Source organism: Arachis hypogaea, chromosome 12, assembly GCF_003086295.3.
Source record: "Arachis hypogaea cultivar Tifrunner chromosome 12, arahy.Tifrunner.gnm2.J5K5, whole genome shotgun sequence".
Taxonomy (NCBI): domain Eukaryota; kingdom Viridiplantae; phylum Streptophyta; class Magnoliopsida; order Fabales; family Fabaceae; genus Arachis; species Arachis hypogaea.
Window position 1 is genome coordinate 113,041,985 of NC_092047.1, and position 144,179 is coordinate 113,186,163.

Here is a 144,179-nt window from a genome sequence, read left to right on the forward strand (position 1 = left end):
CTTTTTCTTTTAATTTTGCACTCTCTGCCTTTTTTCGCTCTATGGCTTTTTCATTACAAACCTCACTGTTTGCCTTTTTCCATGAGACTCAAGACATGACAAAATTAAACAGAAAAATACTAAACAGAATACATTGAAGGAGAAGAAAATCTGTAAGCTTAGGTAGCTCTGAGAATCCTGTGCCTTGCACTCTCACTGCTTACTTCTAACTCCTTGCTTCTAACAGTGGTTGTTCACTCTTTTTATAGAAGAGGGAAGCCCCCACACTTGAAGCCAAAACGCAAGCTTAGCTTCTTTTCCTTCACACATAACCGGTTCGGCCACACAAAGAGAGAAGAGATAACCATGCAATAACCAACATGCAATTACCTCTAGTCCTTCCTTGGTCATCACTCTTCATCAATCCGAGCTCTCCATCCTTGGCTTGTTCTCCAAGATGGATTTCTGGCCCTTGATGCTTCATGATGATGATGACTTCATCTGCTTCAATCTCTGCCTCTACCATTACTTCGCCACTCTAGCTACTTCCTGTGGTGGTTGAGCAGAACCAAAGACAAGTCACGCCTCCAAGAATCTCCTCCTTGCTGGCCGAATCTTCTTCCTCCATTTTTGGTATGGAGAGGCTAAGATATCATCACCATATCTTACCATATGTGATAAGAATCTCAGCCACTATATTTTTTGTGTTTTCTTGCCATCATTGTGATGATCTTGTAGCTTGCTCTTTCTTCATTTTGATAGCTCAAAGTAGTTTCAATGGCTTCCATAATTTCTGTTGAAGTGACCGAAGAGGAAGCAAGAAAGAGATGAGAGAGAAGAGAAAATCTGAAGAAAAGCAATTCAAAGTGATTAAACACATTAATTGAAAATAGCTTGCTTTTACTTTCCTGGGTGGCGTGTAATGTTAATGCCATCAATCATGTCAATGACACTCTCTCTCATATTTCCCATGCACTTATTAACTTTACTCTAATAAATTTTGAAATCCATCATGATGAGTAAAGGAGTTCCGTTGGAGCATGCAGTGCATAATCAAAGGAATGGATTTCCTTTGTTAAGTGAATAAAATAATATTGTGCCCCAATTCCTTATAATTTCGGACCAAGCATTTTTGGTCTCATACCAAGACCTTTAATTGGGCTTCTTATCACAATTGCTAGCCCATTTAATAAAACACTTGTTTCAGCCACCATCCTCATAATAATTTTAACATCAAGGCTGAATATTGATTTTATTGGGCTTGGGATTTCTTCTTTTCATTTCGGCCCAAATATAAAATCTGCAACACAAAATTATTAATTAACATATGTTAAATGAAAATCAAATTAATAATTTTATAATTAATTATTTTAATAATATTTAGTTATCACAAATATTAATTTAGAGTTTTCAAACTCATCAGAAACACTTGTCCATCGTAAATAACAAAGACATTGAATACATTGTGAACTCAATGGAGCTATCACAACCTCATGATGCTTTTCCTAGTTTAGAGTTTCTCAGCCTTTTCAACCTAAAGAACATAAATAATATATGTTGCAGTCGTATTACAGATTCCTCATTCTCTAGACTAAAGACAATCAAAGTGAAGATGTGCCCCCAATTGAAGAGCATATTCTTCTTTTACATTGTTGTATTTCTTACTAATCTGGAAACAGTTGATGTCCCTGAATGCGGTTCTCTACAAGCAATTGTTGGTGAGGAAGGAGAAGGATCTAACAAGGTTGTGCTTCACAAGTTATGCTCTTTGACACTACATAATTTACCATCATTTGTCAGTTTTTACAACAATGCAGACATGCCTTTGGAACGTCAATTTATGGAAAAGCAAGCAAGAATCACTGATGACACGAGAATTATCCCGGTAGAGGATGAGCAGAGTACCACAACTTCCTTTTCTCTCTTTGATGAAAATGTATGGCTTTCATCAAGTTTAAAATAATCTGTATTTAACATTTTTATATCAGTGATGGCAAACATAGTAACATAGTTTTGTGTGTGTTTAATTTCTTACAGGTAAAAATTCCGAAATTGGAGAGCTTAAAGTTATTCTCAATTAAGATTCACAGGATATGGAGCGATCAACTTTCAAATGATTGTTTTCAGAACTTGATAAAATTAACTTTGGAAGACTGTAACTTGACATATTTATGCTCGTTGACTGTGGCTCGTAGTCTCTGTAAGCTAAAAAGCATCTTCATAAGTGAGTGTTCACTAATGGAAAAGTTATTCATCACCGAAGGAAATAACAATAAGTACTCAAAGGTACGTAAGTTCGTAAAGTTTGTAATAGATTTTTTTATATTTTATGCATATTATATAATTGTACTATTTTGCATCAAAATAGGATTGTATCTTTCCTAAGTTGGAGGAAATCCAGTTAAGTCGAATGGAGATGCTAAAAGAAATATGGCCACATGAAGATGAAGTAAGGGCAGATTCATTTTCTAGTCTCATTTCTGTCGATATCAGCCAGTGCAATAAGATTGACAAGATTTTCCCTAGATACATGAAATGCTGTTATTTGAGTTTGAAAAGCTTGAAGGTTTATTCATGTGTGAGGGTGGAATTCATTTTCGAAAGTAGATGTCCTCCACAACAAAGTGATGCAAAATTTGCATCACCACTAGAGGTTATTGATTTGCATAATCTCCCATATTTGAAGTATGTGTGGAGTGAAGATCCAAAAGGAGTGGTTAACTTCACAAATCTGCAGAGTATAGAGATTTCTGAATGTAACACATTGAGCAATGTGTTGCCATCTTCTATAGCCAAGGATCTTGAAAATCTAGAATAGTTTTCGATTTACTCATGTCAAATTTGGTGGAAATCATTGCCTGTGATGGTGGATCAAAAACAAGCAATGAAGCATTGGAGTTTCCTGAAGTAGTTGCAATGTCGTTTTCTAGCTTACCAAGCATCCGATGCTTCTACAAAGGGAGACATATTGTAGAGTGTCCAAAATTGAAGCAACTGACAGTGACTTCGTGTCCAAATCTGGAAATATTCAAAACAGAAAGTGACAATGAAGAAAAAAGAGCATTTTTATCGGCTGAAAAGGTGAGAATGCTTAGTAAAACATATGACCTTATTGTCTACTACTCTACTCCAATTCATATCCACCACATCATGATCATGAGTCTCATGGTCGCATAGACATTCCATGAATAACGACAAATTATTATTATTATTATTATTATTATTATTATTATTATTATTATTATTATTATTATTATTATTATTATTAATTGATGAAATAATCATTTAAAAGTAAATTTTTTGTCCCTAATATTTGAATTTTTTTCAAAAATACTCTATCGTTTAATTTTATTCAATTTTGTCCTTAACGTTTTCGATTTGTGTCAAAATTATCTTTAAACGTTTTCAATTTTGTCCTAACGTCTTACATAAAATTAACATTCAGCGATAATTTTGATTCAAATTGAAAATATTAGGGACAAAATTGAATGTAACTAAGACGTTAAGGATATTTTTGAAAAAAAAGCGCAAATGTTAAAAGACAAAAAAAATTACTTACCTTTATTTAAAATATAAACATAAGAAGATATTTGCTAAATTTATTTTCAATATAAATTGATGTACAGGTAATGTCCAAGTTGGAACTTCTGAAAATCACCTCAAAAGGAGTCAAATGGTTAATGAACAACAGAGGCAAGTATCGCTTTAACTCTTTGAAAGAGCTTTACTTGAGCCAATGGCAGAGTGATCATGAGACTTTATACTGCTTCCTCCACACTATTCCTAATCTACAAACCTTTGAATTGAGTTTTGATTCTAACATTAGAGAGTTCGTGCCAAGTGAAAACACCTCTTCGCAGCAAAGGTTGGGAACCGTATTACTTCTTAAGGAATTAACTGTGGGCACGAGAGATGGAGGATATTGGATTTGAAAGAGATCCTGCTCTTCAGAGATCACTGCAGCGCCTGAAATTATATTCCTGCGACAAATTGAGGAGGTTGGCACATTCCTCCGTGTCCTTCAATCACTTGACATACTTGGAAGTGAAGAGCTGTCATAAATTGAAAACTCTAATGACATGCTCAACAGCAAAGAGTTTGGTTCAACTCACCACCATGAAGATAGCCAAATGTGGTAAATTAAATGAAATAGTTACCAAGGATGAGGAGGGAAATGACGAGGAGATTAAAATTGTCTTTGCCAAGTTGATAACTATACAACTTGAAGGACTAAGCAACCTCAAAAGTTTCTGTAGCAACTTATATTGTGAGTTTTGGGTGTCCTTGTTAGAAAAACTGATTCTATCAGATTGCCCCAACATGAAAACGTTCACCGCAAAGCACATAAGAGCACCCAAGCTAAAAAGTGTACTTGTCAGAGAAAGATTTGGCGAGGAAGAGAAAGGGTATTGGGAAGGTGACTTGAATGCCACCATTCAAATGATAGATAAGGTACTCTGTCAGCTCATTTATGATATATGCTCCTTTTCCAAGCCTTCTGATGTCCTCTTTTTAATTGTGCGCCTCCTTCTTAATATCCTTCCACTTGTATTTGCTACATTGCTAAATATTGAACTAAACTGCTACTTTATGTTATTTTCTATATTAGTCATATTTAGACATGCACTATATTAAATTAAAAATCTTTTTTCATATTCTCTAGTTTTTGTTAATTTTATTTATTAAATCATATCACTTTTTAATTGTATATAAAACCAAAAATACATATTGTAATTTACAGAAACTTGATTCTCATAAGACACATCTATTTATAGGTTCATTTGCAGCTTTCAAATCGTCAGAGTTACAAGTATGGCGTCAAGATAAAACATTGGTGCAAGTGAATATGTTTCGCAATGTAAAATCTTTGGTTGTGAAGAGATGTGATTATCTTGCGTATGTAATTCCATTTCATTTGCTTCATTGCTTTAAGAATTTGGAAAATCTGGAAGTTGCCGATTGCGATGCAGTGCAAGTCATCTTTAATATGAATGACGACAGTAGCAATAAGGTGACAACAGCTATGGGCATGTCCCGTTTGAAAAAAGTGTCTTTAGAGAATCTACCAAATTTGACACATGTGTGGGACACGGATCCCAAAGGAATGATTCACTTCCAAGTTCTTCAAGATTTGAGAGTTGATAGATGTGATAGTCTTGAGTATGTGTTTCCATCATCCATGCCTAAAGATTTTGTCATGCTGAAAACACTTTCAATAAACAATTGTGATCAGTTGGTAAAAATATTTGCAAAGGATAAAACAGTCTCAGAATTAGAAGACACCCCCATAAAGATTGTGTTTGATTCTCTAAGTTTTCTGTACTTATCAGAAGTGCCACTGCTCAAATACTTTTATCCGGGACTACACAGGCTTCAATTTCCAAACCTAAAAGAACTATATATACAAGTGTATAAATGGATGGTATTCGATTGTCAAGAGGCGAAGACTTCTGTAGAAGATCAGCAAGTTCTAATTCCACTTGAACAGGTACTTCTTATAACGACTTTGTCTATAATTTTATTGAAATTAGTTTAGATTAACCATAGACAAAAAGGCATAAATTTATATGATGTAATAAAAATTATTGATAAGGAACCAATAAATAATACCGTAATTAAAGAATACAAAATACATTTTTTTTTTGGTATAATAGATATAACAGAAAATAAAATATGCACTAAGTCGAGGAATGAGATTCCTATACACTTGAAAACGGTTAGTTCCACAAAATAGTTTGAAATTGGTTTAGTATGTTATAGTGTTGAATTTTATAGTAAGAATAAAAAAAAATAGTAGTACTATAGAGTCAACACATTTTGTGATCTATAGTCATCAATTAGGGCAAATCACAATATTAAACCAAATGGAAGGAAAAATTACAGAATTCTACTAAAGCAAAAAATGTAACAGGAATCACCCAAAAGCATGTTTCTATGTAATTCGAATCAATCTAAATCGAACTAGGAAACCACAAGTAATTCAAACCAGGTCAATTCGAATTAATAGGGAAGTGTAATTCGAATGTGACCAGTTCGAACTATTCATGCATGGAATTCAAGGTAGTTCGAATTCAACTAATTCGAATTATGCACAGAGTAGTTCGAATCTCACCAATTCGAATTATAAGGGAAGCAGTTCGAAATGTATTTTGAGAAGAGGGGATTGAGCTCTTTCTCTAGCCTCGTCTACTAGGTCTTTCTCTACAGCTTCCTCTACTCCTCCCAGAAGCAGCCGTGGACTCGGCTCGCCGACTTCTACAGGTATCATAGCATCCACCCCGTATGTCAGACGGAATGGGGTTTCCCTTGTAGATGATTTCACGGTTGTATGGTAGAACCAGAGGACGGAGACGAGTTCGTCAGCCCATGGTCCCTTTTTCTTATCAAGCCGCTTTTTGAGGCCTAGCAAGATGACCTTGTTTGCGGCCTCGACTTGGCCATTCGTTTGCGGGTGTTCCACATATGAGAATTTTTGCTTGATGCCCAAACCAGCAAGGAACTCAACGAACTTTTTATCGGTGAACTGCGTCCCGTTATCGGAGATGATGACCTCAGGGATGCTGAATCGAGTTATCACTTGTTTCCACATAAACTTCCAACAATTGGATGAGGATATGCTGGCCAGTGGCTCGACCTCTATCCACTTGGTATAGTAGTTGACAGCAACTATGAGGTATTTGACTTGCCCTGGACCTACCGGGAAGGGTCCCAGGAGGTCGAATCCCCAATGAGAGAACGGTTGGGAAGACGTCAATATATTGAGCTCGGTTGCCGGGGCCTTGTAGAAATTGGCGTGCTCTTGGCACTTGACACATTTTCTTACAAATTCTTGGGAGTCTCTCATCATCGATGGCCAGTAATAACCAGCTCTAATGAGCTTTCTTGCTAGGGCTTTGCCCCCTGATGTGGTAACCGCAGCACCCCTCATGGACCTCTCTGAGCACATAATCTGTTTGGTCGGGGTGCAGGCATTTCAGCAAGGGTTGGCTAAGTCCCTTTTTAAACAACTGACCTTGTATGATCGCATACTTGGCCGCTTTCCTTCTTAACGCTCTGGCCATCTTCTCATTGTCAGGGATTTGGCCACTTTCCAGGAAGTCGGTAATCGGGTCCATCCAAGAGGGTCCCACCCTTGTTATATGGAGAGTAACTGTCGGCTCTCTTGCTAGGCCTTGGTTGAGAGATCGGTTTCCCGCTCCTGGCTTGGTACTTTCCAGCTTTGACAAGAGGTTTGCTCGCATGTTCCTCTCTCTCAGGACGTGCTGCACTGAGACTTCCTCAAATTGCTCGGTTAGTTCCTAAACTTTTTCCAGGTATTTTTGTAGCAACGAGTCTCTGGCCTGATATGCCCCATTTATTTGCAAAGTCACGACCTGTGAATCGCTACACACTTCGAGTCTTGTGGCTCCAACTTCCTTAGCCAGGACCAATCCGCCAAGGAGGGCTTCGTATTCCGCTTGGTTGTTTGACACCGAGAACTCAAACTTGATCGACTGCTCGTAAACGACCCCAGTGGGGCTTTCTAAGATTATCCCGGCTTCGCCGAATGTTTGGTTGGAGGCTCCGTCTATGTGGAGTTTCCACCGTGTGCTCGGTGCCTCGGTTGGGTCTCCTGTCATCTCCACCAAGAAGTCGGCCATGGATTGCGCTTTGATCGCGTGCCTGGGTTCGTATTGTAAGTCGTACTGGGATAGTTCGACTGCCCAGGTCATCATTCTTCCCGCTAAGTCGGGCTTTTGGAGGACCTGGCGAATTGCCTGATCCGTCCTAATGACCACTTTATGACTTTGAAAGTACTGTCGTAATCTACGGGAAGAGTGTAGAAGCGCAAGTGCTAGCCTCTCCAATTTAATATATCTAAGTTCCGCTCCTTGCAGTGCTCTGTTCACAAAGTAGATTGGTTGTTGTGCCTGCCATCGCTTCATCCGTTATGGCCAAGTACAAGTATAACGGTTCACCGTTCTTGAGCTTCCCGAGGACTGGTGGTGATGCCAGTATTTTCTTGAAGTGTTCAAAAGCCTCTTCACATGCCGGGGTCCACTCGAAAGCTACCCCTTTCTTCATCAAATTGAAGAATGGTAACGCCTTAGCAGCCGACGCCCCGAGGAAGCGGGAAATCGCTGTGAGCCTTCCCGCCAACCTCTGAATGTCCTTGACACACCCCGGGCTCTTCATCTGGAGTATTGCTTGACATTTTTTTGGGTTGGCCTCTACTCCCCTCTGGGTTATCATAAACCCCAAGAATTTTCCTGCTTCCATGGCAAAGGCACATTTGAGTGGGTTGAGCCTCATGCCGTGCTGTCGAAGCGAGGCGAACACGCTTTCAAGGTCGCTTGTGAGGTCATTAGGCCGGTTAGTTTTTACCAAGATATCATCTACGTATACCTCCACCGTTTTGCCTATAAGGTTGCTGAATATCTTGTTCATCAACCTTTGGTAGGTGGCTCCCGCGTTCTTCAGCCTGAATGGCATTACCTTGTAGTAGTATGTCCCACCTGGCATTATGAACGCCGTTTTTTCCTCGTCAGGCCAGTGCATCGGTATCTGATTGTAAACAGAGTAAGCATCCATGAAGCTCAGATACCGGTATCCTGGCACCGCATCGACAAGCGCATCTATGTTGGATAGGGGGTAGGAGTCCTTGGGACATGCCTTGTTAAGGTCGGAGTAATTCACACACATCCTCCATTTTACCATTGTGCTTTCTAACTAGGACTACGTTCGACAGCCAGGTCGAGTAATCGAGCTCTCGTATGAACCCCGCTTCAAGGAGGCTAGCTGTCTACCTGGCCACCTCCTCTACTCTTTCTTGTGACATTTTCCTTCTCCTTTGGGCTATTGGTTTGACCTCCGCCCTGACTGCCAAGCGATGAGACATGATCTGGTGGTCTATCCCAGGCATGTCGGCTGGCGTCCAGGCAAAGAGATCGCCGTTAGCCCTGATCATTTCCATTAAAGGTTCTTTCAATTGGTGTGGAAGGTTTCTGTTGACGAAAGTAAACTTTTTCTCGGAGTCGCCAACCCTGAACTTCTCTAAGTCTCCTTCTGGCTCGGGTCTAGGCTTGTCCTCGACTCTGACGTCCAGGTCGGCGAGGAAGACTCCCGACGCCTCTTTGGATTTCTTTCTTAAGGAGAGACTGGCGTGGTCGCAAGCGACTGCCGTTTCCAAGTCCCCTCTTATGGATCCCACAGATCCGTTATCAGTGATGAACTTTATTACCAACATCTTTGTGCTGATCACTGCCCCAAGATCGTTGATGGTATTTCTCCCAAGGATGATGTTGTAGGCTGTGGAGTCTCGGAGGACCACGAACTCCGCGATTACCGACCTTTTCCTCTGTCTTGACCCTATGGATATAGGCAGGGAGATTATTCCATCAGGCTTGATGAAGTGGTTGCCCAAGCCTACTATACCGTGCTGGTGGGTTTTTAGATCGGCATCTCAGAGGCCTAGGGCATCGAACACGTTGCGGAACATGATATTCGAGTCAGCGCCAGTGTCCACGAGGATCCTTTTGACCAAGCCGGTCCCTACCCTACCCGTGATGACCATTGGAGGGTTTTCCGTGATCTCATCAAACCATTGGTCGTCCGGACTAAATGATATGGGTGGGGTCCTCTTAGAACTTGGCGTGGGGCTAGACGACGAGACCGCTAGGACTTTGGCATCCTTTTTGTGTGCCGACTTCGACCTCGGAGCCGCGTCTCTTCCGATTACCACATTTACTATGGTGAGGCCGCGCTCATTGTCCTCGGGCTCTTGGCGTCATTTTACCGCGCGGCTTTTGTCCTCCCCATCTCGGTCTCGTTCACGTCTCCTCGGCTCCCTGATGAGGTGCGAGAACTCGGCTAGCTTTCCGTCCCGGATCGCCTGCTCTAGCGCGTCCTTCAGGTCGAAGCAATCCTGCATCTTATATCCATAGCCCTTATGATAATCACAATAGAGGCTCTTGTTCCCTCCGGTTCGGTCCTTTAGAGGTCGGGGCTTCGACAAGATTCCTTTCTCGGCTATCTGCTGATAAACTTCTACAATGGAGACGGTGAGAGGGGTGTAATTGGTGAACTTTTTGACTCGAGTAAATGGCCCGGATGTCTTGCCTGGACCGCCGTCCCTGGTGCGCTCCTTCTGCCTTTCTCCGCCACCGTGCTACCGAGGTTGATGGTAGGAGGGCTACCGCTTGTTGGTAGCCACGACTTGACTGACTTCTTCATCGTTGATATATTCCTTGGCTATGCTTTGGATCTCCTGCATCGTCCATACTGGCTTCGTGGTGAGATGCTTCCTGAAATCCTCATTCAAAAGTCCGTTCGTCAAACACAAACTGGCCACCGAGTCGGTTAGGCCGTCGATCTCCAAACACTCATCGTTGAACCGATCCAAGTATTTTCTGGTCTGCTCGCCGGGCCTTTGTGTCACCCCGAGTAAGTTGATCGGGTGTTTCGCCTTCGCAATTCGGGTAGTGAATTGGGCCAAGAAGGCGCGGCTAATATCCGAGAACCTAGCGATAGAACCTTGCGGGAGGCTATTAAACCACCGTATTGTGGGTCCCGCCAAAATGATCGAGAAGGCGCGACACCTGACTTCGTCGCCTTCCCCCTCCAAATCCATTCTGGCCTCGAAGGCCGTTAGATGCTCATGTGGGTCTTGAATTCCATCGTACCTCATGTCTGTCGACTTATCAAAGTGCTTTGGTAGCCGGACCTCGAGGATGGAATGGTGGAAGGGGGTTGCTCCCATGATCACAGGTCGTCGCGTTCTCCTCGTTCTTTCTCCGTCGTCTTCCCGATCTCGCCCAGCGGCGCAAGTCCATCTAGATCGGGCATAGATGAAGGGGTCATACCGTCTTCTCGGGTGTTCCTGGTCTTCCCGGCTACTTTCAGATCCCAATCTTGGGGTGGGAGTGCGCTGGGAGCGGCTTCTGTGAGAGGTTCTTCCCCGGATCTCGGGAGACGGGAAATAGTTGGGATCGGAAGTTTGTTGACGGTGCTCCTGATCTGCCAGCTGGCGCTCCAGGTTCTGCACCCTATGGCGCAGTTCCTGCATTATCCTGGCGCTATCACTGCCAGTTCCCCCGAAGGGGTGTCTTTCTTGGGCTCGTGAAGGTGGCTCGGGTCGTCGAGGAGGGGATCTCGTGCGTCCCCGGGAGGAAGCCACGGAGGCTGCCCCCCTCGGATTGGCCCTGTCGCCTGGGTCCGCAGCACTTGCTATGACGTCCATTTACGTTCGGTCTCCATAGACGGCGTCAATGTTCGGTTTGTCAGGTACCGGACGGTTCGGAGGGGGCTTCGGGTTGATGAGTAGGGGTATGGCCTGGTTCCGGGTTGCGGGGCCAAATATGGAGTAGCCGACGTCCTGAGTTCTTTGCGTGGAGAGGGGGTGTCACCTGCAAAGACACTCCGACGCTCTAGTCAGTCGTGATGCAGGCGAGAAATGGGGTAAAGTGGTATGTGTGACGTACCTTGGGGGAGGGGTAGGACCCTCCCCTTATATACCGTGTCAGAAGTGGGTCCCGCAAGGGTAGACCCACCTTCCTTGAAACTTCCCCATACAGCTGTAGTAGAGAGCTGTCAAGGACGCGTGTCCGGGTCGGTGGTTGAGCGCCTCGCACCCGACCGTTCGGGTCGGGTGGCCTACGGGTCGGGTCGGCCCGCGTGGTGTTTGGGCCAGGCCGTAACATAATGATTGTCCAAAAACAGTAATTTCATATTCAATTCACGTTCTAAACCTAGACCCACTATCAAACCTAATCCCTCTACAGGTACTGTTGCCGACATCGTGATTGTGCTGTTACTGTGCCACTACGCAGACCGATAAAAACACTTCTACTAGAAGACACATGCATAAAAGAATACATCCAGAAGACACGTCCACAAATACACTTCCATTAGACAGAACCATAAAAAAGACACGATCAAATTAAAAAGACACTTCCATTAAAAGTCCAGCGTAGCATGCGTGGAGGCCAAGCATGGGAGAGGCGGCGTCAAGTGGTCTAGCAGAGAAGGCGACGCAACTTCAATGGAGTAGCGACGGTCACCTTCGTTTGGAGCGGCAGTAGTGGCATTGAGCTGCTCACCAACGGAAGACCATTGTTGACGCTGATGAGAGCTCGCCAACGAAAGACCAGCGTTGACGCCACAGAAGTTATCAAGGTTGGCGGTGCGACCGTGCGACGATTTGTGACGACAGCGTTCTCGCGTGTGGTGTTGGCGTCGTCGAGTTGCGGAGATGGAATCGGTGTGTGACGGAGGTCTGCGATGCGTCGCCATGGGATGGTTGTTCAGCAATAGGATGGAGATAAAAGGGATATGCACAGCGGGAAAAAAAAAAGTAGGAAAAAGTGATTTAATGTAATTCTAAATTAGAGTAAATTTGGATAACTGAAGTGTATTTTTTTTGTTTGATGAATTTTAAAATCCAACCCAACGAAAATTGATGAGAGCTGGCAGAATTTTTTTGATTACCTAACGAAATTGTTCTTGTATTCAATAAAAGTTGAAAACCATTCAAATAACCACAAAAATATGAAGTATATATAAGATAATCATAAAAGAATAAAGATTTAATTTCTAAACAAATCATTTGAAAAGGGTCATATTAACGATAAAATTACTAGTTTTATTTTTTTGGATAAACTTATTATATAAATTAATATTTTTGAATATACCGCCAAATTTTTTTTATTAATTTTGTCAAAAATATAATATTTTAATAAACACTATTAAACTTAAGAACTTTTTTTCTTATTTAAGTTCATTAATTTTGTTATAAAGATGCTTATTTAAAAAGCGATGTTAGTATTTTGGTGTTATATGCACAAAACAATTAAAATAAAAATATCTTGATAATATTAGAAAATTATGTGAATAAATTATTATATTTTGTATTGAAATATCCAGATTTCTTTTGATGAGGATTTTGTCTTAACATCTTTTTCAATAGAATTTCGACATCTTTTTCAGCGAAACAACGTCGTCGTTCAAAATTTTTTAGTGAGTATGGAATAGTATTTATAAAAGACGATTTTAATACTTAAATTAACAAACATTTAATGTAAATTTTATGAATTAAAGTTGAAAAAATACTACATAAAATATTTATACAATTGAAATGATGTCCTGGATATTTTTCTATAACTCTTCCACGGTGGCTGATTATTTTTCTTTATTTTAGACCTGACTTTTAATTATGGATCAAAGTCAATCATATATTTATTTTTTTAAAATTATTATTATTAGAAAATATCATCACATTTGCTACTCAATTCTTATGACTATTTTTTTGGATTGTTTTTGTAAATCGAAAAGATTGGTAAAATAAAAAATAAATATCTAATTCCTCTTAAATTAGCATAATAATTTTATATATAATAAAAGTTACACATTTAATGATAATTTATTATTTTATTATCTTATTAATTTTTTCACTTAAAATTAACATTTTTTTTCTATTTGTGGATAAGAAAGAATATATGTTACAACAGTTGACACAAAACAAAAAAAAGTAAATGCTGGGTGAGTTGGATCAGGCGCCCATCCAACTGCCCAAAATATGACAATGTTAATACATGTCCCCTTTCTACAATTTCTTAGAAATACAGCAATCAACTGGGTCAAATAACAACCAAATACTGCAGCTATAATAGCATCCATAGACTCCGGCAAAACGATAAGGTTGAGGTACAATTATTGGTGACTCGGACATTGCATTTAAGGTTATGGTACAATTATTGGTGACTCGGGCATTATTGTAGTAAGGTTAAGGTAAATTTATTAGTGACTCTAGCATTGTATTTAAGGTGAAGGTACAATTGTTGGTGACTGGGGCATGCATTATCCTAAGGTTATAAACAATTTAATTAAATTATTTTTAAAAAAATAATTTAAACAATAAATACTTATATTAAAAATAATTTATAGGTAAGTTATTTTGTATTTAATTTTTTAATTTTAAAAATATTTATTTTAAAAGAAATGTGATAAAAAAAATTTATTATGAGAAAATTTATTTTTTTTAACTTTTTCATAAACACTTAAATAACTTCTTAAAAAGTTACAATTTAATTTTAAAAATTATACTAAATATTAATACTATTACTTTTTATAAGTCAAAAATTAAAAAAAATAGCTTTTAAAACTTGTCAACCGGACCCTAAATGATTCTAAACACAAATATCATCTTTTGAATTTTAAACAATTTAAATTTTGTGACTTAGGCTTGTATAGTATTTTATATTTGCCTCTTATATTATATGGTCACAACTCACATCGGGCTCCATTTCTAAGAACAACTAGGGTGGTTGTTATAAACTTAGAAAAAAAAATTTAAATAAATTTTTTTTTATTATTCAAGAATCCTATTTTAATTTTAAAAAATAATATTTATACTATATATAATAATTTTTTATATTGTAAAATATAATTTTTTTCTTTTTTTATTAATTATTTTAATATTTAAAATAAAAATATGTAAAAATTTTAATATAAAAGTAATATATATATTAGAATTTAGGAATTTAGAACCATTTGATTTCGAAGAAAAGTTCAATCTGAATATGCTATGTGATTACAATAATATATATTGTATGATCTTTCACATGAAAACAAATAATTTAGAGATATTCTTGATTTTAGATTTAAGATCGATGTCAATACCAAAATTTAAAATGGAAAAATTTGATAACTTCAACTTATAGAAATGTGCGTGGGTTGTTTGTCTTGTGTGTTTTGATGTATACGTGGCCAAAGAGAAAAAAAAAGTCATTTTAATTTTTTTATGCGTTTAATTTTAATATATTTATAGTATAAAATATTTTATATAATTATTTAATTATATTTATTTTTTTAAATAATCATATTCACCGTTAAGGTAAAAAATAATTATTTTTGCTAATAGAATGTTACATAATTAGATATACATTTAAAATTTTTTTAAATTGATAGTGTATCAATATTAAATTTATTTTTTGTTATAAATATGTTTTTTGTTTAATTAGAACCTTTATCTTTTATTTTAGTTTCTAAAAGTTTTTATTTAGATATAATACGATTTAAAAAATATCTATTTTATTTAATTTGTTCCCTAAAAAATACTCTATCTAGTCAAAATAAATAAATAAATAAATATCTGATTAGGAGTATAAGTTTAATTTTGAATAAAGCCCTATATATTTTTAATCAACAAATAAAAATTACTATTTTTTCCTTTAAATATAACTTATTCGCACATCTGCAATAAAAGAACATGCCAAGGTGCTTTCGTGTCTGGAAATTATTACATCTTTTAATCCCACGCTTTTTCTTTCCATCCATCATATCATATATGGTTTATTTTTAAGAACATCTTGTAGCTTTGCATATTTGACTTAAAAAAAAAAAAAAAAAAAAACTTTCGTCTTTGTTATCTCACTCGATTAGCATAACTTCTTGTTCTCTCTCGAGTTTTTCGCTTGGAAGATAGTGATGAAGAAATAAAGGCAAATCATCCCAATCGAAATACAAAGGTTAGTTTTTTTTGTAGCTTATTATGGAGAGAGCTTAATTGAAATGTTTATATATATGGAGAGAGCTTAATTAAGCAAAAATTGTAGCCTTAAATGTTAACAATTTTGGTAAACGCATTTCGCAGGGCTGAAGCTTCATAATACTTTTTGAGTATTTAAAAAGGCGAAGAAAATGTGAGGAAGAGATGCAACTGGAAGAAGGGGGGAAAATGTAGAAACAACAAAGGAGTTAGCTGCTGAACAATAAGAATTGCCTCATTACTGTTAGCAATTTGTTTTGGTCTCAAGGTATGACCCTAAAGTGCTATCTGTGTTGTTTTTTGGTGGATTAAATGTCTACAACAGGGAAATTAAATTAATTACCTCTAAGGACAATCAATAAGAATTAATTAGTAAGAAAGATAATTTTTAACTTATTCTAAAAGGTATACTTAAATAATATTTAGAGAGAAGAGTATTCAGATTTTTATTTTAGATAAACAATAATTAAAGGCATTTTTCAAGATTTTCTCCTTGTGAGATTTTTCGCTTTTCAAAATAGCACTTGTTTATTCTGTTTTTTTTTTTCATGTTTCTGATGTGTAATTATTTTAGAAATAGGAATATATTTTAAACTATTTTGTGTAGATTTTATTTTGTATTTTTTTACTTTGAGTATTAAAAATAATTAATAAAAGTAATTTTTTTCTTTTATACTACGTATATAAAAAAGTGTAGAAAAATAATGTACATAAAATTAAAAGTTATATCAAAATTTATGTATTAGCTTTTATGAAAAAAAAAAAAAAACATCTATAATATATAGAATAAGGAAAAAATATGGCGTCTATTGAAATTGACATATGTATAATCTCGCTTAGTCAAAGTCCATATGCAAAATACATGGAGAACTTTTAGATCATACCTGTAAAAGACACCTATTTTGTTTTAGTTCATACGATTTTTTATATTTTATTTTTTGAATCTTTAAAATCTGAAGCTGTATAATTAATTAATTATAATTGCAACAGTTAATTTATTTTATTAAGCAATGATGTGATAAACTAAATTTTCAAACGAGACGTTTATAACTTTCAACAACAATAATTACCAATGACCAACAATAAAATTTAGGCCAATTCTATGGTGCCTATAAGTTGGTGCCTAAATTTTGCCTAACTTACTTTCTGTAGTAAGTTTTAATTTTTTAAAAATTATTTATTGTTATATTTTTTAAATTAAATATTATTTTTTAACCTTTTTTAGTAAATAGGCAACATCTTTTAGGCACCATAGCATTCACCTAAAATTTAAATGGTAACTTATTTTACCGAAGCTCATCGCTACTCAAACAACTAGAAAATCGTAGAGTATCGACGGTGTTATAGATGATTTATGCCGGTGTCGATAATTTTTTTTGAGTAATTATCGAAACCAATCTCAAAAAATTTTAAAAATAAATATTTTAATTTAAAAATAAAAAAAAAAATACAAAAAATATCTCCAGAATTTTATTTTAACAAACAAATCAGGCTTTAGTTTATTTTGTGATGGAGTATTATCCAAATCAGTCTTCAAGAATTTTAAAAATGGATATTTTAGCTTCTAAAAAAAATTAATACACAGATCAATCTTCAACATTTCTTTCAGTAGACATAACACTTTTCTATTTATTTTTCGATATGACTCACTAAATTCTTCAAGTATTTATTAAAAAAAGAATATTAGTAGATATTATAATCAAATTAACTTTTAAAGTTAAATTAAACATATTTGATTTCTAAAATTTATCTTGATATTCTCTTCTACCTATTGCACATAAGTCCTTGTTTTATTTTGTTTATGATAACACTCTAGATATTCTTAAAATACTATAGATTTTCACGAGTTTTCCAGCTAAGAAGCCCCCGAATCTGACACCTAGACTAGCCTAGTCTTATAATCTGATCTCTCGAAAAACAAAAGTTAGAGTCTAAGACAAAAGAAACGCTAAACTAGAAAGCTGCCCAAAAGAAAGTGTTGATGTCGCTGCCTAATCGTTGTCAGAGGTCAAGTCCACGATCTCTATATCCATCTCAGGATCCTCATCGTCCTCAGAAGTCAGATCCTCAATCTCTATCTCCTCGGTGTCCTCGTCGTCAGAAATAATGATGACCTCGGGTGTACACTGGGGGCTACCATCACTGCCACCTCCTACTGAAGTTGTACCATTAGGAGAAATCTGCTCAACAGCTGATGGCTGACCAACCGCAGTGACTGAAGTCCCAATTGACTCTATGGCGAAAGGGTTAGAGGATTGAGTAAACAGATACTCTATTGACATATCCGAATCTATTGGAGAAAACTCAGGGATGGGATCATCGATGACAGGGCCAGGCTCAGACACCGCCTGACCATCCTGCTGTGCTAGAACAGGACCTCCATGCATGAAATCAAAAGGATGGTAGACAGAATCGGGATGTAACCACGATAGCGAAAAGGAATACGGTGCAACAGAATCAAAGAGGGATGAAGTTAACGAGTGATGGAAGGGATGATCTCTAACTACGTATATATGAACTCAAGGCTTCGCGGCGACCACATAGAAGTTATGAAGGGCAGGATCCTCGTACACATAAGGCTGCTCGAACTCATAGAAAATGACACTCGTCTCCATCTGAAGGGGAAAGGAAGATATGGGGTAAGAACTGGGGAGTTGTTAGTAGGGTCGGGATAAAACAAATTAAGTTGTTTTTTATAAATCGACCACGTGTCCCAGATTAATCAGACCACAACAAAGGAACATAGGGCAAACAACAATCAAGAGCAAACAATACATAATATACAACCATAAGAACGAATTCAAAATACACACAAGAGATATACGCAAACAAGTATGATGCATGTCTAGACCTAGTGCAGGTAATGAGCTCATTTGTCAGTTTTTGACTCGTGCCCGGCATTACATCTTTGCGAAATGATGATCGAATTTTTGCGTGGTCTAGAATTTCACTAATGAAATCTTGTTGCAAGTATAGCTTATAAACCAACAATAATCCTTTCATACAAAAATTTTGTTTGTCACAAGTACAAACCCCTAAAATCTATAAACCGAAGTATTTAAATCTCGGGTCATCTCTCAAAGGAATTACAGGGTAGTGTTCTTGTTATTGGTTATGGGTTGTATATGTTGGGGTTAGAGATGAGAAACAAGAAAAGTAGATGGCAATGAAATCTAAATGAGAAAACGGTCTTGGCAAGGTTTGGAGGTCAAGGATCTCTATCCTTATCACTAACCACAACCATTAAATCATCCTCTAACCAGTGACTAGTAAAGGAAAGTCAAATGAGCTATATCAATTCAAGTCCATAAGTCCTAGCTATCCACTAAGTCAATTAGTGAGAACTAGAGTCAATGGTTACCAATAATCAATTACTTGGACATTAGTGGCCCAAGAGTTCCTAAATTACCATCCCAAGCCAAGAACATAAAATTCTACTCTAACATCCTTTCAAGCATTTCATCAAACACTTGGAAGGCATTAAAATTAAACAACTTGAATTACAAGAATTAAAGAGAGATCTAATTACAAAAGCAAGAGATCAATAATAGAGAAGCGAAACAATTATAAAACAACAAAGAACTTATCAATTGCATTGAAGAAGAAATGTAGATCTACAAAAGAAGGTTCATCAACTACAACTAACAATATAAAGGAATTACAAGAGAAGTAGAATGTTACAACTACAAGAGAACAATTAAGGATGAAAGAGAAAAATTAAGAGAGAAGAAGAAGAGGTAGATCTAGATCTAAACCTAATCCGAATTCTAGAGAGAAGAGAGAGCTTCTCTCTCTAGAAAACTAAATTAAAAGCATGTGAAAACTAAACTAAACTAATTGGTAACTTCTACATGTATTTCTCCTTCAATCCTTGGGTTAAATAGCATCAGAAATGAGTTGGATTGGACCCAAAATGCTCCTAAAATCGCTGGCCACGAGTTGTAGTATAGTGAGTCACGTGCAGCACCGATGCGTACGCATAAAGTGCATATACGCATCCTTATACGCAATGCAACTATGGCAAATATTATACCATTTCAAAGCCTCGGATGTTAGCTTTTCAACGCAACTGAAACCACGTTATTTGGACTTTTGTAGCTCAAGTTATGATCGATTAAGTGCGAAGAGGTCAGTTTGACAGCTTTAAGATTCCTTCATTTCTTCATGAGTTCTCCATTTCTACATGCTTTTTCTTCATTCCCTCAATCCAATCTTTACCTCCTAATCCTGAAATCACTTAACAAACATATCAATACATCTAATGGAATCAAGGTGAATTAAATTTAGCTATTTTAAGACCTAAAAATCATGCTTTCACTCTTAAGCACAATTAAAGAAGAATAACAAAAATCATGCTATCTTAGTGAATAAATGGGAGAAAAATTGACAAAATCCTCTAAATTCAACACAAGATAAACTCTAAAAATGGAGTTTATCACGAATGTTGTCTCTCGTTGCCATCGTTTTGGGGTATAGTGTCTGGTACACTCTTGGGTTATGGCGTCCGCACGCTCTTCGGCTATAGCGCCCATACCACTCCCACGATTAAAGTGACGGGTCACACTCTTGGGTTATAGCGCCCGTACCGTTCTATTGTCGGATAAATTGATGACAAGAAGAGTCATTGGTGTTGCCTTTCCAAACCTCAAACATCACATCACATAATCAAATACCTCTAAAGATATAATAATTCTTTATCCATAACACCACAATTAAAATCTTATTTTATAAACTATTATAAAATCAACACAGTCTTCACTGGTTACTTTATAAATTATTCAAACTATTTTATAAACTTTCGAACACCCAAAACTTCATTAAAAATAAGTAAATAGGGCCCGATTTTTTCATTTTCAAAATAAAATCTTTTTCGTTCAATTAAAATCTTATTTCTCCTAAAACCGTCTTCCGATTTAAACTCTTTATTGCAACCTATTATTTTTTTCTTTAAAAACCAAACTCAATTAATTTCAATAAAAATTCATATATTTATAAATAAATAAATAAGTTCATTAAATCTTTCTCAAAAATTAAGACTCTGCTTCTTTTTACTCAAAAACTCCGTTTAAAATACTCATTTAGTTATCATTAATTCCAAATTAAAATCCGACCATCAGAACTAAGTTACATACTATCATATAACTCAGATTTCAGTCAATTATTCAACAACAACATCTCAATTCTTTATTTCTCAACATGGCCAAAACACAACAACAAATCCAACAGCAATTCAGCTAAAATTTCAACAGTTACCAATTACAGATTTGAGCAACAGACGTCAACAAATAATAATCCAACCACATATATCAATTATTTTATAATTTTAACCGATTAAAGAGTCAAACCTACCTCTTTGAAGCGCAGAACACACACAAGATACCGGAGGAGATTTTTGATAAGTCAAACAGAGCAAAAACGTCAAAAATTTGGTGGTTTCTTCCCTCTTTTGGTTCGGCCAAACTGTTTCCTGGAAGGGGAAGCTCCACTCTATGATTTTACCGAATAAAACACACGTCGTTGCATAGAAGAGAAAGATATAATCACTTCTATCGGATCAGAATTTTTGTGAGGTCACGGATCTCAAGAAATTGAACTCAGAAAGTTGAAAAATCAACAAAATCCTCCATGCATGTCACGGCTGTTCTTGAGGGAGTGAGAGAAGATTTGTGCCCTTTATACGGTGTAATTAGTGACTAATGTCACTTAATGAAATAGGGAAGGCATGTGTCACGACGTGAGGCGCATTAAGCACGCTTATCGCATTTTTGAGCTGCTGAGTCAGTGAGGTTAAATTTTTAAATATCTTAAAAGGTAATTAAAGTAATTAGACATGGTAAAAACTCAAATAATCATCTCAAGTGGTGATATTTACTTAGAATAAAGATTGGGTAAATTACTAATGTAAATGACATTAGTAAACCTGAGCTTTTTCAATCTTCCGGGTCCAATATGAAGTGACCGTCCTTCGTCAAATAAAATTAAATAATAAAATAATATTAATATTACATTATTATTCATTTTATTTAAAGATTGCAGAAAGAAAAACATATCATAGACGTTATGTGAATAAAATATAAAACTCACATATGCGACTCTAACACGGAAACCAGGATATTACACGATGTATCCCAAGAAGTAGATCTCATCCCTTAAAATGTAACATTTTTTTTCGTATATATGTTATTCTCTTGTAAGATGTTGAACATAATTCATAAGTGTTGTACATGTTCCTTCAAGATATTGCTATAGATAATAATATCATCCACATAGACCACTACAAACTGATTAAGGTAAGATCGTAAGATCTCGTTCATCAAGATATAGAAGGTTGAAGGAGCATTAGCTAAGACAAAAGGATCTCTAACTACTCATACGATCCATACCTTGTGACATACATGGTCTTAGACTTTATCAATATTATCAATTCTCACTTGGTGATATCCTGGCCTCAAATCCAACTTTGAGAACTAGTTGGCTCCACCAAGTTGATCAAACAAATCAACTATCAAAGGAATAAGGCATTTGTTCTTGACGGTTACCTTGTTATAAATGCTCGATATTTGATGCATAGTTTTCACGAACCATTATGCTTCCTTTGAAACAAGACTGGTGTGCTATAAAGTACCTTCGATGGACGGATGAACGACCTAGCATCTAGTAGATCCTTGAGTTATTCTTCAACTCCTCACGTTTTAGGGCGCCATCTTGTATGGTACAGAGGAAGGAGGTTTTACTTCTGACTCCAATTCAATCTTATGATCCATTTTTCTCCTATGTAGTAGTTGTTTTGAAAACTCAGAGAAATCACATCCTTATTTTCTTCAATGATTTTCTTGATTTTGGGAAAAACATCTTCTCCTTCGAACGTTGATTCTGCTTGTAATAAATCCAAGTATGCCATCTCTCCCTTCTTGAACATCTTTTTGAGTTGCATAGCAAAAAGTATCGGTGGCTCCCTATTTTTAGAGATTGTAAGGACCATGCATATAGACCCCTTTTTTTTATGATGCATACGATGACTATCTTAAAATCATTCATGGATACTATTGAAAAATCTATAAGATCCTTTCAAAAATATAGTCATTTCAACCATTTTTGCTACTCCTTTAACAGGTTTATCCGTGGTATTCACAGGTTTAAACCAACCTTTTTTCGGTATTTTTCAACCCAAACATCTTTGCTTCATCAGACGTAATGAAGTTATGTGTAACACCAGTGTTAATCATAGATATGACAGGTTTCTCATTTATAAAAGCCTTGACAAAGCTTTTATTTCTATAGGGCATACCTCCTTGCGCTACACAACATTCATGAGTTGGACAAATCTAATATATTTGGTCATCTGTGATTGAACCTCTCATTCTTAAAGTGATAGATTCTAAAGTTCCTAACTTGAGACAATCTTTCATTTGATGTGGTCCTTTACATACGAAACATCCTTCTTCGGACACGAAAATTTTCTTCTTTTTTTTGTACTCTTTTTTTGAAGAATACTTTCCTTCTTTCTTAGTTGAGAAACTCTTTACTTTGTCTCCCCCATCTTTAGTAGAATTAGACTTGGAGGAAGACTTGAATTTAGAGTCTCCTCGATGATACTTGGTGAGTGATTCGGCCTCCATAATGGCCTCATCGACATCCTTAATATTTCTTCTTTGTAATGCTTTCTTCCCAAAGTTAGAACCCATCAATAAAGAAAAACAATGCATTCTCTTATGCTAAGTTAGGAATTTGAAGCATGAGAGTAGTGAACTCCTTTAAGTAGTCACTAATCGTACTCTTATACTTTAACCTCCTCAATTTATTCCTTGCTTTATAGACCACATTATCAGGAAAGAATTATCTCTTTAACTCTCTTTTAAATTTTTTCATGTGGTTATGTTGTAGGTACCCTTCTCTACATCCACTTACTTCCTCCACTACCATAAAGTAAATGTTTGGTTAGAATTTTTCCTGTTCAAACCAAACTTGAGTTCCCTCAAATAGCTTCAAAAGGTTCTCAAGGTTTTCTTCTATTTGGAGCATGTTTTCTTTAAAAACATCTGATTCTCCCAACACATGAGCTTCGAGAGCCTCCTGTCATGTTCTATCATTTGAAAGTGCACATCCATAAATGATAGAATATTCTTAAACAAAAAAAAAATTCTCTTTTCTAAAAAGATAGAGTACTTATCTCTAGGCTTACTTAAAGAATGAACCTTCTTACTTTTTCATTGAGAAGGAATAATATTTTTTTTAAGTCTTAACATGGTCTATGATCACACAAAATTCCATATCCATGAACTACTTATACTTCCTCTTGAACTTTGCTTTGATGCCAAATTGTCTCGATTTTAGACACACTCTAACGCTAACGTGCCGACACTTGGACTCACTCAATGTTAATCTCTTGAGCTAACCCTCAATATTTAACAAAAAAGTTAAGAACACAAGAAAACACAATAAAAATAAAAGTTGGTAAAAAGAACACTTTACTATCATAAGTGCTTGTTACAAATACCTTATACACTCAAACACTAACTTTCATCCTTATTTATAGTCATTTATATTCTCAATGGATAGTTAGAATTAAGTCTAATCAATAGTCCAAGTCAAGTATTCAAAACATTTATTACAGATATCTAACCCACTACATTTTTATAAACTTTTTAAAATTATTTTAAACTACTAGTTATATTTTTATATATACCTACACTATTTTAGAATGCTCTATAATTTTTTAGAATCTTCTAAAAAAAATTTTGGTCTTCTGAAACCTTTTGAATCATTCTAGAACCTTTTAAAATTATCTAAAATATTCTCAAGTATTTTAAAATATTACATAAACACAATTAAATATAATATTTTAAAATTTATCGTGATATATTTCTGTCAAAAATAAAACTATTAAACAATTAATTATTTTTGTCAAAATTTTATGTCTTTTGATATTTTTGTTTGGTCATTTTTAGATTTCGAAATTATTTTTATTCTCACTTAAATCTTTTAAATATAATTTTAGTAGTTCACTTTTTAAGAAATAGTTATTTGGACAAAAAGCTTATGACAGTGATTTGTGATACTTTGACTTTATCCAACATAGTTAGCTTCTTCTTATTTATAATAATTATTCCATGTATAATTTCTGATCAGATAAGTTCTTGATTCCGATCCATAATATCTATTTTTTGGTTTTAGTCTTTATATATCTTTTAATTCAATAAGCTTTAAAAATCAGGGGCGGAGTTTAGTGCGGTTGAGGGGGGGGGGGGGGGGGGAATGGTCTCCTCTAAATTAATAAATTTCACTTATGAAGTCCTTTCTTTTTATAGTTTGGGCCCTTCTTAATTTTATATTTTGTCCTATGTACTTTTTAGTTTTTATGTTGGTCTCTTTCTAAAAAAGATTCTAACTCCGCCCTCGTTAAAAATGGTCTATTTTATTAGTTTCATTATATTAATTAGTCTAATTTATTTCTTTACAGAAATATTTGATAATCAAAATAAAATAAACAAAAATAATCAATGTAACACTCTCACTACTAGAAAGTCACGCTTCCGGTTACGCTACTCTGATAGCAAGAAGTATTATGACTATTTTATATACTTAATATTAAAATAGGAGCCTTTGACTCAACACCGTATCGCTGATTTCTTTGAAAACCGGAAATAAAAACTTTATCTTAAAAAAAACAAACACATAGATTCAAATACAAGACTTCTTACATAATATCTTATAATATAATATATATAAAACATACAACCCATATCCCTCTTATAAAATTGTAATAACAAAGACGAGGGAAGAGAATAATCTAATTAATTCAACAACATATAAACCAAACACAGTATAACTCCTCTTAATGTTTCTTCTTCCGGTTCCTGAAAAGGTAAAGCTGTAGGGGGGGTGAGAACCTAACCACACGGTCTCACCACGCAGTTTCAAAGTTGTCACAAGAAGATATTTAATAAGAAAACTGTTTTCAATCTCAGTGATTATTATTGCCTTATAAATCTTTTAAAAACCAATAATTAAACGTTCAAAACTTTTTCAAAGAAACAATGTTTAATCTTTCAGAAATCCGAAACCTTTCCTTTCTTAAAAGAAAATCTCAATCAGAAACCAACCACACAATCAACAACACAATCATTAATTCAGCACCAAAGTTCATTCTCAAATGTAGCACGTCAGGACAAACACAGGCAAGACAGACAAGAAAAGCACAAGTAAGTAGCAATTACAGCAAATAGTTCAAGTAGCAGCTAAGAACAGTTTAGCAATTAGGCAAACCCAAACAAGTTCAAACCCAAACAAAGCATACAGATGCATATGATGCATGCCTGTCCTATGGCTGATGAGGCTCATCTGTCGGTTATCCAGCCAACCCGACAAGTCTTAATTGTCCTTAGACTGTCCCCCGTCGCGCATCCCCATGAGTCTATGCATAGATTTTACATTCATACATAATTCAAATCACTCACTGGGGCTATCCATACCCGAGAATTTATACGTGCCTGATCACCCTTACGACGTAGGGTCAACAGAGTATCGAGATCCAACCTGAAACACGTGGTGGCAAGCCACGGTTCTTTACCCAGGAAACTCGTATCTCAGATAAACGTGCGGAAGCCACATATGTTTATTCATAATCATTCATCCATCATCATTTCCGCATTTCATTAACAATTCATATCAAACCAATCATTATTCAAGCCATAAGTCACTTTTTATTTCTCAAATCTCTTCAAACTCATAATTCAACTTTCCTCAAAATCAATTCCTTTTCAAATCTTAGTCGCTTAATATAACATTTTACAAAACTTCCAAGAGACTTTCAATCATCACCTTAAAACAGAACTTTCTTTGCTAAGATACAAGATTTTAGGGAAGAATAACCTGCCTCACTTCTTAAACTCTTTAGAAATTCTCGGAATTATAATTACCCAAACTAAAATCATTTAGAATGGAGACTTAAAACCAAAACCAAGGCATGTAGGCCAAAAGTTCCGAACCAGTTTCAAAACCAACATTATTTAAGTCCAAAAACCCAATTTCTTTTTGATGGTTTCAGTGGCTAAGAGAAAGGGGGGGTTTGAATCTTAGCCCCCTTTTTTATGTTGCTGACACTTGCTGAATACAGAGGAGGCTTTTCTGTTTTAGCTCGTCTCTGGACACGAGACTTTTGTTTTTGCTCGTCACTTGCCACGAGACTTTTTGTTTTGTCTCGTCACTTGGCACGAAACATTTTAGTTTTTGCTCCTGTGCAGTAGAAAACAGAAATGAAGTAGGAGAGAAGAAATATTGCACCCAGATATATCCTGGTTCAGCTGCTAAGTGCAGTGCAGCCTACATCCAGTCTCCATCACAACCATGATGGAATTTCACTATAATCAATCTGATTACAACTTGTAAAGTGCTAACCCAACTTACAAGGGGATTCCCACAGAATCATGAAACACAACATAGATGAACAAAGGAACTCTAAGACATCTATGGCTTTTTCTTTTAATTTTGTACTCTCTGCCTTTTTCCGCTCTATGGCTTTTTCATTACAAACCTCACTGTTTGCCTTTTACCATGAGACTCAAGACATGACAAAATTAAACAGAAAATTACAAAACAGAAAATATTGAAGGAGAAGAGAAAACTGTTAGCTCAGGTAGCTCTGAGAACACTGTGCCTTGCACTCTCAAATTTTCTCCTTGCTTCAAACAGTGGTTGTTCCCCCTTTTTAAAGAAGAGGAAAGCCTCCACACTTGAAGCCAAAACCGAACCAACTTCTTTCTCCTTCAACAAAACCGGTTCGGCCACAAAGAGAGAGAAGAGATAACCATGCATTAACCAACATGCAATTACCTCTAGTCCTTTCTTGATCACCACCCTTCATCAATCCGAGCTCTCCATCCTTGGCTTGCTCTCCAAGATGGAATTCTGGCCCTTGATGCTTCATGATGATGATGACTTCATCTGCTTCAATCTCTGCCTTCAACCATCACTTCGCCACTCTAGCTACTCCCTGTGGTGGTTGAGCAGAATCAAAGACAAGTCATGCTTCAAGAATCTCCCTTGCTGGCCGAGATCTTCTTCTTCCTTTTTGAGCATGCAAAGCTCAAGATAACCTCACCAAATCTAACCACATTTGGTAAGTATCTTAGCCACAGCTCATTTTTATTTTAGTATGTTTTCTTGCCATCATTGTGATGGTCTTTAGGCTTTCTTTCTCTTCCTTTCGGTAGCTCATTTTTGCTTCCATGGCTACCAATGTTTCCTGTGTAATAACCGAAGAGAAGAAAGAGATGAGAGAGAGAAGACAAAGTGGAACTAAAAGCATGTAGTGAGTTTGAATAAAGTAAAATAATGCTGAATTAATTCCTACTCCCCTTTCTTTCTTGGTGGCGTGAAGCAATAATGACCCATCAAATCAATTATAATCTCTCTCATGTTTCCAATGCATATATTAATTATTCTCAATAAATTTTGAGTTCCATCACAAGTTAGGAGAAGAGATCCGTTGAGGGCATAAGGCAAATTGCAACATTTGCTTTCCTGATGGATTTATTTTCAGATCATGCATTGGATCTTTCATCAAAGTTGGGCTTGGTTTCAACCATATTTATTTTTGGCGCATTAATAACATTTGCTTTCTTGATAAAATTTGGAGCAAGCATAAAGCAAATGGAAAGCATGTAACACTCTTGGGCTTAGAGCAATTAAAATCATTTGGGCCCAAGTAACATTAAATCAGCCACATTCATTTTTTGTTATTAAAACCAAGGCTCAGTGTAAATTGGGCTAGCACAATAAATTTGTTTTCGGCCCAATATAAAATCTGCACAACAAAATTATTAATTAGGCAAATGCAAATTAAGATCAAATTAATAATTTTGTAATTAAACATTTTAATAATGTTTGTTCATCATCAAAATTAAACGAGAGTTTTCCAAACTCATCAATCTCCCCCTTGATGACAAACATTATTAAAATTGAAATGGGAAAAATATTAGAGATTGAGTAAAGAATACTCCCTTTGATTTGAATTTCTCCCCCTTTCAAAATGTCACAATGCTCCCCCTTGATATATGCTTATGTTACCAAGGGAAACACTTAACCTGTAACATTTTAAATCAAGCTTCAAGTAACAATGTTATTTAGCATGTTTTATGATGCTAAATGCTTGATTTATGAGCAGTTTTAATTGATAATCAAAACTCATTTGATATCATAAACTGATTTACTGCTCAACCATTTTCATACAAACAAAAATTTATCCAAATATTTCCAAACATTTCTTGTTAGTATATCAGAGCAAAACAAAATGATGTGAAAAATATTTGAAGTACACATGATCAAAACAAGGCAGTTTTTAATACAATGCACAATTTAAAGGAACTGCCAAAAAAAAAGTTTTCAATCCAACAAATTTATCAATGATGAATCAACAGCCAAGCATCAAAATCAAACATCATCATGAACCAAATGTAGTTCAAGCAATATAGTGAATGCAATAACGCATGCATTCTTTGAACAAGGGTGATCATAAATTTTCAATTTTAAAAATTTCAACCCCTATTCCCCTGTTTTTCCAGCCCCTGTTTTGTTCCAATTTCAATTTTGGAACTTAAATTTCCTCCCCCTTTTGTCATCATGGGGGCACCTGCACAAAACAGAATCAAACATAGCAAAATATTCAAAGCAAAGTAGCAAGAGTATATCACAATATCCTAGAGAGTATCCTAGAGCAGTGAGTATCAAGTCATGCTCATACAAAAAAAAAAAAAGATTGAGCCTAGTGGAGCCAATATCAAACAGAGTAAAGAAACAGTCACAAATCATCAGAAAAATTAAGTTGTTCTTCAGCATCTCCGACACTATCATCTCCCAGATCTTCTTTAAAATGTTCCATCATTAGATTGACCCTGTCTTTGCAATTTTTCCAAGCTTTCTCATTGTCAAAGGCTTGCTTACGGGTTTCTTTGGCTGACCGATACATCAAATCTGCCATGTTCGAAAATTCTCCCAAAATCTGTTTGATGGACTTGATTGTTTTGGAAGATTCTGGTCTGCCTTCATGGTCACTATCCGATGCAGCAGTTTGTCGCCCTTTGGTTTCCTTAGTTGCTCCTGCTCCTCTAATTGAAGACACCTTGTTTTCTACAGCCTCATTCAATAAATCAACTTTAAAGTACTCAAATATTCTAGTTAGAAACATACCATAAGGCAGGTTAGCCTTTCTGGTGCTTCTAACAGAATCCCACATATGTCTAATCATAATATAACCGAAGGATATAGGAGTAGAGGTAACCAAAGCAAATAAGATGAGACAGTCAGAAAATGTTACTCGGTTGTGTGAGCCGCTTTGGGGAGTCAGAATATGTGTGATGATGCGGTGAAGCAGAGAATTGACCGGTCCTAGAGCTTTATGTGTTGGTATGGTGCCATGCAATCCAGAAAGGTTCTCGCAAATGTGCTTGAGAACAGTCTTGTATGGAACGCCAACTTGTGTGTCCCATTTTTCCACCATGTATGCTCGTGGTCCTTCATCCTTGAAGCCCAGGGCCTCTCCAATAGTCTCAGCATCAAGGGCTATTTGAACCCTTTTGACATAGGAATGAAGGGTGCCGTCAATGAGTCGCATATTGGCATAAAACTCTCGAACAAGACCAGGGTAGACTGGTTTCTGGATGAGAAGCAAAGGTTTCCAGTTGAGTAGTTCAAACAGAGGAGAGACGTTGATGCCTTTGTTGGTGAGATTTTCAAGGATAACAAGATAAGTTGTGCACAGATGACGCTTCTCCATAACCTCCTTATGAAACTCAAAAGAGGTGCAAGAGTTAAATCTGCTTGGATCAAAGTGGGAGTGAGTCTTGCCATATTTGTCTCTGAATTCCATGGATTCCAAGTTTGGAGGTTCAGTAGTGTCATTGAGTGCAAACCCCTGATTCTTCTGGGAGCTTTTTCCAGGAGTAGTCCGCTTCGGTGATGAGGGTGGAGGTGATGGAATGGGAGAAGTATAAGATTCTTGCTCTTCTTCCTCTTGGGGATCCTTGTTCTTCCTGTTTCGTCCTCTTCCGGAACTCTTTTGGGCCACTACCTTTCTTCTCATGGTTTCAGTTTGTTTGGTTGGAGGTGAGGGAGAGGATGAGGAAGTAGAATGTATGTGGATATGAGTGTGCGTTTGGGGTGTTGATGGTTTTTGAGAAAGAAGAATTCTTTCACTCTTTCTTGGCGCGGTTTTCTTTTTCATGGTAATGGGGAATGAAATATGAAAGGGTGGTGGTGATAACCGAATTGAGAGAGGGAGAGAGACAAGGTGGGTGAACGCATTTAATGGGGTTTGGAAAGAGAATATGGAGAGTAATGACCATTGGTGGACGGTTAATGACCATAATGGGTGGTTATTATCCAAAAAATGATTTCCCTTTTAACTTTTGAAATCCAAAACTGAAAAGTTGTTGCCTTAAATCAAGGGATTAGATGGATATAGGGATTTGATTTGACAATAACCACTTCCAAGGAGATTTGATGACACAAGAGGAAGATTCTTATTTGTAGAAAGATAACTACCATAACTGTTAAGGTGGGGTCAAGGAATTTTGGTGGGGCCCATAAAATTTTGAATTCTGCGCTGCCTCCCCCTTGACCACAGCTCTTCCATCATGCCATGATTTTTATCTCGTCCAAACCTACGAGCAAAAACTGAACAGAGTCACAAATTCACAGATTTTCAATAAAACTTAAATCAAACATTCCCAAACTTTTTCTCAAGGTACAGAATCTGTCTTCACAGAGAGGTTTTGTAAAAATATCAGCAATTTGGTCTTCAGATTTTACAAATTGAATATCAATAGTACCCTTTTACACATGTTCTCTAATGAAATGATATTTAATTTCAATGTGCTTTGTTCTTGAGTGCAAAACAGGATTTTTTGAAATATTTATGGCACTCATATTATCACAAAATAGGGGTATACTATTGATTTTTAATTTGTAATCTTCCAATTGTGTTTTTAACCAAATTAATTGAGTGCAACATGCAGATGCGGAAATGTATTCTGCTTCAGCTGTGGATAAAGCCACTGTGGCTTGTTTCTTGCTTGACCACATATTGAGTGAGCTTCCAAGGAAGCAACACATGCCAGACGTGCTTCTTCTATCCACTCTATCTCCCGCATAATCTGCATCACAAAACCCTACTTCACAAAATTCATCAGATTTAGGATACCACAAGCCATAATCACAAGTTCCCTTAATGTATCTAATGATGCGTTTAACAGCCGTAAGATGGGATTCTTTTGGGTGAGATTGAAATCTTGAACATACACCCACACTTTGAACAATATCCGGTCTAGAGGAGGTAAGGTACATGAGTGAACCTATCATTCCTCTATACTTTGTTTCATCCACATCTTGACCATCATCATCCTTTTCAAGTTTTGTGTTGGGATGCATTGGTGTACCCATTGCTTTGGAGTTTTCTAGGCCAAACTTTTTAATAAGTTCTTTTGCATATTTTCCTTGGTAAATAAAAGTACCACTAGGAGTTTGTTTAATTTGGAGGCCAAGAAAGAAAGTAAGCTCTCCCATTAAACTCATTTCAAACTCACTAGTCATGAGTTTTCCAAACTCTTCACACAAGGAAATGTTGGCCGAACCAAATACAATATCATCAACATAAACTTGAACAAGAAGTATATCATCATTAGATGCTTTAATAAATAAAGTAGTGTCGGTGGTACCCCTTTGAAATTTATTTTCCAACAAGAAGGCACTAAGCCTTTCATACCAAGCTCTTGGAGCTTGTCTAAGACCATAAAGAGCCTTAGTTAATTTGAAAACATGATTTGGAAACTCTTTATGTTCAAAACCGGGGGGTTGAGCCACATACACTTCTCTATCAATAAAACCATTAAGGAAAGCACATTTAACATCCATTTGAAACATTTTGAAACCTTTATGGGCGGCATAGGCAAGAAGCAAACGAATTGCTTCCATTCTAGCTACCGGAGCAAAAGACTCATCAAAATCTATACCTTCTTCTTGATCGTAACCTTGGGCCACTAATCTAGCCTTGTTACGAACAACTTGTCCATCCTCACCAAGTTTATTTTTAAAAACCCACTTAGTACCCGTTACCTTCATATCATCCGAATAAGGTACTAATGTCCAAACCTTATTCTTGTCAAATTGAGCTAGCTCCTCTTCCATGGCCTTGACCCATGATGGATCTTCAAGAGCTTGTTTGACATTGTTGGGCTCCATTTGTGACAAGAAAGCAAAGTTGCTAGGTTCGGTTTGCCTTTTGGTGGAGGATCTTGTTGTTACGCCATGAGAAGGATCACCAATGATGAAATCATGAGGGTAACCTCTCATAGACTTCCATTCTCTAGGCTTTCGGACATGCGTAGAGCTTTGATGAACTTCTGGTGGTCTCACTGTTTCAGTTGCTCGTGCCTGTTCAGGAGACAAAATGGAAGTGTCTCCTCCAATCTGACGAGACAGAACAGGGCTGACAGATTCTTCATTCTGGACAGATTTGGGAATTTCTTTGCTTGTTCCATCTTCACAATCTGAATCAATATCCTTCACAATACTGGGAATTAAGTTAGAATCACAAAAAGTAACATGTATGGATTCCTCTATTGTCCTATGCTCCTTGAGATAAATTCTATAGGCCTTGCTTGTGGTGGAATATCCAACAAACATTCCTTCATATGATTTTGGATCAAATTTTCCAAGGTTTTCCTTATTATTAAGTACAAAACATTTGCATCCAAAAATATGAAAGTACTTAAGATTTGGAGGGGTTCCTTTCCATAGCTCATAAGGTGTTTTCTTTAACCATTTTCTAATGATTGTTCTATTCAAAATATAACATGCTGTGTTCACAGCTTCAGCCCATAAGAATTTAGGAATTTCACTTTCACATAACATAGCCCTAGTCATTTCTTGAAGGCTTCTATTCCTTCTTTCAACCACCCCATTTTGTTGGGGGGTTCTAGGACATGAAAAGTTATGAGAAATCCCTAAGTCATCACAGAATTTTTCAAAATCTTGATTTTCAAATTCTCTTCCATGATCACTTCTTAAATGGGCAATTTTCAAATCCTTTTCATTTTGAATTTTCTTACAAAGGGTGGAAAAAGCATGAAAAGCATCATTTTTATGAGCAAGGAAAAGTACCCAACCAAATCTAGAGTAATCATCTACCACCACAAGACCATAATGTTTACCTCCTAAACTTTGAGTTCTAGTAGGACCAAAAAGATCAATATGTAACATTTCCAATGGCCTTTTGGTTGAGATTCCATCTTTTGATTTAAAAGAGGATTTTACTTGTTTGCCTAATTGACAAGCGTCACAAGTGAGATCCTTATCAAACTTGATGTTTGGGATTCCTCTAACCAAATTTCTTTTGACTAGCTTAGAAATTTGATACATGCTAGCATGTCCCAACTTTCTATGCCAAAGCCATTTTTCAGATTCAAAAGATGTGAAGCATGTTACATTTTGTTCCTTTAAATCCTCAAGAGTTAATCCATACACATTGTTGCATCTTTTAGCTTCAAGAAGAACATTCCCAGTTTTTTCACACACAACTAAACAAACAGATTTCTTAAAGATAACTTCAAAACCCAAATCACAAAGTTGACTAACACTAAACAAATTATGTTTCAAGCCATGTACAAGGAGAACATCATTTATACAAGAAGAAAAGTTTTTACCAACTTTCCCAACAGCCACAATTTTTCCTTTTGCATCATCACCGAAAGTGACAAGTCCTCCATCATAGTCATCAAGCTTTATGAAGAAGGTTGCCTTTCCGGTCATATGCCTAGAGCATCCGCTGTCCATATACCACACATTTTCCTTCCTTTTGGATGCTAGGCACACCTACAAAACAATGCTTAAGTAACCTTAGGTATCCAAATCTTTTTGGATCCTTTTACGTTAAACCATCTTCTATGTCCTAAACCATTGTAATCAAAAACAATTTTATAAACTTTGTCACCAACCATTCTTTCACCGAAAAAGCATTGAATGGGAAAGTGTCCATTCCGATTGCATAGTCTACAAAACCTTGGAGTTGCCTTTTTGTTAAAGTAGGTGGGATCTTGAAATCTTGTGTCATTAGAAGATGAAGCAATATTTTCAAAATGTGAATTTTCAGATTTATGAAACCCCAACCCAGCCTTATCATAAAGAGGTTTTTGACTAGCCAAGATGTGATTTAAACTTTCAGAACTTTGTGTAAATTTGGCCAAGTCTTCCTCAAGTCTTTTAACCTTTTTAAGCAACTCTTCATTCTGTTTAAAACAGTCCACATATGCAAGAACACAATGGTTACTGTCACAGCTCCTAACTTGGGCTCTTAACTACTTATTTTCTTCAACAAGATCACAAGCAGTTTCGGCCTCTCTCACTTTTTCTTTTAGAAAACTGTTTTCGGCCTTAAGAATGGTAATTTGCTGTTCAAGTTCTTGATTTTCCAGCAGAAAACATCTTATTTTTTCTGAAAGGTGGTCTATCATAAGATGGAGATCTTCAGTGTTAGGGTTATGAAAGACTACCTGATCTATGTGGTCTGCCATGAGACATGTTTGTGACTTGGTCTCGGTTTCTTCATCATCATCATCAGAGTCATTCTCCAAGTCTTCCCATGTGGCCATCAGTCCTTTCTTCTTTCCTCTTTTCGGCTTTTCCTCCTTTTTCAGCTTAGGACAATCAGATTTGAAATGCCCCATTTCCTTGCAATTATAGCAAGTTACCTTGCTAAGGTCTTTCTTTATTCTCCTTGTGCTGCTGCCTTTGCCTCTGAGCTTAGCCATTTTCCTGAATTTTTTTGCAAATAAAACAAACTCATTTTCAAAAGAGTTATCACTGGATTCATCATCCAGAGGGTTAGTCACAGAAGAAAATGCAATTCCTTTCTTTTTTGTATCCTTTTTCAAATAGGTATTTTCAAAAGCAAGAAGATTTCCTCTCAAATCATCAAGTGTCATGGAGTCTAGGCTACTGCTCTCAGAAATAATTAAAGCTTTAGTTTCCCACTCTTTTGTGAGATATCTCAACACTCTTCTCACTAGCACAGAATCAGAATGTGTAATTCCCAAAGCATCTAAGCCAACAATGATAGCATTGAACCGTTCGAACAGTTCATCAATGGACTCTCCTTCCTTCATTGCAAACATTTCATATTCTCTATTTAGTATATCTGTCCGAGTCTTCTTGACAATGGTGGTTCCTTCATGGGTGATTTGCAATTTGTCCCAGATTTCCTTTGCCGTTGTGCATCTTGATACCCGTCGGTACTCCTCGAAGCTGATAGCACAATTGAGCAGATTTATTGCCTTGGCATTTAACTCCACCTTCTTCCTATCTTCCTCAGTCCATCTTGCTTCTGGTTTGAGAGAAACAACTCCTTCTGCACTTGTGATAGTTGGAATTTGAGGCCCTTCGAGAATAATCTTCCAAAGTCTGTAATCCACTGCTTGTACGAATATCTTCATCCTCTCCTTCCAATAGGTATAATTTTTCCCATTGAAAAGAGGGGGTCTGTTGCTTGATTGACCTTCAGTTAGATTATAAGACACCACATTTGCGCCACTGTTTTCCGCCATAGTGATCTTTACTCCAAGCTGCAAAGCTTGATCTCTTTGAGACCAAGCTCTGATACCAATTGATGGTTTCAGTAGCTAAGAGAAAGGGGGGTTTGAATCTTAGCCCCCTTTTTTATGTTGCTGACACTTGCTGAATACAGAGGAGGCTTTTCTGTTTTAGCTCGTCTCTGGACACGAGACTTTTGTTTTTGCTCGTCACTTGCCACGAGACTTTTTGTTTTGTCTCGTCACTTGGCACGAGACATTTTAGTTTTTGCTCCTGTGCAGTAGAAAATAGAAATGAAGTAGGAGAGAAGAAATATTGCACCCAGATATATCCTGGTTCAGCTGCTAAGTGCAGTGCAGCCTACATCCAGTCTCCATCACAACCATGATGGAATTTCACTATAATCAATCTGATTACAACTTGTAAAGTGCTAACCCAACTTACAAGGGGATTCCCACAGAATCATGAAACACAACATAGATGAACAAAAGAACTCTAAGACATCTATGGCTTTTTCTTTTAATTTTGCACTCTCTGCCTTTTTCTGCTCTATGGCTTTTTCATTACAAACCTCACTGTTTTCCTTTTACCATGAGACTCAAGACATGACAAAATTAAATAGAAAATTACAAAACAGAAAACATTGAAGGAGAAGAGAAAACTGTTAGCTCAGGTAGCTCTGAGAACACTGTGCCTTGCACTCTCAAATTTTCTCCTTGCTTCAAACAGTGGTTGTTCCCCCTTTTTAAAGAAGAGGAAAGCCTCCACACTTGAAGCCAAAACCGAACCAACTTCTTCCTCCTTCAACAAAACCGGTTCGGCCACAAAGAGAGAGAAGAGATAACCATGCATTAACCAATATGCAATTACCTCTAGTCCTTTCTTGATCATCACCCTTCATCAATCCGAGCTCTCCATCCTTGGCTTGCTCTCCAAGATGGAATTCTGGCCCTTGATGCTTCATGATGATGATGACTTCATCTGCTTCAATCTCTGCCTTCAACCATCACTTCGCCACTCTAGCTACTCCCTGTGGTGGTTGAGCAGAATCAAAGACAAGTCATGCTTCAAGAATCTCCCTTGCTGGCCGAGATCTTCTTCTTTCTTTTTGAGCATGCAAAGCTCAAGATAACCTCACCAAATCTAACCACATTTGGTAAGTATCTTAGCCACAGCTCATTTTTATTTTAGTATGTTTTCTTGCCATCATTGTGATGGTCTTTAGGCTTTCTTTCTCTTCCTTTCGGTAGCTCATTTTTGCTTCCATGGCTACCAATGTTTCCTGTGTAATAACCGAAGAGAAGAAAGAGATGAGAGAGAGAAGACAAAGTGGAACTAAAAGCATGTAGTGAGTTTGAATAAAGTAAAACAATGCTGAATTAATTCCTACTCCCCTTTCTTTCTTGGTGGCGTGAAGCAATAATGACCCATCAAATCAATTATAATCTCTCTCATGTTTCCAATGCATATATTAATTATTCTCAATAAATTTTGAGTTCCATCACAAGTTAGGAGAAGAGATCCGTTGAGGGCATAAGGCAAATTGCAACATTTGCTTTCCTGATGGATTTATTTTCGGATCATGCATTGGATCTTTCATCAAAGTTGGGCTTGGTTTCAACCATATTTATTTTGGCCCATTAATAACATTTACTTTCTTGATAAAATTTGGAGCAAGCATAAAGCAAATGGAAAGCATGTAACACTCTTGGGCTTAGAGCAATTAAAATCATTTGGGCCTAAGTAACATTAAATCAGCCACATTCATTTTTTGTTATTAAAACCAAGGCTCAGTGTAAATTGGGCTAGCACAATAAATTTGTTTTCGGCCCAATATAAAATCTGCACAACAAAATTATTAATTAGGCAAATGCAAATTAAGATCAAATTAATAATTTTGTAATTAAACATTTTAATAATGTTTGTTCATCATCAAAATTAAACGAGAGTTTTCCAAACTCATCACTTTTCATTCTTAAATCAGAAACTTTCCCAAAGGCTCGGATTTGTTTAGTTAAAATTTAAAGAATACTTCAAAAGCAATTCGGAATTAAGTAATCAAAGGTCAATTTCCTTTAAAATCTGCTAAAACTCCTCCAAAGGTACTTCTTTGACCAAACCGCAAAACATAGGTCCCTCATGTTTAAATCAAACTTAAAACATAAGCTTTCCTTAAAATATTAAACTTGAATCACCTGTTTCTTAATAAATCAAGAACCAAACAATAGAACCTCTCGAATCCAATCCTTTTCTAAATCATATTTTAGAACAAAATCTTGAATTTCATAAAATTTCGACAGCATCTCCCCTAAAACTTGGACTATGCCACCCGTTTCGGGTCCCAACCAAAACAGTATACAACCCCCTTCCACGGTTCAAAACCAAATCAGTTTAAAATCAGACTAATTCCAAAATTCATATCCTTCTCATAATTCAAGAAATCAAATCCAAACTCAATCCATTTACAATGAACCAAACCTGTTTTTCAAAATTGTAATGAAATATTTCAGCAACCAACCATATAACCAAATCAAACAACAATCCAATCCAACCACACATACGTTAATCACAAAACAGCTCAGCAATACATAAGGCTTGTACAATTACCAAAAGTACATTTATCACATTAATATCCATTTATAACAACTCCAAATCATAAAATTAAGTTCTTTGAAAAAACCCCTACCTCGATAAGCAATACCATAACCCAACGCATCACAGAAAAATCCTTTCTCTCGACCCACGGTCAGCGGAAGCTGCAATCTCAGCTCAAACCATTCTAGCAACAACCATAGCAACATTCATGCAACCCAACTCGAACTGAAATAGCAAAACAAAGCAGCCGAAAACTCTGAGCACGACATGCAAACACTGATACTCAACCTTATGACAGAGACAACGTCGCAACACCTCAGCATAAGATAACAGAACAGCAACAAAAAAGCTTTTCGAAATGAAACGCTTACCAAGCCAGAGGATTCAGCGGCGGTCTTCGGCGGCGGAGGCAAGGCACGATGACACCTTGATCCTCCTCCTTCCACGCGACCAAGACAACGGCTGTAGCAACATGCAGTGACTATAGTATTCCCAGAATTCAAAAAGGACAAAATCTAATAACAAGACCCTTACCGGTAGTGGATCCCGGCGACGCAACAGCATTCTCCAGTGGCAGAAGCGGCTGTCCGGATGGGGATGATGACGGCTGAGGTCCGGTGCTGGTGACGGGAAAAGCTTTGCCTCCTTCCTCTGTTCGCGGTTCAACCAGTGGCAGCGATGCGAAGAGATGGCGACGACGGGACAGGCGGCGACGAGCTTGGATGGCGGCGATGACTTCCCGGCAGTGACTGGGCGCGGTGGTTTCCAGGCCCGCAACCTTCTCTCACTCGCGAGCCCTCTCTCCTCACGGCTCTGTTCTCAACGGTGACTTGGCATGGTGGCGGCGCGACTATTGGTGGCGACGGCGTAGGTGACGCGACGGTGGCGGTGCAGATAGCTCCTTCTCCCCTAGCGCTCTCCCTCTCTCGAGTCTCCCTCTCCTCTCGCAACCCTCACCCTCGGATCTCCCTCTCTTCCTCCCCCTTTCTTTCTTCTTTTCTTTCTTCTTTTCTTTCTTTCTTCCTGTTTCATTTTCTTTCTTTCCTGGTGTTTCACGGTGTGTGTTGAGATTGAGAAAGTATAGGGAGCCAATGGCCTAAGTGTACAATGTGCACAATGGAGGTTTAGAAAATATTAGAGATATGATCATTAGTGTTACATTGTCCTGTCAAGTTACGCTTTTAGGATGAGTGGTTTCATGACGTGGTATTAGAGTTCTAGATTCGGAAGGTCAAAAGTTCGAACCTTGGTGAACCCTAAAATCAGCTTTTTATAACATGAGATGTTTATTATCTCTGGTATTCGGATGGTTATTCTGGATAGTATGGGTGATGTTCATTATATTCATAAACCAAAGATTTAGCCAATTGTACACATTGTACGCTTAGGTCATTGGTTCCCTAACACTACCCGTTAGGATTATTTGGGTGTGTAGGTGTTTTGTGTGTGTGTGTCCGTGTGGGGTGTGGGGTGTGGGAGTGGTAGAGGTGAGTGGGTTAGGGTTTAAGTTAATGAGGGTAAATTAGGATTTGTGTTGTATAATGAAATTGGGGATTTTAGGAATTAAGATAAGATGGTAGTTTTTAATAAAAATAAAAGTATAGAGTAATAATCCAAATTCGAATTTTTTTTTGGTGACTAATCCAAATTTGAATTAAATATATAATAATCAGCTTTGAATACTATTTTATTATCAACTTGAATTCTATTTTCGAATAAATACTAATTCAATGAAGATTTGATGATAATTAGATTAATTCTCCTTTATTTATAAAATAAGATTAAAAATCTAAATATTTAAAATTAAGGCATATAAAATATTCACTATTTTTAATTATAAAAACTCTAAATAATAAATAAGAATTCACTCAATTTATATATAAAAATTTCTAAAAGTATAATTTTAAATAATATAATAAATCATAAATAAATCAATAACTTTTTAAAATTTGGGTCTTACAATCAAAATTTATTTTATCTAATATTCATTAATTATTACAATAATTAATAAATATTAAATAAAATATATTTTAATTTTTTTTATCTTTTTAATATTATCGTACTCCGTAATACTAACGTAGTAAATTAAATTTTAATATGTTAATTTATCATCCTAGTTTTTAGCCTTAACATTTAAAGAAACAAACTAGTATCAAGGACTAAATTAAGTATATTTTAAAATTTACTTTATTAAATCAATTTTATTATAAGAATGAAAAATGTTATTTGTAAGACTTTAAAATTTATTTAAACTCATCGTTTTTAAAGTTATAAATTTTCTGTTCTAAAATATCTAGCTATTATTAATTGCTTCTCTATTTTTAATTTTTTTTACCCTTAGTAATAATGTAATTTTAAGAAAAATAATTAAATTGTATTTTTTATGAGGATAATTCTATCTGCTCGTATAAACTTTTTCCATTACCAAAATTATTATTATTATTATTATTATTTGGTTTTTCATTATATGTGAAATTTTATTGCGGAACAATTATTGTGAACTAAAAGGAATACAATTCAAGGATATTTGTGTCGATTACTAGCTAATTAAAGATTTTCCACCAAGATATATGATAGCTGAGTTTAAACTTTAGTCGTTATTTCAAAATAACGTATTAATATATCTATATAAACATCTAAACAAGGATACTAAAAGAACATGAACAATTAGGTGCTCTTTGAGTATCAAGTGACACGGTTACATTTACAAACAATAAAAAAAAAATGTTATTTTAGAAAGGATTTAAATTAGTATCTTAAAAGTGATTATCTTAGTGGTTCAGTCTCTCCTTGTAGGATATTTAGATGAAAAATATTTAAAAAATAATAACATATTTACCTACAGTAATTTAAAATGATTTTATTTTGTATTTATTGATTAATATAAAAATAATTAAATAATATTAGATATAATAAATAAAATAGCTTTAGGTCATTATCTTCTACCATTATCATTTAGATAACAAACTAACTTTTCGTTAATTAATATTAATCAATTTTAACATTGAGAATGCATAATTAATTAAGGATTTATAATTTAAGATATAAAATTTAAGAATTTTAAAAACATAAGCCAATATTAGGAACAACAAAAAAAGAGTTAATAGTCAATTTCGTCCTTGAAAGATATTTCGATCTCCATTTTTGTCTTTAAAAGTCAAAATTAATCAAAATCGTCCTCCAAAAATACCTTACCTGATCACATTCGTCCTTCTGTGATCTCCCTAGCTGAATTGGCAAATGTCTGCTGATGTGGGCCGTTAATTGCCAAGGTGACAGAAAACAAAAACGACGTCATTTCGGTAGAAAGCGCTACTAGGGTTGAAACGTCGCCATTTTGTCTTCAGAGGAGAGATTCAAACGTTGCAATTCGTTACCCCTGTGTCATATTAACCATTGCTCTGTCTTCCACCATGGCAGCACCTTCACCTTCACCTTCTCCTTCTTCTCCTTCAATATGCCCCATCGACTTCAGCTATGTTAAGAGAGTTCCATGGAACCCTTCAGCATGTGAGAATTTCCACTCTTTATCATCAAACTTGAGCAACTGTTGCACCTCGCTCTTATCTCTAATCGGAATAGGGTTCGCGCAGTACCTTAAAGCAACTACAAATTTCAACCTCCCAAACCTTGAAACCTCAACCTCATGCGTCCATGATTTCCAGTCTCAGCTCAATTTCTTGTCTCTCCAAAACAACCTCGTTGACTTGAGCTTTGACCCTCACCAGTTCATCATGTCCCGAAATGTCTGCACAGGAATTGAAACCTTAAAAGATTGGGACAAGAAGCTTGGTCAAATCACGCCTCTTGATACTAGTTGCAAACAAGACCTCACTGATCTTTCGCTATGTGATGTGTGTCTTACTGCGGGGTTTCAGGTGCAGCATAAACTTGTCTCTATTGATGGTAATGCTTTTCACTCTGAAAATTGTTTCAAATTTACTATTCTATATGCTGCTGCGTTTGTTAATCAGTATGGACCTGAAAGCAATGGTGCCATGAGTTGCATCTTTGGTATGTCACTTTACCCACAGGGTGGTGGTTCTGGTGAAAAAATTCACCAGGGTTTGGTTTTTGGGTTAACTAGTGCTGGTGTTGCTTTGTTAGTTATGTCTTGTTTGTTAGGGGTTTATGTTTGGTATGATAGGAAGGTTAGGAGGAAGAAGCTTAATGATGATGAATTTGATTTTGATCCTGAGGAACAAGGGTCTAGGCGTAGGTTGAGGCCGAATATGGGGTCTATTTGGTTCAAGATTGATGAGCTTGAGAAGGCCACTGATAATTTCTCAACCAAGAATTTCATTGGCAGGGGTGGATTTGGGCTTGTTTACAAGGGGGTTTTGTCCGATGGTTCAGTCGTTGCAGTTAAGAGGATCTTGGAATCTGATTTTCAAGGGGATATGGAGTTTTGTAATGAGGTGGAGATTATTAGCAACCTAAAGTACCGGAATCTGGTGCCTCTTTGAGGCTGTTGTGTAGTGGATGATGATGATGAAAAATTTAATGACAGGGGAAGCCAGAGGTTTTTGGTTTATGATTACATGCCGAATGGAAACCTTGAAGACCATCTGTTTCTGGTGAGTGAGCAGCAAAAGTTGAAGAAATCGCTGGCAAACTGAAAGTGATAAACCGCCACCACAACCACCATTTCATATCTCCATCCAATCAGCCAACCAGGGATTACGGCTCTTACTTACCTCTACTTCCACCGAAAGTGTTCACGGCGATGTATTTATCGTTCAAATTGGGATTAGGGTTTATCCACTCCAGGGACTAATTTGACGTCTTAAACAAGAGTTATCTTGTCATCAACAACATGCTACAGCCTGGCGTTTGCCACCTTGGCAGTTAACGGCCCACGTCAGCGAACGTTTGCCAACTCAGCTAGGGAGATGACGGAAGGACAAACGTGATTAGGTAAGGTATCTTTGGAGGACGATTTTGATAATTTTGACTTTCGGGGACGAAAATGGAGATCGAGGTATCTTTCAGGGACAAAATTGACTATTAACTCAACAAAAAAAAAGTGGGGATTCCCTGACATTTCTCTATTCGTTAATATCCGTCTCCATGTTGTCACGTATTTTAATTTCTGTATTCTTTCTTGATATTAGTTTGATTCCATATGTTATTCAACAGAATGGATATATATTTTTAGAAAATCAAGAAGAATGGCGGACCTTCCGGTTAAACCAGTAGAGAAAGTTATTGAGATAGTATTGGAAGCGAGTATTCGGCAACTTGATTATATAATCAATTACAAAGACCATGAAGAAGAGTTAAAAGAACTCATTAAGACTCTTGAAAGTAATAAGAAAACGGTAGATGAGCAAGTTCAAGTTGCAAAAGACAATGCAGAAGAAATCACGCGAGCCGCTCAAGATTGGCTCAAGAGGGTGGAGAGAAAGATGGAAGAAAGTAAGGAGTTTCACGATGACAAAATCCTTGAATCCAAGACAAGTTGCTTTAGCGAGGGGTGCTCTAGTGGAGCTATCCCTTTCTTGTGGAACAGGCGTCAACTTGGCAGAAAAGCAAAGAAGATATTGGACATGCTTATTAGCTCCTCACGCGTACGCATAGGACCAGTCGCGTACGCATCACCAAAAATCCATGCCACGCGTATGCGTGGGCCACGCGTACGCGTGGGAGTACGTTCTTTAAAAAAAAAAACAGATTCAGTAGCAAAGCTACAGAATTGTAACAAAAACCAGTTTTGAGTTCAAATCTTCCAACATGCATAACTTCTTTGATTTAAAATATTTTTCACCCGTTCTTTGAATGGCATAAACATCACGAACCCAATTTTCATTTCAAAACAAGTTAGAAGCAATTGAGGGTCCGAAAGCTAAACTTACAAAACCTCTTCCTCATTCAAAACAATTCCCATGTTACCAACACAATAACCTGCACATGCTAGCACCAAAAAGTCCTTCTTCCTCAACACCATAACCACCATGAAAATCACACTTCACACCAACAATAATTACATATACACATGCCAAATCCACCAACTAATGCAAACCATAGTTCATAAATTACATACTTGTGTCCTCAAATTAATGATTAACAATTTATCAATCCTTCAACTAATCAGCACCACATCAATTCATATTTAACAACAAGATACTAAACCACAATATACACATACGTTCCAACTTATCCTACGGTCATCTAGCCTAAGTTTTCGCAAAACATTATATATTAAATGCAAGAAACCTAAACCATACATTGGCCGATTCCCACGTAGCGACCAAAGCAATTCTCCCAACATAAACACAGCTCCAAAGCTCAACAAAATTCTAATGCCCAGCCTCCACCAAAATTCCAACGTCCACAATTTAAAGCTCAAATTATTTATTCACAACTTAATACAAATTCATAACACATATATACCCAATTTAATACTCAAAACATAAATTCAGTAAAATTAAGATGGAATTATGGTATCTCCACCTTACCCAAGCTTCACATTAGCAAGAGTAAACGTTTTTCTCAAGTTAATTGGATCCTAAAACATCAAAGAGTAAAGAAATTCCCCACTTAATTTTCCAAAAATTAGGGAAGAAGAGGTTGAGGGTGAATAAGCGGGTTACCTATGAAATTGTTCTGATAGAAACGTAGAACTCGATACAATAATCGTGTGGCCACAAACAGTGCAGCGATCGGAGCTCGGATGGAGGAGTTACAGCATTTTGAATTTTTGCCATAAGCGTTGGGGTTTCTTCCTTCTTATCCCCTTTTATGGCTTTCAGCGTTTTTTGCTGAAATGGGGAAAGAAAGAACCGTGCTTACTTAAATGTGCTCGGCCGGTTGGGTTCACGAGTTCGGTTTGAATCCGGTTCAATTAGTTCGGCCCGTTTGATCTAATTTTGGACTGATTTTTTTGAAATTAGTGTCAAAATTCTCGTTTCGATGAGCTCTATCCTAATTTAATATAATATTTACATTTTTAATTTTTTATTAGAAATTAATTTATTGGCTAATTATTTACTAATTTAACGGGGTTTACAGTTACATTCACAAACAATACAGAAAATGTTACTTTTGAAAAGGTTTAAATTAGTATCTTAAAAGTGATTATTTTAATAATCCAGTCTCTCCTTATAAAATATTTAAATAAAAAATATTAAAATATTTGTCTAAAGTAATTTAAAATTATTTTATTTCGTATTTATTGATTAATGTAAAAAAAATTAAATAATATTAGATATAATAAATATATATAATTATGCATATTACATGTGTAGAATTATAAATATTAAGTTAAATAAAATAGCTTTAGGTCATTATCTTCTACCATTATCATTTAGATATAGCAAACTAATTTTTAGTTAATCAACACTAATCAATTTTAACATTTAGAATTCATAATTAAGGATTTATGATTTAAGATATAAAATGTAAGAATTTTAAAAACATAGGGCAATGTTAGCAAAAAAATAAAAAATAAAAAAAGTTGATTTCCTGGCATTGCTTTATTCGTTAATATCTGTCTCCATGTTATCGCGTATTTTAATTTCTGTATTCTTTCTTCATGTTAGTTTGTTTCCATGTTATTCAACAGAATGGAGATATATTTTTAGAAAATCCAGAAGAATGGCGGACCTACCGTTTAAACCGTTAGAGAAAGTTATTGACAAAGTATTGGAAGCGAGTATTCGGCAACTTGATTATATAATCAATTACAAAGACCATGAAGAAGAGTTGAAAGAACTCATTAAGACTCTTGAAAGTAATAAGGAAACGGTAGATGGGAAAGTTAAAGCTGCTAAAGACAATGTAAACGAAATGACATCTACTGCTCGAGATTGGCTCGACAAGGTGGCAACGAAGCTGGAAGAAAGTAAGGAGTTTCACGATGACAAAATGCTTGAATCCAAGACAAGTTGCTTTAGCGGGGGGTGCTCTAGCGGGGCTCTGCCTTTCTTGTGGCACAGGCGTCAACTTGGCAGGAAAGCAAAGAAGATATTGGCACCGGCAATCAAAGAGCTAAATCAGGAAGCACCCAACATTCTTGCAAATATTTCACTTCCACCAGCTGTAACGTTTGCGGATATCAATCCACTTGATGGTGACTATCTTGAATTCGAATCAAGGAAGGGTATCATTGAGAAAATCCTGGAGCAACTAAAAGATTCCACGGTGAGAATGGTTGGACTGCATGGGCCTAGTGGTGTGGGCAAGACCTCTCTCGTCAAACGAATTGCAAAGCAGGCTGGCGACAGCAAATTGTTTGATACGGTGGTCATGGCAATCGTGAAGAAAGATCCAGACCTTCTAAAGGTTCAGCAAGATATCGCTGACGGTTTAAGATTAACCTTTGGAAATATAGGTGAGAATGGGAGAGCAACACTTCTGAGGAAGAGGCTGAAACAGGAGAATACCTTTGTGATCTTAGATGACCTTTGGGATGAACTGGACTTGAATAAGATTGGGATTCCATTTGATGATGACGATGTCGTTTCAAGCCACGTGACTAGCAGCAAAAAGGAAGAGGAAGAGCAAACGGCAAGTGAAAATTCTCCTGGCAGTTCTGGCACCAGCAAGCGGGGATGCAAAATTTTGGTCACCTCAAGATATAAAGAAGTGTTGCTCGGTAAGATGAATGTTAAAGAAAAATTAATTTCCTCTGTCCCCAAGTTAGATGAAAAGGATACTCTGACATTGTTCAAGAAGGTGGTTGAAATGTCAAATGAAATTCCCAAGTTCAACCCAGAAACCCTTCATAATTATTGTGCTGGGTTACCAATGGCAGTTATTATAGTCGGAAGGTGGTTAATGAAGAAGAACAAGCTAGAGTGGGAAGGCGAACTAGAAAGACTCAAAAACCAACAAGGATCAAATGAGGTGCACAGGTACATGGAGAATTCTGTGAAGATGGGTTATGATCATCTAGAAAGCGAGGAGCTCAAGTCCATTTTCCTAGTGTGTGCTCAAATGTATCATCAGTCATTAATTGTTGACTTGGTGAAGTACTGTTATGGTTTGGGCATACTTAATGATGTCCATACACTGAGGGGCGCCCGTCAGAGCATATCCCAGTCAATCCAGATGCTAAAAAATTCAGGCTTGTTGGATAGTAGTACTTCCAACGATAATTTCAATATGCACGATATAGTTCGAGATGCTGCTCTATCTATAGCGTGCAAGAATCAAAATGTATTTACCCTGAGAAACAAAACACTGGATGTCTGGCCTCACAAGGAACAACTTGAGAGGTACTCTGCAATTTATCTACACAAGTGCCATATTGTGGATGGGCTCCCAGAACGTGTTAACTGTCCTCGTCTTACATTCTTTTATATTGACTGTGATGATTCAACTTTGAAAATACCTGATACATTTTTTGAAGGAATGGAAGAACTCAGAGTTTTAGTATTGTCCGGAATTCATTTGCAGAGTCTGCCGTCTTCAATCAAATGCTTACCAAACCTCAGAATGCTTTGCTTGGAGAAATGCACTCTTCGTGACTTGTCCGTTTTAAATCATTTGAGAAAGTTGAGGATTCTTAGCCTTTCAGGATCTAGAATTGAAGACTGGCCAACACATTTGGACGGCTTAAGCAAGTTACAGTTTCTAGATATTAGCAATTGTTTTATAAGCAGCTCCACTAGGTCTTTATCTTTATCGAGCTTCCCTAATTTGGAAGAATTGTATATAGAAAATAGCTTGACTAAAATGGAGGTGGAAGGACAGATAAATCACAGTCAAATTTCAGCTCTTTCTGAGTTGAAACATCTGCATCAGTTGAATACTTTAGATGCCTACATTCCTAGTGCTGAACTTTTGCCAGCAGACTTGTTCTTTGACGAGTTGAATGATTACAAAATTGTGATTGGAGACTTTGAGACAATTTCGATCGGAGATTTCAAGATGCCCAAAAAGTATGAAGCTTCAAGATCTTTGGCACTGCAGCTAGAACCTGGCTTGGATATTCACTCCCTCAAAGGAGTCAAATTGCTATTCAAAGGAGTGGTGAATTTCCTATTGGGAGAGCTACACGGGGTTCAAAATGTATTTTATGAGCTGAATCTGAATGGATTTCCAGATCTGAAACACTTTTCCATCGTAAATAACAATGACATTGAATACATTGTGAATTCAACGGAGTTGTCACAACCTCATGATGCTTTTCCCAGTTTAGAGTTCCTCAGCCTGTTCAACCTAAAGAACATAAAAAAGATATGTTGCAGTCCTATTACAAATTCCTCATTCTCTAGACTAAAGATAATCAAAGTGAAGATGTGCCCCCAATTGAAGAGCATATTCTTCTTTTACATTGTTGAATTTCTTACTAGTCTAGAAACAATTGATGTCTCTGAATGTGATTCTCTACAAGCAGTTATTAGTAAAGAAGAAGGATCCAACAAGGTTGTGCTTCATAAGTTATGCTCTTTGACATTACAGAAGTTACCATCATTTGTCAGTTTTTACAACAATGCAGACATGCCTTTGGAACCGGAATCTATGGAAAAGCAAGCAAGAATCAATGACGACATAGGAATTGTCCCAGCAGAGGATGAGCAGAGTTCCACAACTTCCTTTTCTCTTTTTGATGAAAATGTAAGTTCCTCAAGTTTAAAATAACCTGTATTTAACATTTTTATATTAGTGCTTCCAAACTGAATAACATGATTTTTGTGTATGTTTTCTTGCAGGTAGAAATTCCAAACTTAGAGAGCTTGAAGTTGTTCTCAATCAAGATCCACAGCATATGGAGCGATCGAATTTCAAATGATTGGTTTCAGAACTTGATAAAATTAACGTTGGTAGACTGTAACTTGACATATTTATGCTCCTTGTCTATGGCTCGCAGTCTCAATAAGCTAAAAAGCATCTCTATAAGTAAGTGTTCACTAATGGAGAAGTTATTCATCAGCAAAGAAAATAACAATGAGTATTCGAAGGTGCGCAGAATTGTAAAATTTGTAATAGATTTTTTTATGTTTTATGTATATTATATAATTGTATTATTTTGCATCAAAACAGGATTGTATCTTTCCTAAACTGGAGGAAATCCAATTGAGTGGAATGGAGATGTTAAAAGAAATATGGCCATGTGAAAATGAAGTAAGGGCAGATTCATTTTCTAGTCTCATTTCTGTTGATATTAGCCACTGCAATAAGATTGACAAGATTTTCCCTAGTCACATGAAATGTTGTTATTTGAGTTTGAAAAGCTTGAAGGTTTATTCATGTGAGTGGGTGGAATTCATTTTCGAAAGTAGACTTCCTCCGCAACAAAGTGACGCAAATAAATCTGCATTATTGGAGGTTATTGATTTGGGTTCTCTCCCTTATCTAAAGCAAGTATGGAGTGAAGATCCAAAAGGAGTGGTTAACTTCACAAATCTGCAGAGTATAGAGATTTCTTCATGTAACACATTGAGCAATGTGTTGCCAGCTTCTATTGCCAAGGATCTTGGAAAACTAGAAAGCTTTTCGATACAATATTGTGATCATTTGGAGGAAATCATTGCGTGTGATGGAGGATCAGAAACAACATTGAAGTTTCCTGAAGTAGTCTCCATGTCATTTAGGGACTTACCAAGCATCCAATGTTTCTACAAAGGGAGACATATTGTAGAGTGTCCAAACTTGAAGCAACTGACAATGATTGAGTGTCCAAATTTGGAAATATTCAAAACAGAAAGTGTCAATGAAGAAGAAAGAGCATTCTTATCGGTAGAAAAGGTAAAAGTGCTTACCAAAACCTATGACATTATTGTATTCTATAGTCTATATCCACCACGTCATGGTCATGACTTCATTGACATCAAGCATAAATTGATGGAGAAATTATTACTATAAGTACACTGCTTAATAAGAATTAATATTCGTGTAAAACAAAAAAAAAACAAGAATTAATATTGATAAATATAAAAAGATATTTGCTAATGACACTTGTTTTTGAATAGTAAATTTATATATGCATTTATATCATTAAAAATTTCTAACAATATAATTTTTCAATGGCTTTGGTTATTTAATAATTTCTTTAGTTCCGTTATTTTACTAACTACATCCGTGCTATACTCCTTACTTTTACCTTTTTTTTTATGTAAAATTGTAAATGAATAAATAAAAGAATCACACTATTGAATAAAATTTTAAGGGGACAAAAGTCTAATTTTATAAAATCTAAATTCATGTGTGTATTCAAACACACAAAGATAATGTGTGCATCAAAATCAAAGTCATGATAGACACTTACATTCTTATTTATTTTTAACAGAAATATATCTATCATTTCAAAATAAAATGCATATTTATATTTCTTATGCATAGAAATAAATTTTTTTTTACCAAATTGGAATATAGATATTTATACGCTTTCAGAAAAATCAGCTTTTCAAATCTCAGCAGCCTCAATTATGCAATCGATCTAAACTATTTATTAATCAGTGTATATGGTTTGCTTTAACATAAATACATAAACATAACCCAACCAAATGTTATATATGCAAACAAATTTCGTCTTGGAAAGATTAGAATATATAGACATACATACTTATACGGCCCTTTCGGAAAGAAGTTCCAAACCAGCATTTTAGGTGGCAGCAGTCTTGATTGCAATCGATCTAAACAAGCCACTTGCAATATATAAGTGTATTAATCGATCTAAACAATCGATAGTTTTTCTTCGATAGGTGTAATTGGAGTTTATTTGATAATGAGTTTTATAAATTGATGTATATAGGTATTGTCCAATTTGGAGCATCTGACTATTGACTCTAAAGGAGTAGAGTGGTTACTGAACAACACAGGCAAATACCGCTTTACCTCTTTGAAAAAACTTCGCTTGCACACATGGCAGAGTCATCATGACGAGACTCTATACTGCTTCCTCCACACCATTCCTAATCTACAAATCTTTCAATTGCTTTATGATTCTAACATTAGAGAGTTCGTGCCAAGTGGAAACACCGCACCCAAGCAAAGATTGGGAACCGTATTACTTCTTCAGGAATTAACTTTGTGGGCAGAAGAGATGGAGGATATTGGATTTGAAAGAGATCCTGCTCTTCAGAGATCACTGCACCGCTTGGCTTTACTATTCTGCCACAAATTGAGGAGGTTGGCACATTCTTCGGTGTCCTTCGCTCACTTGACATGCTTGCAAGTATATTATTGTGGTGAATTGAAAACTCTAATGACATGCTCAACAGCAAAGAGCTTGGTTCAACTCACCACCTTGGAGGTAGAGTATTGTCTTCAATTAAATGAAATAGTTACCAAGGATGAGCAGGAAAATGACGAGGGGATTCAAATTGTCTTTGCCAACTTGATAACTATACAACTTAAAGACCTAACCAACCTCACAAGTTTCTGTAGCAACTCGAATTGTGAGTTTTCGGTGCCATTGTTGGAAAAATTAATTCTGAGAGAATGTCCCAAGATGAAAACGTTCACCGCAAAACACATAACAGTGCCAAAGCTACAAAGGGTACTTGCCAGTAAAAGATATGGTGAGGAAGAGAAAGGGTATTGGAAAGGAGACCTGAATGCCACCATTCAAATGCTGTTTGCAGATAAGGTACTCCTTCTTCATTTATACAATTAAATGCTTATTTTTCATATCTTTGTTTTTAATTCCCTTCTACTTGGATTTGGTACGTTCCTAAATATTGAACTAAATTACAAGTTTGTATTATTTTTTATAGTAGTCATATTTCGACATGCACTATTTTAAATTGAAAAGTTTTATTCATATTCTCAATGTTTTTAATTTCATTTATTGAATTCTACAATTTTTTACTTATATACATATTATAGTTTATATTAACACATCTATCTTTTTTAATTTTGATTTTAGTTAAGTTATTTTAAATTTTTTGTCGAAGAACTTCATATATATTCTGATTCTTTAATTTGCTAAAATATAACTTAACAAAAGCTTGAATATATATATATATATATACTTATCTTTTATAACTAAACCTTTGTAACTATTTTTAGAAAAAAAAAATTCAATGACAGCAATTTTAAAAGCTAAGAAATGATCCCTTTTTCTTCTCGCAATCATTTTATAGGTTCATTTGGAGCTTTCGAATCATCCAAACTTAAAACAAGTATGGTGTGACAAAACTATGGTGCAAGTGAACATGTTTGAGAATGTAAAATCTTTGGTTGTGAAGAGATGTGGTTATCTTGTGCATGTAATTCCATCTCATTTGCTTCATTGCTTTAAGAATTTGGAATATCTGCATGTATCCGATTGCCATGGAGTGCAAGTCATCTTTAATATGGACTACAGTAGCAATAAGCAGGTCACAAAAGCAATGCGGATGTCTCGTTTGAAAAAATTATCTCTAGAGAATCTACCAAATTTGGAACATGTGTGGGATAAAGATCCCAAAGGAATTATTCACTTTCAAGCTCTGCAAGATTTGAACATTTACAGATGTGATAGTCTCGAATCTGTGTTTTCAACATCCATTGCTAAAGACCTTGCCATGCTGAATAATCTTTCAGTAAAAGACTGTGAGAAAATGGTAAAAATCTTTGCAGAAGATAAAAGAACCTCAGAATTAGGAGACACCAAAACATTTGAGCTTCCTTCTTTGACTTCACTGGTGCTTAGAGAGCTGCCAATGCTCAAACACTTTTATCCGGGACTACACAAGCTTCAATTTCCGAAGCTAAAACAACTATCTATACAAGTCTCTAAATGGATGATACTCAATTGTCAAGAGGCAGAGACTTTTGTAGATCAACAAGTTCTACTTCCAATCGAGCAGGTACTTCTTATGACGATTCTATAGTTTTATTGAAATCAGTTTATATCAACCAAACAATTATAAAAATTTATATAACGTAACAAAAATCATTGATAAGAAATAAGTAAATTAAATAACACCGTAATTAAGAAAAAAATTGTGCAATATCATAAATATAACAGAAACTTCAATGTGAATATTGATGAACAACTAACAATATTGATGAACAACTAACACCGTAATTATATATGATATCTTTATTTTTTAATTATAAAAATAATAATTTTTGCATTTTATTAAAAAAAGGTATTCTAGCTTTTATTTGAATTGCAATATACATTTTAACATCAAAACAAAACAATTGAATTAATATGATGATAGTGAAGTGACTGTTCATCATTTCATATTTCTCATATTTTTATTTTTTTAAAGTGATTTATTTTAAGAAAAGTGGCAAAACAATATATTTTGATGGTTTATCCTTTTCTCACAAAAAAATATCATAAGTTGCTATGTTCGACATTATAAAATATGAAATATGATTAAATAACCCAGTTTCCCACCCGCTATTTCATATAATTTGTTCATTATTAGGTGTAGAGTAATATATATTTCAACTTATTTAACTTTTGTTTTTAAAACGAATCTATTCATTTTTTTCGTTGCTGGTTGCCTACAATTTTCTTTATATAATTTTTGGTTGCAATTAATAGAATAGAAAAAATAAGTTGCAGAAATTTTTTTCTATCCCAAAAGATTTTCAAAAAAAGTATTTGCGTGAAAAAAATGTTGGCATATATTTTTCTTTGGATCTAATCAATATTACCTAAGTTTATTAGAATTGTTTAGTGAGTGATTAAGAATTAGAGAAATGAACAAATCCAGCCATAGTTGTATATGAATTACATTATTTATTCACTAGTAGATGTCCAAACTAATTTATGTTGTTCTTAAAACGAGTCCATTTTCATTGTGTTGCTTGTTAGGTTAATCTCCTATTTCAGAGCTTGGAGAAATTATCATTTAATATGAGAGGCGTCAAGTTGACTTGGGAACTAAAGTCTCAGGTACTTGAGTTTGGATATTCAGAAAAAAGAGTTGATATGCTCTTTGAGGAAAAACCTAAGGCTGATTATGTTGAACTCCTATGGCATCTCGCTCTCAAAGGGTTAAGCATCTCTTCTCTTCATAAACTCAAATCCATTGGTTTGGATCACTCGTGGATACACCCCATCCTTGATAATATTCAAACATTGGAAGTGAAGTGGTGTCTTGATATAAAGAACTTAGTAGCAAGCAAGGTGTCTTTCTCTAGTCTGACGAAATTGGTTGTATATCATTGCAATGCTTTGTTGTATGTGTTCACATCTTCAACAGCAGAAACTTTGAGTCAACTCAAGCATATGGAGATAAGAAATTGTACATCAATGCGAGAGATAATATGCAAAGAGGATGATGAATCTAATGAGAACATAATATTTGAGCAGCTTCAGGTTTTGCATCTTGATGAGCTGCCAATGCTGAGATGGTTATACTCAGGCAAACGTACTTTGTGTTTTCCAGCATTGCAACAGTTATTCATGTTTGGCGAATTCTGGAGAATGACAACATTCTGTCCCCACATCCACATAATAAATCTAAATTCACTCAAGTTACGCTCAGGACAAGGCTGGATTGCATATGAAGTCCAATGGGAAGATGATGTTGATACCACCATTCGCAAAATGAATAACAAAAAAGTACGTCTTTTATTCTTTCAAAGTAAAAATGTCCCTCATATTATAAACTACATAATTGGAATAATAGACAAAAAATAAACAAATTCCAGGTTTAGTATATTATATTATATATAAGGAAAGGTTACAATATTTTATTTAATGCTCGTTTAAATATTGAAATGTTACATAACAACCTTACTTTCATATCATTTAATCATATTGTTATTAATATTATTTAAACTTAAACAAAAAAATCTTTTATATATCTTGATATTCATCTTTTGTTTAGGTGAAATTTTTGAAATTCCATGACTTTATTCAGTTTTCATTTGACTTCCTGCCTTTATAATTTTTTTTTTTATCATGCACTATATTTTTTTGTAACTTGCAGCAGAACCTTAAAAAAATACGTATTACATGTAAATAATTATGACACTGTAAAAAAATAAATGTTCTTTAAATTCTTATATTAATATTTAGTACGTTGAATAAATTAAAAATTCAACTATAAACATTTTAAATTAAAAAATTTATCATCTAATTAAATCTATATGATATTATATAATGAAATTTGTCACATAAATTCAAAACAAAAGATATGTCATGATATATTAGAAGATTATTTATTTTAAGAATTTTCATTATTAGCAATATACTTATCTACTATATAAGGATTGAAAAAGGTTTGATGTACAAATTTTTCTTTTTTTAAATATTCTTCATTATATATAGTTATTTGTAAATTTTAAATATAAAATCTCTTGGTTAAAAATGAAAAAATACCATCTAAACTAATATTGTATCTATTATTACACAGAATTAATGAATAAGAAGGTGGATTAAATACACTAGCTAGTTATAATAATAAGCTCGCATAACATTCAAGTAATATTAGAGCGTTTCAATAAGATGCCGTTAAAAAATGAGTGACATTAAACAAGACGAGGCCTAGTAGTATACAGCATTTAAAATTATATATTTGTTACATATAATATTATATAATATTATGTATTTATTTCAGAAGTAAATTAATTTATTATTTTTTAAATATTTTTTATTTAAAAAATATTATTTATATATTAAAAGTAAGGATCCCGCTAGGGAGACAATGGGTTATTTGTACAATATGTACAATGGGCTATTGAGTTATAAAATAAACATCTCCTATACTATCTAGAATAACCATCCGAGTAGTAGCGATAATAAACATCTTCCCAAAAATTTATATTGATTTTGGGGTTCACCAAGACTCGAACTCTTGATCTTTAGGATCTAGCGCTCTAATACCATGCATGATACCACTCATCCCAAAAGCTTCAGCTAATGGAAAAGGTAACATTAATGATTATATCTCTAATACTCTCTAAACTCCCATTGTACACATTGTATAAATATTCCATTGGCTCCCCATACTTTCCCTAAAAGTAATCATCTTATCAAGTAAATGTATTAGTAACTGATTTTAGTGTACATCTATTAACATTTTTTAAATGAGAAATAATTCTTAAATTTTTACCCAGCTTTATTAAACATTCTAAATAATTACAAATAAAAAGTCAAACTTACAAATATATTCCAATCCCTTGTGATTTCACACAACTCTCCTAATGTAGAGAAGCAAACAAGGAGTAATTAAATTTCTTATTTTCCATGTGCAGATTTTGCTCAGAGAAAGTCTATATTTTCAAGAGATGTGGCGTGCCTCATTGCCGCTCTCTGAAGCATGCTTCAGTAATTTGGAGTCTTTGGTTGTGCATCAATGTGATTTTTTATCGGAAGTAATACCTGCTAATTTACTTCCTTTTTTAAATAACATGCGAAAATTGGAAGTTCAAAAATGTAGTTTTGTGAAAACTATATTTGATGTGAAATGCATAACAAAAGACAGGACACTCCTACCAATTAAATTTTTACTGAAGGAGTTGGTCTTAGAAAAGTTGCCGAATTTGGATAGCATTTGGAATGAAGATCCTGGTGGGGTACTCCAATTTCAACGTATACAACAAGTGCGTGTTGATACATGTAAAAGCCTTACAAGCTTATTCCCAAAATCAATAGGCAAGGATCTTGTAAATCTTAAAACTCTAGAGTTGAAACATTGTAAAAGCTTGGTGGAAATCATGGCAGGGATTAAAACAACACCAGAAAGAGCAATTTCAAACCCTATTAAGTTCCTACTTTTGACTTCATTGACACTGTTGGATTTACCAAGCCTCAATTGTTTTTACTGTTCATTGCATTGTATCCTGTTGAAGACACTGAATGGTCATGATCCACAAATTGAGGACCAAGTCTGTTTCAAAGAGGTATTACTTATTAATCATGCGATTGCTTTATATTTCCTACATGAGACTACTAATGGTAAATAGGTTAAAAAATCTTGTAATATGGATAGTGAATTGTATTGTATAACAGTGCCTATAAATTCTTCTTCCGGTATGATTTATATGTAAAAATAATGTACTTTATATTTTCTTTTATCTTTCTTCAAAATATATTGGTGGACACGTCTTGCGATCAGCATCACGAGTCTATATATCCGTTCCCACCTCCAAAAACAAAATTATCAAATATATAAAGTATTTATTGTGCTATATGTATATTTTTCTCTTGTATGGTATTCATTCTTATAAGATTAAGTCCTTTGGTTTAGTTATTTCTCTAACAACTTGAATTGATGGCCTTATTTCCTCTGTCCAGGTTACTCCCAAATTGACCAACATGTTGTTTGGTGAAAGAGAAGCTAAGATGATTGGACATGAAGAATGTGAGGGAAGCCACTTTGGCGACATAAATGTTCCTGATATGCAGAGTTTTAATGTTGAGCTTGAGTCTGATGAACTTCCATATAGATTTCTCCAAAAGGTGTCCTGTATAAAAACTCTCCAAGTGAAAAATAGTTCTATCAAAGAGATATTTTGCTCTAAAAGGCCTAGTTTGGATTGCACCCAATTTCTACCGCATCTTAAAGAATTGAAGTTGGCTTCTCTTTCTGAACTAATTTCCATAGGATTTGAACACTCTTGGATACGAGAATCATCCATTCTCAAAACTCTGGTAACCTTAGAAGTAAGAAGCTGCTCTGGTTTAACAAGCTTAGTTTCTTCTCCTGTATATTTCTCCAATCTAACGCATTTGATTGTATCTAAATGCGATAGCATGATATATTTGTTCACATCTGCAACAACTAAAAGTTTGACTCAACTCAAAAAAATAGAAATATCTAATTGTAAATCCATGCAATGGATTGTGTCTAATGAAGGAGAAGAATCACTTCATGATGAGATAGTATTTGAGCAGCTGCAAGAATTACAATTTGAGAGTTTAGAAAACCTTAGAAGATTTTACAATGGGGGTTTTACCTTAAGCTTTCCATCATTGGAGCAATTGAAAGTATTTAAGTGCAACAGGATGGAGATTTTCTGTGAAGGTACCATCAATACAAACAAGTTGTCAGCAGGTTTTTTTAAATATGGAGATGCAACCCCATTGGAAGTTGATCTCAATTCTACCTTACGTAATATTTACAGGACAGAGGTATGTATTTATTTTTTTTTCTCCTTTCTTATTTTTTCTTCAAAAGACAAAAACTTTTCTTAATACATTTTAAGTGTTTATAACAACAAATATTATTTTGTAAAGAGAAAAATTTGCTTACTTTACCAACCTATATGCTTTAGCTGTCAGAATTCATATCACAATAACTTGAATTAGCATTGATCGACGCAGTTTTTAGCTATATAGCACATTTTTAATATGCCAACCTATATCCGATGTTGGATTAAAAGCAGATATGATATGCATCATTATTGTTGCAAAATTTCCATGAATTTCACATTGGATGATATTATCTTTACACAATTTGCGCAAATATTTATATATGTATTCATATTTTAACAATTGAGAAGAATTGCAGTGTATAAAATTTTGGATGGATTATTCTTCTTCCTCTCTGATCTCTTTCTGTTCATGTATAAATGTGTGGAAGGTTTCTAATTAGAATAATAAGATTATACGAGAATAGGAAGAATATATTTGAGTAGTTAAATCTTGTATGAATACTCATGATATAAAGCAAAATAGCTATGTGATCTTTTTAAGTGGAAAACAGAAAAATTTATAAAGATATAAGAGGTTTAATTTCTAAAAAAGATGCAACTAAAAAAGTGTACGTAGTGAGAATGAAGTTGGATCAAAACACTAGATTTTATGTAGCGAATTAACATGTGGACCGATTAATTTAACATTTTTATTATGTTTCATGTACAGGTTGCAAGATTTGTGAGGGAAGTAGAGGAATTGAAGCTCAGCGAACACTCAAGGATACATGGAATATGGAATGCTCCATTTCGAGTCCCATCCTTTTGCTTCATCAGATTGAAGATTTTGATTGTGGAAAAATGTGAATTCACGTGTATTGTAATACCCTCTCACATACTCAGTTTGCTATGCAAATTAGAAGAATTGGTAGTGCGACAATGTGATTCTGTGAAAGCAATATTTGAAGTGACACATGAAGTGAAAGACACAAATATCAATTCTTTAAGGTCCAGGTTGAAGAAATTGACTATTGAGCAGCTACTAAATCTTGAACATGTTTGGGATTCAGATCCTACTCAACAAATTAGTTACTTTCAGAGCTTTCAAGAAGTCTACGTTCAGGGATGCAACAACCTTCAAAGGTTATTTCCAACATCTGTAGCCGAAAATTTGAATAAACTTGAGAAACTGGGAATAACAGAGTGTGATAGATTGGAGGAAATTGTTGCAAAGGATGAAGCAGATGTTGAAGGAGCTCCTAAAGAGTTTGCATTGCAAAGCATGACCTCCATAAAACTGTTGTCTTTGCCAGAATTGAAATGTTTCTACCCTGCACCCCACAAGTTAGAATGCCCCAAGCTAGAGGAAGTGCACTTATTCCACTGTGACAAGGTGAATACATTCGAATGTGTGTCTCAGAGATATCAACATCCACAAGCAGAGAATCAAGCCATTTTCTTGTCAGAAAAGGTTTCATGTCTTGTTAAATTTTATGACATATATCCATCCATGTCATATTAATTATTTTGACCATCATGTATGTAGTATGCTAAATTGGCCATATTTTCTTTCCCTTATAGGTAATTCCAAACTTAAAGTTTCTAGCACTGAGCAAGGAGGAGATCATGATGATGTGGCATGAGCAGTTTCATGTGAATGGCCTTTCAAAATTAGAAGCTCTTCAGTTGCAATGTTTTCATGACGATTCAGATACTTTTCCATATGAAGTACTCCGACAGCTTCCCAACATAGAAAATCTTGCTGTGAATTGTAGCTCTTTCAAAGAGATATTCTACTCTCAGAGTCCCAACATGGACGACGGCAAAGGAATTCTTCCTCATTTAAAATGTTTGCAGTTGATTAAGCTGTCTAAACTGAAGTCCATTGGATTAGAACATGCATGGATGGATCTCATTTCTAAAAATCTTGAAAAGTTGCTAATAGACCAGTGTCATTGTTTGAGGAGCATAGTACCAAGCAAGTTATCGTTCTCCAGCCTAATAGAATTGAACATATCAGAATGCAATGGTCTTGTGAGTTTGTTCACACCTTCAACAAGCAGAACTTTGCATCAACTGAAGAACATGTCAGTAAAAGATTGTGAATCATTAGAAGAGATAGTGTCAAAAGAGACAGAAGAGTCATCAGAGCTTGTTGAAGAAGAGATAATAGTGTTTCATAAATTGAAAACTCTGTCCCTTTGCTCCCTACCAAACCTTGGAAAGTTTTACAATGGAAACATTGCCTTAAAATTCCCATTACTGGACAAATTCTCACTAATAGATTGCCAAAAGATGGAGAGCTTTTGTGCAGGTGCTGTCAGTGTCAACAGGTGGACGGAAGTTGAATTTAAGAAGAATAAAAAAGCAGTATTGTTGGAAGTTGATCTTAACTGTGCTGTACAGCAGGCATTTGAAGGGATGGTATGTATTATATTCCTTTCTGTTAAGTTGAAGTTCTTATTAGCCTAAAGTTTACTCTCTTCAGTTTTATTATACTCTGCAGTCTGCATAATGATTGAATCTGTTAAAATAATTTAGAATACAGTTTCCCTTTTCACATTATTTATGCTAAATAAGATGTCATTCATTTTCCCTTCTTATTCATACTGCTTGTTGCCAGTTCAGATATGTAAGCATATAGAAAAGAGAGTTGCCACTAAGCCGGAATGTTTTGTTTCAGTTTGGTCACAAGAAAAATTAACTAAGGTGGCACATACATAGTTTGATTAGTAAAATACTATAATTTTTTTTGCGCAAATCAAATCAAATTAAGTTTCTAATTTAACACCACACCCTATTATGAGTGTTTCAAAAATTCAACAAATTCCTTAGTTATGTTAGTGATTGTCAGAGCTACCAAGAGGAAAGATGGTACGTAGGATGTTGTATAGGATCATATAGAATTATGTTTCAGCCCAAAGTTTTATGACTTCTATTTAATTGAAGTCTTAGCCACTAGATTCTGTGAGAGAGAAATGATTAATTAATTAGTTAGAGATTTGGTTGGAATGGCATACATTATTCATTCTTTCTTATACTTCCCATTATTACACAAATGCTTTTGGATTCAGTAATCACTTCCAACCTCAATTCTGAGTTATTTATTTATTTTGTTGATCCTATATTTTACTTATTATATGCCAATATTAAAATCCCTTCAAGTAGTAAGCCTAAACGTATATATTTGCCTGATCTTGACCCAATCATTCAGTTAACCTTTATTTATTCTTAATTAAGTTCAAATATTACCAGAATGAATATTTACTTTAGGTTAAGTCTTAAGTATCTTTGTTAGAATATAAAATTAGTTACATAATTTCTATCCTGCTATTTAAATTTTAGAAAAAATACTTCATTAATTAACTGTATAGGACTAAATAGTATATACCGAAATAATCTGCTGCGTTATTGAATCTTAGAATTGGATACTGTAACACCCTACCACACTGAGCTTTACGCTTAAGTCGTAAAACAGAGGTGGTGTGGTATTACGACCTCTAAAATAAAATGTACACGTGTAATAGCAGAAAGATTGTAATATACTAGGAGCCTTGAAGAATAGGGGAAATAAAAATCGCGAAATTAAAAGCGCAACGTTCAAGAATCGAGTTAACTTGCGTGTTAAGAAATCTATAACCATCAAACATAAGATTATAAAAGTAGGAATAGAGTGCCAAAGATACAAAATAACAAGCTCCTAACTCAGCCTGCGAAGTCAAGACTGGCCGGATAATATTTACACACACACATATATATATATATACATATCCAAAACTCAAATGTACATAAATAAAATTCTGTCTCTCCATAAACCTCTAAGAGGATCAAAAGAACAAGTTATGCAGAGAGAGAGAGAGCTAAGTACATATATATACATCACTATACAATAAAATAACCCAGTAACCACTTCGCCTCAGGGGTCCAGACGCCTAACGAGATGCCTCTCGACCTGCATCTGAAAAACAACAACATAGTATGGAATGAGAACTTGAGGTTCTCAGTATGGTAAAGGTGCCACACACATAATATATAAGGTCTTGGGAATACCAGAGGCAATCCTAGAACGCCGACACTCATATTATAGAGCTTAAAGTATTAAACAGAAGCCATAAAAGGTGGTTTTCTAAGAGTATCTAAGCCTAACTTAACTTAACCTTAAATCTAAGTCCATACTGTCACTCCTCCATACCTCCATCTCTGTCAGCATTTCACAGACAAATAAACAGATAAAGACAAGCGCAAGAAGGTCACAAATACTGCAGGTGACAAATATACATTTAGCATGGCAAGTACACTTAGGCACACCCAGTTAATACACAACAAGTAATTCAAGTAGAATGCATATGATGCATGCCTGTCCTATGGCTGATGAGGCTCATCTGTCGGTTATCCAGCCAACCCGACAAGTCCGAAAACCTTAGACTGTCCCTCAACGTGCATCCCCAAGAGTCTATGCACAGCTTTTTTCTCAAATAATCAATATTACTCAATGGGAGTTAACATTCTCGGGAATTTATAAATGCACGGTCACCCTTATGTCGTAGGGTCAACAAAGTATCGAGATTTCAACTTGGTACACGTGGTGGCAAACCACGGTACTTTATCCAGAGAATCTCGTATCTCAGATCATTTAATCATTCAAGCCAAGTTTCATACATGATCATTCATTTGATTATCAAGTCAAGTATCATACATGATCATCCATAACATTTCATAATCAATTCATCACTTTTCAGCTTTACTTCACTTCCAAGTCATCCCCATTTCCTAACTTCATCTGGGTATCAGGTGTAATATTATTATTCATGACTAAAGAAATGAAAATAGAGGTTTAGAGGTTTAAACTACAATTTAAAACGTTGAAAACCATATTTACTGAAATAGGAGCCACGCGTACACGTGGGAGTGTAAAAGTGCAGCTCGCGCGCGCGTCCCTTGTCATGCGTACGCGTGGGCGAAAACTTCATGTCACGCGTGCGCGTGGGTCACGCGTACGCGTGGACATGCTTACTACCCCTTGCGCGTGCGCATGGCATCAGTTGCGTATGCGTCGCCAAAATCCCATGCCACGCGTACGCGTGGATGTATGCTCTTAAAAAAAAATGATCAACAAGAAAGCTGCATATAGTGGAGTATTCAACTGCACACAGATTTAACACCAAAACTTTCAATAGGCATAACTCAATCATTTTAAATTATTTTTCTTCCGTTCTTTGAACGGCATAAACTTCACAAATCCAATTTTCATTTAAAACAAGTTGAAATCGATTTGGAGTTCCGTAAACCAAGTTATAGCCCGCCGAAATTCGGCCCAAAACCAAAGTTTTGCAAATTCCTCAATACCTTATTTTCATTCAATATTTCCATTCCATACATTTCTGACCTATCAATATCAACTCAAAATGCCAACAACAATACTCAATATACTCTACATCATTTCATCAACTACCATTCAATAATATTACACAATTTCATATTTTAACAAATCCATCAAGCTTTCCTTCAATATACCTGTAATCATATAATCAATAATCCACCCATGATTCTTTCCAAATTAACATAATAACGATCTCCATCCATAATCAATCACTTATTATCCAACAAACACCAACCAAATATATTCATCAACAAATTGCTAAACATTAAACCTGCACCTGCATTTCAACTTATCCTATGGTCATCTAGCCTTAATTTTCACAAAACATTATATATTAAATGCAAGAAACCTAATCCATACCTTGGCCGATTTTCTCGTAGCGACCAAAGCAATTTATTTAATACCAAGGCAGCCCCTCAAAACTCAATAAACTCTAGGCTCAGCTTCCTCCAAGTTTCAATATTCACAATTTCAAGCTCCAATTATTTATTCTTAACCTAATACACATTTATGACACATATATATCCAATTTAATATCCGAAACATAAATTCAACAAATTAAATAGGATTTATAATATCCTCACCTTACTCAAGCTTCACATAAGCAAGAGTAAACGTTTTTCCCAAGCTAATTAATTAGATCCTAAAACATCAAAAAGTAAAGAAATTCAATACCCGTACCATACTTTCAAGAATTGGGAGAAAGGAGTGGCTGGGATTATTTAATGACTTACCTATGAAATTGTTCCGGTAGAAACGTAGAGCTCGACGCAGTGAACACGTGACCGCAAACGGTGCGGCAATCGGAGCTCGGACGGAGAAATTACGACAAATTGGATTTATCGTAAGGGTTCGGGAGGCTTTTCATTCTCTTCTCCCCTGTGAATGCTTCAGCTGAAATGAGGGGGAAGAAAGGCTTGGGTTAATTTAATAGGTTGGTCTGGTTGGATCGATGGTCTAGTTTGGATCCAGTTCAACTGGTTCGGTCCGTTCAGTCTAATTTTAGACCAATTTTTTTGAAATTAGTGTCAAAATTTTCGTTTCGATGAGCTCTATCCTAATTTAATATAATATTTGCGTTTCTAATTTTTTATTAAAAACTAATTTATTGACTAATTATTTACTAATTTAACAGAGTTTACAGATACACTTAATGAGAATAATAATACTGTGACTAAGCCTTGAAGTGCTATTTAATTTGTTCTTTTGTTCTTCTCTTATTAATTTTATTTTTTAACCATGTTCTGATTGGAGGCAATGATTGGGAAAGGTTCAAAGCAAAAATTTGTTTTCTATACACATTATTATTGTTGTTGTTATTGTTATTGTCCAAAACAAAATCCTTTATGTTTGTCTTCCTTGCCTTTCTAGTAGATCCCAAATTAAGGTTGAGAGTTATATTACCATCATTTTTTTTACTGCATATATTATTTAAGTTTCAATTTTTCATTTTTATTTGATCTTTTTTTAAACTAACACTGTTATATTAACAGTTTTATTAAGCGGAATCTAATTCCAGTAATGAAGTTAGAGACAAAATGAGGATACCCACATGGACAAGACATTGATGAAGAGGAAGGAATATTGGCAACTTGACTTTTATGTTGTATTTCTTTTCCAAAAACAACTAAAAAAATTTAAAAAAAATTAAAAAAGGAAAAAAAAGAGAGCAGGTGTGTAGTGTGCATGGTATAAGTTTACCCAAAGCAGAAAAGAGAGAAAAAAAAAAAAAAAAGTTCAAGTGTGGTGTGGTTGTAAGTTAAAAAAAAAAAAAAAGTGCATGTGATGTGTGTAGCGTGGTCATAAGTTAAAAAAAAAAAAAAGAGTGTGCATGTGTGGTGTGGTTATAAGTTAAAAAAAAAAAACAAAAAAAGGGGTTGAGGATGATCTATGCTAGTGTAGCCATGTGTGTGAAATGTGATTGCATTGTAAGTCATGGATAATGGATGATAACAGTATGTTAAACTGTATTACTTATTTTGCTTTATTCATTCTTTTAAGTACTTTCCTTTTTTAAAAGTAAAAAAAAAATGTTTGTATTCCGTTGTCAATTTAATATTATGTCGTGACATTCTATGTGAACACAGGAGAGTGATTAAATTTTCAACATTTTCTTATTTTTGTTATGGTATATTTTTTCTTTTAAAATTGAATATAATCTTACTTATTCTTTTAGAAAGTAAGTCATAGGTCCTCATCTATTCGGCTAGACAAGCCAAAGTATCAAACTTATGAATATCACTTTATCCCCTGGCTAACACAAATCCTAAAGTACTGAAATTATAACTCATTACATACTTTTGTTCTTTGTTAGCCACCTTGAGAAAGCATCAAGAGTTCTTGCATCAGATCTATAATGCCTATAATATGTGTCTTAATTCAAGAAAAGCTGGCCATGTGAAATCTGGATACACGTTTGGATTTTCATTGTTGATAAGTTCATTTGGAGGAGTCACTACTTTATTTTGTATTTGGACTCTGAAAGAAAACAACTGATGATTTTCTTGTTTGCATGCAAGTCTTTGCATAGTAGATAACGGGAATTCACTTTTATTATAGAATCATTTCTTTTCTACATCTGAAATATTTGATGCCAACCCTTAAATTCACTCCCAAAAGTTCCATGATCTTAATAAAAAGATTGCTCATCACTTCAGAGTAATTTTGATACAAACTCCTACCAAATGAAAATATGAGAAATATTTTATATTACAAATATGCTTGGGTAAGGACCACTTTATTTTACTCTACCAAATGAAAACATGAGACAAACATTGCTTTAGGTGATACAACAATAAATACTTGACAGATAAAAAAAATCAATAAATGTTATTTTGAGATTAGAGTCTATTAAAAATTTAAAAGAAAATTATTATATGATATTCTGAATTTCTGATATACCCAAGTTGTCTGAAATCTTCTCCAAGAACACAAACAAAATAATCCTCTAGAGTTTTGTAAGATTGATAAGCATATATAGTAAAGAAAAGAAACCGTGTCCTTCAAAAGCAACTTAGGCCTTAGAGAAACACATTAGTTCAGATCCTACTCAACAAATTAGTTACTTTCAGAGTTTTCAAGAAGTCTACGTTCATGGATGCAACAACCTTCAAAGGTTATTTCCAACATCTGTAGCCGAAAATCTGAATAAACTTGAGAAACTGGAAATAACAGAGTGTGATAGATTGGTGGAAATTGTTACAAAGGATGAAGCAATTGTTGAAGGAGCTCCTAAAGAGTTTGCATTGCAAAGCATGACATCCATAAAACTGTGGTCTTTGCCAGAATTAGAATGTTTTTACCCTTCACCGCACAAGCTAGAATGCCCCAAACTAGAGGAAGTGCACTTATTTCACTGTGAAAAGTTGAAGACATTCGAATTTGAGTCTCAGAAATTTCAATATCCACAAGCAGAGTGTCAAGCCATTTTGTTGCCAGAAAAGGTTCCATGTGTTGTTAAATTTTATGACATATCCATCAATGTCTTATTAATTATTTTAGCCAACATGTATGTAGTAGTATGCTGAAATAGACATACTTTTTCCCCTTGTAGGTATTTCCATACTTGAAGTTTCTAGCACTGAACAAGAAGGAAATCATGATGATGTTGCATGGACAGTTTCATGTGAATGGCCTTTCAAAATTAGAAGCTCTTCTGTTGCAATGTTTTCATGATGATTCAGCTACTTTTCCATATGAATTACTTCAAAAGCTGCCCACCATCATACAAAAGCTTGTTGTGAGTTGTTGCTCTTTCAAAGAGATATTTGGCACTAAAAGTCCCAGCATGGCTTGTGTGAAAGAAATTATTCCACATCTAAAGTGTTTGCAGTTGAGTACCTTGTCGCAGCTGAATTCCATTGGGCTAGAGCATTCTTGGATGCAACAGATTTCTGAAAATCTTGAAAAACTGCAAATAGATAAGTGCCATTGTTTGAGGAGCATAGTACCAAGCAAGGTATCGTTTTCGAGCCTAATAGAGTTGAACATATCAGAATGCAATGGACTTGTGAATTTGTTCACACCTTCAACAAGCAGAACTCTGCATCAGATGAAGAACATGTCCATAAAGAACTGTGAATCACTAAAAGAGATTGTGTCTGAAGAAGAAGTAGGAGAGTCGTCAAAGCTTGACGAAGAGAAGATAATTTTCAAGAAACTTAAGACTTTGTCTCTACGCTCTCTACCAAACCTTGAAAGGTTTTACAATGGGAACATTGCCTTGAAATTCCCATCCTTAATTAAGTTGTTGGTAATCGATTGCAGCAAGATGGAGAGTTTTTGTGCAGGTACAGTATCTGTGAACAGGTGGATGGAAGTTCAATTCAAAGAGGATTATGAATATCCATATTTGGTGTTACCAAAACAAGCATTCTTGCTAGAAGATGATCTCAACTGTGTTGTACGGAATGCATTTGAAGGGGTAATGTATCTAATTCCTTTTTTTTTAGTTGAACTTTTTATGAAATTAAATGAAGTTTACTTTCTTGAAATTTATTAAACTATGATTGAAAATTTAGCCATTTTTTTTTAATAAGCTACGAAGCAAAGAGAAAGGGATACTGATGCTGCAAAATCATCAATGCATGTCATCTATACATGTAAATACCCTAAATACCAACCCCTATTAGGTCTCTCCTTCACACATCCCACATTCCCATCTGACTTGTTATACAAAATAGTCATCTACAAGAAAGAGCGCATGCAGAAAAAGAAAAGATTACCAAGTTGAATGTCATGTATTTTCCTCTTATATTCATACTGCTCATACCCACTTCAGAGATATGTAAGGGACATGCATCATATTCATTCTCTCTTCCATTATTGTACTACTTTTTCATAATGTCATTACTAGCCGGTCATTATGCATTTTACTTGGATACTAGCTAGCATTAAAACTCCTTTAATTAATTTTACTATACAAATATTGTAAATTATATATATATATATATATATATATATATATATATATATAATTTATTATTAATTCTATCTAGATCTAAATGTAAGATATTCTTGACCTAAAATAATTAGTTAATCTTTATATATATTTACTCTAAAACATTAGCAGGATGAAGATTAACTTAATTAAAGAAAAAGTCACAAACATATACTTTTGACTTTTAGTTAGTTCGAAAGTCTTATGTATGTTTGTTTGAATATAAAATTATATTTTTTCGATACAATATCACTCAAAAAATTTCTGAAGGTTCTCAACAAATGACACATATTCAAATAATTATTTATTTGTCTGAATATAAAATTATTTATTTATACGTTATGACTTATGACCAAATAGTTTGTAGGTTGATAATTTATTTTATTTTGTCATACACACTACACAACTCATTCTAGATAATATGGGTTCATTTTTCTAATAATGATTTTATAATCTAATTTGTGAATCATGCACTTAATGCAAATTTTAAACTGTGAACACTACAACTAAGTTTTGTAATGTTGTTCAATCTATCCCCCCTTTCTTTTCTTGTTAGAAGTGTAGAGGGAGCTTTCATAAGTTTAAAGCTGTTTTTTTTTTTTTTGGTTTTAAAATTAAACTGCATTTTATTTATCAATAATTTTATCTTTCTAGTAGACCCCAAATTAAAGTGGAGTATCACATTACATTAAATTTTAATTTTATTGCTACTAATTAAGTTTAGGTTTTTTATTTTTATTTATCTTTTTTTAAACTGACATAGTTCTATTAACAGTTCTATTAAACAGAGTCCAATTTTAAAGATGGAGTTACAGACAAAAAGCAACACCCAGCTATATCAAAGGAGTTGATCAAGAGAAAATATTATTGTCAGATGCAATTTGATTGGTTTTATATTATAGTTGTTTTAAAAAAATCCAAAAAAAAAATTAAAATGCAAAAAAGAAAAAAAGTATGTGTGGTGTGATTTTAAGTTACCAAAAAAAAAAAAAAGAGTGTGTGCCTAGTGTGGTTATAAGTTAAAAAAAATAAAAAAAACAAAAAAAAAATAAAAATAAAAAAAAAATTACATTAATGAGGTGTTAGGTGTGTGATTGTAATGGATGGTGGATTATAAGAGTGTATTGAACTATATTACTTATTTTACTCTATTCACTGCTTTAAACAGTCTTTTTTTTGTAATCTCTTTGAAAACGATGGTTTACATTCAATTGTCAGTTTAATGTTATGTTAGTACATTCTCTTATGCAAACATAAAAATTATTGAGTTTGTATTTTTTGCTTTTAACATTTCCTTACTTCGATATGCATGGTACATTTGTTTTTATTTAAGAATTTGAATTTTTTTTTTTAAGTGCTTTTCTAACAATTTTGCTCTTCACAATAGCTCTGTGCATGCAACTCTTGTAAATTCTCTTGATTAGAAGGAACATAAAAAATAAATTTAAACTAATTATTATGTTATTTATGGTATTTCATACATTAAGATTATACATATTTCTCGATATTTATACTGTTGATTGAGTATGATACATTTTTTTTTGTCATGGAGTATGAAACTTAATTTCTTTTTTTTTTTTCCTTTACACAGTATGAAACTTATCCATAACAGAATGAAAACTCAAACTCATGCTTAAGTTTTTTCTAACAAGAAAGTCAGTCTCAAAAATGATTTTCTTTATGCCCAGATCCCAAACCATTTGTAATCCCTTAACAATATGCCAGTATACATTATATTTTTATTATGAAAAGAACAACCTTAAATCTTCACCAAAATATTATTAAAATAATTATTAGACTCTAGCCAAATAAACTTATTTACTCGTTATTTTTTTAAATGATTCTTTTATCTTTTTTATTTCTTTTTATTCTCAATATTACCACAATTTCACCTAAAATAAATTGTCGGCATAACTCGACCATTTTAGATTTCAAATTTTAAATCTTAAATTATACCCTAAGTTCATTTTATTTTATTTCACTTTTAAATATTCTTTCTTTAAATGTTTAATTTTAAATATTTTTATGTTTATGTCTTTTGACCGAAATGATGTTGGCTTCCTAGATGTATTCTTATCCGATACATGGATATCATCATATTTGCCCATCATTATTTCATATTGGATTTGACTTCACATTAAACAAACAATTATGTCATTGGTGTAACTTCACGTTTGGTTTATATATTATATTTCCACTTATTAAATAAACTTTCTGGATATTTTGTTGTGGGATTTATTGGTGCATCAATCTGCGCTGAACTTTTATGGTCAATAAATGAAAGTTCAATATAAAATATTATTATTTTTAAGCTTTCCGAATCATTTTCTCTTTTTTGATTAATTATTGACGACTCCATTATTTGTTTTTGTCTTTTCAATGAAACAATAATATTATCAAGTTTTTTCAATGAAACAATAATATTATCAAGTTTTAAAGTAGTCTTTGAATTTGAATTTGGATCTTTTAAATTTTAGATTTTCACTTTAAAAAATAAAGTGAGATTTCATTGAATATTTTCTCTTTCATATATTTTTTTATTCTATCTATAAAATAAATAATGATAGATCACACTTTACTTTTTAAAGTAAAATTTAAAATTTAAAAAATTCAAATTTTTAAATTTTCAGTCAAATTTTTACATTGGTCATTAAATTTTTAATTATTTTTAATCTAAATTTTTACTATTTGATTTACCTTAATCTTTTGAATATTTTTTATTAACATTGTGTTAATTCGATATTTTAAATGGACAATTAATAACATATGTCAGAACATGGTTTAACTACATGTAATAAAATAATGACATGCCAATTAATTACACATCACATAAAATGTAAATAATAATTTTACGTGTTATACACATAATTTGTCTAAATGTCAATTTATGTCATGTGTCTATTGTGATTATTAAAATTAGATATCTAAATTATATTTTTTGTGAATAATTATATTCTCTCTATCAAAAAACTAATTAACTGTCAACGCAATTAACTAATAAAATTTTTTAATAATTACAATATTACTCGGACTAATTTTTATATTAGCAAATTAGAATAAAAATTTTAACAACAATAACATAATTTATCTATATATTATTGACTATTAAAACTTTAGGGATGAATTTAAAATGGGAAAGTATGAGGAGCTAATGGAATAAATGTGTACAATGGAGGTTTATGAAGTATTAGAGATATAACCATTAGTGTTACCTTTTTTCCATCAGTTGAAGCTTTTGGGATGAGTGGTATCATGACATGGTATTAGAGCGCTAGATCTCCAAAATCAATTTAATATTTTGGGAAGATGTTTATTATCTCTAGAACTCGGATGGTTATTCTAAATAGTAGAAGGGATGTTCATTTTGTAATTCAATAGTCTATTGTACACATTGTATAAATAGTCCATTATCTCCCTATCGGGATCCATTTAAAATTGAGAAAAAATTCAAGTACTACTTTTAAGACTTAATTCAACATTATTCTATTTCTTTATTATAAAGTGATTCTGAATAGACGACTTGCGAAACAAGAAAACTAAGGTTGAAGAACTATAGAAACTGAATAGTAGCAGAGGAAAATGAAAACTATAGAAGTTAAAGCTTAATTGCATTATACAACTCTCTTAACTCATACCAGGTACAAATATATAGAGTATATATATACATGCTGTGAAAGTGTGTGTGTGTGAGAGAGAGAGAGAGTTACACTTAACAGAAAGTTTTTAGTCATTGATCATTCTCAAGATCTTTAATCTTGCTATCTTGATCTTTACTCTTACTATATACTTTATTTCAAAACATCCAAAGAACGTCCACATACATTCATCATTTTGGTAAAATTCATTTGACCTTTTAAATCATGATTTAATTACCTTCCTCACATCCTTCAATTTGGAAAAAATTCTTACCGAAAATTCGTCTAAAAGAAAACACGTGTAGGACATATATTCATATCTAAACACACTTCAAAAATATATTTATGTTATTATATTTGTGATATGCATAAGTTAAATACAAAAAAAAAAAAGTTAAATATGATCATAACCAATGTTACTAAATATTGCCGCATCACCCTTTCGTGTGATACAACATGTATATATATATACCAAAACATCATAGTAATCCATCTTCAAATTAAAACAACAATATAATTGCCTTTGCATTTCAAAACCAAAAAATGGCTGAAGCAGCAATGCTTGTTTCATCACCCCATGAAGACCCCAAAGAAAATGAAAACATAGTATAATTGATGGGGCATGCAAGAAGCGTGGATTCTCTCATGGATGATTTCTTTGGCATGCCATTCCTGGAGAAGAAGAAGAAGGCTCAACGAGGGTATGCTTTTCCTTATTCTTCTGATGAGAAGTCATGCAAAGTTGTTGAGGAATATTTTGTTACAGTTCTTGGGGACGGAAGATTTTCGACACTTTGGGTGAGTTAATTACAATGATTTCTATTTTAAAAATTATTTTTATGCTTATTACTTTAAACAAAAATATCATTTGTATACTAAAATTAGTCACTAATATATTTGTATATAAATACATGTGTAATTTAATTTATTTTTAATGTGTATTTATATTTTAATATATATTTTAACCGTATTTTAATAAATTTTGACTGATAAGTTATGAACTTATGATACACACATGGCTTCATTTTGAATTGCATTTCCTGCCAATTTTATGATAGAATAATAGTAATTATTTTGAGCATAGGAAAATAAAACAATTTAAAATACAATTATGATTTATGTATATAATATAAAATATCACTCACCGAATAAAAATATATCTTTGGTGTTTCATAAAATTTTATTATTCTACTGTAAAACAAAAAAATTATTATTCTACTTTGATAAATTTGATACAAGTTTGATCATTTTATTGATTGAGTATTTAATTAAAAAAATATATGAATTAATATGTATGAATATAATACATGATAATTGATTTAGTAATTAATTTTTTATATGTACGTAATATTTTTGTTTAAAATATAAAAGAGAAAATAAAAAAAATATAAGCAATGCAAACAATTAGAAAAATAAATTAAAGAAAAGTAAACCCCGTTTTGGAAGAAAAAAAATTATTTTTATGGTATTTCCGTTAATTTTCAATACCTCAGTTAAATTCTTTTTGTTACCACATCTATTTTGAAAAGGAAAAGATTAATTATAAAATTAGATGGATTCTTTAACAAAATTTTAATATTTAAATGTTTAGATATAGATCAGAATATGTCCTACACGTGTTTTCTTTTAGACGAATTTTCGGTAATAATTTTTCTAAATTGAAGGATGTGAGAAGGTAATTAAATCATGATTTAAGAGCAAAATAATGAATGTATGTGGACGTTCTTTGGAAGTTTTGAAATAAAGAAATAGAATAAATGTTAAATTAACTCTTAAAAGTTAAAAGTGTTACTTGAATTTTTTTCTCAGTTTTAAATTTATCTCTAAAATTTTAATGGTCAGTAATATATAAACAAATTATATTGTGATACATAATGATATCAATTGACATATGAATAAATTGTTTTATAATACGTAAAATTGCTATTTATTATTATATGTGCAATTAATTGATATTTTATGCTAATAAATTATAATTTAAATGATATAGTCTGGTTAGACTATATATTATTAATTGTTCATTTATGATGTCATATTAATTAACACGCTACTAATGAAGGATTAATATAAATTACATAATAAAAATTCATGTAGAAATTGAAATAATTGAAAATTTAATGATCAATTTTAAATTTTTAAGTGAAAATTTAAAGATCACTTTAAAACTTAATAATATTATTGTTTCATTGAAAAGAAAAAATAACTCATTAATAATTAATCAAAAAAGAGAAAATGATTTTAAAAGCTTAAACATGATAATATTATTATAAGGACTCAAAATCGATGAAGACATACACCAAGCACTTTATTATATTATTCCTAAGAGTCTACGACTATATATATGATCATCATCCACACCTAAACATAAGAAAATAAAGTTCGATTATTACATACTTGTTGGTTTAATTTGGATGGCATATATATATATATATATATATATATACAAGAGACACTCTTAATTAATTGGTTGAAGTTTTATTGTCTAAAAGCCACTTGGAGAATGTTTCAAGAGTTCCTTCATCAACCCTGTAATGTTTCTGAGTGAATTCATGCAAGGTTGGCCACTTGAAATCTGGATATTTTCTTGGATTCTCTTCAGTAATGAGTTCCTTTGGTGGATTGACAACTTTGTCCCTCTTAGGACACAGGAAGAAAGCAAGTGATTTTCTTGCTGATTTGTCATTCACTACAGCTCTGTGCAAACAACTCTTGTAAACTCCATTTGATAAAGCCTGAAAATAAATAAATAAAAATAACAATTATATTATGGGTATATTAAAAATTAATTATCAAATCAGTATTGTATAACATATATATTAACATAAGTTATTAATAATACACGTATTTATTTATAAATATTAATTAATTTTGAGAAATCACGCGGAATAAATTTAAAATGTCAATTCAACTCAATCGGTATATGTATGTACTCAGGAATATAATTACACCATACTGTAATATATGCTATATTTAATTTTAATTGGCATCTATTCAATATATTTTTATATAAAAATAATAGTTAAAATATAAATATATATTATATTAAATAGTTTAATTAAATATATTAAATTATATAAAATCAACCAATTACCAACTAACAAGATTACAATATAAAGATTTGTTACCGTAAATGTGTCACCAATGTTAACAACGAAGACACCTTGTCTTGGAGGAACCAAGTACCATTGGCCATCGAAGAACACTTGAAGACCAGCAACTTGATCATCATGAAGAATGGTAAGGGAATTAGGGTCACAGTGGGGCCCAGTGCCTAAGGTCAAATCAGGTGTTTGACAAAGTGGATAATAATTCAGTCGCATAATAGAGTTATTTTCTTCAAAGTAGTCTCTGAAGTATTTCCCAACTCCTAAGCTCATTCCCACAAGTTCCATGATTTGAAGGGCTAGATTGCTCATTGCATCACAGTATTTCTCGTAGAACTCCCTATCAAATACAAATATATATGTGTCAAGATTTTTTAATTAATCTTTTCCTTTTAAAATTGATGCAGTCAGGTTGACAAATTAAAACAGTTCTCTGAGGTATGTATATTGAAATTAAGGAAAATATATATCTTAAAAATGAACATTTCTCTCTAGAAAAATGTTAACCAGGTTTTGTTTACCCTTAAAATTTAATTTATTTTTAAATTTCTTACTTATTATATTATATTTTTTATTTTTTAAATATTTTATATTATAAATTGTTTTTTATTTTTCTCATAATAACTATACTATTCTATTATAATTGATGGACAAGGCTAACGTGACGCAATTAACAATAATGATGCTATGTATGTTCACTTAAAATAGAAATAGATTCTCTTAATTTTTTAATTAAAAATAAAATATGATTTTTAGGAGTGGACGCGGATTAGATATGTCTAAAATTTTTATTCGATCCATATTAAAATTATCGAGTCAAATCAGATTAAATATACGTAGTTTTTAAACAAATTTGGATCCAATTCGCACATTTATAAATTGGATCAAATATCATATATTCGCAAAACACAAAATATATTTTTAAAAGCTTATTTTTATTAAAAAATCAATAAAATTTATTTTTTCTATTCTTTTAAATATGTTTACTCTTAAAATAATATTAAACATACTTTTTTAAATAATAAATTAAAATAATACAACATATATAATAATTATTAGTTGAAATAAAACATAAAAAGAATATTTATTTCTTTATTTTTGCAGATATGTGGATATGCAGATACCAACACAAAATTCGCAATCCGATCTGATTAGTGTGCGGATTGAATAGCTTTGCGGATCAGATTTATGTCTGCAATTTTTGGATCGAATTCGAATAAACACCACAGATATGCGGATCGAATCCGATCCAATCCATGAACACCCTTAGACTAATTTTTAATCTTTTAATGCTTTCTATTTTGTTTTTCTTTTTTTGTCCACTCATAAAATTAATTATATGATATCACATTTTACTTTTTCAAATTAAAAAAAATTAAAAAGATCCATTTCCACGTTAAATTACTGAGCCATTTTGTCAATTGTACAAAATAAAAAAATAAAATGTTCTACTTGATTAAAAATAATTTGACTTAATTTTTTATTTTTTAAAGTAAACATTTAAAATAAAATAAAACAAAAAGAGATAATAAAATTTTAATTATTTTTTCATGGAAATTAAGAATAAAAAAACACAGAATAAAATAATGTAATTTTAATATCCAGTAAATATAAAGTAATTTCACACATATATTCAACTACATAATATTATGTAGTAAAAAAACAATGATTATATCTTATTTAATTTTAGTTAATATTTTAAACTTTTAAATTGCTAATTTTACTGATTTAATTTCCACAACTATAAAAAATAATCGTAATATTCAATAAATAATAAAAAATTAATTCAAACTTCTCTTATTTAATATTTATTAATTTTAACGATAATTAATAAATACTAAATAAGACAAATTTGAATTAAATTTCAACGTTTCCAAAACATTATTATAAAAATAACTACTTATTACCTTCGCTATATAAATAATTTTTAAAAAATAAATATAACTAAATTAAAACATTTCAGGCATGGCTCATTATAAAAATAGAAAGGGAAGAAATCATTGTAACTCACCCAAAGTGACGAAAATCTTCCCCAAGAGCATTAACAAAATATTCCTCCACAGCTTTGCATGAATTCTCAGCAGAGTAAGGAAAAGTGAGTGTTTCCTTCCATGGAAGTTTGGTAGAGAATCTGCCAGTGAAGCTGCTAGCATACCCACGAAAATCTGTAAGCGTTCTCTGAGCCTTCTGTTTCTCTGCCAACGACATGCCAAAGAAATCATCCATCAAAACATGAGCTTTCGCTATGAGTTCGGCGTCCACGCCATGGTTAACAACATGAAAGAATCCATGCTTCTTGCATGCCTCATCAATCTTAGAGCAAAGATTTGATATAACTTTTGGATCACCAGAGTGAAAGGCTTTCATGTCAATTTCTGGAACTTGAAGTTCTGGTATGTCTTGGCTTGGCTTAAACTCATCAGGCCATATGAATTTTTTGGGTATGGTGGATTCATATGACATAACAGATGAATCAAACACTATCTTTTCATCTTCTTTTGAGATTTGGGCTGATGAAACAAACACTGGTTGAGCCATTTTTGTCTTTGAAATGCGAAGACAATTGTGAAGTGTGAACTCGATCACTACAATAATAATAATGTTGTTTGAGGATTACTATGATGTTTTGGGATATTGGTACCCATATATATAGAAATAGAATACAGAGAAGTGGGAACTAGGGTACATGCAAATGATGCAAATTAAAGGGTGAAGTGGCAACAGGATGGAGAATAGAGACAACTAATTTAATGGCAACTAATTAGAGGCAATAAATAAATCAATCCTGGCTTATAACTCAAATGGTATAATCTCTTCGTATTCAATTAAGAGGTTGCGGGTTGGAGTCTCCTATCTTTGATAAAATAAATAAATAAATAAATCAATCGTGCTAACTATACACCGAAATTAATTATCAAAATTAATTACTAATATAAAATATATATTAAAATAAATTAAACTATAAATATATAATAACTGAATTTAGTGATTAATTTTAGTGTGTAAATAATATTTTTATAAATAAATTAAAAGATTTTGTTTCTTTATATTTTTATAATTTTATTAAAAAATAATTAATTTAATTAGCATGTTATTTTTAAAATTTGGATAATTGATATAAAATATAATAAAAAAATTTTATTTATACCGTGAATATTATAATAAGTGAATTTTAAAATTGAATAAGAAATAATGAATATAGTTACATCATTATTTAAGAACATATATAAAAAAAATATTTAGTCCTGTTGAAAAGAAAAAGACAGAATAATTATAAATTATACTTTTATTGTTTTAGATTAATATATTTTTTATAAACTAATTAACTAGTTAGAAGTTTAATATATAGATGTATAGTTCTAGTATTTTTATAAATTGAAAATGCAACCAATATATGTTATCAACCTAACGAAATTTGGAAATAATCATGATCATTTTTTATTACAATATCTTATAGCATATTATATAAATTTAGCTAATATATGATGATATTAATTCAAAAAGAATTATAATATATAATTAATGTTTTACATAAAATTTTAAAACAATATTAATGATATTATATATATTTGAATATACACCATAATTAACTGACATGAATGATTAATAATTAACAAATTCGTCAAATATATTTTGTCTATAATGAAAACTCTCTTAATCATGGTAAAATTTCATTATTTACATTTAATTTTTTTTTAAATGACATTGAGAAGAAGGACATGTAAAAACTGGCGCTAGAATGTGCCACCTTAATTGAAGTCAAAATACTATACACTTTATAAAAAAAGAGTAAAGTATTATTTTTATCCCCAACGTTTGGGATAAGTCCTATAATTGTCACTAATGGAGTTGCCTACGTGAACAATAAACGTTGCTAACCCCAAATGTGTGTATTGACGCGAGTTTTCCTTCGCACATAATGTTTCTTTTAGCATACGAAATGCTTGCATTCAGATGAGAGAAAGAAAAACGTAACACTTCATCTTCCACATTCCCTGAACCCCTATCGAACTTTTCTCCTCTGTTTTTCGACGAGCTCAATTACACTGGAAGAAGACAGATTGAAGCGAGTTCGTATTTTAGTTTTCCCTACATACAGGAGAGCATTGCCCCGTCTTGGTACTAAAAACTTTGAAACGGCATAAAGTGAAAAGGTATGTGCAATCTATATTTGATTTTCATTTCAAAGGAATAATTCATGCAAGTAAAGATGTTAATGCATAGGGTTTCTATGATTGCAATATTGTTGTTGTTAGGGTTTAGGGTTGTTGATGTTAGTAGAATGTTTTGATTTACACTTTCTTTCCTGCACATTGATTACCCTTGTTTTATGATGTTTGAAACTTGTAATAGAAAAAGTAGCGGAAGAGATGAGTCATTTTAGTGTAAAAATTTATCACCAGGGTAGGTTTCGGCTTGAAGAAGGTGCTGTTATGTATTTGTGTGGGGAGACGTCCATTGTAGACTACTGTGATGAAGATGAATGAAATTTGATTGAGGTTTATGAAATAATGAGTAGACAGGGATTTTTGAAGAAGGATATCGCTGCGATGTGGTATAAAGCTGTGAATGCTGGGTTAGAGGAAGGATTGGCCGTGCTTAAAAACGACAAAGATGCAATGGATATGGCAAGAATTGAGGTGGAGGATGATATGGTTGAGGTTTATGTTGTTCACAAGACAAGTGAAGTGGGAGAAGATGTGCAACCGGGGCAAATAACTACTCCTGCTAAAATAGGTGATGAGGCTGGGCCTGACCCAATTGTTGTGTATGAAGGTCCTAATGTTGGGCTTGGGTCAAAGCCAGTTACTGATGGACCTACTGAAGTGGAAGAGGTTGGGTCCATGAGTAAGGGATCATGTGAGGCTGTTAGGAGTTCTGATGCTGTTGAAGAAGAAGAGGAGGGGAGTGAGACCTCTGATGATGATGATGACTATGAACCTAGGGAGAGTGAAAGTTCATGGAGTTCTGATTCAATTTATGGGAATGCATTAGATCACACTCTTGATAGTCTTGATTTCAGTGACATTGATGATGACAGGGAGGGAGATGAAGGTTTAATTGATGTGAACATCACGGAAGAGGGGAAAAAAGAGTCTGCACCTAGTCAGTCCTAGGGTCAATCTCCAAACCCTGCTGTAAGACTATATCATTAATTATTTGTTGTTGTCTTTACTTTTGTCTTCATCATTTGCTTCATTGAATTATCTGCCCATCTGTTTTGTGCACAAGTTAACAATGCTGCTGGTTCTACTTCAAATGGGAGGTCACAGAGAGGGGTTAGAAAAAGTGCCAGACTCTCTGCCAAGACTTCTTTTAATAAAGCTACTGAGAGTGGTCTTAGGAAGCAAAAGGGAAACAACAAAAAACCACTCTTACACCCAAAGAGAAAGCCAGCTGTCAGCTCCCAACAATCATAGACTGCTACTTCAAAAAGGGCTAAAGTGAATCATTCATAAACTATTTCTGCACCAGCCCCAACAACACCAAGGGTGCTACCAAGCCCAGTGAAGAAGGTCACCCAATCCCAGCTCAGGTTCATGGCCAAGACTCCACCAAGAACATGGAACAATGTAGAGTGATTTTCTGTGACTTGTGATGTATTTTGTTTTTGTTTTTGTTTTTGTTTTTTTTTTTTTGTGATAGGTTAAAAACTATGGTTGTTGATTTCATATTTTGTATTTGGTGATGCTGCTACTTCATAAACACTGTTTAGCATCTTGGTTGATTTATATTTCCAATTTTTGGACATGTACATGATATCTATGTTAGTTAAGTTGTGAACTATTGCCATACTAGACCTAATGTTGAGGTTAATACTTTATGCTATTTCTAGGTTACTGTTTTAGTTAATTATATCTGCAAATAGTTACAACAATAATGTACCATGAAAATGTATATTAAAGACATAAAATTGGTTAACAATAAATTTTCATTCAAAATTATTCAATCAACAGATTACATTTGATCCAAGTTAATCCCTGGCCTACAACCACACCCTAAAATACAGACAACATATTGCCAAGACATTACACACTAGTGGCTATGTTGTGCAGCCTTATTGCAAAAAAAAATCTCTCATTTTTTGTCAATGACATTTTTTCACACAGTAATATTATAGCACATATCCATCTAACCAGAGCAACTGCTACTGCCAATGTCAACATCCTCTCAACTGTTGTCACTTTACCCTTCAAGTCTGTGATTTTTCTTTTCAATCGAACAACTTGTGCCTCTTGCTCTGACTCTGCCCACACAAAATACCCACACTCTTCTCCAATCTAAGCCAAAACCAAAAGAAAATTCTAATCAGATAATCAAATAATAGTCATACCCAGTAATTACATTTTGTACTTACCCCATAGTTAACACAGCCCCAGAATCTCCGTCCCAGATTATCTGCCGTTGATGAAATCGCAAGCACTGGCCTCTCCCCACAGTAACAAGTTGTTCTCCGTCGATGGCCTTGGCTGCTGTTTCGACTCGAAGCACTGCTGCTACGCACCGCCTGGGAGCCCTGCGAAGCCATGGAGTCAGCAACAACTGCAACAGAGACGGCGATGGTGAGAAGACGAATCTACAAAAGGGGCTATCTCAAATTAGGGTTTCAACACCTTTTTAAATTAAAATTTCTTTTTTTATTCAATTCTCAGTAACGGTCAACAGGGGAATAGTTTGCCACAATAGACAAAGGCGTCCATGTAGACAGCTCCATTAGTGTTCTGTCAGTGGAGTTAACAGGAGGGTAACATTGAATCAATTTTGGAACGTTGGGGACATAAATAGGACGAATGAAACGTTAGGAACAATTATAGAACTTATCCCAAACGTTGGGATAAAAACAATACTTTACTCTAAAAAAATAATAAATAAAAGGCCATCACTCATATAAAGACCATAAAAATAATCTTTTTTAAAGTTTATTTAGCCACAGTTAAAAAACGTATTTTAAAAAATGTGGTTTAATAATAAAAACATAAACTATGAACGAAATTAAATCAACAAATAAATTAAAAAAATTAAGAAAAAATAATTAAATTATTCAAATTAATAGGCAAAAAAAATTAACTAATATTAATTCAAATAATACTGAATTTCTTAAATCAATACAAAATAATTTTTTTAAATCTTAATTTTACAATAAATTTTATTCAAGAAATTCAAAAATAAACAAAAACTGTTAGACAAAAAAAATAAAAAATTAGCAATAAGAATCGGTAGATTAAAATATAAATCTTTAAAAATAAAAAAAGAATTATTAAAAGGATTATAAAATTATAAATAAAAATTAAACTTGTAAAAGATATTCAATTTGCAAAAAAATAAAAAAGTATCAAAATAATTATAATAAAATAGAAATAAAAAATAATATTATAAAATTTATAAAAAAATAAAATAATTTTCTAATAAAATTTTATTAAAAAATTAAATTTTAAATAAATTAAAAAATTGATATCAAAACTAAAATAACAATTTTAAAAAATAACAATATATACCTTTTAACAATGACAATATTTTAAATTTATGTTATGTATTCAAAATTAAATACATGATAATCTACCTTTTAACAATGACAATATTTTAAATTTATGTTATGTATTCAAAATTAAATACATGATAATCTATCTAATAAATAAGATTAAATGTTCTTATTTAAAAATGTTTAAATATCCTTACTAGAGTCTTTGCCTAATGAAAAGATGACTGACTTAGCAAGTAAAACCAGTTAGACAAAATGACTCAATACAGATTCATCAGAATTGTCATGATTCATGAATGTGTAATCCTATTCAAGTTCCTCCTCAAATGTTTTGGCATGCATAAATTTAATGAAGAGAGAGAATAATATGTAGGGTTGCATTGATAAAGGAAACGGTTACGAATACAATAATTAATAGAGAAAGAGAATATGGTTATAAAAGCCACTACAAAACAATAGCAATAATTTATTTTTGGTAAAATATAAGGTAAAGAGCAAAATTTAAAGATATGCTTAGGTGGCAAAATTCAAACCACACATTCTAAAATCACACTTTTCACTTAAAATCGTAACTCTTCATAAAAGCGTCACCTAATGGAAAAAAATAAATTAGAAGATTTAAGAGAAGAAATAATTAAGTTATCAAAATTAATAGATCAAAAATTAATGATTTTAACTAATGTTAACTGTAATGACACCGAATTCTTAAAATCAATACAAAATGATTTTTCTCAAAATCTTTATTTTACTATAAGTTTTATTGAAGGACTTAAAAAACCTGAAAAAACTTATTTTTCATGGAATTTCTAAAAAATGTTACCATGGAAATGATTCACCACATCTTCATCATACTTTTAACCCACAATTAAATTCTATAGTAGACATGCTTGAAGAAATATTAGTATCTATAAAATTTCAAAGAAATAAGGAAAAAGAGAATTCCAAAGAAAAAAAATTTTACAATATAATCAACATAACAGATTTAAAAGTAAAACCACCACTAAAATTATGAATATTGAAGAAAAATTAGAAGAAGTTACAATGCTTTTTAAACAATTAAAGATGGCTCAAGAAAATAATATTATGGAACAAGGATTTCAAATAGAAGAAGAATTAGTAAACCCTGAAAATATAGAAAATGAAGAACACATCCTAGATTATTCAAGTGACGAAGAACCAGCAATTCCAATACAAGTAAAAAATGAAGCTGGAACATCTAAGGATAATCAATCTCAATTTAAATGGGAAACATGTTTTGATAATTATGCTTTTAAAAAAGGGTTTATAAATAAAGATTCAAAATATACAAAAATACCATTAAAATACGTTCCTAAAATCCAGGAAATGGAAGGAGATAGAATGCTCGATTTAGACTGTAAAAAGAATGAAAAAGAAATTTTCGAAAATTGGTTGAATTCCTTTTTATTAGAAGCTTTTACTAATCCAAAGCTTAGTGAATTGTCTGGAAGAGATATTTGGAATTACATAGGGTTTCATACTAAAGGAACTATAAGAGATTATATGACATCAATAGAAAACCAAATAATAGAAGATTTAGCAACAAAAATAACAGCTTATGATAAGATATTATATATAATGATGATTCTATATAAAGAATTTTTTGGAAAAAATATTATAGATCATAAACAAGAAGTCTATAATAAAGAATATCAAGAAGCAAAAAATCATTTAGCTAATATTCAGATATATGATCTATGTAATGTGGAATCTTATATATGTGAATATAGAATACATTATTACAAATTAAAAGAAGAAGATAAAAATCATTATCTTAGTATGTATATAACAAAACTTCCATATCCTGCTAATGAATTTATAATGGGAAGATTTATAAGAGAAATAAACAGAGGGACAATTGAAAATAATTTTGGTGGAGCAACCTCTGCAATAAGAGAGGAAATAAAAGAACGTTGTATGCAAGAAGCAACTCAAAAAAGATTTGCGAATATAATTAGAATTTGTTGTCAGAATAATGAAGAGATACCCCAAAAATATGGTCTTAATAAAAATTTTCAAAGAAAAAGAAAATATTATCCAAACTAGAGAAAAAAGAGGTATTTTAGAAAGAAAAATAACAATAAAAACAAAAGACAAAAAAAAACTATTGCCCAAATAAAAAAGAAAATTGTAAGTGTTGGTATTGCCAAGAAGAAGGACACTATGCAAATGAATGTCCAAAAAAGAAGGATAAAAAGGATCTTACCAAACAAATAGAAATTGCTAAGTCTTGTTTCATGGAACCATTAAAAGAATCTGATGATAACTTAGACTATATTTTTGAATATGTCTCGGAAACAGACTCAGAGACTGAGTAATAATGCCACATTTATTACTATAAAAATAACAGAAAAGTTTATAAATGCTTTCATAGATTCTGGAGCAACACAATGTTTTGCTAGTTCAAATATAAAACTTGATTGGAAAAAATTAAAGAAACCATTAAGAGTTAGAATAGCTGACAAATCAATACATAAAATTGACCAAAAAGCAGAGATGGTTGAAATTTTTATTCAAAATTATAGGTTCATTGTTCCATCTATATATATGTTAGATTCTGGAATGGATTTTATCATAGGAAATAACTTTTTAAAGCTATATCATCCATTCATTCAAGAATTAACATATATAGTTTTAAAAGCTCCACACGATTCGTCAATAAATCAAAAATCAAAACGTATAAAAATACCAACTACTACTATAGATAAGATCTTAAAATTTAAAATATTTTCTATATTAGAGACATGTTATTTAAATTTATACTTTCAAATAAATATCCCAAAAAATAATCTTGAAATAAAGATAGAAGAACTTTTAGATGAAATTTGTGCTGAAAATCCTTTAGATATTAAAAATACAAATAACGAATTAGTAAGTATTAAATTAAAAGATCCTACAAAAGAGATAAATGTTCCAAATAAAATTCCTTATTCCGCAAGAGATAGAGAAGAGTTCTCATTAGAATGTAGAGATCTTTTGGAAAAAGGAATTATAAGATTAAGTAAAAGTCCTCATGCGGCTCCAGCCTTTTATGTCGAAAACAATAATGAAATTAAAAGGGAAAAACGAAGAATGGTTATTAACTATAAGAAGATGAATGAAGCAACTATTGGTGATGCTCATAAACTTCCAAGAAAAGATTCTATTTTAGAAAAAATCAAAGGAGCAACTTGGTTTTCATCTCTTGATGCAAAATCAGGATATTGGCAACTTCGTTTAGATGAAGAAACAAAGAAATTAACTGCTTTTACTTGCCCAACAAAAGAATCAACAAGTGTGTTGCTCTATGAATGGAATGTATTACCATTCGGATTAAAACAAGCCCCAGGTATTTATCAAAGATTTATGGAAGAAAATTTAAAAGAGTTAAATGAATTTGTTTTAGTGTACATTGATGATATACTAATTTTTACAAAACAGGATAGAGAAGATCATCTTCAAAAATTATTAATAGTTTTAGAAAGATGTAAAGAAAAAGGATTAGTTCTTAGCAAAAAGAAAGCAAGAATAGCAAAACAAGAAATAGAGTTTCTTGGATTAATTCTATCCACTCAAGGAAAGCTAAAACTTCAGCCAAATATCCTAAAAAAGGTAAATTTATTTCCTAATAAAATAGAAGATAGAAAACAATTACAAAGATTTTTAGGGTGTATAAATTATATTTCTGATCAAGGATTTTTAAGGAATATAACAGAATACACTAAAAGCCTATTTCCAAAAATAAGTACTAAAAAAGAATGGAAATGGGATGAAAAAGATAGTATGCAAATTCAAAGGATTAAAGAATTATGTGAAAAACTTTCAGAACTTTATATTCCAGAAGAAAATGACTACTTAATAGTAGAAACAGATGCTTCAGACATAACCTGGTCAGGATGTCTAAAAGTTAAGAAAACTATAAAAAGTTTGGAACAAGAAAAAGAATCACTAGATTCTAAAGATTCCCCAAAGGAATTACTTTGCAGGTATATTTCAGGAACTTTTACTCCAACAGAACAGAGATATACCACTCATGAAAAGGAAACTCTAGCAGCAATTAAATCTCTTAAGAAGTGGAAAATTGATTTACTACCCAGAGAATTTACATTAAGGACAGATTCAAGTTACCTAACAGGTTTCATACGATATAATTTAAAAGTTGATTATAATCATGGACGATTGGTAAGATGGCAATTATTTTTGTTACAATATCCAATAAAAATTGAATATATTAAGGGTGACAAAAATGTTATTGTAGATACATTAACAAGAGAATGGAGTTAATACATTAGATCAAGAAATTCAAAAATACGAGCAAGAACTTGAAAAATGCAAGCATTGTCAGCAAATAAGGACACAGATCCAATCTCTCAAGAAGGCCATTGAAGCAATGAAATCAACACAACAAGCAAAACCATCAGAGTTCAGCCAGCTAAGCATGGTGGACAAATCAGGTGAAGAAAAAATTTCAGAAAATAAAATAATTGCTGAAATCATTAAAAAATCCACCCAAGATAAAAAATATTATGTAATTTATAATGGCCCCATGAAAGGAGTATATGATGCCTGGGAAAAAGCAGCACCATTCACACACCAGTCAAGGATAATTCATAAAGGAGGGTTTCTAACACTGGAAGAGGCAAAGAAATCCTTTAGGGAATATGAAACTCTCCATCTAGAGCAAACTCTAAAAAGAGCAGATAAAGCTCCAATTCAAACCCAGAGAACATGGATAATAAGAAACATTCCTACAAGGGCTGAAATCAAGGAAAAGAAAAGGGTCTGTAGATCAAATCTCAGAGAAACCCTTAACATAGTCCTGAATTGGACTGAAGAAAAAAGGGCAATTTTGGGATATTATCCTATTGCCAAAGAACAGCTAACAAAGCTGGTTATATTTCCAGATGCTTCCCCATCTGACACCTATCAGTTTTTCCAATATGGATTAATTGATACAATTTTAATTTTTAATGATCTAAAAATTATTAATGAGTTTCCTGCAGGATTCGTTGATGCAGTAAAGAGATTTAAAAATATAATTGACAATATAAATCCAAGGGATATATCCCTAAAATTTACAAACAGTCAACCTATTTTTAATGAAGAAGAAGAATGCTTGGTTCCAGCACACCAAGTAATATTCATGTCCGTCTTCCCAGGAAATTTTTAACCAATTGATCAGATTCAAGACTTAACAATTTACAGTCATGAAGGAAGGCTAGCCAACACATTAGCAAGGGTCTTTGAAAGAACTCAAAAAATAACGAAGAAATCTCACACAAGGATTAATTATAAAAGTAGAAATACTCTGCTTGTGTCCAGTAAAAGAAATGAAATCGAAGAAAGAGAGATGAGACTCTTGGTGGAATTTGAATCAGCATTCTATAACTTATCTGGACTCTTAGAAAAGCTCCCTGAAGGGATAAAGAGGAATCTCTGCTATTTGATAAAAGACAGAGAAGACCACAAGTGCCAGCTATGTGCCTCAGAGATATCTGAAGAAAGCAATAATGAAACGGAATCAACTCACATGATGAAGGAAGAAGACAATGCATCTGAGGGTCACATGATAAAAGAGGAGGACAGTGCATCTGAAGCATCTCTTAACATTATTGCATAGTGACGTAAGCACTTAGGTCATAGAGCACCAACAATGTAGCTGGTGCAAGAGAACAAAACAATGACGTAAGCAATAACGTCATAAGAAGGGTAAGGATGAGAATTGTCCATCAAACCCAACTATTATAAATAGGTTGCTTAGGCAATTGTAAAAGCATCAGACAATAGAAAGCAGGAGGCTAAGAGTACTCATATGCTAGGAGAGCAAGGAGGAAGATGCCAAGGCGATTCTATAGTCTGAAGAAGAATTCCCTTAGGGAAAAATAATTCTAAACTCCCTTCTGGAGTTAGCATCTACAATCTCCCCTCTGGAGATAAAAACACCTTATGTAAAATATACAAAATAAAGAAAGTTTTTCTCCAGAAAGGTACATCTTCATCCTAGTCTTTCATTTATGAATTATTTAGAAAGTTTAGAATTAACAGAAGAATCTGATTATTATAGATTAACTGCTTTATTAGATAATAAAAAACAGACTGTTCTAAAAACAGAATTAAATCTCAAATCAAATGAAAATTTTAATAAACAAAATCTCTTAAAAGAAGTTTTTAATAGAAAAAATATAATATACTATGGAAAAATTCAACTTGAAGCCCCTATAAAGATAAAATCCGCCAATGGAGAACTTGAGATAGCTTTGATAAATGATGAAGAATTGAGTAAACAGATTGAGAAAATTAAGGATCAACAAAAAAGATCTAAAATTGGATAGATTCATATTAGTACTATACAAGTTTTAATCAAATCTACATATATGAAAGGAATTAATTCACCAATAAGCTTAGCAATCTGTGACAAAAGAATTACTGATGACCCAGTAGATCAAATAATCGGAATTGTTCATGGAAACCTGGCAAATGTAAATGTTAAATTCAACGCCCATCTTGGATATGCTATACCTTTATCAACTAAAAACCTTGGTAGATCTATAAGTTTGGCTTATAAATTTCACAGAAAGAATCTAATGGAACAAGATGATGAACCATTTTCGATTACATATGCTATAAATTATGCTTTAACAAATAGCCATCATAGTATAATATTTAAAAACAGAGAAAGAATTTATGTCGATGAATTATTTCAGAAAATTGTAAATACAGAAATACCAAAATATAAAGCTATTGAAAATCCAGTTCTATTATTAAAAGAACCATCAAGAAAATTAGTTTCATCGAATTTTCAAATAAGAGAATCCAAAATTAATAGCCCTTTAAGTTTATCTAAGTTAAAAATTAAAGAAGAAAATTCTGAAATAAAAGAATTAACAAAAAAGGTCGAAAAGTTAATTGAAACTCTAAACACTAAATTATGACAATAAATAAAGAAGAAATATATGTAACTTATCAAGACAAGAAACAAGAGCTCTTTGAAAGAGAAAATCGTTTAAATTATTTACAGTTTTCTGAAATAAATCAAAGAGCATTTAAAGCTCTAAAAATAATCTATGACAAGTTGAAAAGAGAAGTTGAAGAGCTAAAAAAATTAATAGAGTCTCTAGAAAATAGTAATGAATCGATGATAGAATTTGCAGAAATTCTAAGATAAATAATGAAGCATACAAAGATTGAAAAACCAGTAAACAAAATAAAAAGAAAAAGGGCGAAAAAATTAAAAAGTAAAATAAAAGAGTATAAAAGGGAATTAAATAATCTTCAGTTCGAAATTAATGACCTTATAATAAAAAGGATAGAAATAAGAATAAATATAAACAAGTTGGAATTAAACTTAAAAAATTTATAAATGCCTGAAAAATCATATTATGACTTAAAAGAATTAAAATTGTTAAAAGAAAAAATGGAGAACGAAGTCGAAAAATTAAAAAGATATCTAGAAACAACAGAAAGTGTAGAAATAAAAGAAGTTTTTGAGGATTTGAGAAATTATATTAAAGAAAAAGACAAACAGATAAAAGACTTTATATACAAAAAAGAATATTATAAACTAAAACAAGACTGAAAAATTATAAATAAAATCAGAATTATAAAAACTAGTAATAGTAGAAATAGTCAATACTTTTATAAATTTATATGAAAGAGTTAATAGAAATTTCGAAAAATGGCTTTTAAAAATTGGTATCAGAGCCAAGTTAACGATTAAAGGTAACACTTTTTCTTTAAGCAACACTTTTAAGTAACACGCTTTTGAATCAATAAAGACAAAAATCTGTAAAGATGTATCTTTACAGTAGATGGCCCCTTTATTTTTAGAATAAGCAAATCATCAAAAATATACTTGAATTATTTTTGTTAGGATAAAAATATTTTTAAATTTTATTACTACTAAAAATATTCAATCGTATATATAGACGTATTCCGTTAATAAAAAATATGACATGATTTACTTGTCATCAATTTATTATTATTATGATAATAGAAGTATGGAATTTAAATTGTGAAATAAAGAAGAAGATAAAAAACTCTAGCAGAGAAAGAGTACGTACTTCGTACTCAGAGAGAATGAGAGAAGGAGAAAGCGAGAGAGAGCGTTTGAGGGTGAAACACGGTGAAGAAGATGGCCATGCCATCGAAAGAGATAAGGGGGAGAGTGGGGGAGGGTTTGCATCAGATGTGAAGGAGGGATCAAGTAAGGGCGACCTTAGTTCCAGGGTGACTTCCAAGATTTCGTTCCGTGACAAGGTTATTGGTTCTACGGTAGCCACAGGGATAAATCGGGCTGAAGCTCTAGATGAGGATTCCATAGTAGTGGTCACTGGAAAACAAGGAGATCTTATGCCTCCAAGAGTTTGCTTCTCCGAAGAGGCTAGGAACATCCTTTCTGAACCATACAAGGAAGCAATTGTGATTAAGGTTCTTGGAAAAAACCTTAGTTACACGGCCATGTTTCACAAATTGAAAGGGGTATGGAGGATCACCGGTGGATATGAAATCTTGGATGTGGGTTTTGGGTACTTCCTCGTTAAATTTGATCGCATGGACGATCGAGAGAAGGTTTTACTAGGGGGGCCATGGATGATCTTCGGTCACTATATTGCGGTCAAGCCATGGACACCGGATTTTAAACCTTGTGAGGACACTTTGGGGGAGACTATGGTTTGGATTCGAATCTCTGGTTTGAGCATATGGTACTATCAGGATAAAGCCATGATGAGAATCGCTTCTGCTGTGGAAAGACCAGTCAAGGTGGATCTGGCTACTAAGTTGGCGGAGAGGGGAAATTTTGCTCGGGCTTGCGTGCAAATTAATCTTGGTTTGCCGGTGGTCCGGAGTGTGATTGTCGATGAGTTTGAATATAAGGTGGAGTATGAATGCTTACACCTTATTTGTGACAAGTGCAATTGTTTCGGGCATCCAGCAACTGACTGCAGAATGACCCCAATAGATTCGGAAAGGGTGGATCGAAAGGAAACATCAGTGACCGAGATGGCGGCCCGGGTGGTGCAGCCACAGGAAGCCTCAAAAGAGAAAATTTTTGAATTTTGATGCAATCCCAAAGAGTCAGTGATAGTTGCAGAAATTGGGGAGGAATTAGATGATACGTTGCATGGGAAGGAAGTGGAGTCCCAGCATTTGGAAAATGAGGCTGGCTGGACCAAAGTCAGCGGTAAAAGGAGAGGAAAATTGAGTCAATCAAACAAAGCCCAACAAACATCTAAAGATAAAATGCCGGTGCACTCAAATCAGAAATTGGACCAGAACCGTGACTTTGGGCTACGTATGAGAGGAGCCGAATAAGGGGTGAAGACCGGGTCGGTTAGCAGATCTAAGGCACGCATGGCATCTTCCAAACAGCAAGGGGTGAAGGGCAAAGCTGTCTCCGTTGCGGTGCCGACTTTCACTGCCATTATCAAAAACGGACACAAGAGGTTGCGCCCTTCTTCTTTGCAGAATTCGCCGTCGACTCCGGACTGCCTTGGCGACACCAGCAAGCAGCAAATCGGCAAATTGGAAGGATTGTCAGTGGAGGGACACAGACAAACCGGGCAACAACCGGACAAGGACAAGCAAGGCTCAGAGGGATATGATGGTGGATCTTCATCATCTCGTTAGGGACTTCAGCTGAGGTTTGTCCTTTTTACAATACAAATTGTTTTATGGATTATTTAGATTTAAGCTTTCTATTTTGGAATATTAGAGGTGCCTCTAATAAATTGGCCCGGGTTCATAGTAAGGAGTTAGCGAATAAATTTCACCCTACTTTTTTCATTCTGTTTGAAATCCATATTGCTTTCGAGAGGATGAAATCTTTTTGGAATAATCTAGGTTACCAGGGTGTTGGTATTGTTGAGGCTAATGGTCATAGTGGGGGTATCTGGGTTCTATGTTCTAATTCAAATATTTCTGTAAGAGTATTGGATGTAGTTGATCAATGTATCAGTTTTGAAATCACTATGGGCAATACATCTAGTTACTGCAGTGCGGTGTATGCTAATCCGCATATACATCGGCGTAAAGAACTGTGGGGTGACTTGACAAGGATTGCTAATATGATCCACGGACCTTGGATTGTGTTAGGGGACTTTAATGATGTTCTGTTGTAGAGTGAAGTTAGAGGGGGGCAATTTAGACTTGCCAGAGCAGAACAATTTGCGGAAACATTGGAGGATTGTGGGCTGTTTGATATGGGGGCTATTGGGAGAAGATTCACTTGGTATAGGAAGGTGAAAGGTGGGGTGCAGGTGGCCAAGAAGCTTGATAGAGCAGTAATCAACCAGGACTGGCGACTAATGTTTCCGGAGGCTTATACTGAGGTGCTGGCGCGCCTTCACTCTGATCATTGCCCATTATTCACTAGGTGCAAGATGGCAAAGAGGGTTACCAAGGGCCATCGTCCATTCAGATTCCAGGCTGCGTGGATGACTCATCCTCTTTTTAGGAATATTGTTGATACAGCTTGGAATAGAGGAGCTCCGGATGTAGTCAAATATTTGTTGGAGGTTCAAAAAGATGTAACTAGCTTCAATAAAAAGGTTTTTGGCAATATTTTTGTTAAGAAAAGGGAGTTGGAGAGGCTTTTGAATGACGTTCAGATTACTCTGGAGAGTCGGGAGGATCAACAGCTTAGGATCAAAGAGCAAGTTTTGCATCATGAACTGAATGCTGTCCTTCTTCAAGAAGAGTTGTTGTGGTATCAAAAATCTAGAGAACAATGGGTGAGATGTGGAGACATAAATACAAAATTTTTTCATCTGCAGACAGTTATCAGGAGAAAGAGGAACAAAATTCATAGGTTATTTTTAGAGGATGGGTCTTAGGCCACGGAGACTACGACTCTAGAAATGGTGGCAAATTCTTTCTTTCAAAAGCTCTTTTCTACAAGGGAGGATATTGACCTAGATGCCATGGGGCCTTTTCCTTGCCCGTCTCTTAGTACTGAGGCTTGTCAAAAGTTAGTGGAACTGGTGACGTCTGAAGAGGTTAAAAGAGTTGTGATGACCATGAGTTCGTTTAAAGCCCCAGGGCCAGATGGATTTCAAGCAATTTTCTACAAAGAGTTCTGGGACTTTCTTAGCAACAATGTGTGTGGACTGGTCAAGCGAGCCTTTGAGGGTGAATCACTGAATGCGGCTATTTTCGATACTCTCATTATTCTAATTCCTAAAGTGGAAGTTCCCTCTTCCTTACAGGAGTTTCGGCCTATTAGCTTATGTAATGTAATTTATAAAATTGTCACAAAGGTTCTAGTTAACAGGTTCAGACCTTTCCTGTCGGAGATTATTGGTCCTTTGCAAGGAGGGTTCATTCCAGGAAGAGGAACCACAAAGAATATTATCATTGCTCAGGAGATTATGCACTTCATGAGGAACACCAAGTCTCGAAAAGGGTCCATGGCATTCAAGATTGATTTGGAAAAAGCTTATGACAGGGTAGACTGGCGTTTTCTGGAAGCTACTTTGGTCTGGTTTGGGTTTCCAAAGGCTACCATTAATCTTATATTGAATTGTGTGACTTCCTCTTCGTTGGCAGTTTTGTGGAATGGGAACAGGCTCCAAAATTTCAATCCGAAGAGAGGGTGAAGGCAAGGAGATCCTATGTCTCCTTATCTATTTGTACTCTGTATGGAAATGCTTGCCTGCTTTATCTCTCATAGAGTTTCCCAAGGTTTGTGGAACCCAGTTGCGGTTTCTAGGAATGGACCACGACTCTCTCATTTGATATTTGCAGATGATCTTTTGCTTTTCTGTAAGGCATCAAAAGCTCAAGTAATAGAGGTCATGCATTGTTTGGACTTGTTTTCTAAAGTGTCAGGTTTAAAGGTAAATCTTCATAAGTCAAAGGCCCAGTGTTCCAAGAGGGTGTCGGAGAGGAGAAAAAGGGTTTCTCAGGGGTCTCTAACATCCGGTTCTACAATGATTTGGGTAAATACCTGGGAATTAACATCGGTCATGCCAGAGTTTCCAGGAAGACGGCTCAGGAGATTATTGAAAACTTTTCGAGGAAGCTCTCCAGGTGGAAAGGACGCCTACTGAATAAGGCAGGGAGGCTTTGTCTTGTTAAATCGGTTATGGCCTCTATCCCAGTTTATGAAATGCAAATTTCTCTTCTCCCGAAGTATGCATGTAATAAAATTGATTCCTTGATGAGACAATTCTTGTGGAAAGGCCAAGCGACTGGAAAAGGGCTGCCTCTGGTCAGGTGGGAGGTCGCCATAACTCCTAAAAAGGCAGGAGGATTGGGTATTAGGGATACTTCCTGTGCTAACATGGCGCTTCTGGGAAAGTTGGTATGGGATTGTCTAAATAATAGTGAGAAGTTATGGGTGCAGGTTCTGAAGCATAAATATCTCAGGAATCAATCTGGTATGAACAGAAACGGTAGAAATTCTTCATCGGCTACCTGGAAGAACATTGTTAGTGCCTATGAGCATCTCAAGGAAGGGCTTCATTGGAATATTGGAGATGTCTACAAATCAGTTTGGTATGATGAGTGGACTCCTTTTGGTAAGCTTTGCAACCTTGTTCCTTATGTACATATTTCTGAATCAGATTTCATGGTGGCTGACTTGTGAAAAGGGGTGTCTTGGGAGGTTGATAGTCTTACCACGCCTATTCCGCATGAGATTAAGCAGTTTATTTGTGGTCTAAGATATCCTAGTTTGACTGAGTTGGAGCCACAGTGGGAGTGGTGGCCTGCAGCAACAAAAAAGTATAGTGCAAGGGAGGGTTACAGATGGTTATTAAAGAAAACATTAAATTGGAATGCCAACAGTAATTGGAACTGATCGTGGAACACAAACATTCCAGAGAAGTTCAAATTTACTATGTGGCTTAGCTTACATGATGCTCTACCAACTGAGACCTTTCGATTCAAGCGGCATTTAGCTTCTTCAGATATGTGTAAGAGATGTAACAAGGCGCAGGAGACTATGGAGCATTGCCTTAGAGACTGTGAACGATCAAAGACAATCTGGTATATGTTGGATCCTAGTATCCTGGACTCGACGGCTGGTACTACTCTTGAAGAGTAATTTCGGAAGGCCTTGGCTAACAATGAGGCGTCCTTTGGTGCAGGGCTTTGGTGGGTATTGAGACATAGGTGCAATGACATATTCAACACTGACAACCCTTGGACAGACCATAAGGTTGTTGCCTTGGCCAGAATTACCGCCAAGGACTTACAGGTTTACAGGAATCGAAGCAATGCCTTTAGGTCTCTCCAAAATTGCTTGTATTGGGAACCACCGGTAGGCAATAGTTGTGATGCAAGCTTGCATATGGATTCAAATTTAGCGGGATTTGGGTGTATTATTAGAGATTCTAAGGGAGATTGGATCTCGGGCTGCTCTGAAAGCATTCCCCCTTGGTCTATAATCAGATGTGAATTATTTGCTGCTTGGAGGGGGCTGGTTTTAGCTTGGGATTGCAGTTTGAGGGATATTATATGTGAAACGGATTGTTTTGACATTCTGCCCATCATGCATGAGCTTACAAGTGGGTATTCATCTGAAGTAACAGATTTAGTTCACAAGATTCAGGAGCTTTTATCTCGTCCTTGGCTTGTTCACGTTGAATGGGTGTCCCGAGAAGCAAATAGAGCTGCGGATTGGATGGCTAAATATGGTGCCAAGAGTAACTCTAATCATGTTATTTGGTCTGAGCCTGGTGTTGATCTCCAACGAATCATCCGCTCAGATTTAGGATAGTTTTTGCTTTGTTTCTTTCCTTGTTTAGACACCAAAAAAAATTTATCATTATTATTAACTCCTCTTCTTTCACTTCAACCTCTTCCTTCTCTTCCTCTTTTATTATCATTACCATTATCATCATCTTTTTTTTTTCCTCAACGTCATTATCATCTTTTTCTTCTTCCAAAAATAAATAAGGAAAAAAAAACTGCCATACAACATTATATTTTACGATTTTGCACAATTTTTTTCAATATTGTCATTATCATCTTTTTTTTCCAAAACAAGGATAAAAAAATTGCATCATTCCGTTTTATATATCACATTTAAAAAATTTCAGTGTTAATATTAAAATTGTTTATATCACATTTAAAAAATTTTAATACTATTTTTTTTTATATTTTCCCAAACAACGAACTCATTCTCCTTCTTATTCTTGTTTTCTTAGTTTTTTTTATGTCACACTCTTATAATTCTCGTTGTTTTTTCCTCTAAAAAGCATAAAAACCAAAAAAATAAAAAAAAATCAAACAAAAAAAAATTATACAACTTTTTTATTTTATTTTTTATTTATCTATTTTGATAATAAACACAAAAATTTTTTGAAGAAAAACATGTAATTTTATAAATAAAAATATAAAAATTCTACACGAATAAAAAAAAAGAAGAAAAAACTGCAACATCAAATTCAAAGTCTGGAAAAATTTTTGCGTCGCGATTAAGAAATTTCAGTGTTATTTTTCATGTGAAGAAAAAGAAATGTGTATATATATATATATATCTGCAAGAGATTTTTAATTGAATTTGGACCAATTTAATTAAATTTGATTAATAAAAATATTTGAATGCATAGCAAAACTCTCAAATAATAACAAATTTATCTCAAAAAAATAAAATTAACTTTATATTTATAAAAAAATTACATTCATTAATAAAATTATTTAAATCTTAAAATATTATCTCAAATTCTAAAATTATCCCTTGGACAAACTTGTACTCGATATGTTTTAAGACAATCAAGTAATAAATCATACATAAAAGTTAGGCCAAAACACTATAATAAGTCAAGGAGAACAAAATTTTACACAAATAAATCAAATAGAAAATTGGTTTATGAATCCATCAATGCACGTTACTATATAATTCGAATTATTATGTTTCGAACTAGAATTACACCCATAGTAATTCGAATAAGGGTGATTCGAATTACACTCACACACTCTACACTAAAATTTAATTCAACAAAATCAATATGCCATTTACAAAAATAAGCTCAGGAGTTAATATAAATTACTATTGTAAATTTTAGAGGTTGAATTAAATCATTTATAATTTAAAAAGTAATTTGAATCTAATCTTAAATTTCAAAAATCAAATTGACACCTTATTTATATTATGTGAGTAACTAACACCTCACACATGCACTTATGTTAAATTTCCCCGTGACAAATTAATGTTTGATTTATTTTACAATTTTGCTACGTTAACAACAAAAATTTTGTCAATTCCTGCCGACTTCCATTGAATTGGATCTAATTTTTAATCATAATTAAAAAATAATAAATAATTATTGTTGTAAAAAATTGATAGATAAAATTTTGGTACTCAATACTTTTTCTTTATTTTATTAAACCAGGTCGAAAATCTATCTTTAGAAAAAAAATTTGTTATTTGCATCTTTTATATCTATTTTATCAATACGGTGAAATGGCCATTTATTCCACTAATAACGTTTCTCAAATGTTTTGAATTAAAAATTTAATGAAAAAAGAGAAAAATAAAGAATTCAATAATTAATTGAAAAAGAGAAGCTTATAAAAAGCAATAAGTTGAGAAAGAAGGGTGAGACCTAGAGATTGGGATATTCAACCAAAATAATAAGAAGAAATTACTAAAATTCAATCTAAAGAAGATATTGAAAAATAGAAAATAAAAAAAATCTAAAAAAGGAACTAAGTTTGTTAAAACAATCCACAATCAAACACTTGTCTATTTTTTGCATTAATCTTTTGACCTATTGGAATTATCTTCAGGAATTTAGGGAAGCCTCCAAATCTAAATCCACACCAGAATATGATCAATTTGTATAAAGAGACAAGTCATTTTAGAATCGAAGTTAATATTCAATTCGTCTTCCGAAATTTAAAGGTACACTCAAATTGATTTTTAAAATTATAACTAACTTAATTTATCCTCTAAATTTTACAATAGTAATTCATGTTAGTTTCTGAGTTTATTTCTGTAAATAATGTGTTAATTTTGTATATTAACTTATTAATATTTAAATTTTTTGCCTAAATTTCATGAGTAAAATTTATTAGACTTCCTAAAAATTTAATTGACTTTCCAATATTCTTACGAACATGACAATAACAAGTTTAATTTAAAAATTTTATGGTTCTAGAAGCAACAACCAAACTTTTGAAACTCTAATAAATCTTGATCACATAAAAGTTAGGCAAAGAATCTAAATTGTAACAAGTTAATGTATCAAATTAACATGTCATTAACAAAGATTAGATCAAGAGTTAATGTGAGTTACGACGGTAAATTTCAGAATCCAATTTAAATCTATTGAAATTGGGAAAGTATGAGGAGCCAATTGTAAAATGGAGGTTTATGGAGTATTAGAGATATAATCATTAGTGTTACCTTTTTCCATCAGTTGAAGTTTTTGGGATGAGTGGTATCATAACATGGTATTAGAGCGCTAGATCCGAAAATTCAAGAGTTCGATCTTTGGTGAACCCCAAAATCAGTTTAAGCTTATGAGGGATGTTCATTTTATAACTCAATAGTCCATTGTACACATTGTACAAATAGTCCATTAAAATTTTAAGGGTCAAAATAGATCTGACTTCAAATTTCAACTGCAAAATTGAGTATTAACTCATACAAGCTCCCTAAGTCTGGCAAATTTGATTCCATATTTCACGCAGTACAGCCTCAACTGTTTTTGCGGAGTACGTAACTTCTATCAACTAACTTTGCTTCAATTAGATACATTTCTGTCAACATCTTCAGCCTCCTAAGTCATTGAATTGTCTTCGAAGAATATTATTGTATGTGCAGTTGAGAAAGATGCCATAGATTGAGGGGGTTCTGTGTGTTTACAAAGGTTGTATTAGGAAATGAATGTGTAAATAATACAGTTGCATGTGTACCAAGTGTAACTATCCACAATAGTACTACACAAATCCATACTAAGCACAAGCATCCTCCATCGTCGGGAAGCATAGACTAGCCATGATTTGCAGATACACTAGCAAGGAACCAATTATTCTCAGTTGATTTACTTTCTCCAAAAAATAGTTTGTTATTTTCTAGGAACTCATCCTTAATTCCTTATTGAATAAAGTGCATTATTTAAATATATATAATTAGTAAAATAATTATGATAATTAAAGTATTTTAATTCCTCGTTAAACATTATTTTGATACCAATATTTTCTAACAACCAAACAGGTATTCTCTTTACTTTGTTAATTAAAAAATAATTTAAATATATAATTAATTAATAACAACCATATTTTTATATAGAATATTTGGGGTATAAAACTATAAATAATATTTTTTATTTTTAATAGAAAGTTAATCTTTTTTTGGTGACTGAAATAAATTAAACAAAGAAAAACAAAAGAAACAAAACAAGGAACTGCTTAAATAGAGGGACAGTCCCGTTTAAGACTACTCTTAAACTCCTCCCAAGGTGAAAGAAGCTCCACATGCGAAAGTTGTAACTTCATCGCCATCTTTGCCATAGTATCTGCCACCGTGTTTGCATCTCTCATAATCAAACGAAAGTCAACACGCCAATTCCAATGCATGATATCTCTTATTTTGAGCACCAGTGGATCAATAAACCCAAAACCATCTTGAGTAACAAGATTAAATGCTTCCACACAATCCGTCTCACAAATAACATCTCGTTGACCCACATCCCAAGCTAAGAGATATCCTCTCCAAATAGCAAACAATTCTCCTTGAAGAATACTATTACTCTCAATCATTCCCAAACACCCCCTTTGCCAGCTCCCATTACAATCTCTAATAACACAAGCAAAACCAACACTATCACCCGAACCAAAATAACTAGCATCACAATTAATCTTAAAAGTACCAATGGATGGGGGATTCCAAAAACCATTTAGAGTAGAGGGAAGGGACATACGTTGTAATTCAAAAATATTTCTAAGCTCCTTTTCTGAAGTTAATGCCAGACAAATGACTTTTTCCGGAGGCCAAGTTTCATGGGGATTAAAGATGTCGTTATTCCTTGCTCGCCATATCCACCAAAGTCCCGAAAAGAACTTGAACGGGTGCTCTATGCTATGATACAAGAACCAGTTCTTCAAATCCAAAGGATGACAAGGAATATCCAACCTTTGCCAGACAAGCTGAGCTTTTGGACAATCCCGAATACAATGTATAACCGATTCCTGGCTAGAAAGACATCTTGGACACCTATCCGATGACGACATCCCTCTTCTAAAGCGAAAACTTGCAGTAGGAATAGCCTCCTTAAGACACAACCAAGCCAAAAACTTATGCTTTTCCGGAACAAGCTGACGCCAAAGCCAAAGCCAATTCTCCCTCTCCTCCCAACCAAACAGCTGCTTACACAACCACAAGTAACCATTGCGTGAGTCATAGACTTTGGCAGCAGACCCACTCCAATACCAACCCACTTCCGGACCTGCTTGTTCATCTGGATTGTAAGAGAGAATATTATCTTTCAGATTTTGAGATAAAGGAGAATAAAGAGTATCCAAATGCCACCTACCAACCGACCAAATATCCTGTATCCGGAGATTCGAATCAGAAATGTGGACATAATCCATCTCATTAGATAACCGTCCTTCTCTCCTCCAGCTAGAAAACCAAAAATTCTGGTTCAAATCTCCAATACACCAAGCAAACCCATCCTTCAACACTTTCCAAGCCTTGCAAAGACACCTCCAAATGGGAGAGTCCTTGTTCTTAGGATAACTAAAACAGTCATATAGAGATGATCGGTATTTGGCATCCAATAATTGGACCCATAGCTTGTTTGGCTGCTGGAAAAAAGTCCAAACTAGCTTCCCAAGAAGAGCAATATTTACACAATAAGGATCTCTAATCCCCAAACCTCCATATTTTTTTGGAGTAACCAGTACCTTCCAACTAACAAGATTCAATCCTCTTCCATCAACTTGTCCTTTCCAAAGAAAATTCCTCATCATAGACTCCAATTTACTAATGATTCCTTTGGGAAAAATAGAGACCTGCATCTGGTACGTGGGAATAGCAGCGGCAACAGAATTAACCAAGCAGAGTCTACCAGCCCGATTGAGTAAACTCCCTTTCCAGCTTGCTAGCCTACTCCGAATCTTATCCAGGACACCATTGAAAGCTGAACGAGTCACTCTAGAATGGCTAAGGGTAACTCCAAGATACTTGCCCAAATCCTGGACAAATCTGATAGAGGATACCCCAGTGAAAACCTCTTTCCTTGTTGCCGAGACATTCTTGGAGCAAAGCGCTTTAGACTTCTCCACATTAATCTTCATCCCAGATGCTTTGCAAAAAGTCTCTAAAACCAACATCACATTTTGCACTTGTCTCTTTGTAGCTTTACAGAATAGAAGCAAGTCATCCGCAAACATTAAATGGGATATTCTTGGTCCCCCTCTAGAAATAGCAACCGGCTCCCACAAGCCCAAATCAACCTGATGACTAATAAAGCATGCCAGTCGCTCCATACACAACACAAAAAGATAGGGTGACATAGGGTCTCCTTGTCTAAGACCTCGGCTAGGAGTAAAGCCATTCAGACGACTCTCATTCCAAAGAATAGATAAGGAAGAAGCAGTGACACAATTCATAATCAAATTAAGTGTAGGAATAGGAAAACCAAAGCTCTTAAGGGTATGAGCTAAAAACCTCCAGTCAACTCTGTCATAAGCTTTCTCCAGATCAATCTTAAAGGCCAGTGTGCCTTTCTTTGATTTAGTCTTCTTCATAAAGTGGAGGACTTCTTGAGCAATAATGATGTTGTCAGGAGTTCCTCGTCCCGGAATAAATCCTCCTTGAAGCGGGCCAACAATCTCCACAAGATGAGGACGAAGCCTATTAACAAGGACCTTCGTGATGATCTTGTAAACTACATTGCAGAGACTAATCGGCCTGAAATCTTTCATAGATACCGGTGATTCAACCTTTGGAATGAGAACCAGTAAAGTCTCCAACATTCTCGGATCAAGAGTAACACCGGAGAATGCCTGCTTAACCATCTTCCAAACATCAAGACCAATGATCTCCCAATATTCTTTGAAGAAGAAAGCTTGAAACCCATCCGGACCTGGAGCTTTAAAAGAGTTCATGTGAAAAACAGCTGTTTTGACTTCCTCCATAGTAACTGGTGCCGTAAGATTATTGCAAGCTTCCTCATTCAGAGAAGGAAGAGGCACATCACCAAGGCAACCCAAATCAACATCATCCAAATGACAGAATAAGCTTTTATAGAAAGACTCTACTTCTTGACTCAGAACCTCTGGATCAGTTTCCCACACTCCATCCTTGAGAAAAAGGCCATGAATCTTATTATGCTTCCTTCGCGCAAGAGTTTGAATATGAAAGAATCTTGTATTCCTATCCCCGAACCTTACCCACTGCTCTCTGGACTTTTGGAACCATAGGAGCTCTTCTTGCACTAGAGTATTATTATAATCATCAAGCAACTGTTGCTCTTTCTGACGCAAATAAATACTATCCACCACTTCCAAACGCTTTTGTAAATAATTAATCTGCTGCTCTAATTCACATTTCTTAACAAAAATGTTACCAAATACCTTCGAGTTAAACTCTAGTGAATTCTTCTGTACTTCTGAAAGCTTGCCATGAATTCCTCTATTACCAGACCACCATGACTGGTTCACAATATCTTTATACCCAGGATGAGTAGCCCAAGCAGCAACAAATCGGAAAGGTCGATTCCCTTTAGGCTGAGGACGACCTTTACAACGCACCAGAATAGGGCAATGATCAGACTGCAGCCTATTTAAAACTTCTGCATAAGCCTCTGGAAAGATAGATAACCAACTACTATTTATACAGACTCGATCAAGCTTTTTTGCCACGTCAACATAATTTTTCACCCTCCTGTACCAAGAAAACTGCCTCCCGATAGTCTTCAGATCAAACAAACCACTATCTCCTAATGAAGTAGCAAACATGTCTGCTCTTTGATGAGAAAATTGACAGCCCTTAGATTCATGAGAAAATTTGACTTCATTAAAATCACCAAGAACAATCCAAGGTCCTTGAAAAACCATGGATTGTGCAACAAGATAATCCCAAAGGAGAACCCTTTTATTAAATTGAGGACTGCCATAAATACCACTACACCTCCAGATTAAATTATCAAAGTGAACCTCAACAGTAACACCCTGATCAAAAGCATCAATGAACTTACAACAAACACCCTTCATAGAGGATAGAAACCAAATACCTCCTTTATGCCCCTGTGCCTCTACTATACCAACAGAGTGATACCCCAACCTTTCCCAAAATAATTTTAAATGCTGAAAAGGGGAGTGAGTTTCAACCACAATAAAGAAAACAGGTCTAAATTTCCTAACAAGTTCCTTACAATGCACCTGGGCTAACTTATTAAAAGCACCCCTAATATTCCAAACAATCATATTTAAACTATCCATAAATAATAGGGACAGAATAAATAAGAACATAAACTCTAAACAGAATCACCAACCTCAATAGGTGGTTTGTCCTGCGGTACTGGCACACTCTGATCCTCAATAATTGTCACCTTTGGACCCCCTGACACTGCACTTGCCATGCTTCCATCTACTAAGGTTTCCTCCGTTGTGCCACCATTTTTATCAACTGGCGAGTTCTGCAAGGAGGAAGGCCGAGGACGCTTCCGTAGAGAAATTCCACGACGTGCAGGAGTTCTGCGCGATGGAGATGGCGCAATTTCATGTTTTTCTTGCTTTCCCATCCTAATGCCAGTTGATTTGCCTCCATCACCATGCAAATTGGGCCTTGGAACCCTTCTCGAACCAAACTTGTGCTGCTTTCCATCTTGGTCCTTCAAACCTGATGACTGGCCCATTGTAAATTTTTTCTTACGCAACACTTGTTGCCAGCCCTCTCCATCATCCATGCATGCCTCATTAACAAGACCATCAGGCACGTGAGGAGCCAATGATTCCGTAACCACATCCTTCCCTTTAACAACTCCTAATTTCTCACCCAAATCACGAGCTTCTGATTCAGCCTCTTTTTGAATCTCATGATTGTTGTGTGGCACTAGTGTTGGGGCTTCATTATTTTTTCCATCACCAAAGGAATTTATGTTTCCTTCCAAGGACTCATTCTCCATGCAAAACGATTTATCATGCCCATACCGTGCACAAGTAGCACAAATCAACTGTAAACTCTCGTACTCCACTTCATAAGTCACACCCTCCACTATAATATGTTTGATTACAGGCAACTCAAGATTAATTTGAACACAAGCTCGGGCATATTTTCCTCTTTCTGCGAGCTTAGTAGCCAAATCTACTTTCACCGGAATCCCAATTGCAGAAGCAATTCGCAGCATTGCTTGTTCCTGGTAGCACCAAATTGGAAGTCCCGAGACTCGAATCCATACCAGCGTTGATCCAAAGGATTTTTCGCATGGCCTAAAATCCACATCCCATGGCTTTACTGCAACATAGTGACCATCTATCAACCACGGGCCACCAAGAATGACTTTCTCACGATCCACAGCAATATCAAATTTAACCAAAAAATATCCAAATCCCACATCCAACAAATCAAATCCTCCTTTGATGCGCCATACTATCCGGAGCTTATGCATGAGAGCCGTGTAGCCATAATACTTATCCAGCACCTTGATCACGATGGCTTCTTTATAAGGTTCAGCTAGACAGCTCTTTGCCTCCTTGGTAAAACTGACACTTGGTGGACGAGAAAGTTAATCTTTTTAAAGAACGGTTATCTTCCTTAGCTTATTTTTTTCAAAACGCATTAACATTTGCTCTTTTTTGAAAGGTATATTAAAACTAGGAACAACAACACTTCTCAAATCAGCGACTACCCACCTCATCTTTATCCGTTCGGTTTAGATTATACGTGTCTCTAAGTCTACCTGTCTCGGTATATATATAATTTTAATATAAAATAATTAGTAAAATAATTAATAATATTTTATCATATTTAAATATTATATATATTGTGATAATGGTTTTATAAATTTTAAAATTTAACTTTGTTTGTTAAGTGGATGAATAGTTACAGGTAGCGTTTGAAAAAAAGAATTAGTTATTAGTATAACCATAAACTTTTTAATTGACATGTACTATTGGGGGGTAAAAAAATTAAGCTTCAAAGACATTTATATGGTTTGGTTGTGTTTTTAGTAAAAATACTCCCGAACTCATGAAGCGAAAATAGAAAAATATTCCCTCACAGTAATATACTAATATCCTTCAGACTATGCAAATAACAACCAAGTCCTCAAAACTGAACAGGAAAGTTATCTTTCCAAAGAATACAGAATATGATATTCAATTTCTAGACTTTCTCTTAGCATCAGGCTATTGTACAATGGGGAATTTTTTTTGTTTTAATAGTAAACAAGGTATACTACTTATGTACCTTGTTTTCAAATGGGTGAGAGTGGTGTGAACAAATTAAATGAATTGAAAGCTAAAATAACAATGATGTGGGGAACATATGACGTGGGAGGCTAATATATAGAACAAGACTGACCTTATCTCTTCTAAGACATTTGATCATCATTCTAGCATGGCACTGTATTTGACACAGCCAAAGCCATAATGGAGAAAGAATAGTTCTCCGTAACTTATCATTATTACTCATGTAGCTTACAGTTCCGAAGATAGGGATGATCATACTTCACATATTTGGACCAGTAAGACCTATACTTTGTCATGGCAATCTCCAACCATGGTTTCATGTTGCCATTGTAGTGTACAACTGCTGCACTATCAATCTCGGATCGATCTACGCTTGGATTATAACCCAAACCAAGAACGTGCCATGATTTATTTAGCGGATGCGTGAGACCATAGAATGTCATTAGCCCCGGGGGTAATGTACCCAGCTTCCACAGCACCCTGTCTTCATTCTAGAATCAGACACAAAAAGGAAATGGTCAGTAAGGTTTTCTTTTGTGGTCATCTATTGGTGTGAGAATAGATTACATGTGTAACATAAACCAAAGCTGCGTTCAACTGCTCACCATATTCTGCCACTTGTGATATATGCCAGTGATATCCTTCTTTTTCCACTCCTTCAGATCAAATATGTTCATTCCATATGCCCAGCCACAAGCATTCGGATCAAAATTTCTTGCAATATGTGGATTTGAAAAGTTCAGATACTTGTCAAATCGGTGAAAGCTCGCACCACATGTTTCGACTGCACCGTTTACTTTACCTTGGAGATTCACAGCCCACAAACCAGTCAAATCCTTCTGGACAACGATGTCATCATCGAGAAAAAGGATCTTATCCAACTTTGGATAAACTTGTGGAAGGTAGAATCTCAGATGGTTGAGCATTGACAGATATTTGGGGTTTCTGTACTTCAGATTTGAAGCACCAGAAGAAAGTGTGTTCGGATGGCCTGCCTTAAAATAATACTCTCTCATTGTTGCAGATTCTAGCTGCCGCAGGACTGGGCAGTAGGATGAGTTCAACCACTTAAATTCATCGACATTTTCAACATGAATTGTAGCTTTTCCAGGTGGGTTCAACAGAAACCACATGTTCATGGCTCCAAAATTTAGTTTGTCAGTAACAAGATGAAAAACATGCTTTGAAGGATCCTGCAATGTTGAAAATAAATCATGAAACAATAGATGGTGTGCATAAACAATACATGGATATCCTATTGGCTATTTTGAGGCACAAAATATTTATTAAAGGAAATAATGCACGTGACAAAAACTGTCATGGTAAAAGGATATTTGCGCTGACACCTTAGCATTCGTAATAGTTGAGTTGACAACAACAGATGCAGCCAAGACATTGTCTGAAAACAGTGCATAATGATAAAGACTGGGATCCTCCAAGTTCTCACTCCCAGGGAACTTTCTCTTTTCCGGTGGAAGAAGGTAGTAATCTATGGTAAGACGCATAGATAAGCAATGGATTCCGTTAGGTATCGTCTTTGCAGCCAACTGACTGAGAAATGTACTCTGTTTCTTAAAGCTCCGAACATGCTCATCGGCTGTTTGTAGCATTGCCCTTAGTTTCCCAGATACCAATTTGCAGTCATACAATTGTTCTCTTGCTTTTGACAGGACTTGACCCATAGCCTTTATCTTTTCATGTGCACTAGAGATAATCAAACAAAAATTAGTTAAATAAGTAAATTCAGCCGATGGCATAGAAAGACAGGAACATATGTAATTTTGATGACATTACACATGGCCAAACTACCTGCGATTTAGATCAGCATCAGAAGTAGCATCGCCTAAAGCACGTTTACTCTCTTTTAGCCGAGTTTGCAGTTCTTGGAAAAGTTCAAGCTTGTTCTTCATCTTTGCAATACTTAAATATACCCTAGCCATAATGTTTTGGTCCCGCATCAACCGAACAGTAGAATCAGCATTTTCATACTCAACTTCTTTCCTCCAAATGCTGTATTTACCTAGAACAGCTGACTCAACAGATTTTGAGCGTTCAATAGCTGAATTTTCAAGTTTTGCGATTAATTCATCGTTCAATTTTACCAACTCAGCAGCACGCCTCTCCCGCCTTTTCCCTATTAATTGCTGCAGAAAATGTGCATAACGTCAAAAATTATTTCATTCTTCTTTTGTTTTTTGTGGGGAGGAAAATTCAAAATCATTATCTTCAAACAAAACAGCTTTTATTTTCTAGCAGTACAAGAACAAGTTTCATTGTCCAGAAGAGTACCACCAATGAGTTAAATTTTAGGGTAAACTGACAAATGACAGAATGAAACTTACTAAAGATATTTATACCATAATCCAGGACCAAATTATAAAGTTATAACATAAGTAAATGTATTCTGAAAACATAATTTCTAGCTAGATGAATGTTACATTAAGACAGAAAAATTCGTTTGCCATTTATCATAAAAGAAACCAAAATGTCGCTAGAATGCATACCCACAGTGGAAAGTTAGCAACCAAAGGTGTAAGCAATAAAGCAAACAAGCTATTGAAGAAGACCTAACAATACAACGTTAAAAGAATGATGCTCACCCTTCTGGCTTGTTGCGTAGGACTATCAATCCATCGAGTACGACCATCTACATTCATAACATACAATTAATAAAACATACTAATTGGACAGAAAACTAAGCTACAATATAGAGTATAGACAGATCATATGACAAAGTATGATACCAGCTGAAGATTTTCCATCCTTCAGCTTTGGTTTCTCTTGTCTGTCATCTGTTTTGGGCTGGTTTTGAGTTTAACAAATAAAACAAAATATTGAAAATTTAGAAGCAATATGATAATAAATTAATAATAATGTTCCACCGTAGAATACAGCTATTTAATGTTCTTGAAGAAACAATCTTCCAAACCTCATTTGTGGCATTTGAAGTCTCCAACTCCACGACTCTCCAAGAGGCAGACATATTATTTTTTCTGAAATTATCAAGACTCAAAGGCCCTGTATCATTCGTGCTGGATACGATAACATCAAGAACCTAAATATAACATTTATTAGAAAACCAAGAAGTACTATTCTGTGGAAAACAAGATATGCAAAATATAGATCAAGATAAGCTGCGCTTGCCTCTTTTGGAAAAAATGATTTAAGATTCTGCAATGCTTGCCATCCTCTCCATGTGACAACCTGTGGCAATCAACAAGTTCTTTAGGCAAACAAATAAAACCAGCAAGAACATGTATCAAGTATCAGTACTTAGTTATATAGACTGTAAAGCAAAAAACACAATACCTGATTACTTGGAACTGCTGAAAAATCATCTTGATCTGCAAAACGCATATAAAGTAATTAGCCAAACTGAAATTCATAAATATGTTGTGGATAGAATTAGATCCATAGAGATGTTAATCAAAACATTGTTTTCTCATTTTGGTTTATTGAATCAAATTTGGGAAAGGGAGCAGGATGGTAAATGAAGTACATCTCCAGTTTCAGTCAGGTACATTCCATCGCATTTCAGTTCTCACAATTTAACAGTGTCTAACAAAATATAAGCATTAACAGATCCTATTGTCAAATATCAATACTGAATCATGTGATCAACAAGAGTTCAAAGATAAAATGCTTTGACTCTGATTTCATCATTACCCTCATTCTATTACTCACAGATATTGCCAAAGCAAAAACCATCAACGTGTGACGGCAAAATTGCTTCTTGTCAGCAAGCAATCATGTTGCACCAATATAAATACAAATACACATAGCCCTATATTAAATACACGCTATCATTAACCAGAAACAAACAAAATTCCATGAATAACACCAACACATTATCATCAACTAGAAACTAACAAAAATTCCATTAATATCAACAACATCTTCCACAGTCCCAACTCCCTGATACAAATATGACAGACTAACCGAATCAAGAAATAGATCATGTATCCCCTTAAGTGGCATTAAAAAAATAATAATAAGTTTCTCCAAACGGGGCAGTGCAACTCAGAGTCAAAGCAGTGACATCATGCTAGTGACACTGCACAACTTAGTCAAGGTCACTAGCTTCCTAAACTAGTCAAATTCATTCAACCCATTTTTCATCACATAAACTTGCCCATCACCACTTTCCACAGCCATAAGGATCCATTTTCCCACCACATCAATGAATTGAAACCAAGTATATTAAGTTACAATGCCAAACTACCCCTTCAGAAACTTCTCTCCTGTTTGGCACTTGCCCTTCTAACTTAGGAGTTAGAACTGCATCCTACAACTACGGCAAAAACCACACACTTCCTAATCAAACAGACCGTAGAAACACTAAAATACCTAAAGTGATAACTTAGTAGTAATCAATTACTAATTAATTAATTAATTAATTACTTAAACCACAAACACTAATTTGGCTTTTCTTACTTAAAACAGAACACTTCCTAGTCAAACAAACAGCATAGAAACTGTAATCTTACATAAATAGTAAATTAATAAGTTAATAGTTATAAATAATTCACGAACACTAAATTGAGTAATTAACCACTTCTAACTCCCACAAATTTTTTCCACTTTCACATTTCCGAGATCTGCAAATTCACCAGAGAGAGAGGAACTGACCCGCAGCGTAGAGGCCTCTTCCGAGGAAGAAAATCATCGGAGCCATAACACAGAGAATCACGAACGCCAAAACAGGAAAATGCGATGACGATGACGAAGATGATGACGACAACTTGCCGCTGCTGCTTCTGCTCCTTGAGAACGAAATCCCTCTCTTTGGCGCCATTGCTTATCACAATAGAAACTAAAGAAAAAAAATGGAACGCTCTGGAAAACAAAATAGTAAAAGGCAAAATTGGAAAGTGTGAGAACTAAGAAAGCAGCTTTTAGAGCGAGAAAGTAGAGAGAAAGAAGAAGAAGAAGAATCGAACTTGGATCTGGTTGGAGAGTGAGCTTTCTGAGTAAGGGAACAATGCTAGTCGAAATCCATTGACAACAATAGTGAAGTAAGTAATTGCAAAACCACAATGTGAGACTCAGAGAGAGAGAGAGAGAGAATCAATGCGCTGATTCCGTACGAAAAGATGAAGAGAGGTTTAGAAAGAGAGAGGAAGCACGGGCAACGACGATGGTAAGTGGTAACTTTCGTTTCTTCTCTCTCTTGAGTCTTGATGTTCGTTCACTTTGGTTTTTTCCGTTACTGTGTTGTCACTGTTGTGTGGAGTTGGGTTTTCTTCACGCTGTTTTCTATCGTTTTCCTTTGTATTCTACTATTCTTGGCTAGCAAAAGGATTAATTAACTACAATATAGGGATAAAGCCATAATGCAATATTATTATTTGTCGGTGCTTCGCAATCATATAACGGCGCTCATGGTGGAAACGACGTCGTCTTACGGTTTAAGTGATAAGGCTTTTGCGGTTTTGCCAACACAATACTGCCGCTGTTCTATACTTCTATCCCATTTTGCGAAACATTTTTATGAATAATACGCCTAAATCATATTCTAAACAATTTTTAGTTGGATATTTTAATTTTTAATAAATAATTTTTATTTTATTATATAAATAAATTTATATATTAAATTATTTATTTATATAGATAGATTGATATAAAAATTATTATGTTTTTATTAAATAACGAAAAAAATTTATGTCTAATTTTTTATTAAAATTTAATAAAAAATTAATTTTTTAACAAAACAAAAAATTAAAAATGATTTGATGATTAAAATTTATTAAAGACTAAATCATTCGATTAAAAAACTCATAAGAACTAATTTGAAATATTACTTGTTTTCTTAACTCTTCACCTCATTATCTAATTTTCTGAAAAACATATGAAACTTATAATTGTTAATTATTTACTCATTTTTTTCATTAAATTTTATCCCAACCACCCCCTCTCTCTCACATTGAGTAAGATAAATAGGTATTGTAACCATTTTAAAGTAAATAAGTATCAATACTTTTTGTTTTAGAATTTAATTTCGATAGATAAATAATATAAAAATTATACAGAATATTTTTGAATTGATATAATAAAACTTAATTTTAATCTATACTAACAATATATAAAATTTTATATAATTATCCAATTAAAGTCGTGCGTTTGGATAACATCTTAAATAATAAATTAAAAATTGGTAAACAAATTAAATTTATAATAATATATAATTAAATATTTGCTATTTTTCTACAAACGTTTCTTACACATGACAACTTAAACAGGTTCTAAACCTCAACGAAAATCAACGACTAATACAAAATGCTTGAGTTAGTTTGTAAAATAGTTAAAATGTTCGTAAAATGCATCAATTTATTACATATTCTTTATTTTGAAATTAATTATTAGTAGCAAAAAGTTGGGTCCCTATAACCAACCATTCCACAAATTATGATTCGGATCACTCTACTTTTATTCTTGAATCCGATTATTAATCCACATTCGCTGTGCTTTGTGTGTTTGAAAATTTGTCCAATTTACATTATGTCTGTACCCTCGTTTTCAGGAAACAGAAAAGAATTAACCCTTTACTTTCTGCCCCCATCAAACAATACACTAGTCAGTAGCATAATGGGTCTTGGTCTGATCAATCACAAGTTTATCTATTTTCGCAACCAAGCAAATCAAATTGGTTTAGTTCATGCTACATTAACTACCAAACACTACATAGAGTTTTCTATTAAACCGACTAAATTCAAGGCCTTCATATATAAAAAGGCCAAAACACATAAAGACAGCCCATAAGAACCTACAGAATAGCCACATCCAAGTAATCACCAATCTGCGAAATAAACAACCAAAGTCAGCAATATTGTCTTGACCAAAAAAAAAAAAGTCAGCAACATTGTGAATAAAATTTGTGAATATAGCTTGAGGACAAGAAGAAATTCTTCACCTCAAAACCAAGTTCGGCTAAAGCCTTGCCGTCATCAAATCTTCCATTTCCATAAGCTAGTGTCTTCCCAACCTTCATGAAGAAATCAAGTTTGCCAAAATATAAGATTTTATACAACTTGAAGCAGCTAGTTATAATGGAAATCTCTGACTCATTGCAGCAGCTAGTTATAAAAGCCACTTCTTTCAAAGGGGGAAGCTTAATCTTGCAGATAATGGAAATCTCTATGTACCAAAGATGTTTACCAGTAACTACCGTAGACTTGAAACAATCACTTAATTATATATTTTTAACTGTAGTTAAAAACCACTCAAGGTGCTGGGGGATTAATGTCTAACAAGTTAGACAAAGATAAGAAGCAATTTTTTTTTCCCAACTATAGCTAGTCTCTGAATAATCTATTTTTTCCTATTCAACACCACAGTTAACAAATAATAATAAATAAATAAATAAATAATATTACAGATAATTTGATAAATTAATGCCTTGCCTACACCAATATGGAACTCTTAACTCTTAAGGCACAAGATGCACTGACCCTTTATGGCCCTCCCGGACCACAACAGTACCGAAGGCATGCCCTTTGATATCTTTGATTACACCACACAAAACAAGCAAAGATGACAGAGCTTATAAAAAAGGACAGGTAATACTACCCGTTCACAAATTCAAGTTTTACATATCAGCATTAACACAAAGATATGCATGTGGTTACTGAATAATCAAAATCAAATTACTGATCTAAGTTTAACATATGAGTCATGGTTATCAAGAACCCTCTTATACAAACCAGATATATAGAGTGAACCATTTTAGGTAAAGTATGCATAAAATGGAAGAGGATGGAAAAAATGCTTATTAAGTTAAAGTATTACCTCTTGAACTTTGAATCGACCATTTTTATCAGGAAACACAAAAGCAAATGAGAGCTTTGCATGTTTTCTTCTTGCAGGTTTAACCACTTCTTTGACCTGTGGAAAATAATCAGCTAAGCACATGCCAAGAATATGAACCACAATAAAGAAAAAGGAAAACCAACTGAAAACATACTTCACACAAATTACAGATATTGGAAAACGTTAAGCTTCAATCAGATAATAGAAACAAAAGAACCAATGCATCAGCTAGGCTTCACGCCTTCCCCTCATCTGTCATTTGCAAAAGCGTGGGTCACTAAACACCAAAAGGCTTGACTATAATCTGTAAGAGGCTTGAGTCTATAATCTCAATGATTACACTAAGTAGCACATGTCAGCTGAGAGTCTGACACCATCCAAATGATATCTATCAGGCCACCACCAAAACATAAGACCCCATTTTCGGAAACACCTTTTAAAGCTGCTGGGCACTTGCAGCCAAAGATATAACTATATAAAAACCTTCGCATTTTAATGAATTTTAACAACTTCCATAAACGTTTGATCATTACATCGTTTTCTCAATGCCTGTAACCAAAAGTCAGCACTTTTTCTCCATGCTAAACCAACGCATATTACCATCATTTAACCATGTTACACTTTTAGCACACAACTACATCCCACTAAAGTTGCAGAGTAACAAATTCCCAAAACAAACCCTAAATATCATTTGTTACAACCACGCCTCCTATAGTTTACCTCAATTCATTGTCAGTTTCTGATCCATTTTCTTTTCTTGTGTGACATAATTCATGCCAATCTTCCACGCACGCACTTGCAGCGACCCAACTCCATGCCTTCACACTACCCACTTCCTAAACTTATTAAGTCTCATTTTTGTAGTATACCATCAAACCATTTTTCAATAATAGAATGGCACCAAGCTCTTGCTTCATCTCGTGCTATTGAATCAGTAATACTCCGTCCAACCCACAAACCTATTTAACACCCTTTCAGTGCCTCCAGAAAAACAAAATCTCCCAATGTGGTAACTTAACACATTAAACTAAATTAGAACCCTAAATTTCATTCCATGTGAAAAACCATCTAATATTAACTATATACCTTTCATCATCATTATCATCACAAACACATTGTTCCTCTTTCCATTCCTTCTTCAACTAAAACCCTAAGCTAAAAACACTGAGAAAGAAGCACAATATAAGAAATTGCGAGAAAGCAAAAGAAAAGAAAAATGCATAGAATTAGAGGATTTACGAGCTCGGTTAATTCACGAAGAGTAGCGTCCTTCCAGGTGTAAATCTGAACCTCCTCATCTGGCTCTTTCCCTCTCACAGCAAAGTCCTCCATCGTGTGATGACTCCCCTCCTCAACAACCACAAAAAAATAAATAAATAAAAATACAAATGGCTTCAAAGCTTTCAGGAATTGCTTTTTGTAACTTAAAACTTAAAAGTATACCTTGGTGAAGACGCGGAGCAACAAGGGGCAAGTCTGCAAAAATAAAATAATAGTGGCGTTGAGTGCAAATTTTAATAGAGAGAGAGAGAGAGAGAGAGAAGAGAGAGAGAACCTTTTCGCGATCGACGGGTTCGGCGCGGGGGCGAGGGGGAGGAGGAGGAGGGCCGGGGGGACCTCTTGGCGGCGGAGGAAGTGGGCGTCCGCCTTGTCTCTTTGGACCGTCGCCCATATCTTGTGAGGCGAGGTTCTAGAATGATCTTGTGGCTTCGCCGAAGACTTGTGAAGAGAGCTGTCGGAATATCAAAGGAAAAAAGGGGAAAAGGAAGAATGAGTGAGCGAAGGAGTGAGCCCTGCTATGTGCTAACAAGGTTTCATATTTTATTTTTTATTTTTTTGGGTCCTGAACAAGTTTTCATTGAAGCTGCGTAGATCGTTGAAGATGGAAGATACTCGTTTCACTTTTTGTCAATAAAACAAAGGCCCAAATATATTTTTGTTATGCACTGAGACTAAGCCCAAATTCTCCCCTTATCCTTCTTTTGGCCAAAAAACAGAAGTACTAAAACTTAGAGCATCATTTGAACTAAAGGATTATTTCGCCAATGAGCCTTAACTCACACGTCATTCTGCCTCCTCTTCATTTTAAAGATCTCGGGCTTAATTCCTATCAACTGCAACCAAAGAGAAAAAATTGATAAGCATATGAGGAGTGTGTGGGTGTGTGTTGTACTTGTACCTAGGATTGAAAGTTGTCCAATCCATTTGAGGTACCAAAAAAAAAAAAAAAAGAACTAATGAATTATTTCGTAATCATATGACACCCTACAATATAAATGTTTTATATATGATACTCGGTTTGGACAAATTTGAGATTGAATTTAAATTGATGTTTAAAATTATAATTGATTTAATTTGACATTAAAATTTATAATAGTAATTTATATTAGTTTTTAAATTAATTTTCATAAATAATATATTAATTTTATATGTTAATTTGTTAAAATTTAGACTCTACGTTTAAATAACATCTATTAAATTTCCTAAAAACCTGATTGGCATCTCAATATTCTCACGAAAACGACAATAACAAGTTCAACTTAAAAATTTTGTAATTTTAAAAAAAATAATTAAACTTCCGTAGCTCTGTAAATCTTGATCATATAAAATTTTGGCAAAAAATCTTAGTCACAATAAGTTAATATACCACATCAATACGTCGTTAACGGAAATTAGTTTAAAGGTTCACGTGAGTTAGGATTGTAAATTTTGGAGTCTAATTGAACTATTAAAATTTTAAAAATTAAATTAAATCTAACTTCAAATTTTTTAAGAGTCAAATTGCATATTAATTGAATCTATGAATAGGCCTCATCAAATTTTTTATCATATATTCACAATATCTTTTATTTATTTAATTTTTTAAGTCAAATCATATTTAGATTCTCAAAAATTTTTTGACTTATCTTTTCGCATGCTTATTTATATATATTTATTAAATTCTTTTAAATATCTTTTCAAATTATTTTAAAAAAAAAATTTGTGTTTTCAAAACCATCATTCATTGCGGTTATTCTTTGAAAATGGTTCATATTATTCATCTAACTTCTATTGTTATCACAAAACTATAGTCATTAGTTTTCATTATAATGAGAAAGAAGGTGGCTACTCGTAGAGTTTCTCTAACAAGAGAATATATTCTCTCAATTTTTTTTAACAATTGAGGGAGTAAAGTGTGATCTTTGACCATTAATTTTGTAAGTGAGACAAAAAAAAAAAACATGAGAAAGAACAATGAAAGATTAGGGATCACATTTTACTCCTTCAATTTTTTTTAACAATTGAGAGGATCCATTTTTCTCTAGCAAGCAAATCTTCTTTCTCCAAATCCTCCTCCAAAGAATAAAGCACAAACCCACATTCATATTCATTCTCAATCTTCTTCACATTCTTCTTCTGTTTCCGAGACTGTGGCTCGAACAAAATTCACTGCCTATCATCCGCCAACAGTGGTTATGCTAGCACCTCTAGGACAAATGTGACCAAGGGTAAGAAACCAATGGCAACGGAAGAACCACCAATGTCTCCTCCTCCTCGATCCTCTTCACGACCACGTTCTAACCGTCGCTTTTTTCTTCATTCTGTAAAAGAATTGATAACCTTGATCTTGTTGGCTTCAAGTCCCAGTTCAGTAACCGCCCTCATTTTCACTTTGACCCCTTTCATTTCTCTTTAAGCATAAACTTCAAATTCCATAGGGTTATTGTGATTAATCGCCCTTTATGTTCAATATATTTGGCTGATTTAGATGCATTGACTAAAAAATATTTGAACTTTGTTGAAAATATTGTTTACTTGCACTGAAAAAACCTTTTTAAAATTCAAAAACCAGTTTATCCTGAGTTAGTTCGAGAGTTCTATGCAAATATATACTATCATAAAGAAATTGTTCATTCATAAGTTAAGGGCCATAAAATTTATTTAAATAAACAATCCGTCAATTTACACTTCGGGTAAGTGAGATAATGATTTTGGTATTTCACACAAAGAAGTTTTCGCTAATATAAATTTGAACATTTTTTACGCCGGGACGTCCGCTTGGATCACCAATCTTGGCGAGGTTAACAACCCCACTATGGTGAAATTAGCCAAGAACCCACCTTGGTTGGCTAAGTCAATGATGCACCTCTTACTCTCAAAGAGTCTAGAGGAAAATAAGCACACAACTTATTTCAATATATAACTTAATCAATTCAACACTTAAACAAAACGGGTACATACGCATATTTATACTAGTACGGGAGAGGAAACTTTCATGACTCAGGCGATGTGAGACTAACTCATAACACAATATAATAATATATGTTAAACTAGACTACTTTAATTAATGACACAAACATAAAGATACATACTCCTGCATCAATTTTTCTCATGAATAGTGTCATGCCAAACCACCGGTCTCTAGGTCCTGTTAGAGCGCAGCTACACTGAATCATCACTCATATTCTCTTGCCTGAAAGTAATTCGTATCAAAGAGTTATTCTCTGTGACACCTTAGTTCAATATATCATTCTCAATAAAGTTGAAATCTCTTTTGCATACTTAATGATGCATCACATGTATGATTGTATTCGGAGTGACAAAATGTTTCATTATCATATGACATATTTTTAGCCTATTTTTTTCGAATATTTTAGTATTGATCTAAGTGATGAGAAACAAGAGTATAGAACTTCTTATCTAAAAGACGGTGGTGTAATAATACAATCCAAGAAAAAAGGGACTAAAAACTGGAAAGGACACTATCATGAAAAAAGAAGAAGATAAAAGTCTTCCTCCTTTGACCGTTGGTACATCCTCCTCCAACAAGTATTTGGTCAATGTAGTAGTGAAAGATGTTCCTTGAGAATTTGTGAACTTGACCAAATATTTGATCAACTCAAGTAAGCTAGTAAGAAAACTGTCAATTCAAAATGAAAATTTCTTGAAAAAGTATCAAAGTCTAGTTGAATGCTTCTTAAGTACATTTTGTGCATGGCATATTTCACCTCTTTGATAACAAAAGAGGAAGTGAATATGTAAAATGAATTGAATTAATTAGGTTATTTGATTACAGAATTGGTGCTTCTTAGCATCTGAATTGGTGCTGCTTAGCACTGTGCTAGTTGCTATTGGTTGTTTAAATTGTTTTATGAGATTGCTGTATTATGAATTTTTGTTTTGTAATCTTGGAGAAAAGTTATAAAATTATTTCAAACTTTTTTATATGTATTTTTGTTTTGTATTCATAATTCTGAGGGAATTACTTTGCTAAATTGAGTGAGCATTTAGTGGTTGAAAGTTTAGAGTGTGAATCTAGCCAAATCAAGTTTGGGTAAAAATTTGGTTTATCCCAAATAGGATTCGATAGAATCCTAGAAAATTGTTAATTGTAATCTTTGTGAAAGATAGTAGAAATTTCACCACAGTTATGGTGAAGACTGGACGTAGACCACATTCAATAAGGTGGTTGAATCAGGATATATAATTGTGTCAATTTCTCTTCTCTACTCAGTTTTTAGTTTTATTGTTAAGAGACAAAATAAAAATATATTCTACTTAATCAACTTAGCAGAAGTCACAACAATTCAGTATAATTCAAAAGTTAAATCAAGTTTTAAGTTAAAAGTTCACAAATTTAAAAAGGGCCATAAATTCAACCTCCCTATTCTATGTCATATTGTCATTGATAACCTTTAAAACAATTTAGTTTGTTGCTTTGTAGAATGATGTATGTATAGGCATAGATACCATCAACAACTCCCTTGTATCAAAGTAGCAATTGGAAAAAGAAAGAAGGATGGAAAGAATAAAGAGAATAATGATACGCACTCTTGTATGAGATTAAACAATATTCTACTTCTTTGCTATAACATGCACCACGACCTTAAAAAAGAGACACAACTCTGAAGTGGTTTACAACATTATCATAGTCAATAATCTCTCCCTACTTTAAAATTTCTACTTATTAAAACCAACTCCATTGAAAAGTAAAACATCTAGAGCTTCTGAATTATCATATCTATCTCTGAATTATCTATTTGTTTTGGGTATGACGTCACTCCAACTCTCTCTCATTTGGAAGGAAAAACATGTCAAAAGCCGGGACATGTGCAATGAACATTACCTTGAATTCAGACATTCATTCAGTTGCTGAATCAAATAATGGGGTTGCTACCTAATCAAGTTTTCATTGACCAATCAAAATTCTTGTAGGAAACAGTAACAGGGCCAGCATCACATAAGAGATGAGACAAAAGGCCTGATTTACTGGGACTCAAGTAATTAAGTACCCAATTTAGTATATCTTTCTCTGTACCAAAATCACCACCGAACCTGCCAATATAATAATGTTTCCATAAGATGGGAGGTATAAATGAAAATCAGCCTTAGCCAAGGTATTCCAAAAGGATTGAAAAAACAAACTCAGATTAAGGTTCCTTACATCAACTTCATCCAAATCTCATTTTTAAGCTACTCATTTCAAGAAAACTGTTTGTCATTATTGTTTCATTTCAGAATTGGATGAAATGGATATAAGGAACTTGGTGCCAAGTTTATTGCTTTGAATGTTAATTACCACTTTAAAAGTGGAGTGAGATGAACTGTTCTCTTCTCCAGGTCCACTTCAATTCCATTATTATTCTCAAAGAAGTCTCTTGTAGCACCTCTTAATTCATCTTCTACTCTTTGAGCTGAGAAGAATCTAATCTTTGGACTGAACTTTGAACCCATACAAAGTCCAAAGTGAATTAACGGATTAAACTTGACAAGAACAACCTGCGAATTGTCATGAACAAGTTAAACTTCTTCAAATAATAATAATAAAAAGAACACTAAATATAGCAGATGATATAAAAGTTAATATTAAAGTTTTCTGAATTAATTTGATCTTCCGATGATTTAATGTTTCAATTTAGTCGTCAGCAGAATCAATAAGTTGGTCTTTCAATTAGTTTTGTTACGTTGTTAATGTTATGACTTATGAGTGACACATCCAGGTGGAATTTAAGAATCTTTCAAAAACTAAATAGAGGCCTAAAATCCTTAAAATATTAAATTGACTTATACATGATCTTTTAAAGATTATTAAGTGCTAACTCAGTATCATAACAATGAAAGAGTACATGACTATCTATCAACATTGAATATTGTGGAAATTTTTTACCTCCAATCGCTTGTCTCCTGTGCCAAAGGGTTTGCCTAAGGAATATGCTGACCTCTGATTGCATCTGAGGACACCATTTTTTATATCAGATATAGAAAAAGGGCTGCCTCCAATTAAATACTGAAAAGTGGTATTGAATGACATTCTTTCCATTACACCTTCTGGATAACCTATTCTAACAATAGCATGGATGACCATGGCATTATACAAATTTAAGAAGAAGGCAAGTTTCTCGTTTTCTGATAGTTCCAATAGGTTGACCCGATGGAGATCCTCTGTCATATTTACATACCTGCATTGAGTAAAACAATGAGAAATAACTTTAAACAGAATATTGAATATTCAAACACAAGAGGTATATCATTTAGACATACAGTATAATAACTATGTTCTCTTTGGACACACCTTTATCATTTACCATTAAATGGTAGCATTGTAACATTTTAGTCTTCTAACATTGTATTCCGTCGATTAATTTTAAGCCTATCCTTAAGAGTTATAATCCACTAGTGATGTATTATGTGTTGAAAGTGTTATAGACTCTCTAGCATATTATATGTCTCATACTTATAAATTATCTAAAAATCTTATTTTTAATTGATGTAGTTAGGAGTTGTAATAGAAATTAGTTATCAATATTAGCTAAATTAGTTAGTTATTTCAAAAATAGAATTACCATAATTGAAATAACTAATATTGATAACTTAGACTTAACAAATACATGGTTGAAATGTGAAAAACCAAATATTGATTTCAGTATATGATAGACTAAATTGAATCATATTAAATCAAAAACCAATATATAATCTATAAGTAGATGAACATACATCAACAAATATTTAATTTGCATCAAATATATGCCAAAAAAAATAATACATAATAAATTAATGCTTATGTATATTATAAGATGTAGAAATTTACGTGCAGTTTTTCACGTGAAATTGCTAGTTTGAAAACTTTAATATGTTTGAATAAATTGTTATTTAACGTCTCTTAATTATTAAAGTTCATATGAAACAATTACATATGAGTATTCATTTTTATAAGATTCTCATACCTACGAAATTCTTCGCTTTGTCTAACGGCATCATAATCAATATATTGTCTGTCATCAGAAGCATAGGACTCAAGAATGGCATACATAATCTTGGTAAGCCTGTCGGCAACAACAGCTGCAGACTTTGGTTCATTATAATTTGTAGCATCACGGAAATTGTAGCAACTTTCGATAAAAGGTTCATGCTCAAGGAAACGGTATACGTGATTTCCCTCCTCAAAATCATGTTCCCTTCATTTTAAAAAAACACAAAAGGTTTCCAATTCCAGTAAGAAAATATCATCAACTACTACTTGTGGCTCATATTGTTATCCGCCTGGTCTTCTTAGGTTCAATAGCGCTTTACTTACCCGAAAACATGGTGAATGAAGTGCTTCCTGGCTAACTGTTTTCCGAGCACAACAGCCTACACATTTGTTCCAAAATGTAAAGCATCTTAGTCTTGGGGGAAACAATATATTATACATTTACAAAAACAAAGTTTTGACAACTGTTTAAAAAGTGGGGGTACTAAAGAACATAGTGAACATGTAGCATTGGAATGGCAAGGCTTTTACGATCTAGGATGTTGTTACCTACAATGAAATTGTATCGACTTAGATAATAAGGTGTTTGATTTACTTAAGACTCATATCAACTATGTCATAATATAGACGTTATAAATCACTCTATTCATATAATAATATAAAATGACTACATATTTATATTTGTAATGAAATTTTATAAATAATTAAATAGTAGCTGATTTATGAAAAGTGTGATTAATATACTCAAAATTTTTAATTATTCTATTTAAAACTATTATATATATAATAGTTAATTTAATAACTAATTTCTGGTATTTTGAATATAATGATCAATATTAACATTAGCCATAACTTTTATTTGTAATTGTGATGTACCCTATGATTTAGAGGCACGGATAACTTCCTTTCCAAGTAGTACTGTAGTATTATGGTTATTGAACATTTGTTTATTTAACAAAAAAGTTCAACTAAAAATTAGTTAGTCACTGACGCCACCGTAGTGGATGGCAATCAAGTAATCAACATACCGTGCTGAATGAGCAACGGTTAAGCATGAGTCACCACTCGTGACACCATATATTAATTGATCAATTTAAAACATCTGGGAATATTAATTTTCTTTTTAAAAAAAGGAAGTTATTGTGTGGACGAAATGAAGCATGAAAGACACCACAATTCCGTGCACTTTACAACTCTTGAAATTGGGCCCTTTGTGTGATTAAGCTGACGTTATAAAAATTCACGGGCCTTAGAAACTCAATTCTAACCAGTGGTGTCCAACGAAGGCCTGCTTAGAAGTTTCAGTAAATATAAATTAAATTTTTATACTTGATATCAAAAACACAAAATAAAATCGTATACTATATTCCCAAAATAAAAAATTGAATTATCTGAAAGTATAACAATATAATATTTTTTTATTTATGACACCTAGGATGTAATGTAACATAGGTACTTCTTGTGGTAGAGCTGTTTTGTTCCCCATTGTTTTGGAAACAAAATTAAAACATAGTAGTGCACGAGTCCTTGTTATCATCATAGGCCCCCATGTGTGTCATTATTACAGCTTATGGTTCTAAACTTCTCAAGTTCTGTTCCATATCTAAATGCTTCTCATCAATGCAGAAAACAAATAAACAATTCTCACGCTCGCACCTTCCCTCACTTTTACTAATCAGTATCACACTTAATATTTTAAAGCAAGAGCTCTACATTTTAAAATCAACAATTTCATATATTTATTCTAATAGGATGAGATTGGTGTAAAATTTTATTTAATGATTTATTTTTTTTTGTTGGTTATGCCAGAATTTAATAAAGTTATTGACTCCCTAAATTTTTTCTATTTATATTTATTGGACACAGGGAAAATAATTCCTAAATAAATAAGAATTTAAAAACTAAAATTCTCAACTATGTTAATTACCAATGAAAACATTTTTTCATATTTACTACATCCACAAAACTAATGTAATATTTTATTTCATTATATTTTGATGGAAGCATTTTGTTTTATTATACATATATCAGATGTCTAAATCAATTCATAAATGTACAAAATAGTGGCTCTAAAATTTGGTTTCAAGGATCATTTATCAAAATTTTATCAATTCCTAATATTACAAATCTATGGTACTAAGCACACGTATATACCTTAAAAGATATCTACAACAAATTAAAGAAACGAAAGAATAGTATAGAATACGTAAGCTGTTAGCATGCTGTATACGCATACGTATGTCATACGTACCTCGCTACGCGCGCAACCAAGGTATTCAACCAAAGCATCAACGAGCTCTTCGCCAACGAAACAGTCCCTCACGATCTTCATCCTCCTCCACCGATCACTGATCACAATTTTCTGCCGTACGAACCTAATCTGATCATAAAGCTCGTCTTTCCTATCATGATTTATAGGATCGACACCGTACACCGGCGGCGCCGGCGCTTCGTCGGGACACTTCTCCGCCAGCATCTCCGCCACCCTCCGATCGAAATCGCCGCTTCTACGGAGCGAGTTAAGCGCCACCAAACCGCCGAACATCTTCTCGTTGAAGAAAATCTGCGGCACCGCTGAGACTCCAGTTCTCTCCATTAACTCCTTCTCACGCTCCCTGAAAACGTCGATGTTTATCTCAACGTACGGAAGACCTTTCTCTCTGAAGAATTTCCTCACGGCGGTGCAGTCTCTGCAATTCGATCTCGAGAAGAAGGTGATTCTTCCTTTCAGTTGATTCACTTCCTCCTGTTTCTGCTCTACTACCACCTTGACACCGGAGAGGTTGAACTCCATGATTTCCACCTTCTTCTTGTCCGAAACGTCGTCGTTTTGGCGAAACGTCGAGATCCTCTTTAAGATCGCGTCCGAGAGGCCGGAGCTTCGCTGCCTGATGAAGGTGCCGATTCCGGAGGAAGCGTCGTCGTTTCGAGGTGGTGACGTGGATGTTAAAGTGTGTGGCGGCGCGGGAGATGGAAGGAGTGAATGAGGATGGATGAGCGTTTCCGCGTTGAAATGATTTTGTTTGTTTGTTACGGCTTCTTCTTCGTCGTCGTCTTCGTCGTCGTCGTCGTTGTGATCGTCGTCGTACTCGTGGCTGTTATCGGAATACTGAGGAGAAGCGAGATTACGAGATAGTAGGTCTACTTTCGGTTTGTGTTTCTCTTTTTCTTCTTCTCCTTCTTCTTGGTAATGGAGGTAGGGATGATCGTTATCGATGGGGATTTCGGTGCACTCAGATTCGGGTTCGGATTCTGATTCTGGTTCGGGTTCGGAAACCATCTTTTTTTTTTTTTTTGGTATGGGAGAGAACGAAGGTAGTGGAAAGAATTGAGAAGTGAATGAAGAAAAGAAGATTGAAGTGTTGGTAGCAGATAAAGCTTAGGCTTGTTAAGTGGGAATATATAAGGAACAAGTCAAACAGACAAACCTTCTCTTTTCATTTTAATTTTTATATTTTCATTTTCTCTAGTTTCGAGAATTTGGATATTCTCAAACAAAAATAATTAGAATATACTAGATCTGTAATTAGAATATATATGAATTTATTTATATAATCTATACAAAAATGGTCAACATAAAATAACTGCACATACACAAATATCATTAATTAGTAAATATTTAATTCTATTATTTTCTATCTTCCAAGTCATACAAAATCTAAGCAGTTGTTACAATTATGATTTTTTTTTTTGGGTTCAATGTAGTACATAGCAATTAAATTGCACATTTATTCATATATTTTATATTTTGAAGTAAAATAAATTGTAACGCAGGCTTATCTAATGTTAGTTAATTAAATTCTACAATTTATCTGCACATATCTAGTTGATCTTTTTGCAAACAAAACCGTGTGGGAAATAAAAACAAAAAATCCAAGGGAATGAGAAAATAAAACATATATATATATTAGTCCATTTTGTTCGAACATGAAATGGAAAATGAGAAGGAATGTGCAAAGAAAAGTCTTATTCTCAAGATAAAGACACCCACGGAAGCAGCAAATAATTATTGCAGGCAGCACCCAATACAAGAAGAAAACATATAATCGCAATTATTTATTTTGTAGTTAATAGCAACAAAAAAAAAAAAACTTATTTTGTAGTTGGTGATGAGGATGCATGCCCTTTAATTGTTTTATGTGTGAAATGTTCTTTGCAATGGTTCAAAAGTTCTGCAATTTATTTCTTTCTCTTTTAAAATACAATTTACAAACACAATTTTAGGAGGAATAAATTAAATCTCTTGGAATCCTAATTTAGATTTGTCATCTATTTTTCCAAGTATCTGCCGCTATGCATTTCTTGTTTTAACTTAATTGGTAAATATCCAACTTGGTTAATAATAAGAAATTTCAGATATGTCATTTGACTTTTTAATTCATTTTTATTTTTTAAGAACTTTTTTTTAGTAACTAATTTATCTTGTAGTAAGTATATTTATCAAGATCTAACTATCTTATAATAAAATTTTTAAAAAATTTATCTGTCTAATATGTATAATAAAAAATTGTTGAATATCAATTTAAATATTTACTCTAAATTAATCTTTGGCTCCTTATGGAAATATTAGACTAATTTATATGGATTGTGATTCAAAATTATATTCCTTCACATGAATAATCAATTGGATCATGTTGGGATTGACTATGTATGTAATAAGTTGGCTCCATATTTGGTGATGATCATGATGATTATTTCCGTAAAATAATGTTTAGTTGAGGGTTGTATATAGAGTTGACAAGATCCAAGAGTCAATTCGTCCATCTAACGTGGTGGGGAGTTATTAACTTATTATATAAGCAACGATTAACCCTAGATTTTGGACACTTGGATCACTAATAGCCTTTGCCCTTAATAACTAGCAAATATAATAACCACACAAGGTGATATAATATCACAATTTATGAACAATTTTACACTCTCTTAATTAATAATAATTTAATTAATAGATACGAAATTATATCATGATGTAAATACGAGTAATATTACGACTAATAAAATTTATTATTTTTGATTAATATTTAATTAATTTTAAATATTAAAAGTTAAATCTTAACTTTAATATTATAAAAATAATATATTAATTTAAAATATTAACTAATATTAATAAAAAGTATTGGTTCAGTATTTTTTTTGAAATAATTTTATTAATATTAATTTTGTGGCATTTTCGCATAAGACACAAATGGAGAAATAGGAATTTATTTATAAATGTGAAACTGTTCATTGAAATGATAAGTAATATAGCTAGATACAATAACCTAACAAGAAATGCAATTGAATTTTGTACCTAGTATTATATTGCTGTTCTAACAGTGATTCTGTCAATTTCAAATATATTTGAATGATCTAACATATATATTTTCCTTTAGATCACATGCTTTTAGTGAGTAATAATGCCTTTAATTGAAATTTGATATTATATATACTATTATTAGTTTTTTTTTTGGACGTGGCCTTGGCCAGCCAAACAACCCGACCCAAGGCGCCTGAAGCTAAGAGACCCGCAACCAACCTAGACCTGCGCCCGACCCGAATACAACCTGACCCTCAACACCTCAACCTGGTCTTCTTTCTCCTTCACAGCGAGCTATCCAGTGGTGTGTTCTCCTCCTCCAACGATTGTGCATGTTCGTGATTCCGAGCTCCTCCTCTCCCATTGCCTATGTCATCTCTAATCCTGAGGTTTTCGTGTTGAAGTAGCCCGTTGCTGCGCCTCACGACGGGTGTCCCATCCTGATCTGCGTCCCCTTGACTGGATTCTGTATTACTTGATTCTGTATATCTTGAATATGCTGAATTTTTGCGAGACTTGCTTCTGATCTTATTGTATTCCTTAATTGAATAGGTGGGTTCATTGTCCACTGTCTCCCAAGATTATTTTCCGCTGCCATCGCTGCCAGTTGGTGAGCTAATTTGTTGCCATCCCTTGGAGTCCAGGTAGCTCCCACATCTAGAGCCTCTTCCAGCAGTTGGAGAATATCTCGAATGATTGCATCTGCTTCCGCTATGGGCGTTCTAGCCTTGATTGCCTGAACCAGAGGTAAGATGTCAGTTTCAATTATGCAATTGGGTATCTGAAGATTCTTAATAAGTATGAGTGCTTCTCTATATGCTTGAGCTTCGGCTGTTAATGGTGATATTGTCTTGAATGTTGCTGTTGTCCCAGTTATGACTTTTCCTTGCCAGTCCCTTACTACCGCTGCTAGAGCTGCTGTACCGGTATCCCTGTGAAAAGATGCGTCTGTGTTCACTTTCAACCTATTCTTTGGCGGCGGTCTGCAGGTAATTCTCTTTCTCACACCGCCCCTGCCTGTATCTGGAATGTTTGCTTTAATGGATTCCTGTGTTGCCTTATTCTGCTGTTAGATATTCTGATTGAATTATTACCTTTTGTGGGCTGATTTCTGTTTGCTGGAATATATGCTGGTTCCTTTCTTTCCAAATGCTCCAGCAAACACATCCGAGTTTGCATAAAGTTTTCTCTTGTTCACTCCTTGATTCAGTCTTTATTCTTCTTATTTTATCCATTATCCATTCTCCAAAAGATCTTACATTATAGGCCGTAGGAACAATTTGAATACTGGATCCGAACCACACTGCTCTAGTCCACGGACACAATAATAGCGCATGTTCAATTGTTTCATCCTCTTTCTGGCATATGTTGCATGTGGGCGTCGTTGTAATTCTCCGCTGATATAGATTCGTGTTTACTGGCAAAATTCTATGCACTGCTTTCCATAGAAACATTCTAACCTTTTGATGCACCGGTAGTCTCCAAATAGCTTCCCAATCCTCCCTCCAATCCTGACTAGTCGAAGCCTTGCAGATTCTTCCCTCTTTCTTCGAATCCTTCTCCTCCTTAGCGACATAATAACCGGTTCTCACATTGTACTGTCCATCCTTTATGTGCTGCCAAACAAAGTAATCCTTCTTGTTGATCAGGCTAATAGGAGTCTTAGTTATTAGTTCAGCTACGCTTCCATGAAATATTTCTTTAATCTTGTTCCTATCCCAACCCTTCCCTTCTCTAATCAGCTCACTCACTTTTCTAATACCTCCTACTCCGCCTCTTCCCAATTTTCCTATCCCTGCTACCCAATTGTCTTCTCAAATATCTACCTCCGCTCCATTCTCTATACTCCAACTTCCTTTCCTTTTGAGGAAATCCCTTCCCTCAAGCAAGTTCTTCCATATCCATGAAGCGTTCCTTCCTTCTACCGCCTCCCATAGGCTGTAATTTGGGTAATAAATGGCCTTTAAAGTCCGAACCCATATGGCATCCTCCTCTTTTAACAACCTCCAAGCTTGTTTAGCTAGGTGTGCTATGTTTTGGCATTCTAAATCCTTGAATTCCAAACCTCCATGTATTTTGCTCCTTGTCATTTTTACCCAACTCTTCTAGTAAATGCTTCTTTCCTTTCCATTGCTTCTCCACCAGAATCTGGCTATTGCTGCTTCAATTCTCTTACAAAAGGATTTGGAGAATTTAATGATATTCATAGCCTAGACAGGAATCGCCTGTATTACTGCTTTTATCAAAACCTCCTTTCTGGCTTGATTTAATAGCTTCTCTTTCCATCCTTGCATCTTGTCCAGCATCTTCTCCTGTATCCACTCCAATGCCTTATTCTTGGATCTTTCCCATCTTGCTGGTAGCCCTAGGTATCTTCCCGGATCATCCCATGATGCCATTTCAGTTATCTCCTCAATGTTCACCCTCCTCTGTATTGATACCTGCCTTCCAAATATCAGCCCGGACTTGTCAGTGTTAATTCTCTGTCATGATGTCTCTGTATATTTATTTATAATTTGGATAAGTTGATAAATCTCCTCTTCTTGTGTCCCTGCAAAAATAATACAATCATCAGCAAAAAGTAGGTGAGTAATAACCGGTGCTGTTAGAGCAAGCCTAATTCCAGATATAAGATTTTTCTTCCTCGCCTTATCCATGAGAATAGTAAAACTCTCAGCAGCCAAAATAAATAAATAGGGCAATAGGGATCTCCCTATCTGAGACCTCTCTGTGGAATGATCTTGGTTGATAGCTTGCCATTTATTTTGAATCTATAACTCGCACTTTTCACACAACTCATCAACAATCTGACCCAATCTTTGCTAAAACCAAACTCTTCCATTACCCTTTGTAGAAAATTCCATTCCAGCCTGTCATAACCCTTGTTCATATCCAATTTGATAGCTATGTCATTGCTTTCATGATTTTCTTTTTTGTTTAACTTATGAAAAGCTTCCTGCACAATTACTATATTGTCTTGTATAAGTCTTTCTTTTACAAAGGTACTTTGGACTGGAGATATAATAGCATCTAAGACTCTCCTTAACCTCCCCACCAAGACCCTCGTCACTATGTTGTACACGAAGTTGCGACAGCTTATGAGTCTAAGTTGATTCAGGCTTTCCGGTTGACTCGTTTTAGGAATCAACACAACAGTTGTTTCTCCCAAGTCCTCCGGTACGCTGCCCTCCCTAAAAATCTGTTTAACTACTCCACACACTTCTTTCCTCAAAATATCCCAGTGTTGTTGAAAAAATAATCCATTTATTCCATTTGGGCCTAGAGCTTTTAAGCCTCCCATGCTAAACACCGCTTCCTTTATTTCCTCATCAGTGATGTTCACCATTAACTCCTTATTCATCTCTCTCATGACTCTCTTAGGAATTTCTGTTACACACTCCTCCAGGTTCCTATTTCCTTCTGACATAAACAACTTAGTGAAATGTCTTTTTACCAATCTCATGATATTTGCTTCCTCTAGAATTCACTGTCCAGTCTCATTTCTCAATTTGTCAATTCTATTCCTAATTCTTCTCTGAATAGTTGTCGCATGAAAGAAGACTGTATTTTTATCGCCCAACTTTAACTATTTCAGCCTTGATCTTTGCCCCCAATATTTCTCTTCTTGTTTCCAGAGCTCTGATATTTGCTTCTTTAATTCTCTCTCCTTTCTTTGCTCCTCTTCTGTCATACCTGCCTCTTGAATTTGATGTAGTTCTGTTTTCTTCCTTTCTATCTCTTTATCTGCTCTTTTGAACTTCCTACTACTCCATTCCATTATATTCCTAATGCATTTGTTCCTCTTTTTCGTGAATTGATTCCAACACTTTCTACTACCATCTTCCCATTTCCAGCTCCTTTTGATCACCTCTTTACACTCCTCATGTTCTGCCCAATAGGCCTCAAATCTGAAATCCTTTTTTTATCCGAATTCGTCGCTGTGTATCCAAAAATAAAGCACAATGATCCGAAGTAACGGCCGGAGAGGCTCTTAAATTGACATTCTGATATATTTGCAACCACTTTCAATTCACTAACACTCTATCTAGTCTTTTCCTAGTGATAACATTATTTCTTGGATTACTAAACCATGTGTACTTACTGCCTTTAAGATCAATATCTATTAAACCATTATCATCTACGAACCTTCTAAACGTTTCTAAATAAATTCTAGGTTGTGGATGAATGCCTACCTTCTCATCTTGATTTAAAATATCATTGAAGTCCCCCAAATAAGCTTGAGGTACTTCCTTACTCATGTTGCTTACCGTAAGCTCCTGCCATAGTTTCCTTCGCTTTTGAAAAACTGGATTCCCATACACGAAAATACCCTGCCAATTCAAATCATTGTTAATGTTAATATTTGCTTTAATGTAATTATCACACCACTCATAAATATTAATATTAGTATTAGATTTCCATAACAAACTTAGACCGCCGGACAAGTCCCGGGGTTCCACGCAAAACATATAGTCAAAATTAAGCTTTCTTCTAACCCTATCCATTTTTTCCTTTCTAGCCCTAGTTTCCATTAAAAACACTATTAGCGGCCTTACTTTTTTACATATCTCATATAACTCAGAAATTATCGGGGCAGCCGCTATTCCCCGACAATTCCAACTTATAATACTCATGGCTGAGGTTGGGGCATGTTAAGGCCCGCCTCCTCAGCCATTTGTGTTCCCCTACTCTGCCTAGACACATGCATAGCTAACTCAAACTCCCCTGTATCCACAGCTGTATTGCCATTCTTCATTTTTTTGTGCTCATTGTCCTCTTGTTCCTCCTTCCTGTCCTTGTATGTGAGCATTGGCACCTGCCAGTTCTCTCTTTTCTTTTTCAAATTCAACTTCAATTCCAATTTCTTGGCTAACTATGCTTCCCACTCAGCTTGTTCTTCAGTTGCTTTGTCTTCATCTTCATCACTTGCTAATTCCACAAAGTAGACATTTTCACCCAGATTAACATGTTGACTAACCAATTCCAGCTCTCTGTTCTTTGCCTCCTTAGATGGCTTGCTCAGTTCATCATCTTGCATTCCTCTTCTCCCTACTTCCTGGTGATTCATGCTCTCTATTCTACCTTTACTCACCTGCTCATCCTTCTTCCTTGCTAATATGAGCCTTTTTAATTCCTGGCCTATGGTTTCTTTTTCTCTTTTATCCTCTTGGCCCAACTTTCAGTCTTCAATTTTGTAGCTGTTCACCTTCGTTTCTTCTCTTGGGTTTTTATTCAGCCCACTCCCTTCAATATTCCCTACTTGCAAAGGATTTATGTCTAAGATAGGCCCGATATCCTTCCTTAGTCCATTTCCACTTGACTTCTGGGTCCCTTTCCCCTTCTGTCCCTTTTGGGCCTTTGTGTTGCTGGCCCATTCATTCTTTCTTTCTCTTATATCCATAATAAGATTTTTAAATTTAAATGCTGCTCCTAGGTCAAACAGCATATCCCTGTCATCTTGAAATTCGGGGATTTTCGATACTCCCTCTACCTGCTCTTCTGCTTCTGCCATTTCTTCCTCTCTCCTTGTTTGGTTTTTCCATACGCTTTCTTCCCTGATTTTCTGCTGCGGTGCCTGCTCAGCCCTTATCCTACTCTCCTCAGAGCTTTGTTCATCTCCACTCTCCCGTCTAAGGCCCATTTGCTCACGCGTCTGTTCCTCCTCTGCCTCCTTCCCTCCCTGTTGTTTTGAAGTTCCTCCTCTCATGGTTGGACTCGGTCTAAATTGGGTTACTCCCAATCCTGGTGAGTACTTCTTCTTGGATGGGTCCCAACAAGCCATTGCTGTTGGGTTTTTGCACGATTTTTTCTCGTGTCTTAATATACCACAATTGAAATAGTAACTGTCTGGTAGCCTTTCATACTTGAAGAAGACCTACAGTGGTGGCATTTCCTCTCTGTCGAGCTAGAATCCTGTTGGCAGAGCCTTGGTTATTTTAATGCTAACCCTTATCCTCATATATGGTCTCCTAAGAACGCCATCGACTTTTGGATCTTCTGCCTCAGCCAAAACCCCCAGCATCTCTCCGATAACAATGCCTGTCTCCTTTTCCATGAGGTCATGTGGGATACCATGCACTTGGATCCAAAATTCCATGAAGTCATGATCCACTTCAAACACCGATTCCCCCTCCCTCCATAATCTGAGGTTGACCATATTTCCTTTGACATTCAAAGGGCCGTTCTGCATAATCTGCAGCCCTCTCTTCCTGTCCTTAAAGCTGAATAACAACTTTTTTGATCCAATATCAGTAACTGCCACTTCTTGTGAATTTTTCCACATTCATAGTAGCGCATTCTTGTATGTTTTGAAATTTATCTCTTTCTCACTTATTACCTTCCCTACTACATTTAAGCAATCTCTCTTGTACCCCAACTCTCCAGGTTTGTTGAACTTGATGACTTTTCCTTCAATGCTGTTTATATTGTGAGTTTCTGACTAAAATGGTTGTCTATTTCAGGTTTTTCAGCGTTGTAGAAAGCTCAAATTTAAAGCTATATTTGTGAGGATATGACTATGTGTGTTGAGAGAAGAAAGGCTCCCTCTTGGAGAAGAACCTAAAAATTCACAGAAGAATCTCCTAATGAGAGAAGAGAAGCTCTCCTATATACTATTATTAGTTAATTTGTCTTTCTTAATACTAGATTACTATCAACCTTTATTCTTTCTTTTTTTGGGTCAGGATCATCCTCTATTCTTCTTTGTCCTTTTTATGTTTTGGGCCATCATTTCATCTTGGACCTTTGTGAAATTGTGATGCCTTGGGAATTCAAAAATCCAACTCCATTAAATCATTGCAGTCCAAAATGAAAACAAAAATGTCATATGCTAATTGTTATGCTTTACCTTGTTATTAATCAATGATACTTAATTACTTATTGCAAAAATGGAGGCAGCTTGATAATAATATTATGATGTGTATTTTATTTTGTTTTCTTTCTATTTTAAAAAAGTTCTCTCTTCATCCAATATCAAATTAAACTCAGTCTCCTATAGTTGAATTGGGGTATTATTGGACCCAGTTAATTTAGGTCTTAGTATCTCATAACTCATCAATTGATAGAAAGAAGGAAAAAAATGAATCTACTTCATATATAGAGTGATTATTACCTTTATGTATACATAATATTTTTATTTAAAAAAAAACAGAGACAAACAATATATGATACACAACATGCATATTAATGGGAAACTCTAGTCACTGCTATTGTCATTTAATTTAATTTACTTCACAACCACTCAACTTGAAAAGAAAAGCTTGTTGCAGTGAGAGAAGTACAGCACAGTAAATTTAATTTATTGCTAACATTGTAAGTACAAAGTCTCTTTTGTCTGTGTTTTTTTTTTTTTTTTTTTTGGTCTGAGGATATAATCCGGAACCGAAGGACAGAATTGAAATGCTATGGTTTAGCCGTTTACTTCATAGGCCCATATTCATTTCTATTTTGCCATGTTTCGTACACATTGAACCCACCCACTCTCTGGGCTTATTGGCAAACCTCATCTTAATTACTATTTTCAACCTTATCGTGCCTTTAAATTACAAATTAGCTAAATTCACATATATATTACTTTGTTATAATTAAGGGTGTTCACAGGTGGGGTTAATTTGAAATTAAGAAAATAAGAGGACCGAGCTGATTAAAATTTAATTAGTTCGGATTTAAATTTTTTTTTAAGTGGATCCAAACTAATCTAAACCGATTAAATTTGAGTTAAATTGGTTCGGGTAAATAGATATTCGATTAAAAGTAAAATTTAAAAAAAAAAAACCAATTTAAACATCTTCTAAATACTTTAAATTTGCAATATAATTAAAAAATAAATCATTGATTCAAACTTAAATAACTGTTATAATTTGAAGTACTTTAAAATTAGGAGATAAAATTGTATATATATATTATTAAATTTTATTTATTCATTTTAATTAATATTAAATTAATTAGGTGATTGAATTAGTTCGAGTTTCTATCTACGATCCTAAAATTAATACCTAAACCAATTAAAGTCGAGTTTAATCGGTCTGACCTAATTATATTCGTTACTCATGGAGTTCAAAACTAATATAATAGAATATAATAGAATTATATTCGTAACCATATACACTCCTAGCTATAATTTCATGGATGTGACTTGGTGACTTATTATCTCATCCTTTAATTAAGATTTCGAGAGTTTGAATTTGAATATGGAAAATGTTTATACCTTGACTCAACACTATGGTTCAAGTTTAAATAAGCCAAAAGGTCCAATCCAAAAATTGGTCTTCACTACTTACCCGACCTCTTCTAAAAGAAGTCAGGTTCGACATAGATTCCTCCTCAAAGAGGTTAGACTCGAGATAGGCTAGCACATAACACTTATTTTAATAAGTAACTGTCCCTAAAATCTCTCAATCCACTTCTAAGAGCAATATCTCAACAACCCTAAAATAAAGGGATGGTTATTCACCTACAGAAGTGAAACTACTCCAACGGTGGTTATTGGATCACCACTATATATACCCTGATACCCCTCAGGTATCTTTAAGTTTCAATACACTCTTAAACCTGTTTAACTCCTTGCTAACTTAGGCATTGGAGTGTCTTTGCAGGTACCACCTTCCATTCTCCAAAACATACAACTCGGACGGCGGCTCCCGAACGTGAACAAATCGGAGACCATCTTACATTGACACTTAGGCCCATCCTTCAAACCCAATCTACCTATCTCAGGTTACCCACGTAATAGAATATATTTTGTGACTACTTTAGTAGTAGAATTAATATCTGTATATCTAGACGTATACTAAGATGTTATGAAAAAAAATGGAGAGTACAATATTCTTAGAAAAATAGTCTGATATATCAGAAGTAATAAAATTATCAGATTTTATGATTTTACTTTTTATAATCTTATAAAAAAATTAAAATTATTAATTATAAAGTATAAAAAATGAAGAGTTAAATTTTTATTTAACTAATAAAAAGAACATCATTCTTTGATTTATTTAATTAAGAATGTTTAAGGATGAATCATTTAATCTGGACATATTATTGATATGTCCTTATTTTTTAATGGTATAAATGTGTTACTTTTCTTTAAAAAAAAAAAAACAATTGGTTACTGTTAAATTCTAAAAACAGTGAGAGAATCTACATGGTTGTAAAGATTCAGAGAAGGGAAAACATAACCACACAAGTAGATAGAAGATTTTTCCAAACAAGTCTAACTAATCCCCAATGTATAAATAAACAATCATATTAATTATATATATACCAAAATTAATTATTAATATAAAATATATATTAAAATATAAATACATATTAAAAATAAATTAAATTAACATATATCTATATACAAATATATAATGTCTAATTTAATAGTTAATGTTAACATGGACATAATATCTTTGATAAATAAAATACAAAACAACACCATACACAAAAAAAAATAAGCGTTAAACTCTCCAAATAGTCATAGTTCCATATATTGAAAATTAAAATCACATATCATATGAATAAAGACTTAATTTGACCTTTTAAATTTGATTTACGATTTAATTTGGTCCATTAAACTTTAATTGAATCAATTTAACCTCTCAAATGTAAAGGCATCTATAAAACTAATTCATCAATATATTTATATTATTGCATGGCCTTGTAAGCTATTACTTAATTAGACATAAACACAAGTTAATAAATAATTAAACAAATTGCATTCTGAATGATATACACATACATAAAATCGCAGTTTTTGAATGCACAACTTACTTTATTAAAGAACTTGGTAAGATTATTGTTTTATTATGATGAGTAGGTCACAATCAATGAAGTTATACCCAAAATATGAATGTAAGAGAGGGGAAAAAAGAGAATGGGGGTAGCCCCACCAGCACATGAGTTGCAGTGCCATGAAAGTGGCCTCCTTTAAAGTTCAACGCTCAATGCTGGCGATAAGGTGTAGTGTCATGTCCCTCAACTATGCTATTTCCACTTACAAATGTTCTCTCTTTCTACAAAGATTAGACACCATATAAATACAAACACAGACACTCACAGACCCTCAAAATTTTTTTAAAATACTGAACATAATTCTAAGTCTTTACTTAATTGGACATATATACAATTTCATTGGCCTAATTTGTCAAACTGTTAACGAATCGAACTTAAAACGACTCATATCTAGTTCTATCAATTCATAATACCTAATTATGTGTATTTGTATTGAGTTGTTTTTAATTTATGTATAGATTACTTAACCTATTAAATAACTAAAATTTTTAGAATTTAAATTTTGTTTGTTATATAAAATTTTCTTTGAAAAAGTTAATTAAATTTCAGTTTATAATTAAGATAAATTTGTATATTATATTGTTCATATTTTTAAATTGTTAACAAACTTTACATAACAAAATATGTATATTTAATTATATAATAACACATTAAAAAAAATAACTATATTTTATATTGATCGCGTGAAAAGTTATCTAAAAGAACAATTGTTATTGTACGATTGTATAATATATATTTTACACTACTGTCAATACATTAAAACTAGTTAAGTATTCTTCTCTCTTGATAATTGAAATCTTTGGAAAAAATATTGATGATAATTTGTAATTTCTACTTACCACAACGACTCCTGTTGAGGTGGGCAAAGTTAAAGAGGGGGAAAAACAAATGAAATGAAATGAATTTTCATGTAAGAGACAAACTACAATTCCAAGAAACTGCGTACTCTTTGTTCCCTCTTCACTGCAAGGAAACAAGTTAAGGGCAGCATGCTCAGTGAGAGAGAGAGAGAGAAAGAGAGGACTATTGAAAGCTCAACTGGCTGATGGCTACTGTGTGGGCCCACACCCAAAAATGGAAACTGGCATTAATGTCCCTTACACACCCATGAAAGCTTTCTCTATTTAGAAAGCCCTAACTACCCCACCATTATCGTCTTGCTTTAGACCCTACCTAGCTAGCCCTACTAACCATGGATTTATAACTCATCATCAATATATTCTAGGGTTTTTTAATTTCATCCCCCCTCTCTCTTTATGTAAATAAATTTAATATTGCTCATTTTTATCAAAATCAAAATATATACAATTATGTTACTATTGATATAATAATATTGATATGATTCTTATTACTTATGTGATGACAAAAAATGAATTCAATTATTTATGAAATTTGAAATAATCTTTAGGATTAATAGTTAAAATAATCATTAAAAGATCAAATTGAGAAATTTAATTTTAATATAATTATTTTATGACACGTTATTAATTAATTAGCAGAATGACTAATTTAATTTATTATTATATTTTTTAAAATTTAATTTGAGGCATTTAAATTTTTTTTAAAACCAAATTGAGAAATAGATGGATAATTTTTTAGGAATTATTTTAAATATTAACTTGTTATTTATTTTGTTGTGGACCCCACTATATAGACACAAAATAAAGTAAGTAAATTTTGAGTGGCTTTAATGTCATCTGACTTGCACACTTTGTTTACCTCCATTATTTTATCCTTGTTTTTTTTATTTTCCATTCTTTTCCTATTTCCACACCCTTTGTGGTAAATCCTTGTTCTTGGATGTTGTTGGTTTATAGCGTTTCATGGATTGGAAAAGGTTATGATCATGCCAATTTTGAAAGTCACAGAAAATTTGTCCAACCATGTGACACCCCTATAAAAATGATGTGCTATACATGAGTGCATATTGCACTAGGTGCAGCAACATAGACTTTGTTTGCATATAAATATTGGTGGAAGTTTAGTTTTTTTTAAAAAAATATATTATTAGAAGAGTTCTAATAGTAGTTATGATTACTCAATACACAATTCTACATCATGTTTCTGTAAGTTTTTGTTTATTATTACTTATTACTACTAAACATAACTAAAAAGAGTGATAACTTACTAATATAATTTATAATGTAAAGTTTAGGGCGGTTAAGATTATAAATTATATATGAAATTTATTTTTACAAATTGTTTTATACTCTAAATCTTAAATTTTAATAGTATAAAAATAAAATGCTAATCTAAAATATTAGATAATATTAATAAAAAATGTTAACTTCTTAATATTTATTAAACTAAATTTTTTTTTTGGTTTCTAAAGTTCACATGTGTAATTAATATATAGGGTTAGTTTGGATTGACTTTTAAAAAAAATATTTATTTTTTTAATTTTTTTAACAGATAAAAATAATTTTATATTTAAATAAATTTTTTAAAAAGAATTTTTAAATATTAAAAACGTCTTTTGTTTTTAGTTTTTTTTTTTTTGAAAAGTAAGGTAGTGCTAATTTTTAAAAAAAGTAAAAAATTTATTTTTTAATAAAAATACTTTTTAAAAAAAATATATCCAAATAAATTTTAAATTGAATAAAAATATTTTATTTAAAAAAATATCTTTTTTACTAAAAAAGCCAATCCAAATTAGCACATAGTCTATAATAGATCAGATGAATAAACAAACAGTACAAAATCTTAATAGTGCATAAAAAAATTAATATTCTCATAAAAGTCATCAACTATTTTGTAGTTCAAACGCAACTTACATAATTATTGTGAATAAAAAGGTGATGAATTACATCCTCCTAAGATTTAGAGTGGGGCTCCCAAAAGCTAATTAATGAACTTCAATAATGGAAGATATTTTCAATAAACCTATCAAGTGACACTGTACTGTATGTATATAATATAATTAATTATATTCAAGGTCAATAATGGAAGATACATCTGATCTTCATCATGCTTCAAAAGATTTTACTCTTAAAGAGAGAGAAATGGTGGTCAAGAATCTTAGAAAGGCTGCAAGATATAGACACTAAAGGATGCTCAGTTCTTTGTCATATCCATAACCAAAGCCAACACCGTTTTGATCCAAACAACATAATAATATAATTTGTTCTTGATTCCATCGATTATGTATATATTTTTCTTAGGTTGTTATAAACGTTGAAAATCTGAGGGTCCTTAAGCTTCAGCTTTTATGGAAAACTCAAATGGAAACAATAATAATTTCTAGTAGTCATTTTAAATTGTTGGTCCCCCTTTAATTATATGATGAGCTAGCTAGATGTGAACGATGTCGTCAATTTTCATCAACCTTTTAAGGGAAATAAATGCAACATATTCTATATAAAGATTTGGACTAATTAATTGGAGGGAATTTTTTTATTTTTTAATTTTATTTGCTTTTTTTTTTTTTTTAAATGATTCATTGATGAATTTGGGTATGATTTTTTTTTACCAGAAATCCAGAATCATATTTATTTATTTCTCTTTCTTTTTCTCATTACTACATCCAACCCAACCATTTTAATTAAAGCTAAATTGTAATTTTTTAAAATGTATTCCATCCAAATATACGTTTTTTGTTTAAAATGTCGGTTTAAGTTGGATTCTCCTTCAACTACTTAAGTCAAACTTTAAACCAATAGTTAACATTTTTCCCAAAAAAGGATACATTTTATATTTTAAAAAATAAACAGCGTGTTTAAATTAGTGATCCGGTTGAAAGATTTTATAATAAAATTTTATAAAATTGGTCTAACTCATAACACTTCAGTTTTACGTATATTATAGTTTAATTTTAAAATAAAAAACAACAACTATTAGATTATATATCTATTAATATAAACTATCCGGAAAAATATCTATTAATATATATTTGAATTTATGAAATTTAGTTAAGTTTGATTATCATGATAATATGACATATAATAATAATATGACATAATTTAACTGTTTGATCAATAAAATCCATGGCTTATGAACAATTATTCAACGGTGTAACTCAACAAGGTTTACACTTTTACACAAATAATCATGCACAAGAATGAAGCTTATCATATAAAATTATAGAAAATTACAAAAAAAAATTGGGAAAAAAATTATAGATGAGGAAGCAATTAGGTTTCCATAATGGAAGATATAAGTCTTGAAGAAAAAGGAGTGAAATGTTGTGTGCACGTACGGCACTTGGAAAAATAAGGGCAAAAGAAAGTGTCTTAAAAAGGATTCATTGAACATGAGATTCATGAGAAGTCACGCACACACTCACACAAACACAAACACACACATATGAATGCAAACCAAAATTAAAGGTATTGTCAATTCAATGAGTAGGGCTACAATAATAGTAGCACAAGCAAAGTGTATAGGGTTATATGCTTTTGCAGCCAAATTGAAACAACAACTAACTTACACATTGCTTTCAATGCCCTTCATATTAGGGTTTGGTGGGCCTCAACAACTGATTACCCTTCCAACGGAATCAAACAAAATTCCCTCTTGTCTATATCCAAAACTGAACCTAATAACGTGTTTTCTTTCGTCTTTAATTTGTTAATTAAGTAACATTTTTATTTTGCAATTTTTAGCCTACCTTATTATTGCAATTACCACTTTTTGCAAACTTTGATTCTTTATTTAATAATAATCTTCCATGAGGTACACTCTATTATTCTTTTATTCTTTAATCTTCTCCGGATATATATGTGCTCTTCTTTACGTTTCTTTTTGTCTAATAAAATTCAGGATATGTTTTAGCTTTTTTATCATTATGGACCTTTGCTTCTTTCTTTAATATTTAATTATTATTTCTTATTTAAATATTCTTTTCTAAGTTGAACAAGGATATGCCTAGAAATTCCAAGAAGCTAAGACAAATGCTTTCATATATCTTTAGAAAATAGTATGTATATGTACGTAAACTACTATAATTAAATCACAATTATTGCAAGAAAGGGTACCAAGTACTTCAACTCATCTCTAATAGTCTTCAAACGTTGTACGGATGATGGTAATGTCCATGTATCTTAAAGGGGTAATAATAAAGCTGACTTTTGGTGCATGAAGCTTGTGTTAATTTAAGATTAATTAATCCACAACGAGGAAAACAAAATTCTGTTGCAACTTCCAGCGTTGATTAGCAATTTAACTTTTAAAAATATTATTAAAAATTAATTTTTGAAAAGAATTCCACTTACAAAAATAGTTAATTTTTAAATTTACTATTTTAAAAGTTATCTAGTTAAATACATAAATCTAATTAAATAACCATATAAAATTTTATAAAGCATGAATCTGTTGTTGAATTATCCATATTTACATATTTGATACATTTTAAATATGACATTTATTCGACACTTGCGTCTTTTATATCAAATGTGTTTTAATAAAAAAATTAAAATATACTTTCGTGTCTAACTTTTGTTATATGCTTAAAATGAGTTTAGAAATAATATATATTACTATTCATTAAAACAATAAATTATTTTAAATATTTTACATAATTAAAAATATATAAAAATAATTAAAATATTAATTTATATTTTAATATAAATAAAATATTATTATAATTTATCTAAAAAATATTTTATATTATACATATATACAATGTCCTTATGTCTTATAAAATTAAAATTTTATGTGTCTATGTGTCCTGTTCTTGTATCGTGTCATATTGTATCTATAGGTCAAATTTAACTAAATTTTGACTTAGAAGCATCTAATTCATGTTATAAATACATAGTTCACGCCTAAATCTATTACCTTTCATAATTATTTTCAGACTCAAGTTCGACTTGTTTAAAAATTTGACAAGCTCACGAGCCAATGAAAAAATATGTTTTGTGAATTAAAATTCAAAACAATAAGTATAAAAAATCTAAATTGGCACTAGATGCATTTTAGAATTTGTTATTCATATTTTTATAAATTATAATTTATTATTAATTACATATTATAATTATATTTACAAAAAAAACTACAATCTTAATTAGTCTTAATTATTGATTTTTTTGTTGATTATAAGTAAGTAGTTAAAAGTTTAGACTAAATTTTTTTTTACAAAAACAATATTTTAACAAACCAACCCAACAAATTAAATTTCATAAGCTTTTTTTTCAAATTCTATATAAAGTGGTCCCTTTATAAAAATTTAGACTTAATCTTTTGATAAAATGAGCAGAGTTTAAAATAAGTCGAATTACAAAAAACTCCGATCAGATAACCTAGCACACTTTTAAAAGGTACGCTTCCATAAAGACGTGTAAAACGTCTTTGTGTAAAAACACTCACGTGTCGCATTATTATTAAACGTATTAATGAACTGGTTATTTTTTAATTTCTTAACAAATTAGAATTAAACCTATTTTTTTATAACAATAACAATAAATTCAATTTTTTTTTGGGGATCTAATTGTATTTTTAAATTTTTAGGAATTTAAATGTCTGCAAAACAAAAAGTTAAAGATATATTTGTCTTTTTATAAAAAAATTTAAAGATATT

At 33.6% G+C, this 144,179-nt stretch overlaps 8 protein-coding genes, 1 long non-coding RNA gene and 1 pseudogene across 11 annotated transcripts; 5 read left to right on the forward strand and 5 right to left on the reverse strand.

Moving 5' to 3' along the window:
- Positions 1–4,053: 4,053 nt before the first annotated feature.
- LOC140176878 (uncharacterized) lies at positions 4,054–5,540 on the forward strand. Its single transcript, XM_072208437.1, has 3 exons — positions 4,054–4,431; positions 4,721–5,467; positions 5,511–5,540. The coding sequence occupies exons 1-3, from the start codon at positions 4,054–4,056 to the stop codon at positions 5,538–5,540; spliced, it is 1,155 nt and encodes a 384-aa protein (XP_072064538.1).
- Positions 5,541–15,154: 9,614 nt separating this feature from the next.
- On the forward strand, positions 15,155–66,151 carry LOC112728367 (uncharacterized). Its single transcript, XM_025778458.3, has 13 exons — positions 15,155–15,482; positions 15,608–15,770; positions 46,242–49,240; positions 49,336–49,584; positions 49,667–50,371; positions 51,378–52,214; positions 52,711–53,418; positions 54,384–55,136; positions 56,774–57,421; positions 57,816–58,652; positions 59,385–60,125; positions 60,236–61,078; positions 65,528–66,151. The coding sequence occupies exons 3-13, from the start codon at positions 46,274–46,276 to the stop codon at positions 65,534–65,536; spliced, it is 9,297 nt and encodes a 3,098-aa protein (XP_025634243.2). The 5' UTR covers positions 15,155–15,482; positions 15,608–15,770; positions 46,242–46,273; the 3' UTR covers positions 65,537–66,151.
- Positions 41,969–43,313, forward strand: LOC114924878 (probable receptor-like protein kinase At1g11050; annotated as a pseudogene).
- Positions 62,291–64,936, reverse strand: LOC112728369 (uncharacterized). Of its 2 annotated transcripts, XR_003166227.3 has the most exons (4): positions 64,769–64,936; positions 64,619–64,677; positions 64,395–64,531; positions 62,291–62,612 (listed from the first exon to the last, which is right to left on the reverse strand). It is a non-coding gene; the product is annotated as an uncharacterized lncRNA (long non-coding RNA). The 2 variants fall into 2 exon arrangements; XR_011868911.1 differs by lacking the exon at positions 64,395–64,531 and having other exon boundaries at positions 64,769–64,935.
- Positions 66,152–74,900: 8,749 nt separating the features above from the next.
- On the reverse strand, positions 74,901–78,339 carry LOC112728370 (gibberellin 20 oxidase 2). The gene is made up of 3 exons (XM_025778460.3): positions 77,724–78,339; positions 75,734–76,052; positions 74,901–75,340 (listed from the first exon to the last, which is right to left on the reverse strand). Exons 1-3 carry the CDS (start codon positions 78,248–78,250, stop codon positions 75,068–75,070), a joined length of 1,119 nt encoding a protein of 372 aa, XP_025634245.1. The 5' UTR covers positions 78,251–78,339; the 3' UTR covers positions 74,901–75,067.
- Positions 78,340–91,538: 13,199 nt separating this feature from the next.
- Positions 91,539–92,249, forward strand: LOC112730590 (uncharacterized). Its single transcript, XM_029291123.1, has one exon. It carries the CDS (start codon positions 91,539–91,541, stop codon positions 92,247–92,249), a length of 711 nt encoding a protein of 236 aa, XP_029146956.1.
- Positions 92,250–92,540: 291 nt separating this feature from the next.
- LOC140176879 (uncharacterized) lies at positions 92,541–94,021 on the forward strand. Its single transcript, XM_072208438.1, has 3 exons — positions 92,541–92,811; positions 93,030–93,187; positions 93,308–94,021. Exons 1-3 carry the CDS (start codon positions 92,541–92,543, stop codon positions 94,019–94,021), a joined length of 1,143 nt encoding a protein of 380 aa, XP_072064539.1.
- Positions 94,022–106,402: 12,381 nt separating this feature from the next.
- LOC112728371 (polygalacturonate 4-alpha-galacturonosyltransferase) lies at positions 106,403–111,901 on the reverse strand. Its single transcript, XM_025778461.3, has 11 exons — positions 111,500–111,901; positions 111,189–111,395; positions 109,869–109,903; positions 109,704–109,763; positions 109,489–109,614; positions 109,304–109,361; positions 109,160–109,206; positions 108,369–108,703; positions 107,906–108,263; positions 107,165–107,752; positions 106,403–107,050 (listed from the first exon to the last, which is right to left on the reverse strand). Exons 2-11 carry the CDS (start codon positions 111,352–111,354, stop codon positions 106,775–106,777), a joined length of 2,049 nt encoding a protein of 682 aa, XP_025634246.1. The 5' UTR covers positions 111,355–111,395; positions 111,500–111,901; the 3' UTR covers positions 106,403–106,774.
- Positions 111,902–113,157: 1,256 nt separating this feature from the next.
- LOC112728372 (histone deacetylase complex subunit SAP18) lies at positions 113,158–116,225 on the reverse strand. Its single transcript, XM_025778462.3, has 6 exons — positions 115,921–116,225; positions 115,809–115,841; positions 115,605–115,715; positions 114,345–114,440; positions 113,470–113,541; positions 113,158–113,355 (listed from the first exon to the last, which is right to left on the reverse strand). Exons 1-6 carry the CDS (start codon positions 116,035–116,037, stop codon positions 113,323–113,325), a joined length of 462 nt encoding a protein of 153 aa, XP_025634247.1. The 5' UTR covers positions 116,038–116,225; the 3' UTR covers positions 113,158–113,322.
- Positions 116,226–120,154: 3,929 nt separating this feature from the next.
- LOC112728373 (uncharacterized) lies at positions 120,155–126,378 on the reverse strand. 2 transcript variants are annotated; one of them, XM_025778463.3, is made up of 6 exons: positions 124,847–126,378; positions 122,920–122,975; positions 122,570–122,800; positions 121,513–121,804; positions 120,925–121,124; positions 120,155–120,680 (listed from the first exon to the last, which is right to left on the reverse strand). In XM_025778463.3, the coding sequence occupies exons 1-6, from the start codon at positions 125,873–125,875 to the stop codon at positions 120,527–120,529; spliced, it is 1,962 nt and encodes a 653-aa protein (XP_025634248.1). In that variant the 5' UTR covers positions 125,876–126,378; the 3' UTR covers positions 120,155–120,526. The 2 variants fall into 2 exon arrangements, with proteins under 2 accessions (XP_025634248.1, XP_025634250.1); XM_025778465.3 differs by lacking the exon at positions 122,570–122,800.
- Between the last annotated feature and the right edge of the window lie 17,801 nt (positions 126,379–144,179).

Excerpts from the sequence above, each read along its gene's own strand:
- LOC112728370 (XM_025778460.3), bottom strand. The coding sequence starts at position 78,250 with ATGGCTCAACCAGTGTTTGTTTCATCAGCCCAAATCTCAAAAGAAGAT. Across the intron at positions 76,053-77,723 it reads GAAGATTTTCGTCACTTTGG|GGAGTTCTACGAGAAATACT; the intron begins GTGAGTTACAAT and ends TGTATTTGATAG. Across the intron at positions 75,341-75,733 it reads ACATTGGTGACACATTTACG|GCTTTATCAAATGGAGTTTA; the intron begins GTAACAAATCTT and ends ATTTATTTTCAG.
- LOC112728371 (XM_025778461.3), bottom strand. The coding sequence starts at position 111,354 with ATGGCGCCAAAGAGAGGGATTTCGTTCTCAAGGAGCAGAAGCAGCAGC. Across the intron at positions 109,904-111,188 it reads AAGAGGCCTCTACGCTGCGG|ATCAAGATGATTTTTCAGCA; the intron begins GTCAGTTCCTCT and ends TGCGTTTTGCAG. Across the intron at positions 109,764-109,868 it reads CAGCAGTTCCAAGTAATCAG|GTTGTCACATGGAGAGGATG; the intron begins GTATTGTGTTTT and ends TGATTGCCACAG.
- LOC112728372 (XM_025778462.3), bottom strand. The coding sequence starts at position 116,037 with ATGGGCGACGGTCCAAAGAGACAAGGCGGACGCCCACTTCCTCCGCCG. Across the intron at positions 114,441-115,604 it reads TTCGTGAATTAACCGAGCTC|GTCAAAGAAGTGGTTAAACC; the intron begins GTAAATCCTCTA and ends TATTTTCCACAG. Across the intron at positions 113,542-114,344 it reads GTCGATTCAAAGTTCAAGAG|GTTGGGAAGACACTAGCTTA; the intron begins GTAATACTTTAA and ends TTCTTCATGAAG.
- LOC140176879 (XM_072208438.1), top strand. The coding sequence starts at position 92,541 with ATGGCATCTTCCAAACAGCAAGGGGTGAAGGGCAAAGCTGTCTCCGTT. Across the intron at positions 92,812-93,029 it reads TGGTGGATCTTCATCATCTC|GTTACCAGGGTGTTGGTATT; the intron begins GTTAGGGACTTC and ends GGAATAATCTAG. Across the intron at positions 93,188-93,307 it reads CATCTAGTTACTGCAGTGCG|AGTGAAGTTAGAGGGGGGCA; the intron begins GTGTATGCTAAT and ends GTTCTGTTGTAG.
- LOC140176878 (XM_072208437.1), top strand. The coding sequence starts at position 4,054 with ATGACATGCTCAACAGCAAAGAGTTTGGTTCAACTCACCACCATGAAG. Across the intron at positions 4,432-4,720 it reads CCATTCAAATGATAGATAAG|AAACTTGATTCTCATAAGAC; the intron begins GTACTCTGTCAG and ends TGTAATTTACAG. Across the intron at positions 5,468-5,510 it reads TTCTAATTCCACTTGAACAG|TTTAGATTAACCATAGACAA; the intron begins GTACTTCTTATA and ends TATTGAAATTAG.
- LOC112728373 (XM_025778463.3), bottom strand. The coding sequence starts at position 125,875 with ATGGTTTCCGAACCCGAACCAGAATCAGAATCCGAACCCGAATCTGAG. Across the intron at positions 122,801-122,919 it reads TTCATTCACCATGTTTTCGG|GGAACATGATTTTGAGGAGG; the intron begins GTAAGTAAAGCG and ends TTTAAAATGAAG. Across the intron at positions 121,805-122,569 it reads CAAAGCGAAGAATTTCGTAG|GTATGTAAATATGACAGAGG; the intron begins GTATGAGAATCT and ends TACTCAATGCAG.
- LOC112730590 (XM_029291123.1), top strand. The coding sequence starts at position 91,539 with ATGCCTCCAAGAGTTTGCTTCTCCGAAGAGGCTAGGAACATCCTTTCT.
- LOC112728367 (XM_025778458.3), top strand. The coding sequence starts at position 46,274 with ATGGCGGACCTACCGTTTAAACCGTTAGAGAAAGTTATTGACAAAGTA. Across the intron at positions 50,372-51,377 it reads CATTCTTATCGGTAGAAAAG|GTATTGTCCAATTTGGAGCA; the intron begins GTAAAAGTGCTT and ends TGATGTATATAG. Across the intron at positions 60,126-60,235 it reads CCATTTTCTTGTCAGAAAAG|GTAATTCCAAACTTAAAGTT; the intron begins GTTTCATGTCTT and ends TTTCCCTTATAG.